This window comes from Nicotiana tabacum, chromosome 19, assembly GCF_000715075.1.
Source record: "Nicotiana tabacum cultivar K326 chromosome 19, ASM71507v2, whole genome shotgun sequence".
NCBI classification, from domain to species: domain Eukaryota; kingdom Viridiplantae; phylum Streptophyta; class Magnoliopsida; order Solanales; family Solanaceae; genus Nicotiana; species Nicotiana tabacum.
In genome coordinates this window covers 12,854,181-12,998,359 of record NC_134098.1, presented here as the reverse complement: position 1 = coordinate 12,998,359, position 144,179 = coordinate 12,854,181, and the positions used below count along the sequence as shown (strand labels likewise).

General features: G+C 37.1%; 3 protein-coding genes, 1 long non-coding RNA gene, 1 other non-coding gene and 1 pseudogene across 11 annotated transcripts; 3 read left to right on the top strand and 3 right to left on the bottom strand.

Moving 5' to 3' along the window:
• Positions 1–57,489: 57,489 nt before the first annotated feature.
• On the top strand, positions 57,490–68,165 carry LOC107763714 (DNA topoisomerase 6 subunit B-like). 2 transcript variants are annotated; one of them, XR_012703200.1, is made up of 19 exons: positions 57,490–57,980; positions 58,171–58,223; positions 60,134–60,231; positions 60,344–60,449; positions 60,568–60,702; positions 60,859–60,910; positions 61,171–61,235; positions 61,630–61,736; positions 61,814–61,916; positions 62,051–62,136; positions 62,273–62,469; positions 64,975–65,090; positions 65,233–65,318; positions 65,419–65,491; positions 66,326–66,417; positions 66,732–66,870; positions 66,946–67,036; positions 67,114–67,288; positions 67,727–68,165. XR_012703200.1 is itself a non-coding variant. In XM_075239672.1 (19 exons), exons 1-19 carry the CDS (start codon positions 57,899–57,901, stop codon positions 67,871–67,873), a joined length of 2,007 nt encoding a protein of 668 aa, XP_075095773.1. In that variant the 5' UTR covers positions 57,490–57,898; the 3' UTR covers positions 67,874–68,165. The 2 variants fall into 2 exon arrangements, 1 of the variants encoding a protein (XP_075095773.1); XM_075239672.1 differs by having other exon boundaries at positions 66,942–67,036.
• A 622-nt stretch (positions 68,166–68,787) lies between these two features.
• LOC107794262 (replication protein A 70 kDa DNA-binding subunit B-like) lies at positions 68,788–81,105 on the bottom strand. 3 transcript variants are annotated; one of them, XM_075239671.1, is made up of 12 exons: positions 80,674–81,102; positions 80,315–80,588; positions 80,136–80,223; positions 79,834–79,955; positions 79,518–79,735; positions 79,276–79,433; positions 78,912–79,206; positions 78,775–78,828; positions 75,910–76,272; positions 75,459–75,569; positions 73,500–74,866; positions 71,570–72,454 (listed from the first exon to the last, which is right to left on the bottom strand). In XM_075239671.1, exons 1-9 carry the CDS (start codon positions 80,815–80,817, stop codon positions 76,267–76,269), a joined length of 1,359 nt encoding a protein of 452 aa, XP_075095772.1. In that variant the 5' UTR covers positions 80,818–81,102; the 3' UTR covers positions 71,570–72,454; positions 73,500–74,866; positions 75,459–75,569; positions 75,910–76,266. The 3 variants fall into 3 exon arrangements, with proteins under 3 accessions (XP_075095770.1, XP_075095772.1, XP_075095771.1); XM_075239670.1 differs by lacking the exons at positions 71,570–72,454; positions 73,500–74,866; positions 75,459–75,569; positions 75,910–76,272 and adding an exon at positions 77,671–77,957 and having other exon boundaries at positions 80,674–81,105; XM_075239669.1 differs by lacking the exons at positions 78,912–79,206; positions 79,276–79,433; positions 79,518–79,735; ... (2 more) ...; positions 80,315–80,588; positions 80,674–81,102 and adding an exon at positions 68,788–69,468 and having other exon boundaries at positions 69,564–72,454; positions 78,775–78,905.
• A 1,023-nt stretch (positions 81,106–82,128) lies between these two features.
• Positions 82,129–83,466, bottom strand: LOC142173807 (uncharacterized). Its single transcript, XR_012703163.1, has 3 exons — positions 82,660–83,466; positions 82,472–82,518; positions 82,129–82,392 (listed from the first exon to the last, which is right to left on the bottom strand). It is a non-coding gene; the product is annotated as an uncharacterized LOC142173807 (long non-coding RNA).
• A 22,983-nt stretch (positions 83,467–106,449) lies between these two features.
• Positions 106,450–109,449, top strand: LOC107799778 (ETHYLENE INSENSITIVE 3-like 3 protein). 2 transcript variants are annotated; one of them, XM_016622927.2, is made up of 3 exons: positions 106,450–106,691; positions 107,139–109,126; positions 109,216–109,449. In XM_016622927.2, the coding sequence occupies exons 1-2, from the start codon at positions 106,657–106,659 to the stop codon at positions 109,093–109,095; spliced, it is 1,992 nt and encodes a 663-aa protein (XP_016478413.1). In that variant the 5' UTR covers positions 106,450–106,656; the 3' UTR covers positions 109,096–109,126; positions 109,216–109,449. The 2 variants fall into 2 exon arrangements, with proteins under 2 accessions (XP_016478413.1, XP_016478412.1); XM_016622926.2 differs by lacking the exon at positions 106,450–106,691 and having other exon boundaries at positions 106,962–109,126.
• Positions 109,450–117,976: 8,527 nt separating this feature from the next.
• On the bottom strand, positions 117,977–120,583 carry LOC107799780 (uncharacterized). 3 transcript variants are annotated; one of them, XR_012703198.1, is made up of 2 exons: positions 120,343–120,583; positions 117,977–119,049 (listed from the first exon to the last, which is right to left on the bottom strand). It is a non-coding gene; the product is annotated as an uncharacterized LOC107799780 (transcript). The 3 variants fall into 3 exon arrangements; XR_012703197.1 differs by having other exon boundaries at positions 117,977–118,708; XR_012703199.1 differs by having other exon boundaries at positions 117,977–118,702.
• An 11,230-nt stretch (positions 120,584–131,813) lies between these two features.
• Positions 131,814–133,759, top strand: LOC142173387 (uncharacterized; annotated as a pseudogene).
• The last annotated feature ends 10,420 nt before the right edge of the window (positions 133,760–144,179 follow it).

Sequence of the window (144,179 nt, the reverse complement as noted above, 5' to 3'; positions counted from 1 at the left end):
TTTTACTGTATTGGCCGCACTTTATTGGTACACTATTTGTTTTTACTTTAATAATAGTAGTACCGTACTATATCTTGAAAATACTTTATAGCTGCATACCTTTTTGATTTTTCTCTTTATGCATGTGTGTTATGTAATAGTAGTATAGTCATTTATAGTTGTCGGGAATTAGCCAGTAGAACTGTATATCCTGTTGGTATAGTTATATGTCATGTTGGTATCGTATGGTAGTTGTAAAATTTTTGGTTGTTTTAGTTGCATTTTTAAGTGAATTCTATTTCTGAAATTATTTATATGAACATGTTTTGGAGTGTTGGTATTTCCTTGTGCCTATGGACATAGATTATAAACCAAAGGTAGATTGGGATACCAACTGCCATGTTATTCGTCTGTTGAAAGAGAATTTAACAAAGACGCAACTTTGGATGTTTAAGAAAATAGGCTTTGGATATTTTTTGGACCTGCCACTAGTTATTGTGCAGATTCGGGTTATGCACCATTTACTTAAAGTACATCATGAGGTGAAAAATGAGAAGCGGTTTGTAGTGAGTGATTCTAGGTTGCACTTTGGTTTAGGTGAATTTGCAGTCGATACTGGGCTGAAACGTAAGGGTGATGCAAATATAGAGAGCGTATAAGTCGACATCCGGTCACTATTTTAACTTAAGCTTTAAACCTTGAAACTAAGTGTTCCAATTTCTTCCAAAACCTCACTAGACCCGAACCAATTACCCTGGTAATTCACACAACAATTGTAAAGTACGGTTTGAGAAGTAAATGGGGAAACAGGATTGTAATACTCAAAACGACCAGTCGGGTCGTTACAAGCAATATCCAAGAGCAATGATATACTTTGTTGGTATACATGTATACCATATTGGTAATCATATGTAATAGGGATCTTTTAGCTTTCCATGTTTTATTATCATTTCTATATCTAACTAGTGTCATTAATAATTGCAGCTAAAGAATATCACCCCAACTGATGCTGAGAAGCAACTATTTGATGTACGTGGTCTAAACTTTGAAATTGAAGTTGATTGCACAGACAGTCAGCCTGATAGCTTTCAGGTTTTTGGCACTCAATTGCCAAAGACATAAAGTATGCATCAAAGTACTGGAGATGATTCTGAACCAACAAATGCTGAGGTAATAAAGGAATTACAAGGTTTGAAATGTTTTGTAGAGACCAAGTTTGAGGAGGTGCTTGCAGTTATTGGTAGGCATTTAATGAAACCAGAGGGAAATTCAACACTATTATTCTTTTATATAATATAATGCTATAGTAAATTGTTCAAAGATGCAATATACGATTATAGCATACTATTCCATTCTTTACTTTTAGTGCACATAATATTCTTGTAATATACATAATAATAAAATTGTTATTTTTTCATTTTCAGCATAAGCAACAGGATAATGATCCTTACTTTGGTGAGATGTATAAAGATTATGACCAGTTTGAAAGGAGCGATAGTGGGAATGATCCTATAGTTATTGGAGATTGTCACGGCCCAAATTTTCCTCCATAGGATGTTGTGACGGCACCTAGTCTCTAAGACTAGGTAAGCCTGACAAGTATGTGGAATAACTGAAATATTAAGCTAAAACCCAAAACATCCACAGCTGTAATAAATAAAATCTGCAACGCAAAGTATAAACAACTCCCAAAACCCAGTAGATATAAGTCACAAGCTCTAAAGAGAAATAATATATATCCCTATATATCAGAGTCTAATGAGGATAAGGAAACAACATAATAAAGATAGAGGGGGACTCCGAGGTCTGCGGGTGCTGGCAGATGTACCTTGAAGTCTCAACATACGGACTAGCTCATTGATACTTGGTCTGGGTAGACAGTACCTGGATCTGCATAAAACTATATACAGAAGCATAGTATGAGTACACCACAGCGGTACCCAGTAAGTATCTAGCCTAACCTCGGTAGAGTAGTGACGAGGCCAGGTCAGGGCCCTACTTGAGATAATAAGAAACAAGGCAGGAGATATAATAATATAATAAAATAACAGAGAAGTGAAACAATGAGAATTTACGGAAGGTAATAACACGTAATCAAGGAAAAACAAATACAACATGAAAGGAAAGCAAAATCTTACAAGTTAAGGAAAGACAACAACAACCAGTACAACAAATAGAGGAAATGAACAAGGGCACTCTCAAGGTACCGCCTCGTAGTCCCAAAAATAAATATCTCACAATCTTTCATTATATCACTGAGGGAGCCTTTATATTTTGTTTTGAAAATCATTTTCCTGAAATAGCATCTCGCGTTTAAGCCAACCTTATCACACCGCCTAACTTCTAGTAGTTCCCCTACTAGCCATGCGTATCAAGCCCACCTTATCTCACCACATGCATTTCAATACCCAGACCTTATACCATCATGCATATTAATAATCACAACGGCACGGTAGAAACCTCGTGAAACAACCAAACAATCACTTCAACAAAAATCACGAAATCCAAGACATGAGAAATGAACAATGATATTTCAAGGATAGCAAGTTCAAGTAAGGAGTCCCACAGTAAACTAATGAATACGGAATCAAGAAAAATAGGAAATTCAACTAGGCATGTAGTACAAGTTGCAAAGAAGAGATAAAATAAGTAGACATGTGAAAATAAGCTAAACATGATGGCTATACATGCTAAATTAACTCAATTAAGGCACGAAAAGGAAACTACTTAGATAGAATCGGATTTTCAACATTTAGCCTGTGTACGCACTCGTCACCTTGCGTACACGGCCTTCACATATTCCAAATTACCAAAAAAGTACCAAATCCTAAGGGGATTCCCCCCTTCCCCTTCTCCCTCCCCCACACAAAGTTAGACAAGTCACTTGCCTCAAACCAAGCTCAATCAATCAATAAGAAGGTCTTTCCCTCGATTTTCCGACTCCCAACGGCTCAAATCTAGCCAAAAGCAATTACATACGATAAATATAACTATAGGAAACTAATCTAAATAATGAAATTATGACTTTAACAAAGAATTGAAAAATCGCTTTCCAAAAGTCGACCTGTGCCCATATTTCGGAACCTGGCCAAAATTATAAAATCCGAACATCCATTCGATATCGAATCCAACCATACAAGAATTATTCAAATCTGATCGCATTTCGCCTTTCAAAACTCAAGAATCTAGTCTAAGAACTTTACACCTTTTTCCCCAAATATTTCAACCCAAGTTCTTAATTAAATGAAGAAATCGAAGATAAATTAGTGAAATTTAATCATAAATGAGTTCAAAACTCTTACCACCACAATCCCTCTGAAAATCTCCAAAATTATCGCCTAAATCTGAGCTCTCAAGTACAAATATTGAAAAATGACATAAACCCTCGATTTTGGAATTTTAATCTGCTACCCAGGTATTCTTTCTTCGCGAACGCGGAAATTGCCTCGCGTTCGCGAAGCACAAAAATGCTACTTGCCAATTTTCCTCTTACGCGAACACGGTGCACTGGTCCCTCATACCTACGCGATCGTGAATGACCACACGCGATCGCGATGAACAATCGCGTGTGAATCCCCAACCTTCACTTCCTCTACGCGAACTCGGTCTTATCCATGCGTTCGCGTTTCACTGTTGCAACAATTTACGCGGTCGCCAACCCAGTCTCGTGAACACATAGCACTAAATCCCAGCTACCACCAAAAACACTTCGCGAATGTGGCCCCACTCTCACGATCATGTATAACAACACTAGCACCAGCAAAATTTGCAATCTCCCAAGTTCTGAAATGCGCCGAATATGATCCGAATTACACCCGAGGCCCCGGGACCTCAACCAATTATACCAACAAGTCCTAAAACATCATACAAACTTAGTAGAGCCTTCAAGTCACATCAAACAATGCTAAAACCATGAATTGCACATCGATTCAAGCCTAATGAACTTTTAAACATGTAACTTCCACATCTGATGCCGAAACCTATCAAATCAAGTCCGATTGACCTCACATTTTGTACACAAGTCACATTTGACACTACTGACCTACTCCGACTTCCGGAATAGGAATCTGATCCCGATATCAAAAAGTCCACTCCCGATCAAACTTTTCAAAAATCTTCCAACTTTCTAACTTTCGCCAATTAACGCTGAAATGACCTACAAACCTCCAGATCAACATCCGGGCACGCTCATAAGACAAAAATTTCCATACGGTCAACTCCTATGACTTAAACTTCCTTTTCATGGACTATGTGTCCTATTTTACTCTGAAACTCACCCGAACCCAACACCGAGCGCCTCGGTAATTCACATAACCACAAAATAAAGTAGAGGGATCAATAAATAGGGTATCGGGGCTCATACTCTCAAAATGACCGGCCGGGTCTTTACATCCTACCCCTTTTAAAACAAACATCCGTCCTCGAACGAGTATAAAGACATACCTGAAGTGGTAAAAATGAGGATAACGGCTACGCATATCATGCTCGGTCTCCCAAGTCGCCTCCTTGACTGGATGACTCCTCCACTGAACCTTCACTAAAGCGATGTTCTTCGATATCAACTTTCGAACTTGCATGTCCAAAATGGCCATCGGCTCCTGAATATAAGATAGATCCTTATCCAACTAGATTGAGCTGAAGTCTAACACATGAGACGGATCGTCGTGATACTTCCAGAGCATGGAAACATGGAACACTGGATGAACTATAGAGAGACTAGGTGGTAGTGCAAGTTTGTAAGCCACCTCTACAACCCTCACAAGAATCTCAAAAGTCCTGATATACCAAGGGCTAAACTTGCCCTTCCTCCCGAACCTCATAACTCCCTTCATGGTCGAAACCCGGAGCAAGACCCGCTCTCCAACCATGAACATAACGTCGCGAACCTTTCGGTTCGCATAACTCTTCTTTCTGGACTGGGCTGTATGAAGTCGATCCTGAATCAATTTAACCTTTTCCAAAGCATCCTGAACCAAGTCTGTACCCAATAGCCTAGCCTCGCCTGGCTCGAACCAACCGACTGGAGACCGACACCTTCTACCATACAAAGCCTCATACGGGGCCATCTGAATGCTCAACTGATAGTTGTTGTTGTAGGCAAACTTCGCAAGAGGCAGGAACTGATCCCAAGAACCCCCAAAATCCATAACACACGCACGAATCATATCATCCAATATCTTAATAGTGCGCTTGGACTGTCCATCTGTCTGAGGGTGAAATGTTGTACCCAACTCATGTTGTAAGGCTCTCCAGAACCTCGATGTAAACTGTGTACCCCGGTCAGAGATAATTGATACCGGTACACCATGAAGCCTGACAATCTCGCGAATGTAAACCTGAGCCAGTTGCCCCGAAGAGTAGGTAGTAACCACAGGAACGAAATGAGCTGACTTGGTCAATTTATCCACAATCACCCAAACTGCATCAAACTTATTCTGAGCCTGTGGGAGCCCAACAACAAAATCCATAGTGATCCGCTCCCATTTCCACTCCGGAATCTCTATCTTCTGAAATAATCTATCAGGCCGTTGATGATCGTACTTCACCTGCTGACAGTTTAGGCACCGAGCTACATATTCCACTATGTCATTCTTCATCCGTCTCCACCAATAGTGTTGCCTCAAGTTCTGATACATTTTTGCGGTACCTGGATGAATGGAGTACCACGAACTGTGAGCCTCATGGAGAATCAGCTCGCGCAAGCCATCTACATTGGGCACACATAGACTGCCCTGCATCTGTAATACACCATCCTCTCCAATAGTGACCTTTTTGGCATCACCGTGGTGAACTGTGTCCTTAAGGACAAGTAGATAGGGGTCATCATACTGACGCTCTCTGATACGATCATAAATAGAAGACTGAGAAACCACACAAGCCAAAACAAAGGCTCGGCTCAGAGACATCCAATTTAAGAAACTGGCTGGCCAAGGCCTGAACATCCAAGGCTAAAGGCCTCTCTATTGCCGGTAGATATGCTAAGCTTCCCAAACTCTCCGCCTTGCGACTCAAAGCATCGGCCACCACATTGGCCTTCTTGGGATGATATAGAATGGTTATATCATAGTCCTTAAGCAACTCCAACCACCTCCATTGCTGCAAGTTAATATCATCATGTTTGAACAGATGTTGTAGACTCCGGTGATCGGTGTAGACCTCACATGGGACACCATACAAATAGTGTCTCCAGATCTCCAAGGCATGAACAATAGATGTTAACTCAAGGTCGTGGACAGGATAATTCTTCTCATGCACCGTCAGTTGTCTAGACACATAGGCAATCACCCTACCATCCTGCATTAACATCGTGCCGAGACCAATGCGCGACGCATCACAATACACAGCAATACCAACACTGGGTTGTAGTCAAAGCAGTCTTGAGCTTTTTAAAGCTCTCCTTACACTCTTCGGTCTACCTGAACGGAGCACCCTTCTGGGTCAGCCTGGTCATAGGTGTTGCAATAGACGATAAACCCTCTACAAATCGACGGTAATACCCCGCCAAGCCAAGAAAGCCCCGGATCTCCGTAGGTGAGGATAGTCTGGGCCAACTCTATACTGCTTTAATCTTCTTTGGATCTACCTTGATCCCCTCACTCAATACTACATGAACCAAAAATGCCACTGAATCTAGCAGAATTCACACTTCAAAAATTTTGCATATAACTTCTTTTCTCTCAAGGTCTGAAGCACAGTCCTCAGGTGCTGCTAATGATCCTCCTAGCTACGGGAGTACACCAGAATGTCGTCAATAAACACAATGATGAACGAGTCAAGATATGACTGAAATACATTATTCATCAAGTGCATAAATGCTTCTGGGGCGTTGGTCAGCCCAAAATACATCACAAGGAACTCGTAATGACCATACCGAGTCCTGAAGGCTGTCTTCGGAATATCTGGCTCCCGAATCTTGAACTGATGATAGCTTGAACGCAAGTCTATCTTAGAGAACACTCTGGCACCCTAAAGCTGATAGAATAGGTCATCAATACGTGGCAATGGATACATGTTCTTCAACGTAACCTTGTTCAACTGGCGATAATCAATACATATTCGCATAGAATCATCCTTCTTCTTTACAAATAAGAGTGGAGCACCCCAAGGAGACACACTAGGCCGAATGAATCCCTTATCAAACAAATCTTGCAGTTGTTCCTTTAACTCTTTTAACTCCGATGAGGCCATATGATATGGTGGAATAGAAATGGGCTGAGTGCCCAGTAACAAATCAATACCAAAGTCGATATCTCTATCGGGCGGCATGCCCGGAAGATCCGCCGGGAATACATCTAGATAATCCCTCACTACCAGAACAGACTCAACGGTAGAAGTGTCAGCACTAACATCCCTAACATATGCTAGATATGCATCACACCCCTTCTCAACCATCCGCTAAGCCTTTAGAAATGAGACCACCCTGCTAGGAACATAATCTAAGGTACCTCTCCACTCTAGCCGCGGTAGATCTGGCATAGCCAACGTCACTGTCTTGGCGTGACAATCAAGGATAGCGTGCTAGGGCGACAACCAGTCCATGCCCAAAATAACATCGAAATCCACCATACTGAGCATCAATAAATCAGCTCTAGTCTCAAAACCACTAAGATCAACCAAACACGATCGATATACACGGTCAATAACAATAGAATCTCCCATGGGCGTAGACACATAAACAGAAGAGTTCAAAGAATCGGGGAATACACCCAAATGCAGAGTAAAATAAGATGACACATAGGAATAAGTGCAGCCTGGATCAAATAAGACTGATGCATCTCTATGACAGACCGGAACAATACATGTGATGATAGAGTCGGATGCAATTGCCTCCTTCCTAGCAGGAAGGGCATAATATCTGGCTTGGCCTCCCCTTCTAGGTCGACCCCTACCTGCTCGACCTCCACGTCGAGTTGGTTATGTAGGTGGAGTGGTAGTTGGTGCTATAACCATAGCCTGAGGACCCGATGAAGCATGCGGTGCCTGAGTGGTCTGTGGAGGTGCATCCCTCCTGAGTCTAGGGCAATCCCTAACCACATGACGAGTGTCACCATACTCAAAATAAGCTCTTGGAGGATGTGGCTTCTATGGCGGGCCCGAGCCTGATCGGCTGGACTAACCACTGAAAGCACCCCATGTAGGAGGTGCACTAGATAATGGCAGTGCATAATAGGGAGTTTGGGACCTAGGAGTAGCCAAAATACCGCTGGAAGCTGGAAATGTTGAATGAACAGGGTGACTCACATAGCCCCTACCATGACGAGCTGCAACTGGGGCATGGGTACCACTATATGTGCCAAACTTTCGAGACCTCTTGGCCTCCCTCTCCTCTCTATCCCATGTTAGCATACCCTCCAATCTCGTAGAAATCCCCACTACCTGCTAGTATGCAATGTCCATCTCTAACCCTCGGGCCATGTTAAATCTGAGAATTGAGTCCAAGTGAGTGAATCCGCCTCAGCCGAATTACCCAACTCATATGCTTGCCACCACTGATATGCCGCTCCTCTAAGGTAGAACATAGTGAAAGTAACCTAACTAGACTCCGCAAAACCCATAGTATGAAGGATACGGTGGCAATCCTCAAGAAATTCTCGGGCATCCTCTGACGCCTAGCCGCTGAAGGTAGGAGGGTGGTACTTCTTGTACCTCTCGAGCCTGAGCTGCTCCTCCTCAGAAATTGCTGCCCTAACCTCGGGTTGAACTGGGCTACCGGCTACACTGGTATGACCTCTAGAACCTGATCGATCTGGTCCTGCTCCTCTGAAGTACGGGCAGAGGGAGTTTGTGCTCCTTTCCCGGCCTGAGATGTAGTAGGAGCAAGTGGTCTCAACCCTGCCTAAGCTAAAGTGTTGAACATACTCAGAAACTGGGCGGGAGTCTCCTCGAGTGTTGGTGTAGTAACAGGCATCTCAAGTGCCTTTCCTCCAATTGGAGCTATTGGTGGCTCCTCTATAGAAGTCATGCGGGTGCTCTCGCTGCACCACGTGGACGTCTTCAGCCTCTACCCTGGCCCCGGCCTCTCGCGGCTCTAGCAGGGGGCGCGGGTGCCTGGTCATTCGATCTAGTTGTGTGTGTCCTCTCCATCTGTGAGAGAATAGAAAGACGGAAATTTAGAATCTAAAGTCGAAGATTTCGCACGATAAGGAATCAAAGAAGTGAATATTTTCCTAACATTTCCATATCCTCCCGAATATAAGTATAGACGTCTCCGTACTGATCTGCGAGACTCTACTAAACCTGCTTGTGCCTCATAACACCTATGAACCTAGAGCTCTGATACCAACTTGTCACGACCCCAATTTCCCTCTATAGGATGTCGTGATGACATCTAGTCTCTAAGACTAGATAGCCTAATAAGTATGTGAAATAACTGAAATATTAAGCTAAAACTCAAAACATCCACAACTGTAATAAATAAAATTCGCAACTCAAAGTATAAACAACTCCCAAAACCTGGTAGATATAAGTCACAAGCTCTAAAGAGAAACACCACATATCCCTATATATCAGAGTCTAATGAGGATAAGGAAAAAACATAATAAAGATAGAGGGGGACTCTGAGGTTTGCGGCCGCTGATAGATGTACCTTGAAGTCTCCACGTACGGACTAGCTCATTGATACCTGGTCTGGTAGGCAGTACCTAGATCTGCACAAAATGATGTGCAGAAGCATAGTATGAGTACACCACAACGGTACCCGGTAAGTGCCAAGCCTAACCCCGGTAGAGTAGTGACGAGGTCAGGTCAGGGCCCTACTGGAGATAATAAGAAATAAGGCAGAAGATATAATAATATAATGAAATGACAGAGAAGTAAAACAATGAGAATTTACGGAAGGTAATAACACGGAATCAAGGAAAAACAAATACAACATGAAAGGAAAACAAAATCTTACCAGTTAAGGAAAGACAACAACAACCAGTACAACGAATAGAGAAAAGCAACAGGGGCACTCCCGAGGTACCGCCTCGTACTCCCAAAAGTAAATATCTCACAAACTTTCCTTATATCACCGCGGGAGCCTTTATATTTTGTTTTGAAAATCATTTTTCTGAAATAGCATCCCACGTTTTAGCCAACCTTATCACACTGCATGACTTCTAGTAGTTCCCCTACTAGCCATGCGTATCAAGCCCACATTATCTCACCGCATGCATTTCAAGACCCAGACCTTATACCACCGCACGCATATCAATAATCACAACGGCACGGCAGAAACCTCGTGCAAACAATAACAACCACAGAACAGAAACCTCGTGCAACAACCATACAATCACTTCAACAAAAATCATGAAAGCCAAGACATGACAACTGAACAATGATATTTCAAGGATAGCAAGTTCAAGTAAGGAGTCCCATAGTTAAATAATGAATACGGAATCAAGAAAAATAGAAAATTTAACTAGGCATGTAGTACAAGTTGCAAACAAAAGATAAAACAAGTAGACATGTGAAATTAGGCTAAACATGATGACTATACATGCTAAATTAACTCAATCAAGGCACGAAAAGGAAACTACTTAGCTAGAACCGGATTTTCAACATTTAGCTCGTGTACGCACTCGTCACCTTGCGTACACGGCCTTCACATATTCTAAATTACCAAAATAGTACCAAATCCTAAGAAAGTTTTCCACACACAAGTTTAGACAAAACACTTACCTCAAACCACGCTCAATCAATCAATAAGAAAGCCTTTCCCTCGATTTTCCGACTCCCAACGGCTCAAATCTTGCCAAAAACAATTAAATACCATAAATATAACTATAGAAAACTAATCTAAATAATGAAATTATGATTTTATCAAATAATTGAAAAATCGCTCCAAAAAGTCGACTCGGGCCCACATCTGGGAACCTGACCAAAATTATAAAATCCGAGCACTCATTCGATATCGAGTGCAACCATACAAGAATTATTCAAATCCAAACCCATTTTGCCTTTCAAAATTCAAGAATTTGATCTAAGAACTTTATACCTTTTCCCCCAAATATTCCAACCCAAATCCTTAATTAAATGAAGAAATCGAAGATAAACAACATCAACCCAGTAGTAATCCCACTAGTAGGGTCTGGGGAGGGTAGAGTGTACGCAGACCTTACCCCTACCCGGGAGAGGCTATTTTCTGGAGACCCTCGGCTCAAAGAAAAAAGATCTGTAACAACACAGAAACCAGACAAATAGAATCAGCATCATAAGAGACAACAAATAAGTGGAAGGGCAATAAGTATGTCAATAATAAAATTAAAAAATAAATTATGGAAATAAAAATCGTGTGATAAACAACAACCTCTAGCATACCCAGACCAAACTCTATCAGACTAGGTGGAAAAATGCTCAACTACCCCCTAACTTACAACCCTAATGCTCGACCTCCACACCTCCATATCCAGGGCCATGTCCTCGGAAATCTGAAATTGCTCCATGTCTTGCCTGATCAGCCCGCCCCAATACTTCTTAGGTATCCCTCTACCTCTTCTCGTACCTGTCAAATTCAACTGTTCACACCTCTTAACCGAGGCCTCTAGGATCCTCCTCCACACGTGCCTGAACTATCTAAGCCTCGCTTCCCGCATCTTGACGTCCATGGGAGCCACGCCCACCCTCTCCCGAATATCTTCATTCCTAATCTTATCCAGCCTAGTGTGCCCACACATCCATCTCAACATCCTCATTTCGGCTACTTTCATCTTCTGGGGTGCCACCAAGAACACTTCGCGAACGCGGTCCCACTCTCGCGATCGCATATAACAACACCAGCACCAGTCACATTTGACATTATGGACTTTTGACACTACGGACTTCGAGACCTCAACCAATTATACCAATAAAACATCATACAAACTTAGTCGAGCCTTCAAATCACATCAAACAACTCTAAAACCACGAATTGCGCATCGATTCAAGCCTAATGAACTTTTGAACTTCTAACTTCCACATCTGATGCCGAAACCTATCAAATCAAGTCCAATTGACCTCAAATATTTCACACAAGTCACATTTGACATTACGGACCTACCACAACTTCCGAAATCAGAATCCGACCCCGATATCTAAAAGTCCACTCCTGGTCAAACTTTTCAAAAATCTTCAAACTTTCCAACTTTCGTCAATTAACGCCGAAATGACCTAAAACCTCCAAATCAACATCCGGACACGCTTAAGACTAAAATAGCCATACGGAGCTATTGGAACCGACGAAACTTTATTCCGGGGTTATCTTCACATAAGTCAAACTATGGTCAACTCCTACGACTTAAACTTCCTTTTCAGGGACTGTGTGTCCCATTTCACTCCGAAACTCACCCGAACCCGACACCGAGCACCCTGGTAAGTCACATAACCATAAAATAAAGCAAAGAGAGTAATAAATAGGGGATCGGGGCTCATACTCTCAAAACGATCGGTCGGGTCGTTATAGAGATAGCACGCACAAAACGCTTTCTAGTATATAAATCACACATTTGGTTGTTTTATTTTTGCTACTATTTTTTTGAAAACAGTACTCTTGATTGTACTTTTATATGTTTAGTGTCTGGTTTTGGTGGGGTTGGTCGAGAGGGTGGTAACAGTGGTGTCAATGTGAAGAACGTCACAGCAAGGCATGGCGTAGTTAATAATGATTTGCGTTCTAGTAAAATGTTGTATATGCAATATTTATGTTCTTTTTTTATTTACTTAACTTCATGTATTTGTGTGTTCACTAACCTTTTTTAAAAAAAAATCAGCCCCTTTTGTAAATGAGAATGTTCTTGGCATAGTTTCTAACTTTGAACTATATGCATCTGCAATTGATCAAATCACCGCCATTACACAACAGACAAAATATAAGCAGCCATCTCATAATGTTAAAAAGTCTGGACCTGCTCCGTTGCCATCAGTAATCCATGCAAATACACGACCAGATGATGTCATTGAGTCTACAGCTCCTCATTTACGACAAAATACTGCTCCACAGGGTACGATTATTGATGTTACTAATTCTAAAGTTGGTATGTAAATGAGAGATTTTGATAGTTTTTTTTTTAAATAGTGATGTTGATAATGCTTTTATATGTTCAGCATCTCAGGTTGATGGTGTTGGTCAAGTGGATGTTGGTGGCAGTAATGTGAATTTGCCTTCTGGTAACATCTTATATATATAACTTTTCATTCTTTTTTTAAAAAAAACATTTAACTTTTTATATTTGTTTGTTCACTAACATTTTGTAATTTAAGGTCCCTATCAACACGGGGGTGATCTTGGCTTGGATTCTGATTTTGAATATACTGAGTCTCAACTTGATCTAATTGCTGCCATTACACAGGAAGGGAGACATAATGTAAATCAATCTGGAAATGAATTGACAATTCGTGATGTAAATAAGTCTAAACCTGATCAGTCGATATCAAGAACTATTGTCCAGACACGAACAAATGTTGAAAATACTCTTCCAGTTTTCACACAAGGAAGGCGTCATGTAGCTGTAAAACAGTTGTCGTATTGGAATGACTGGCAATCTGGTGTTAGTGTAGTTGGGGATCATCGAAGGTTATTAAATGAATATTTCCATTTGTAAATGACATTTCAGTGGTTGTTGATTAAAAGTTTATGACTACATTCTCAAACTTTGTTGAAGCAAACATGCAATTGGGAGAGTGTGTATTCGTTTCCATATACTTTTGTTTTCATGTTTTCTTAATTTTTGTTGATGTATTTCTTATCCATATCTTATTTTATATGAAATAGGGAAGTGTATTTACCCGTTGATTGGAAGTTGGACCCTTGTTTTGACTTTGAAGTTGAACGGATTGATGATAGGATATTTTTCCACACATTAAACTACTCTGGCAGGCCGCTGTCTAGTTCGGTATGTGTACTGCTTTTTGTTTTTATTTTTTATTAGTTCATGCATATTGTTAGTGTTAGTCATATTTTCTTCCTCTTTTTTTGCAGCACTTGAATATTATATGCTACTATCTTAGGAAGAAGCCGAAATATGGAATTAGTATGCCAATAAAAATCACAACTATAAATACTCTTTTTAATAATATCATTCAAAGGGTTTACATAAAATTTATAAAATGTGGGAAATGGGATCATTTGATTGATAGATCATACGATATCATGGAGTACATGAAAGGATTTAGGATGCATTGCAACACTTCATGGCACCAGGTTGATCGTGTCTTAGAAGAGATGTCAACCGGAGTGTGATCAGACAACCAAAAATCAAACAATAACAGAGCTACTACGATTGCGACAACCATCGCATAGCTATTCTGAGTTGCACTCAGAGACTTACGATTCCTCGAACTCGCTGAACACTTTCTATATCTATCTGTCTTCATATAATTTCCGCTATTTGTCTTGAGTTATAATGTTCACAAACATAGGTTAGTTTCACTCTCTTCATCTTGAGGCATATTAACATTTTCCAATTCAAGGGAAAGATCCTCGTTGTTAACAAGAGGAACATAAGGGACAACTAGTCCTCTCTTACCTCATCAGGTTAGTATGTCTTCCACTAATTGGTCTTGAACACATCTTCCCCTGGAGAATACCAGTTACAGTACCTATTATCCAAAGAGGAATCCTTCCAGTAGTATCGGCCATTTACCCCCACTTCCCTCCAGATTTCATCAAGTGGTCATGCTAGCTTGTCTATTTTTTTTCTTGGGACATGCTCTATGGTCACATCACCAAGCCACCCAATAAGCCTTTTTGTTTGAGTAATTATAGTATGGAATCAATTCAGGTCCAAGGTACCTTCCAATGGCAATGAGGGTTCTCATATAGGGGAGTTCGCAGTGGTGAGCTCAGTTATAGAAGGAGAGGTCGACCAGGCGTTAGCGGGGAGGATTGCAGATGGCATTGGATATTGGGGTGTGTATCATTCCATAAGAGATGTTTTTATGCATATGACTCGCTGTATAGTCGAAAGCACAAAAAAGCTATTCAAAGGGTGGCAGAGGCATATGATGTGTTGATCTCCCTGTTTCTAGTTAGCATTGAATTTTATAACCAAGGAAGTGACATTGTAGTAGAAAGTGGTTTGCACATGGGAAAGGACTAGACTGATCCATTTGAGATTGAATTGATTACATTTTACTTTGTTTTCCTCATTCATATTAACATTTCTCACTACTAATTGATTTTTATATTGTATTCATTTGTTTTATTTCAGAGATTGTGGAGTATATATTGCATGCTTTGCTGACTACATTATTGAAGGTCTTCCAATCCTTGTTGCCAATTTTGATATGGATGGTCTTCCAACCAGGTTTGGTATACTGTTGTGGCACTATGGGAGGAACAAGTTGTTGCATGGTGAATCAAGTGAATCTGAGGCTCCAATAGTAACAAAAATGACTCGTGGAAAGAAGCGCAAGAAGTAGTATAGGTCTCGTTTTGCTTTTAGATTATCGTAGCATGAAAACTTTGCAGGATTTTAATAGTTTTTGGTGAAGTATGGTATTTTGCATTATTAGATTGTAAAAATGCTAGCTTGTAAAAGTGTGTTCTAGGAATACAATTGTAATAGTACAATATGTTGCTATAACAGTTTTTATGTTGGAATCTATCTTCAGTTTGTTTCATTTTGGAAAACTGCAAGAGTTTTAATTTTGGCAACATATTTATTTGAATGAGAAGAAATATTTTTAGAAATCGAATTGGTTTTGGATTTGTATAGAGAGTAGTTTTTAGTTGTAATTGAATCTAAGAAATTCTGTGCAGATTTTGCATTGATGCACCAGTTGTATTCTGCAAAGATTTTGGTTCAGGTATATTAGTGCAGTAGAACTATATACCAATGAGGTATACAGATATACCATTTGGGTATCACATTGTATTTGAGTACCCTTTTTTTCCTGTAGCAACTAGATGTAAATACTGACATGAGTTGCAAAGTGTTCCAATTTTGTTGAGGAAGTATATACAGATATTGCATTCTTTTTTAATGGACCACTTGTATTTCTGCACATATTTTGGTTTAACCATATTAGTGCAATACAACTAAATACCAATAAGGTATACAAATATAGCATTCGGGTATTACATTGTATTTGAGTACTTTTTTTCCTGCAGAAATTAGATGTAAATGGCTTCCAATTTGTTATATGTCAATACTGACATGAGTTACAAAGTGTGCCCATTTTGTTGAGGAAGTGTGTACATATGTTGTATTTGTTTGGTGCACCACTTGTATTTCTGCGCATATTTTGGTTTAACCATATTAGTGCAATACAACTATATACTAATAAGTTATAATTTTTGGTGCACCACTTGTATATCTGCGCATATTTTGGTTTAATCATATTAGTGCAATACAACTATATACCAATAAGGTATACAAATATACCATTTGGATATCACATTGTATTTGAGTACCTTTTTGTTATACTTCAATATTGACATGAGTTGCAAAGTGTGTCCATTTTATTAAGGAAGTATGTACAGATGTTGCATTTTTTTGGTGCACCACTTGTATTTCTACACATATTTTGGTTTAATCATATGTCAAGACCCAAAATCTAACCAGTCGTGATAGCGCCTATCGAGATACTAGGCAAGCTGACATCTCCAAAACACTTTCAACATTTAACAGAAATGAATTAATATATTTAAAATAACCGGAGTCTTTCATAAAAATGGGGTAAAACCCAAAGCATAAGTGCGGAAAAAAAATAGCCCGACATCGGGGTGTCTCTAAGTCATGAGAATGTAGATATCCAGTCTAATACAAATAGTGTCTAAGTATCAATATAGAAAAGAAAGAAACATAGAGAAGGGGAGACAAGGTCTGTGGACGCCGGCAGCTACCTCGTAGTCTCCGGTACTTAATCGTGCACGAACTTAACGACCTCCGTGATCAAACACACCTGGATATGCACATGAAGTGCAGGGTGTAGCATGAGTACGACCAACTCAGCAAGTAACATAAATAAATAAATAAATAAGGAACTGAGAAGGTAGTGACGAGCTATACAAATACAGTTCATTTTCAATAATTCCAGCAAAGAATAGACATGCTTTCAAATCCGACAGTTCAATTCAAATCAGTTTACACAATTACAGTGCAAGTAATCCCTATATAGAATCTTTCAGAAATTTCACAACAATGACAGATAGCAACTAAATGCATCAACAAATTAAAAAAACAAGTACAGCCTCTCAGGGCAACAGACACTCAACTTGTCACAACAACTCAATCACTCGGCTCTCAGCCCTCAGTACTCACACTCAATAGGTACCTCCGCTCATTGGGGGTGTCTAGACTCCGGAGGGTATCCTTCATCCCAAGCGCTATATCGTTGCGGTGTGCAGCCCGATCACATATAAATAGCCATAAGGTTCGTTGCGCCATGCAACCCGATCCATATATATATAACCCTGAGGCTCGTTGCTGCGTGCAATCCGATCCATATATATAGCCCTAAGACTCGTTGCGGTGTGCAACCCGATCCATATACATACATATAGCTCACAGCTCGGCACTCAGGCCCTAACTCATTCACCAACCTCTCTAGTCTCTCGGGATCTCAGAAATCATAAAGATCAGCCCAAACAAATATAACATAGTGTATCAACAAGAATCAAGAAGAGACTGAGATATGCTACGCAAGTAAAACCATGACTGAGTACAAGACAATAATTAGCAAATACTTCAACAAGTACGCGACCTTTGTGGGTCCCAACAGTACCATCACATAGCCTAAGCATGATTTCTAACATGATTTGCAGTCAAATTTCTATAACATAAAGAGAACAGGTAATTAACAATAGGCTATTCGACTTTATAATCTCATGGGACGGAACAAGTCACAATCCCACACGGTGCACGCCCACGCGCTCGTCACCTAGCATGTGTGTCACCTCCAAAATAGTCACATCATACCAAAATTAGGGGTTTCATACTCTCAGGACCAGATTTAAAACTGTTACTTACCTCAAACCGCATAAAATCCTACTCTGTTATGCCTTTGCCCCTCGAATCAATCTCCAAATGCCCCGAATCTAGCCACAAGCAATACGATATAATTAATATAGGCTAAAAGAATCAATTCCACAAGAAAAACATGAAACTATAAGCCAAAATTCGAAATAGGCACAAACCGGCCCTCGGGCCCACGTCTCAAAATCTGACAAAAGTCACAAAATATGAACGCCCATCCACTCACGAGTCCAACCATACAATAATTACTCAAATCCAACCTCAAATCACTTCCAAAACTCAAAATTTTAGCCTATGAAGTTTCTACCATTTCACCCCAAATTTACAACTCAAATCCCTAATTAGATGATGAAAATAGCAATAGATTCATGAAATATAGTCCAATCCGAGTTAGAATCACTTACACCAACAATCTTATTGAAGAAACATCAAAACATCGCCTCACACCGAGCTCTGAAAGTCCCAAAATCAAAATGGAAATCAAACCCTCGAAATCCCATTTTCGGCCCAGTTCTTCCGCATCTGCGGACACACTATCGCACCTGCGATGCCGCACCTGCGCAATTTCCCTCGCACGTGCAGAAATGACTTAAAGGGCTGGGACCGCATCTGCGATGAAGGGGCCGCACCTACGTGTGCGCGCCTGCGGACAATGGTCTGCTTCTGCGTTCACCCCTCTAGCTCACTCTCTGCATCTGCGGAACTTCAAGCGCATATGCGGGTTCGCAGATGCGGAAATCCACTCGCACCTGCGACCCCTGACCATCTCCTCAACCCCCGGTTCTGTGCTTGGCCTAACGCACGTGCGTGTCCGCACATGCGATTCCCCACCCGCAGGTGCGAAATACCAAAACACTAGAAACTCAGCAATTGCACAAGTCCAAATTTCGATCTGTTAAGCATCAGAAATACACCCGATGCCCACAGGACCTCAAACAAATATACCAACAAGTCCTAAAACTCCATACATACTTAGTCGATCCCTCAAAACACGCCGAACAATAACAAAACAAGAATTACACCCGGGTTCAAGCCTAATGAACTTCTAAACTTTCAAATTCCACAAACGACGCTGAAACCTACCAAACCACATCCGACTGACCTCAAATTTTGCACACAAGTCATATTCACCATTACGGGCCTACTCCAACTTCAGTAATCGGAATCTGATCCCGATATCAAAAAGTCAACCGCCCGGTCAAACTTCCCAAAAATTCGACTTTCGCCATTTCAATCCTAAATTAGCTACATACCTCAAATTCACACCCCGAACACGCTTCTAAGTCCAAAATCACCCAACGGAACCGACGGAACTCCATTTCGAAGTCGTCTTCACACAATTCCGACTACGGTCAAAATCCTAAAAGGCTTCCGTTTTAGGGACTAAATGTCCCAAATCACTCTGAAACCAAAAACAAGACCTCCCGGCAAGTCACATAAGTAGAAACAGATACGAGGAAGACAGTAAATAAGTAATCGGGGCTAATACACTCAAAACGACCGACCGGGTCGTTACATCCTCCCCCTCTTAAAATAATCGTTCGTCCTCAAACGAGCATAGACACATACTTGAAGTGGTAAAAAGATGACGATAACGGCTACGCATATCATGATCGATCTCCCAAGTCTCCTCCTCGACCGGCTTACCCCTCCACTGAACCTTCACAGAAGCAATATTCTTTGACCTCAGCTTTCGAACCTGCCTATCTAAGATCGCCACCGGCTCCTCAATATAAGATAAATCCTTGTCCAACTGAACTGAGCTGAAATCCAATACGTGAGACGGATCGTTGTGATACTTCTGGAGCATAGAAACATGGAATACTGGATGAACTCCTGCTAGACTGGGAGGCAAGATAAGCTCGTAAGCAACCTCCCCAACATGTCGCAATACCTCAAATAGACCGATAAACCTCGGGCTCAGATTGCCCTTCTTTCCGAACCTTATAACACCCTTAATGGGTGACACCCGGAGCAAGATCCGCTCTCCAACCATGAATGCAACATCGCGAACCTTCCGATCTGCATAAATCTTCTGTTTGAACTGGGTTGTGCGTAGTCTATCCTGAATCACCCTAACCTTCTTCAGAGCATCCTGAACCAAATCTGTACCCAATAATCTAGCCTCGCCCGTCTCGAACCAACCCACTGGAAACCTACATCGCCTACCATACATAGCCTCATACGGTGCCATCTGGATGCTCGACTAATAACTGTTGTTGTAGGCAAACTCCGCTAGTGGCAATAACTGTTCCCACGAACCCCAAAACTCTATCACACACGCATAGAGCATATCCTCTAATATCTGAATAGTGCGCTCGGACTGTCCGTCCATCTGAGGGTAAAATGATGTGCTCAACTCCACTCGAGTACCAATCTCATATTGTATGGCCCACCAGAACCGTGATGTAAATTGCATACCCAGGCCAGAAATGATAGATACGGGTACGCCATGAAGCCTAACGATCTCGCAGATATACACTCGAGCCAGCTGCTCAGAAGAATAGGTAGTCATCATAGGAATAAAATGAGCTGACTTGGTCAACCGGTCCACAATCACCCAAACTGCATCAAACTTCCGCTGAGTTCGTGGAAGCCCAACAACAAAATCCATAGTGATTTGCTCCCATTTCCACTCCGGAATCTCTAACTTCTGAAGCAACCCTCCTGGTCGCTGATACTCATACTTAAACTGCTGGCAATTTAGGCACTGAGCTACATACTCCACTATGTCCTTCTTCATCCTCCTCCACCAGTAATGCTGCCTCAAGTCCTGATACATCTTCGCGGAACCCGGATGTATAGAATATAGCGAACTGTGAGCCTCTTGGAGAATCAACTCACGCAAACCATCTACATTGGGCACACATAGCATGCCCTGCATCCTTAATGCAACATCATCCCCAATAGATACCTCCTTAGCATCACCGTTCTGGATCGTGTCCTTAAGGACAAGTAGATAGGGGTCATCATACTGACGCTCCCTGATACGATCATAAAGAGAAGACCGAGAGACCACACAAGCCAATACTTTACTCGGCTCAGAAACATCTAACCTCACAAACTGGCTAGATAAGGCCTGAATATCCAATGCCAATAGCCTCTCTACTGATGGAAGATATGCTAAGCTCTCCAAACTCTCCGCCCGACGACTCAAGTAGCTGATGGTAGAACTAGAACTGGAGTCGTGGTCAAAGCAGTCTTGAGCTTCTAAAAGATCTCCTCTCACTCCTCTGACCACCTGAAAGGAGCACCATTTTGGGTCAATTTAGTCAAGGGCGATGCAATGGATGAGAAGCCCTCCAAAAAATGACAGTAATAACCAGCCAACCCGAGAAAACTCTAAATCTCTGTGGTTGAGGACGGTCTGGGCCAACTCTGAACTGCCTTTATCTTCTTTGGGTCTACCTTAATACTCTCACTGGACACCACGTGCCCCAAGAACGCCATTGAACTGAGCCAAAACTCACACTTGAAGAACTTTTCATAAAGCTTTTCCTCCCTCAATCGCTGTAACACAATCCTCAAATGTTGGGCATGCTCCTCCTGGCTACGAGAGTACACCAGGATGACATCAATGAATACAATAACAAACGAGTCAAGATAAGGCTGAAACACATTGTTCATCATATGCATGAACGTTGTTGGGGCGTTGGTCAACCCAAAAGACATCACAAGGAACTCATAATGGCCATATCGGGTCCTGAAAGCTGCCTTAAGAATATCTGAGTCCCGAATCTTCAGCTGGGGATACCTTGACCTCAAATCAATCTTGGAGAACACCATCGCTCCCTGAAGCTGGTCAAACAAATCATCAATATGCGACAAAGGATACTTGTTCTTGATTGTGACCTTGTTCAACTGTCTGTAATCAATGCATATTCTCATAGTACCATCCTTTTTCTTCACAAATAGAACTGGTGCACCCCAAGGTGACACGATAGGCCGAATAAACCCCTTATCAAGGAGTTCCTGAAGCTGCTCCTTCAACTTAGGCGGTGTCATACGGTACGGTGGAATAGAAATGGGCTGAGTGCCAGGCACCAAATCAATATCGAAATCAATATCCCTGTCGCGCGACATGCCCGACAAGTCTGCAGGAAACACATCCGGGAAATCTCGCACCACCGGAACAGAATCAATAGCAGGGGCCTCTGCACTAACATCCCTCAGAAAGGCCAGATAAGAAAGACAACCCTTCTCAACCATCCCCTGAGCTTTCAAGTATGAAATCACTCTACTGGGAACATAGTCTATGGAGCCGCTCCACTCAACCATCGGCAACACCGGCATCGCCAACGTCACGGTCTTAGAGTGATAATCTAGAATAGCATGACCTTGAAACAACTAATCCATACCCAAAATTACGTCAAAATCAACCCTACTAAGTAACAATAGATCTACTCTAGTCTCCAGACTCCCAATAGTCACCACACATGACCGATATACACGGTCCACAATGATAGTATCGCCCTCTGAAGTGGATACATAAACAAATGAAACTAGAGACTTGCGGAGCATAACCAGATAATGAGTGAAATACGAGAACACATATGAATAAGTGGAACTAGGGTCAAATAATACAGAGGCATCTCTATGGCAAACTGAGACAATACCTGTAATCACAGCATCCGAAGAAATGGCATCTGGTCTGGCAGGAAGAGCATAGAAACAGGCATGGCCGCCCCCTGATGGGCCTCTCCCTCTATGGTGACCCCTAGCTGACTGGGCTCCACCCCGAGATGGCTGAGCGGGTGGTGAGAAAACTGGTGTTAATGTCACAGCTTGGCTCCTCTATTGAGCCGGACCTCCCATAAGACGGGGACATTGTCTCCTGATGTGGCCAAACTCTCCACACTCATAGAAACTCCCTGGTGCTGGTGCTGCTGCTGTTGTTGCTGGGGACTGAAGGGAGCCCCGAGCATCGGGATAACTGGAAGAAGGACCTGGCATTGGCGAGCCCTGACCCGATGGAGCACGGGACGAACTCTGAGCTGGGAGGGCACTGAAAGATGAATGGGCATGCTGATAACTGTCTTGAACCATGGCCATAAGATGCACTACGGTGAACTGGGCAAGCCGTCTGAGCATGTCTGAAAGGACGACCCTTACCGTGGTGGAACTGCCCCCAGAAGGAACATCGCTAAATCCACCTTGTCTACGAGGCTTCTTGGACTCTCTCTCAACCCGCTCCTGGCTGCGAACCATCTCAACCTGACGAGCAATGTCGACAACCTCATCAAAAGTAGCACCAGACACTCTTTTTCTAGTCATAAGCAATCGCAGCTGAAAAGTGAGGCCATCTATGAACCTCCTGGTCCTCTATCTGTCTATGGGAACCAACCAGATAGCATGACGGGCCAACTCAGAAAATATCATCTCGTACTACGTCACATACATATCACCCTGACGAAGCTGCTCGAACTGCATGCGTAGCTCCTCTCTGCAGGACTGAGGCACGAACTTCTCCAGGAAAAGAACGGAGAACTGCTTCCATATAAGGGGTGATGCGTCGACTGGCCTACGCCTCTAGTAAGCCTCCCACCAACTGAAGGCATTCCTAAAGAGCTGAAAAATAGTGAACGAGACCTCACTGGTCTCCAGAATACCTGCCATACGGAGTATCCTGTGACACTTGTCCAAGAAACCTTGTGCATCCTCTCCCTCTACACCACTGAAAGATGGAGGCTGGAGCCTCCCAATCCTCTCCCATGTACGTTGCTAATCCTCAGTCATAACAGGAACCACATAATCCTGATCAGTGGCAATCGGTTGGGCTGGTGGTGCCCATGATGTCTGGAATCCCTGTACGGCCTGCTCTGGTGTGCGGGAAGTGGGAGTCTGAGCGCCTCCCCCGGCCTGAGAAGTGGTTTCTACGGCCAGAATAGAGACTTCTTGAGCAAGACTGGTACACGTGGTCAGAATCTGAGCTAAGGCCTCATGAAGGCCTGGAATCATAATAGGCACATGTGGTGCCCGAGCTGGTCCCACAAGCTCATCCATAACTGATGCCTACTCCTGAACTGGGAAAACTAGTGGGTCTGGAGGTACTGCTTCAGCTATTATGCGAGTTTCACCTCTGCCCCTACCGCGACCTCGGCCTCTCGCAGCCCTGGCTGGAGGTACTAGCGGTTGTTCGTCCTGCCCCGTAGTACGAGTCCTCACCATCTGTGAGAGAATGAAACCACTTAGTCACCATAATTAATAGATTCGCACGACAATAATTCAAGAATGTGATATTTTTTCTAAGGGTTTGGCAGCCTCTCGAAGATAAGTACAGACGTATCCGTACCGATCCGCAAGACTCTACTAAACCTGGTCATGACTCGTGAGACCTATGTAACCTAGGCTCTGATACCATTTTGTCACGACCTAACCCGTCATGATGGCACCTATTGTGATACTAGGCAAACCGATATCTCCAAAATACCATACGAACTTAGTCGAGCCCTCAAAACACGTCGAACAACAACAAAACACGAATTACACCTGGATTCCAGCCTAATGAACTTCTAAAGTTTCAAATTCCACAAACGACGTTGAAACCTATCAAACCACGTCCGATTGACCTCAAATTTTGCACACAAGTCATATTCAACATTACGGACCTATTTCAACTCTCGGAATCGGAATCCGACCTCGATATCAAAAAGTCAACCCCCGGACAAACTTCCCAAAAATTCGACTTTTGCCATTTCAAGCCTAAATTAGCTACAATCCTCAAATTCACAGTCCGGACACACTCCTAAGTCCAAAATCACCCAACGAAGCTAACGGAACCGACGGAACTCCATTCCGGAGTCGTCTTCACACAATTACAACTACGGTCTTAATCCTAAAACTTAAGCTTCCGTTTTAGGGATTAAGTGTTCCAAATCACTCCGAAACTAAAACCAAGACCTCCTGGTAAGTCACATAAGCAAAAAAGGATACGGGAAAGACAGTAAATAGGGGATCGGGGCTAATACACTCAAAACGATCAGCCGGGTCGTTACACTATATTAGTGCAATACAACTATATACCAATAAGGTATACAAATATACATTCAGGCATCTTTGAGTACCTTGTTTCCTGCAGCAACTGCATGTAAATGACTTCCAATTTGTTATACTTCAATACTAACATGAGTTGCAAAGTTTGCCCATTTTATTAAGGAAGTATGTACAGATGTTGCATTTATTTTGTGCATCGCTTGTATTTCTACACATATTTTGGCTTAACCATATTTGTGCAATACAACTATATACCAATAAGGTATACAAATATAACATTTGGGTATCACATTGTATTTGAGTACCTTTTTTCCAATAGCAATTGCATGTAAATGACTTCCAATTCGTTATACTTCAATACTGACATGAGCTGCAAAGCGTGCCCATTTTGGTAATGATGTATGTACAGATGTTGCGTTTGGGGCACCACTTCTATTTCTGCACATATTTTGATACCAATAAGGTATACAGATATACCACTTGGGTATCAGATTATATTTGAGCGCCTTTTTTTCTACAACAACTAGATATAAATGCATCCCAATTTTATATACTAAAATAGCATATAAACAGATAATTATTGAAAATACAAGTAGCCATAGTAAATTTTTGCCAAAAATAATTTGACAAAGAATAACCATACCAAATATATGTCTAGTGCAAGACATGCATTTAATTTCAATGCAATTCAAATGATATGATTCTACGATACATCAGTTCTATAAAAACATTCAAGCATTATATCAATCTCTCTTTGAAATATTTCGGCACGTTCTTTGGTTGTATCCTTTTTTTCCTGAATAGTGCACATGTAATTGTATTCCCTTCCCAACCTCCTATGCCTCTCTTCTTTTTAGGTCTTCCTGGTTTAATTTTTCCTTTTGGCTGCAGTACCACCTGTGAAGAGACATGTTCTGGAATTTGTCATGTTTTTTCATCCGGCAAAGGGTTTACTCGTATCTCATATATTTTCAACAAGTAGTCTATGTTGTAGTAATCCAATCAATACTTGTATGAATCCATATAGAATTTTTGTATAACTGCCATTGCATGTGGAGATAGAATATCGTCTAGCTGAAACCTTCCACAAGTGCAGTATTTTTCATGTAGGCGCACCACATTTCTTGTTTGGACATCAATTACTAAATGTAAGAATTGAGTTGACGGCAACACCAAATATAATTTTAACTAAGAAAAGTCATTAGTTGTATGAAGTAATAGTATTTTTTTAATAACAATATGCATTTGTTTAGTGACATCTCTAAGGTGCAGAAGTAAAACTACAATACATGCAATGTTTTTATGATTCTGAAAATGCAAATATAGTATTATCTGCCAATATTTTTTCATACTTTTCACCGATCTTCATAAATAATTCCACGGCATTCTTCCGATTAGTGTAATTCTATTTCTGATTCAATGTCATCATAAAGTCAAGCAAACTCACAACTGGGAGGTCTCTTGCGTGCTTGTTTGCTGCATTTATCGATTTTGCAATATTCGATGTCATGATCATGGTTCTATTTAACTTAGAATGTGCCCGGGACTATTTATCATATCCAATATCCATAAGGTATGTTTTTACTCTACTATCAATATCTTCTAACTCTGCCATATGCATGTTGAATTCTTCAACAGTGGATGCTCTTACTAATGCAAAATATACTTTTTTTATTTGTTTTTGGCTCTTCCTGAAGTTTGTCTTTATGTTGTTCCACAGATGGAACATACATGCACAATGAGGGACTTCTAGATAAACAATGAAGTTGCTCTCCATATACCATCATGCATGTTTGATACAATGCACATTCCCTCTCTTTGTCCATAGGTTTCTCTGAACTGCATGAAGAACCACTCTCACGATGCATCGTTTTCCGAATCAATAATTGCGTCTGCGAGGGGTAGAATTTATCCTGTAAAACCAAAGGAAAAAAATATTAGTTACAACAAACAATATTAATATATCATATATTAGTATAGTCATAGGTAGGTGCATGTATGTAGCAAAATAATTATATACTATGTTGGTATACTTGTATACCATATTGGTATCATATGATATTTGAGGATCTTTTTTTGTTGCTTTAACTGAATGTAATTGGATTGCATTTTTAAAATAGTAAAGTACATTAATTATTCAATACTGTTTTGAAATAACTTTTTTTCCTACCCTTTGCATCTTGCGTGGAAGTCGTGAGTATGGTCCATCTGTATGTTGATTTTAAAAAACTTTCATCAACTACAATTGTTGGCCTACAATAGATCCAACCTCTAATCAATGCATATATAGCTATGAATGCATACAAGAAGCTCCCATCTACTTTCGTGTGTAGTCGTGTCATTGATCATGGGTTAGTGTACTCTAACATGTAAAGATATGTTAGTATTTTCTTGTATGACTCACTTGGTGTTCCTCTCAACAATTGCATTGCTTTTTGTTTTGATCTCCATGCTTGCATGTAGCTTAAGTCCATACCATATGATTTTTGAATGTCTCTCTAGATATATGTTGGTGTATATACAGTTTTCGGGTCAACAAATTTATCTTGTACCACAGCTGCAACAAAAGCTGAGACAGCTTGCTTTTGTAAACAAAATCTCTTATCATTTAAATAATTGTGGACAGAATTGAAATTCGTCACTTTGAAAAGATTTGATGCTCGTAGGCTTGATGCTTTAAGTCTCCAAGTGCATCTTTCATCCACGCAATAAAGGGTATACTTGTTTATAATACAAATACAGTTATGTGCGAGAAGAAGAATGATCAAAATAATTGTGTACTCAAATAGTATACTGATATGCTAAATATATAATGTTTACATATTTATGTCATTGCTTGCTGTCAACATAGTATACTGATATAGCCTACTTATATACTATATAAGTATCATGTTTTACTGATAAAAAACACAAACAAATCAGTACAATTCTATACTCATATAGTATATTGATTTAGCATACATATATACTATATCAGTATTATATTTTACCGATTAAAAAATACACACACAAATCAGTACAATTCTATACTCACATAGTATACTCATATAGCATACTTATATACTATATCAGTATCATCTTTTAATGATAAAAAATATAGACAAACCAGTATAATTCCATACTCACATAGTATATTGATTTAGCATACATATATACTATATCGGTATCATGTTTTCCTTATTAAAAAATACGCACACAAACCAGTACAATTCTATACTCACATAGTATACTCATATAACATATTTATATATTATATCAATATCATATTTTACTAATAAAAACACACTCACAAAAACCAGTATAATTCTGTACTCACATAGTATACTGATGTAGCATACTTATATACTATATCGGTATCATGTTTTACTGATTAAACACACACACACACAAACCAGTATAATTCTATACTCACATAGTATACTGATGTAGCATACTTATATACTATATCGGTATCATCTTTTACTAATAAAAAATACACACGCAAACCAACAAAATTTATACTCACATAGTATACTGATATAGCATAGTGATATACTATATCGATATCATGTTTTGTTGATAAAACACATACAAAAATCAATACAATTCTATACTCACATAGTATACTGATATAGCATCATGATATAATATATAGGTATCACATAGTCATTTACTTCAAAAAATGCAGAACCTTCTTGAGCATGATTTATTAACCTGATATTGACATTTTTCTCTAATGGCATATTGTTTCATAACGAGAGCCAGTAGGTTCTTGTCTTTGTAAATTTATCCTTTTTCAACTTTTTGATAAATTTGATTAGTTATGATATTTGCATCATCAAGTTCTATACTGGTGTCATCTCACTCTTGCACATCAAAAGTGTTGATCATATGAGTGCTTTTAAATTGTGCAATTTCTTATGTAATTGTAGCAACATCAAAACTGGAGGTGCTTGCAACTATAGTATTTTTAGCAAACGACACAAATAGTGAGAGTGTTGTCATCCCCACACTTGATTTTCAATTCCATATAAACACTAACATTCGTATCACTGCAAATTATAATTGGCGGATATCCTTGAGCGATAGCATACTGAATAATTATTGTGTTACTGCCCTTTTGCAGTTGCTTTGCAATCTCTATTAGAAGTTGTTCAAATTTCCAACATGTCTTTATTAGAATTGCATCAACATGAAAGTTTATGAAACTATATTTATCATCCCATTCTCCACTATGTTGCAACAAAATTGGTATATTTTCCATGATTATATAGATTTTGAAGTTACAATTACTTTTATGTCCAAAATTGAATCTCGACAGTGCAAATTTCAATAGTGTTAATATCAAATACTGAATTTCAACAGAAGATTTTTCAAACTCAAATCAGCTATTATGATTCAAACCTCCAGATCTCTAGATCTCCAAACTGAGAACAAAATTTTCAATTAAAAATTCAGAAATTTGAGCATTGCAAAATCAAAATCTGAACAACACGATGCGAATTTGAGCATCAAAAGTTTCAGCATCTTCGAAAGTCAAATCAGTTGCTATGATTCGAACATATTGGTACTTCTACAAAATTTAAGGAGAAACAGTCGAATTTGAAACTCACATCAGCATCTTCGCTATGTTTTTTCAGTCTTGCGATCTTCAAGTCTTCAACAACGATTTTTTGATGCTGGTGGAATCTCAATTTTGTGCGCTAATTTTTGTGAAATTCTGCCAAATTTGAGCAGCTTTTCCATTTTTATAGATAGGGCATTAGTGTGGATAGTTATTTTGAGATACTCGTCTGTTTATTAAATGGGAAGGAGATTGTAATTATTTAATGGGTAGAATTCTTTTATGGTAGAGCATGGTAAATATTTTAACTTTTATAAGTACTCATGTCTTTTGTGATGACCCGATAAGTCATTTTCAGTTTATCCTTCATTTATGTGCTTCGAGACCTCAAATAGCTCTGTTTAGCCTTCCTTGATTTGTGTGCACAGTCCATGTATTTTTCAGAAGATCTTTATGTGAAAAACTGATAAAAATATGAAATCGTGCATTAAAACTCATTTGAGTCGACTACAATCAACGTTTTGTGTAAAGGACCCGGATCAGTATTTTTATGGCCCCGATATGTCCGTATCATAATTTGGGACTTGGGCGTATATCCGGAATCGAATTCGGAAGTCTCTATCTTGAATTAACGAAATTTGTTGAAAACTAGCAATTTAAAGGTTTAAAGAATTCTTAAGCTTGACCGTAGGTTGACTTTGTTGATACCGGATTTGGATTTCAGTTCTGGAACTTGGTATAGGTTCATTTCAGTATTTATGACTTGTCTACAAAATTTGGTGCAAAACAGAGTTGATTTGACGTAATTCGGATGCATGATTGAAAAGTTGAAAGTTCTATAGTTCCTTTGAAATTTTCCTTCGTTTTGGTGTCTAATTCATGGTTCTAGGTGATATTTTGATGTTTTGATCGCGCGAGCAAGTTCATATGATGTTATTACACTTATTTTCATGCTTGGCTTGGAGCCTGAAAGGCTCGGGTAAGTTTCGGATAGGCTACAAACCATTTGAACTTAAAGCATTTGCTGGTTTTGGGCTACTATTGTCATCTAGTGTGCTCTTCTTTGCGATCGCAAAGATACTCCCATGATCGGGAAGAGCAATCTGAGCTGGGGAGGAATTTTCTCATCGTGAACGGGAGGAGTTGGTCGCGAACGCGGAGCAGTGGGGGGTCTGCCCTTCGCGAACGCGGCCACTCCTTTGAGAACGCGTAGTGATAGGAAGCAGGGGTTGGGGATGGAACTCTTACTTTACGCAAACGCAAGCCCAGGCTCGCGAATGCGAAGGCGAGGTAGGCTAAGCCTACGCGAACGCATAGAGTTTGTCGCGGTCGTGATGGCCAACTGGGCAGTGTCATTCGCGAACGTGTCAGGTGTCTCGCGAACGCGATGAACACCTGACGCCCAGTGTACTAAATATCCCAAATACGAGATTTCACCCATTTTTTACTATCTTCACATTAGAGCTCGGCCTAGAGGCAATTTTGAAGAGAAATTTCAACACCCATTGATTTCTAACCTTAATCTATGTTCTTTCATGGTAGAAAATTAGGAATTTGGAAAGAATTTTAGGGTTTTATAAAATTGAGATTTAGACCAATGGGTTTTGGTCTGAATCTCGGGTTTTGATCGGGATCCGGGGTCTGAAAAGTCGAAACTAATCACATAATCCGGCTTCGGGGGTTGATTTTTGTTGACTTTTTGGGAAAAGTATAAAGATCATAATTTTATATATTGTAATTTATTTCCCTAGCATTGTTTGTTCATATTAAGTCGGTTTTGGTTAGATTCGGTTGGTTCAGAGATGAATTTTAGAGTAAATGCACCGGTTGAGCTATGATTTGCTTATAGAGCAAGGTACGTGTTGGGTCTAACCTTGATTTGAGGGAATAGGAACCCTTGAGCTATATTCTATGTGAATTACATGTGTAGCGGCGTATATGTGAGGTGAAGAGTGTATGTATGCCGTCAAAATACTTGTTTCCATGCTTTCACGTGCTTCATTAATTATTTCATGTCTTAACTGTTACATGCTTTAATTTCTTCCTATGCCTTAACTTGCTACTTGTCACTTATTTCCCTCATATTAATATGTTCGTTTCTCCCATGCTTTCATGATTAATTGCCACTTGCCTTAATTGCCTTACTTGTACACTTTAATTGTCATATACTTGACTTCACTTGTTGCCTTGTAGTAATTGTAGCATTCATTGATTTGGTACGAGGCCCATTTATGGCTTGTTTTCATATTCTATAATCATAGAGATTTTTGAGAATTGAGTTGTTGAATTGCTTTCATTTATTGATTTTATTTACGGATCGGGTTGCACGCCGCAACGGGTGGAATACGGGAGGATTGATAATGATATGGTGGGATCAAGTTGCACGTCGCAACGTATTTTACATGTGATTTTCATATGGTGAAATAAGGGAGGATTATAATATTGATTCTGATTATATGATGGTATTAGGTTGCGCGCCGCAACGAATTTTACATGTTATCCTTGATATTGATATGGTTAAATAAGGGAGGATTGTGTTTGTACGATGGGATTGGGTTGCGTGCCGCAACATATTGCCTATTTTATATTCATTGTGCATTGTGTTAGTGTAACGACCCGACTTTCGTTTATGCCCCGTTCAGTGACTTAAGGTCTCGAGCAGCTTCGCAATATTTATTTTGACCCGCGGAGAGTTGACTTTTGAGAAAACAACCCCAGAATAGAATTTCGAGGATGGAAATAGCTTCATATGATGATTTCGGACTTAGGCGTATGTTCGGATTTGGATTTGGAAGTCCGTAGGATAATTCGACATATTTTGGCAAAAGTTGGAAAATATAAGATTTTGAAAAAGTCTGACCGAAGGGTAAATTTTTGATAACGAGGTCGGATATCGATTCCGGAAATGGGAATAGCTCCATTAAGTAAATTATGACTTGTGTGCAAATTTTGAAGTCATTCCGGATTGATTTGATACGTTTCGGCGGAAAATATAGAAGTTGGAAGATTTGAAAACTTATAATACGATTCGATGCACGATTCGTAATTGCGATATTGTTTGACGTGGTTTGAAGCCTCGACTAAGTTTGTATTGTATTATGGGAGATTTTGGTATATTTGGTTGAGGTTCCGAGGGCCTCAGGTGGATTTCGGAAGGTTAACGGATCAATTCGGACTTGAAGAAAAGCTGCTGGAATTTCTGGGCAGCTGCTATTTTTTTCGCATGTCCGTGAACAGTAACCGCATGTGCGTGAACAGTAACCGCAGATGCGAATCTAGGCAGAATGTTAAGGACCAAAAATTAGTCATTTTGCCATTTTCGTTTTTGGATTTTTGAAGCTCGGATTTGGGCGATTCTGGAGGGAGTTTTCACAAGTTTGGTTGGGTAAGTGTTCTATATCCTAAGGTGTTTATATTTCATTAATACATGATTATATTCATCATTTAATTCGAATTTAAATGGAAGAAATCAAGATTTTTACAAAATCTTCCTAAAACGAAAATTTAAGATTTGGAGGTCGAGTTGTTATTGCAATTCGATATAATTGGTATGGTTGAACTCGTATCGGAATGGGTGTTCGAATTTCATAAAAATTATGTCGGGTTCCGAGGAGCAATCCCAGCATTGACTTTTATTGACTTTTTGGAATAAACTTTTAAGTCGACGTATTATTATCCGGAATTATTTCCGATGAATTTTAATGAAGTTATACAATTAATTTGGTTAGATTTGAGCGGTCCGGAGGTCAATTCAAGCAAGAAGACGATTTTGGAATATCGGCATAACTTCAAAAAAGTAAGTGTCTTGCTTAATCTCGAGTGGGGAAATTACCCCTTAGGCATTGAGTCTTATGTGCCATTTATGAAATGTAAAAAGCCATCTACGCGAGGTGACGAGTACGTACTCGGGATTATACGTGCAAAAATTCATTGAACTAAAGTCTTAGGCATTATTGTGTAGTAAATTAGAAAATTATTAAATCATCTATTTGCCATGCCTAAATCCTTATTGTTGAATTTGTTTTTATATGATAATTTGATGTGATTGTTAGTTTAAATATCTATGAAATTTCGTGAGTATTGTTGGTTTAATATTTTTTGGAAATTAATTCCAATATGAATTTTCTCTGCAAATAATTAATTAAATGATCTTAAGAAGAGGTGTTTATATAATTATCGAAATTTTGAATTTAATGAAGACTTTGCTTTATGTTGAGTAATTTCTATCTCTATTGATTGTTTTTGGGTGTTATATACATTGTGTGGAGCCTTGGGCTATTTGTTGTGAAATTAATTGATTTTGTTATATCTTTGGAATTTGGTTGTGGTTATTGGATAAATTGTGATATGAATTAATTTTATTATGTTGTTGTGATAATTTCCCGTGTAAATTATTGTGTTGCGTGAGTTGTTATTTTGGGGAGATAAGGGTGGTATTTCACCGTTGATATTATGTGGTTATAAGGGTGCCATTTCACTGTTGTGTGTGTTGGAATATTGTATGGGCGGAGCGATAAGGGTGGCTATAGGAGCGATAAGGGTGGCAATAGAAGCGAAAAGGGTGGCTATAGGAGCAATAATGGTGGCAATATGAGTGATAAGTGTGGCTATTGGTATTGTCTGGGCGGAGCGATAATGGTGGCTATATGAGTGATAAGGGTGGCAATAGGAGCGATAAGGGTGGCTATTGTCAGGGACGATATGTGATGATGTGGGGTTGAGGTGTTGATAATTTTCATGTGATGTTGTGATTTTCTTGTGTTTACTTTTATACCTTGTGCAATTTGTCTTGTTGTTGGTAAATTGATAACAATCTGATTTATGTTGAAATTGAGAGCCCGTGGCTATTGCCAAGCGGATTATAAAATAAAATGTGGGCACGAGGTGTCGTGAGTAAATAATGAGGATATTTGGCACGTGAATTGTCCGTGCAGTTGTGATATAAAATGTGGGCACGAGGTGCTGTGATGAAATGATAATGATGATTGACACATGAATTGTCCGTGCAGTTGTGATATGAAATGAGGGCACGAGGTGCCGGAAAAATATGATGATTTAATTATGGGCACGAGGTGTCGTGGGAATATGAAAATATACTGAGACCCGTGTTTACGAAAAATATGAAAATAGGCTGAGACCCGTATTTTTATGATTATGAAATGAGGTGTCACATGGTAACTTTTTAATTGAAAGAATTATATTCAAAATATTTATTTGGAAGGAGTTTTATTCAAAAAGAATTATATGAAAGAATTGTATTTGAAAGATATTTATTTGAGGAAATTATATTTGAAAAGATTTATTGAAAGAATTATATTTAAAAAATAATTATTTGGAAGAATTATACGTGAATGATATTTATTTGAAAAAACTTAAATTAATTGGGCGTACATGTATTTATTAATTGTTGTGTGATATTTGTGGTATTCTTGTTGTCTTGCTGCGCATACCACTGGTTGTTTTATCCTACCCTTATTGCTATATATTTCCTAATATTTTGTATATTATATTGCACAGGTTATTAGACTAGTGAGTGTCTTGAATGTACCTCGTCTCTACTCCATTGAAGTTAGTCTTGATACTTACTGGGTACCGACTGTGGTGTACTCATACTATACTTCTGCACATTTTTGTGCAGAGCCAGGTATTAGAGATATCGGATTTGAGTAGAGTTAAAGCGGGATCGAAAGGATTCAAGGTAGAGTTGTTTGGCTATCGCAGTCCCTTGGAATCTTTTCATTTCATTGTACTGTTAATTTGTAATCAAACAATATTGTATATTTGGTCCTCGTGATCATTCCATGTATTCAGTTAGAGTTCGTGACTCGGTACTACCAGTCTTGGGAGGTTGTATATCGTAATTATTTTCGATGTTAGTTTTAAAAAAATGGCTTCAAAAGGTAATTGAAATCGGCTTACCTAGTCTTAGAGACTAGGTGCCATCACGATGCATGTGCTGGGATTTTGGGTCGTGACAAGTTGGTATCAGAGCTCTAGGTTCATAGGTTCTACGAGTCACGAACGAGTCTAGTAGAGTCTTGTGGATAGGTACAGATATTTCTGTACTTATCTTCGAGAGGCTACATAACTGTTAGGAAATTTCCATTTCTTTCATTCTTGTCATGCGGAATTCGTTGAATTTGGAATTTGAACCTTTGTATCTCCATTCTCTCACAGATAATGAGGACACGTGCGACTGGGTTAGCTGAGCATGCATCCGCACATACTGCTAGGGCTGCATGAGGCTGGGATGGAGATAGAGGCCGAGATAGAGGTCGAGGAAGAGCACGTATTGTGACTAGAGCACCTGTCAGAACGACAGTTGAGGAGCCACTAGTAGCTCCAGTTGGGGGACAGGTACCAGAAGCACCTATTGTTACCCCAGACTTCAGGAGATCTTAGCACAGTTCATGAGTATGTTTGGTACATTAACTCATGTGGGATTGAGCTTTGTTGCACCAAATATTTCGCAGATTGGGGGAGTAGCTCAGACACTTACCACAACTCCAGAGCAGCAGGTTCACGTTGGTCAAGGTCCGAGTGTAGTACCGGTACAACCTATTATTCCATTTCGGCCTGAGGTCAGGCCTGAGGCATCAGAAGAAGAACAAAAGAGACTTGAAAGGTTTAAAAAATATGATCCACCAACTTTCAGTGGCACGGCTACAGAGGATGCCCAAGGATTTCTGGAAAATTGTCACTGTATTCTCCGTACCATGGGTATTGTGTAAGTGAGCGGAGTTGCCTTTACTACATTTCAACTGTCACGCGCAGCGTAGCGGTGGTGGCAAATCTATGAAGAAGGTAGATCAGCCGATGCAACACCACTAACTTGGACTCAATTTTCGGAAATGTTTTTGAAAGAGTTTGTTCCTCATACACTCCGATATGCGTGGCGCATGAAGTTTGAACGGTTGCGTTAGGGCACTATGACAATGTCAGAATATGCTATCAGGTTCAGTGAGTTAGCCCGTCATGCACCTATATTAGTTCCTACAATCAGAGAACGGGACCGCAGATTCATTGATGGGCTCGATTATTATATTAAAATATGTATGGCTCGAGAGTTGCAAATTGATGCTCCATTTCAACAAAGTAGTGAAGATTGCAAGGAAGTTTGAGGATGTTTTAGGCGAGGAAAGGGAGTCTAAGGAGGTCAAAAGGTCTCGAAGATCTGGAGGGTTCAGTGGATTTTACTCTTCAACTAGAACCCATTATAGCGGAGGCTCGAGCAGCCGGTCAGCTCAGTCCGCACATCAGATTACTCGGGGTTATCCAGTTTATAGTGCACCACCAACATGAGATTCTTACAGTGGTTATTCCAATGATCCGGCACAGACTCAGTATGAGCAACCGTGACCTCAGAGGGGTTGTTATGAGTGTGGTGATACTAGGCACATCATGAGAGATTGTCCCAAACTTGGGAGGGGTGGATTTCATCAGAACACTCAAGCTACAAGCTTTTATTCCAGCTGATACTCCACGTGCACAGTTAGCTAGAGGTGGAGTACATGCGGGTAGTGGGCGCCTAAGAGGTGGAGGCCCGACCCGTTGATAAATCGCTATGTTTTGGCTGAGGCCAATACACGAAATGGTGTTGTTACAGGTACGATCTTAATTTTATTATAAAAGGATATTTTCCTTAATTTGATTCGGTTCTGAATATTGAGGTGAGTCCTCCTATTATGCTCCACTTATGGGTGAGCTTCGTAAATTTGTGACCCATTTATATGTTTATCCCTATGAGGAGATTTAAAGATGTGAGCCCGTGTATGTCATTTTATTTTTGGTACACCATTGAGGGCTATAAGCCCAAAAGTAATTTTTATTATTCATTACAACAGATTTAATGTGTTTCGAAATAATTGATTCCAATTTTTATGAATTATATACCCTACCGGTATGAGAGTTCATTATATGTTGTGAAAATTATTTATGAAATATATCGAAAAGAAAGAAAGAAAGGAAACTGAAAATTTCAGTTGGCACAATGTGCAACATACTTGTGATTCGGAGTTAAGGAAGAGATCCTCGCATTTTTACATGATGTGAAATATTTAAACTGGGATGCAAGCCGCGGTGGAAGTTATGTAAGGACGAGGTCCTTGTGGTAAAATATTTATGAGTTTAAAAATTTTTCCTTTGTGAAATTTAATTGTACAATAGTATTAATAGGGAGTCATGCTTGTTAGGCTTATTTGATAATTCTTATATATTTTTCTGTTCATATTCAGCCATTTTCGTGTTGTAAACATTGAGTTTTAACCTATAAGATGAGTGCCCAGGTGGCGTTAAATGTGACTCATTAATCCGAGTAAGTAATCATGAGGTCTTCATGCCTCACATTCTATTGTCAGCGTTGTAAAAATTCGAAATGAGGTGGTGGTTAATATGAGATTAATTGATGATGTTGGAATTAATAATGAACAGCTTGTAAGACCAGAGATGTGGTGATGAGCATACATATGATGTGCTTCATGTCCTGATATCATTATGATAATGCAGTGCTTGTAATACTGGGATTGGTGTTATTGATATATACCTTGTGGTATTGTGTTGGGTTGTGGATGTGTTGTTAGGAGTTGTTTTGGTGTTACTCTAGCAGGTGAATATGCCCAATTACTAGGGAGACTCTGCCGAAATTTCTGAAAATTTTGGGAGTTAGTAAAATTTGGAGGATTGAGATTTGCAAAGGAAGAGATAAGTTATTTTATGTGTTTGAGGGCGAATGATCCTAAGCGGAGGAGAATGTAACACCCTAGAAAATATTTGAAGTACTTCAACACTATCAAGAAAATTGATGTGTGCGTAGACACGAGTTGCTATAGCCAGTTAAGACTAATACTATGTGTTGTTATAAAAATCAGACCTTTTAAAATGTTTGGAGTGTAAGGAATTGATCTTAAAGCTTAGAAATATGGATAAAAGAAATAAACTCAAATGAGATGATGTTATCACGCCTATCTCAAATGTGGTAGCGTGGAATCAACCGTGAGTATATGTGTAAAAGTAAAATCACCAATTTGGTAGCCTCAGAATAATTCTTAGAACGTTCGAGGACGAACGTTTGTTTAAGGGGTGGAGAATGTAACGACCCGACTTGTCATTTTAAGAATTTACGCCTCGTTCAGTGACTTAAGGTCTCGAGCAGCTTCGCAATATGTATTATTGTCACGACCCAAAATCCAACTAGTCGTGATGGCACCTAACCCAACCCGCTAGGTAAGCCAACTTTCAACTATCCAATTCCAATAACAATTATTAAAGGAATTTAAGTAAATAATTATCTTAACCTTATACATTCCCCAAGAACTGGTAGTACAAATCATGAGCTTCTAAGAATAGAGTATACAAAGCGGAAATGAAATAAATACATAGTCTGTTTGAATAATACATAAACAGAGCTTTTATAAATCTAAGGCTACCCTGAACAAAAGGCAGCTACAACAGGAACGCAGGTACATCTTCAAGTCCCGCAACCATCGAGCACAGCAACAACAGCAACCAACATCTGCACGCAATGTGCAGAAGTGTAGTATCAGTACAACCGACCCCATGTACTTAGTAAGTAACAAACCTAGCCGTAGGTTGAAAGTAGTGATGAGCTTCCACCAAGTCGGGTCCAAAACCAATAGTCCACAACAATCCATAACAACATAAAGCAAACAGTACCAGAAGTAACTCAGGGATAAAATACTCAGCCAAATAATGATTTCAAAAATTATACTTCTTCCTTTCAAATACCTCAGTGAAAACCCAAATCGTTTGCCGAAGTTTTCAATAATATAAATAGTTCGAAAACATAAATTTCTCCAAAAATATTCTCAATAATAAATAATATATTTCATTTTCCTTCCGGATAACCCGTGTAAAACAATCGCATCACTATGCCCATCTGTTAAAACAATATGTGAGAAATCATGAATGATGTGATGTTGTACAACATGAGGAAAAATACATCTCTTACCTGTATGTCATGTGTGCATGCCAATGCGATGCAATTCAGTGATAAAATCATAAACATCCCCTCGGGCAGAACATCACTCATATACATCCCCTCGGGCAACCACACAGTCACTCGTGCCACTCTGGCATACCTCACAATCACTCTTGCCACTCGGGCATACCTCACAATCACTCTTGCCACTCGGGCATACCTCACAATCACTCATGCCTCCCAGTCACTCAGCACTCGCACTCATTAGGTACCTGCGCTCACTGGGGGAGGTGTACAGACTCCGGAGGGGGTCCTTCAGCCCAAGCGCTATAATCTGCATGGACAACTCACGTGCCATAATAATAAAGTATGTTGCAGGTGGGCAGCCCCGATCCACACTCATCCTCACACGTGCAGCCCGATCCCATAAATATCCTCACAAATCAGGCCCTCAGCCTCACTCAGTCATAAACCTCTCAAGCCACTCGGGCATTTCAGTAAAACAGGGCATTCGGCCCAAAACATTTATATGCATCAAAATAGAGTCATAAAACTGAGTTATGATATGCAATGAAATGAATATGACTGAGTATGAATTTTCAATTTAACACAATAATTCACAGCAATATGACCTCTGTGGGTCCCAAAAATACTGGCACATAGACTCAACATGATTTTTTTAATATGTTTTTCAGCTCAATTTCTTTAACACATAAAACCGCATGAAAAATGCCAAGGTTATTTAACTATAAAATTCCATATAACAGTTATGTCATAATTTCTATAGTGCACGCCCACACGCCCGTCACCAAGCATGTGCGTCACCTCCCAACAATTCACAAAATACATATATTCAAGGTTCATACCCTCAACTCCAAGATTAGAAGAGTTACTTACCTCGAACAAGCCGAATCCAATGTCGAGCAAGCTAAACAATGCTCCAGAAATCCCATTATGCGCGTATCAACTCCCGAACGACTCGAATCTACCACAATTAATTTGATTCAGTCCACACAATTCATAGGAATTAATTCCATATCAAAATGCTAATATTTCCACAAAATCTGAAATTACTCCCGAAAAATCACCCATGAGGCCCACATCTCGAAATCCTACGAAACTCACAAAATATGACAACCCATCCAATTACAAGTTCAACCATACTAATTTCACTCAAATCCGACTCCAAATCGGTATTTAAACTTGAAAAATTCGTTTTGTGACATTATAGAAATTTCCTTCTATTTCTCTTGAAGATTCAATAATCTTACACCAAAAACGAAGATGAATTCATGGAATATAATCGCAAGGGATTTAAGAACACTTACCCCAAGTTGTGTGGAAAATTTCCTCTCCAAAATCGCCCAAACCGAGCTCCAAAATGTCCAAAATGAGAAAAATCTCGGAACCCTCGTTTTTAAACACTGCCCAGGCATTTCCGCACCTGCGGTGCCTGGGCTCGCACCTGCGCATCCGCATTTGCGGACAAAAATGCGCGCCTGCGAAAAACAACCAGCCTCCCAAAACCTCGCATTTGCGTCCCTTTTCTCGCATCTGCGGGCTCGGATATGCGCATTCCCCTTCGCACTTGGGGCCTCGCAGATGCGGCAAATTTCTCGCACCTACGAGCACTGCCCAGTCTCACTCTTGGCCGCTTCTGTGGCTTATTTCACGCACATGCGGCTTCGCACATGCGATCAAAATCTTCGCAGGTGCGATCACACAAATAGGCAGCATTTCCTTAAGTCCAAATTTGATCCGTTAACCGACCGAAACACACTCGAGGCCCCCGGGACCTCAACCAATTGTATCAACAAGTCCCATAACATAACACAGACCTACTCGAGGCCTCAAATCACACCTACCAATATCGAAACGACGAATTACACCTCAATCCGAAATCATTAAACCTTGAAACTTCAAATTCTATAACTTACGTTGAAATACATCAAATCACGTCCGATTGACCTCAAATTTTGCACAGAAGTCACATTTCACATTACGGACCTATTTCAATTTCCAGAATCAGATTCCGACCCCGATATCAAAAGGTCAACCCCCGGTCAAACTTCCAAAAAATTTAACTTTCGGCAATTCAAGCCAAATTCCACTACGGACCTCCAAATAATTTTCCGGACATGTACCTAAGTCCAAAATCATCATACGGAGCTATTTGAATCATCAGAATTAAATTTAGAGATCGTTTACACATAAGTTGACATCCGATCACTATTTTAACTTAAGCTTTAAACCTTGGAACTAAGTGTTCCAATTCATTCCAAAATATTACCGGACCTGAACCATTTACTCCGGCAATTCACACAATAATTGTAAAGTATAATTTGAGCAGTAAAGGGGGAAGCAAGGTTGTAATACTCAAAATGACCAGTCGGGTCATTACAATTATAACTGCGGGTGTGGTCGAGTTTGATTTACTAAAGATTCGGATTTAAAATAAAAGAACAATCCTTAATTTGAAGCTTAAATGGAAAAAGTTGAGCGGAGAGTTGACTTTTGAGCAAACGACTCCGGAATGGAATTTTGATGATGTCAATAGCTCCGTATGATTATTTTGGACTTAGGAGCGTGTCCGGAAAATTATTTGGAGGCCCGTAGTGAAATTAAGCTTGAAATGCTGAAAGTTAAATTTTTGAAAAGTTTGACCATAGAGTTGACTTTTAAGCAAATGACCCTGAAATAGAATTTCAAGGATGGCAATATCTTTATATGATGATTTCGGACTTAGGCGTATGTTCGGATTTGGATTTGGAAGTCTGTAGGACAATTCGACACATTTTGGCGAAAGTTAAAAAATATAAAATTTTGGAAAAGTCTAACCGAAGGGTAAATTTTTGATAACGAGGTCGGATTTCGATTCCGGAAATGGGAATAGCTCCATTAAGTCAATTATGACTTGTGTGCAAAATTTGAAGTCATTCCGGATTGATTTGATACGTTTCGGCGCAAAATATAGAAGTTGGAAGATTTGAAAACTTATAATTCGATTTGATGCACGATTCGTAATTTTGACATTGTTTGATGTGGTTTGAAGTCTCGACTATGTTCGTATTGTATTTTGGGACATGTTGGTATATTTGGTTAAGGTTCCGAGGGCCTCGGGTGGATTTCAGAAGGTTAGCAGATCAATTCGGACTTGAAGAAAAGCTGCTGGAATTTCTGGGCAGCTGCTATTTTTTTCGCAGGTGCATGAACAGTACCACATGTGTGTGAACAGTACCACAAGTGCATGAACAGTGACCGCATATGCATGAACAGTAACCGCAGGTGCGTGAACATTAACCGCAGGTACGAATCTGGGGAGAATGTTAAGGATCAAAAATTGGTCATTTTGCCATTTTCGTTTTTGGATTTTTGGAGCTCGGATTTGGGCGATTATGGAGGGATGTTTCACAAGTTTGGTTGGGGTAAGTGTTCTATATCCTAAAGTGATTATATTTCATGAATCCATGATTATATTCATAAGATTTGGAGGTCGAGTTGTTATTGGAATTCGATATAATTGGTATGGTTGAACTCATATCGGAATGGGTGTTCGGATTTCATGAAAATTATGTCAAGTTCTGAGGGGCGAACCCCGCGTTGACTTTTGTTGACTTTTTGGAATAAAGTTTTAAGTCGACGTATTATTATCCAGAATTATTTTCGATGAATTTTAATGAAGTTATACAATTAATTTGGTTAGATTTGAACGGTCCGGAGGTCAATTCAAGCAAGAAGACGATTTTGGAATATCAACATAATTTCAAAAAGCTAAGTGTCTTGATTAACCTCGAGTGGGAGAATTACCGCTTAGGCATTTAATCTTATGTGCCATTTGTGAATTGTAAAAAGCCGTGTACGCGAGGTGACGAGTACGTACTTGGGATTATACGTCCAAAAGTTCATTGAATTAAAGTCTTAGGGATTATTGTGTAGTAAATTGGAAAATTGTGGGAAATTTTTAAATCATGTGTTTGCCATGCCTAAATCTTTATTGTTGAATTTGTTTTTATATGATAATATGATGAGATGTTACTTTAAATATTTATGAAATTTCATGAGTATTGTTGGTTTAATATTTTTTGGAAATTAATTCCAATATGATTTTTTTCTCTGCAAATAATTAATTAAATGAGCTTAAGAAGAGGTGTTTATATAATTATCGAAAATTTGAATTTAATGAAGATTTTGCTTTATGTTGAGTAACTTCTATCTCTATTGATTATTTTTGGGTGTTATATACATTATGTGGAGCCTTGGGCTATTTGTTGTGAAATTAATTAATTTTGTTATATCTTTGGAATTTGGTTGTGGTCATTGGGCAAATTGTGATATGAATTAATTTTATTATGTTGCTGTGATAATTTTCCGTATAAATTGTTGTGTTGTATGAGTTGTTATTTTGGGGAGATAAGGGTGGCATTTCACCGTTGATAGTATGTGGTTATAAGGGTGACATTTCACTATTGTATTTGTTGGAATATTATCTGGGCGGAGCGATAAGGGTGGCTATAAGAGAGATAAGGGTGGCAATATGAGCAATAATGGTGGCTATTGGTATTGTCTGGGCGCAGCGATAAGGGTGGCAATAGGAGCGATAAGGGTGGCAATAGGAGCTATAAGGGTGGCTATTGTCAGGGACGATATGTGATGATGTGGGGTTGTGGTGTTGATAAGTTTCATGTGATGTTGTGATTTTCTTGTGTTTACTTTTATACCTTGTGCAATTTGTCTTGTTATTGGTAAATTGATAACAATTTGATTTATGTTGAAATTGAGAGCATGTGGTTATTGCCAGGCGAATTATAAAATAAAATGTGGGCACAAGGTGCCGTGAGTAAATAATGAGGATATTTGACACGTGAATTGTCCGTGCAGTTGTGATATGAAATGTGGGCACAATGTGCTGTGATGAAATGATAATGATAATTGGCACGTGAATTGTCCGTGCAGTTGTGATTTGAAATGAGGGCATGAGGTGCCGGAGAAATATGATGATTTAATTATGGGCATGAGGTGCCGTGGAAAAATGAAAATGGGATGAGACCCGTGTTTACGAAAAATATAAAAATGGGTTGAGACCCGTATTTTTATGATTATAAAATTAGGTGTCACATGGTGACTTTTTAATTGAAAGAATTATATTCAAAATATTTATTTGAAAGTAGTTTTATTCAAAAAGAATTATATGAAATAATTGTATTTGAAAGATATTTATTTGAGTAAATTATATTTGAAAAGATTTATTGAAAGAATTATATTTAAAAAATAATTATTTGAGTAAACTACATTTAAAAGAGAGTTATTTGGAAGAATTATATGTGAATGATATTTATTTGAAAAAACTTGAATTAATTGGGCGTACATGTATTTATTAATTGTTGAGTGATATTTGTGATATTCTTGTTGACTTGCTGCGCATACCACTGGTTGTTTTATCCTACCCTTATTGCTATATGTTTAATAGTATTTTGTATATTATATTGCACAAGTTATTAGACTAGTGAGTGTCTTGACTGTACCTCGTCTCTACTCCATTGAAGTTAGTCTTGATACTTACTGGGTACCGATCGTGGTGTACTCATACTACACTTCTGCACATTTTTTGTGCAGAGCTAGGTATTAGAGATATCGGACTTGAGTAGAGGTAAAGCGGGATCGTAAGGATTCAAGGTAGAGCTGTTTGGCTATCGTAGTCCCTTGAAATCTTTTCAGTTCATTAAACTGTTAATTTGTAATCAAACAATATTGTATATTTGATGCTCGTGATCATTCTATGTATTCAGTTAGAGTTCGTGACTCGGTACTACCAGTCTTGGGAGGTTGTATATCGTAATTATTTCCGATGCTAGTTTTAAAAAAAATGGCTTCAAAAGGTAATTGAAATCGGCTTACCTAGTCTTAGAGACTAGGTGCCATCACGACGCTTGTGGTGAAGTTTTGGGTCGTGACAGTTTTCTTTCAGTTTTTTCGTACGAGATTCTAAGGACTGATATTTCTTATTTTACTGATTTCGAGGATTGAGTTTATTTTCATAAGTTAATTGCCTTACTTTTCTTGTGTTTCTTTCATATTATTATTATTATTATTATTATTATTATTATTATTATTATTATTATTATTATTATTATTATTATTATTATTATTATGCGTACATGTTAATATAAGTGGCCCGCCTTTGCCTCGTCACTACTTCTCGAGGTTAGGCTCGACACTTACAGAGTACATACGGTTGGTTGTACTCATACTACACTCTGCACTTCTTGTGTAGATTTTGGAGTCGGTCCTAGCAGCGGTCAATAGATTACTCAGATTGATTGCCTGACGGAGACTTGAGGGACAACTTCTCGGCGTTAGTAGCCCTGAAGTCCCCTTCTACCTTATCCTAGTTGTTTATTTCATTTCAGAAAGTTTTACTTTTATTCAGACCATTATCTGTATTACTCTAGTCGCTCGTGCACTTGTGACACCAGTTCTGAGATTGTATCTAGATATTGCGGTTGTTATGGTCTTTCTCACTCTATTTCAATTTATTCAGTTTACTGAGTATCAATTAATTTGAATTGTTAAAAATGGCTAAAAACTATTCTAACGTTGGCTTGCCTAGCAAGTGAAATGTTAGGCGCCATTACGATCCAGAGGGTGGGAATTATGGATCGTGATAAGTTGCTATCAGAGCACTAGGTTGTCTAGGTCTCACGAGTCACAAAAAAGCTTAGTAGAGTCTGGAGGATCAGTACGGAGACGTATGTACTTATCTTCCAGAGGATATGGAGTTTAGGAAAAATTCCACTTCTTTCTTTCTCTATCGTGCGATTTTATTCTATCATTGATGATTCAACTATTCTATTCTTGTTCTCTCACAGATGGCGAGAACACATATTGCATTTACAGTTGGACAGTAGTCGGAGCCCTCTGTGGCAGCTGCTATCAGGGGCAGAGGTCGAGGCAGAGCCAAAGCTCAGCGTAGAGCTCGAGCAGCAGCACCCACAGTAGAGCCTCAGATTGATCACGAGAAGGAGGTTCTAGCTCAAACTATACCCATCGGACCAACTCAGGTCCCCGGAGGTGTTCATAGCCACTATAGTGCTTTAGGATGCTCTAGTCTGTTTGGTAGGCCTTATGGAGAGTGTGGCCTAGACCGGTACATTCCCGGTGGCACCATCCATCTCTGGGGCTGGAGGAGGAGCACAAACTCCCGCTACTCACACTCTGGAGCAGCCGGCTCCCCAGTATCAGACCCCAGCTGCCCCGTCAGTTGGGGTGGTACAACAAGTTATTACGACACATGCCAATGATAGGCCCGCTATATCTTCTGAGGCTTTGTTAAGGTTGGATAAGTTTACCAAGCTCTTTCATGTTCATTTTAGTGGTTCACCTTTTGAGGACCCACAGGATTATCTAGACCGTTGTCATGAGGTGCTGCGTAACATGGGCATAGTTGAGACCAATGGGGTCGATTTTGCATTGTTTCATATGACTGGGTCCGCTAAGAGGTGGTAGAAATATTATATGTTGACTAGACCAGCTGGTTCGCTTGTACTTACTTGGGATCATTTCTCACAGCTATTTCTAGAGAAGTTCATCCATGTCACTCTGAGAGAGGATTACCGCAAGCAATTTGAACGTCTTCAACAGGGCAGTATGACTGTTACCCAATACGAGACCAGATTTGTGGACCTAGCTCGCCATGTCATTATCTTGCTTCCTACTGAGAGGGAGAGAGTGAGGAGATTCATTAATGGGCCTACTTTCACTATCAGGCTACATATGTCCAAGGAGACTAGAGATGATATTATTTTTCAGAGGGCGGTAGATATTGCCAAACGGATCAAGATGGTTCGTGCTCAGGAGAGGGGGCAGTGTCTGATAAGAGGCCTCGTTATTCCGGTAGTTTTAGTGGTGCGTCATCTAGAGGTAGGGGTACTTTTGGTAGAGGCCACCTTCCCAGGCCATTTCAGTCAGCGCTTCAGGCATCTCACAGTGCTTCAAGGAGTCGTGGTCCTTATGCGCCTCATTATGGGCAGCCAGCCTACAATGCACCATCAACTCCTATCAGTGCGCCTCCGATTCAGAGTTATCACCGTGGTTATCCGGCCCGTTCGGGTCAGCTTTAGCTTCAGCATCAGGATGTTATGCTTTCCTAGCTAGGCCTGAGGCCGAGTCATCTGACGTCGTTATCACATGTATTGTTCCTGTTTTCCATAAAGATGCTTCAGTTCTATTTGATCCGGGCTCTACTTATTCCTACGTGTCATCCTACTTTGCTTCATATCTAGTTATGCCTCGTGATTCTTTGAGTGCTCATGTGTATGTGTCCACGCTTGTGGGAGATTCTATTGTTGTATATCGTGTCTATCACTCGTGTGTGATTACTATTGGGAGTCTTGAGACTAGCATAGATCTTCAACTTCTTGATATGGTACATTTTGATGTTATCTTGGGTATGGATTGTTGTCACCTTATCATGTTATATTGGATTGTCACGCCAAGACGGTGACCTTAGCCATCCCAGGGTTGCCTCGATTAGAGTGGAGAAGGACTCCTTGTAAGGCCTCGTTAAAATTTCCTAATGGTATAAGATTTTTAAAGTGTGCCAACGGTATTTGGGAATAACGTATTCGAGTATTAAAGGAGACATATGGTATAGAACCATATTATTTTGACTTGGAAATACATATGAAGAGTGTTTTGGAACATATTAAAGAGGTTTGTAAGTGGGAAGAAGTTGTTTGGAACGAGTTGGAAATGTTAAGTGGAATAGATGTCCAAATTTGCACAACACTTGATTTTGAATGGGTATATATCTCATAATATAAATATATTTCCAATGAATTTTGCCCGTGGAGTGTATCCCTTCGAGTCTAGTTTCTAACGCATCAAGCCATTTGCCATTTGGACATTCCTACTAAAAGTTATGATCAAATTACCAAAGTCAGATCACCCAGTTAATTTGGCGGACAGTGAAGCGAAGTCGCTTCGCCAGACCAGACGTGGATCCTATATTTCCTTGCATGCGGTGGACAGCGAAGTGAGGCACACTTCGCTAGAGTAGACGCTCCCCCAGCTCCAGCTCTTTTTAAAGCCAATTCAGGGTTCATTTTCTACATTTTATTTGGACGAATTTTGGAGCTCTTCTCCACTCTCTCAAGACCACCTACTCACCTCTTATTCAAGGTAAGCAATCACCATTATCTTGGTGTGAGATTCCATTATTTATACACTAGTATTGATGAAATCTACACATAAAGTACTTAGATCTTCAAGAAATTTCTTCAAGAACTCAAAGGAGGGTTTTGCAAGATTTCTTTCAAAAGGTAATTCTACACCCTTAGACTTACATGTATAGATATATTGTGGGAATATGAGTATGAATTAAGTATTGGAACTTATGGGATGGTGATTGAAAGCAACTAGTGCTTAACCTAGATTATTGGGTATTGTAGAAATTTTGTAATGAGTTAATTAGTAAAATTTGGTGGATGTGAGTTCATTGATGATTATAATGGTTCTAAGAAGGTAGTTAGTGTACAAAGGACGTTATAGTATCTCATGTTGGTGGGAATGAGGGATTGTTGGATGAAGAAACACCATTACTAGAGGTAGTTGAATGCTATACACTCTAGGTGTTTGATAAAATGCCAAAATGACCAAACACCTATAAATGTTTACTAATATTGGTCCAATTGAATTATTTTGATGTAGATTGAAGGTGTAAGAGTAGTGGGAGGTTTTAGTATCACTAAAGAGATCCATCAAGGTATGTTGGCTAAACTTCTTCCCTAGAATTGAATCACGTGATGTTCTTGTAAGTCCTGAGTTATTCATTATAAATTGACTATTCCGAATAATCTTTGTGTCGAAAGGTATATGTTCAAAATGTGTTCTAAACGCTCTTGTTATATTATGATATCATACGAGAATGTGTTCAAGTATGGGATGTGTGTTAAGATGTTATGACTTCAAGTCGTGTTTTGAATGAAGGCTATTATGATAAATTGTGTAAGAAATATCGATGTGCTTAAGACTCTTAATTACTCGTGTGTTTAATAAAAGCCATGATTTCAAATGCCTTGTTGTTGATAATCTATAAAGATGCTTGTAAGTGAAGTGGGTTGAATAGGTAAAGTGTGGCCACCATGCCGATAATGAAAGTTATACTTGTGGCTAACAGTGCCAATGGAATAAAATAATGTGAGAAAGGTTAAGAAATTAGTCTTGGTTCAACTATTCCAAATTGACTTCAAAAATAGATTTGCCTAAAAGGTTATGTACTCAAGTCATGCTCATATGTGGATGTTTTAACTAATGTTATGCTTTGTGAGTATTTTCAATGTGTTTTGCTTTCTTATATATTCGTGAGTGGAAATTGTGTATTGCCCTTTTTGGGGAAAAGTATTTCAAGAATAAACGGTGTTACTCATTTATGATCTTAACTTGTGCTTTGATTGCCAATCATTTTACTCTATTTCTTGGAAAGAAACCTATTGTGTTTAAAGACTTCATTACTAATGAACCTAAAGTTGCGATTTTCAGAATATTCTATATGTTGATATTTATGATGATGATCTATGAAAGAAAATATATGAAAGTGTGGAATATGAAATACGACCATTGTGCTATGAAAGAAGAATCATATGTATGGCTAAGAGTGCCAATGAAATAATGATGTTGTACGTGGTTGAACGTACAAGTGAAGCGATATATGGTGTGAAAGGTTATGAGATGAACGTATTTGTACTTTGTTTCCAATGTGTTATAAGCTCCTATGTTCCTATGAGTAAAGGCTATGGTGTTCCTAAATGTTTTAAATGCTCTTAATGTTCTATGATCACCCATGGCAAATACAAGTAAGTGATAGTATGAACATGAAGTGTGGCCGCTTGCCAAGACGAGAATTATGAGGCGTTGTATGTCCCAATGGTTTCAATCATAGTATGTATGCTTCTAAAATAATCAATGCAAATGACTTCGATGTTAAGTCCCCTAGAGTCATGAACTTATCTAATGACCTCAAGATGTCAAGTGATTGAATAACGAGATGAAATGGAGATGTCTTATGCTAAATGATGATGAACCTTAAGAAAAGAAATTGGGCTCATGTGCCATTGAAATAGACTTATTGGTTTACTATGCATGTGCTAATGTAATGAGTTGTGTTTCTCTATGATGAGCATGAACATGAAGTATTCCAATGATATGGGAAATTTCGACCTTAAATGTAATGTTAATCATGCTGCTTTGAGTTTACATATGGTATTGTGAGTCACCTCCACCCGCATATATTGGGGTGAGGTGGCAGAGATGCTATGTGTAGAGATTGTGGTATGGTGATACACATCCACCCGCATATACTGGGGTGAGGCGACAAGGCCGCTTTGTGTAGAGATTGTGGTATTGTGATACACCTCCACCACATATATTGGGGTAAGGCGGCATGAATGTTTTGTGTAGAGATTGTGGTATTGTGATACACCTCCACCCGCATATATTGGGACGAGGCAGTATGGCCTCTTTGTGTAGAGAATATGGTATTGTGATACACCTCTACCCGCATATATTGGGGTGAGATGGTATGGCCTATTTATGTAGAGATTGTGGTATTGTGATACACCTCCACCTGCATATATTGGAGTGAGGAGGCAGGATCGCTTTGTGTAGAGATTGTGGTATTGTGATACACCTCCACCTGCATATATTGGGGTGAGGCGGCATGGCCGCTTTATGTAGAGATTATGGTATCGTGATACACCTCCACCCGTATATATTGGGGTGAGGCGGCATGGCCGCTTTATGTAGAGATTATGGTATCGTGATAACATTCACCTACATATGTTGGGGTGAGGCAGAATGGCCGTTTTATGTGAAGGTGGTTATAGAGGATCCCCGACTTGAAATCTAATAATGTTATTGGAAGCTCTTAATAAATTTGCTTGACGTTAACGGCTATCTAAGCCCATTTTATTGTTACCATGACTCATCATATTCATGTTGTATTTCCAAGTCCTTGAATAGGTGTATTGTGTATGTGAACACTATGGACAGTCTATGAGACACATATGTGTATAATATGATATGTGAACACTAAGGTCGGTCTACGAAATGTATAAGTGTAAAATAAGAGAGGGATATGGACGGTCTTGTGAGACGCATTGTTAACGCAGACAATAAGTGCCACTCTCATTGGCCTTGTACATGTTGTTACAATTACATTATATTATGTATTCCACATATAGTTCATATGGCTCAGTTGATCCTAAACGAAGTTTAAAATGATGTAAGCATAACGAGAATTGAAATGTGATTCTATGGGATGTTTCGTAGTTTCTTGATGTACTTTATTTGTCTCTTATTTGAGTTACCGTATTTTCATATGTTATTTTGAATGCCTTACATACTATTCCACATGTACTGTACTCACGTCCCTTTTGCCGGGGGCGCTGCATCTTTTAATGGATGCATGTATGCTTCTACATGATAATATGGATCTTTGATAGGGATCTTCTTCACTACTCAGCTATGGTGATCCCGCTATAGTTCTATTGGGTGTTTGGGTCTAGTTCATTTTATGTATTTAGGTATCTATTGTCATAGAAGCTCCATGTACACTGTGGGTCATGTAATTAAAGCTTTGATTTTTGTCATGTATTTATGTTCAGAGTATTTATGAGGCTACGCACCCATCATGTGAAAGATTGTAGGCCGTTGAGCCAAATGTAGTCAATTTAAAAGTCATGACACTGATGATGTTTTGATAAATCATGAATGAGTTATGATCAAATGTTGATATAAAGTAGGCTTTCTCGACCGGGTTTACTCGGTTGAGCGCCGGTCGTGCTCCTTGAGTTCGGGGCGTGACACTCTTGTCCATTCTACCAGCAGGGTTATCTCTTATGTGAAGGATCGACGTATGGTGGAGAAGGGATGTCTAGCATATTTGGCATATGTTCGTGATTCGAGTGCGGAGGTTCTTCAATTGATTCAGTACCAGTTGTGCGTAAGTTTCCAGAGGTATTTCCTGCATATCTGCCGGAGATGCCACCCGATAGAGATATTAACTTCTATATTGATTTGGCTCCAAGCACTCAACCTATTTTTATTCCACCATACCGTATGGCCCCGCCGGAGTTGAAGGAATTGAAGGTGCATTTACAAGATTTGCTTGATAAGGAATTCATCAGACCCAATGTCTCTCCCTGGGGTGCACCCGTGTTGTTCGTGAAGAAGAAAGATGGGTCGATGAGGATGTGTATAGACTACCGACAGTTGCTCGTGAAAAAGAAAGAAGGGCAAGTTGAGCCCTAGGTATATTAAACCTTTTAAGATTCTTGAGAGAGTGGGTGAGGTGGCCTACATGCTGGCATTGCCACATAGTTTATCAGCAGTCCATCCGGTATTGTCCATGCTTCGGAAGTATCACAGTGATCCGTCCCATGTGTTAGATTTCAGCTCAATCCAATTGGATAAGGATTTGACTTATGAGGAGGAGCTGGTGGTTATTCTATCCCAGCAGGTCCGACAGTTGAGGTCTAAGAGTTATCCTTCAGTTTGAGTATAGTGGAGAGGTCAGCCGATCGAGGCAGCCACGTGGGAGTCCGAGTCGGACATGCAGAGTAGATATCCACACCTTTTCACCAGTCCAGGTACCTTTTTATGTCCGTTCGAAGACGAACGTTTATTTTAGAGGTAGAGAATGTGATGATCTGATAGGTCATTTATAGTTTACCCTTCATTTCTATGCTCTGAGGCTCGAATAACTCCATTTAGCCTTCCTCGATTTGTGTGCATAGTTCGTGTATTTTTTTCGAAAGATTTTTATGTGAAAAACCGATAAAATGTGAAATTGTGCCATTAAACTTATTTGAGTTGACTACGGTCAACTTTTTATGTAAACAGACCCGCATCAGTATTTTGACGGTCCCGGTGGGTCCGTATCGTAATTTAAAACTTGGGCGTATACCCGAAATCGAATTCGGAAGTCCATAACTTGAATTAACGTAATTTGTTCAAAACTAGCAATTTAAAGGTTTAAAGAATTTTTAAGTTTGACCATAGGTTGACTTTGTTGGTACCGGGTTTAGATTTCAGTTTCAGAACTTGGTATATGTTCATTTCAGTATTTATGACTTGTTTGCAAATTTTGGTGCAAAACGGAGTTGATTTGACGTGATTCGTACGTCCAGTTGAAAAGTTGAAAGTTCTTAAGTTTTTTTGAAATTTTCCTTCGTTTTGGTATCCGATTCGTGGTTCTAGGTGTTATTTTGATATTTTGATCATGCAAGCAAGTTTGTATGATGTTATTACACTTGTGTGCATATTTAGTTTGGAGCCTGATGGGCTCGGGTGAGTTTCAGATAGGCTACAAACCATTTGAACTTAGAAAACATTTGTTGGTTTTGGGCTACTGCTGTCATCTGGTGTGATCTTCTTCACGATCGTGAAAATACTCTCGCGATCGCGAAGAGTAATATGAGCCGGAGAGGAATTTTCTCATCGCAAACACAAAGCGGTGGGGGGTCTTCCCTTCGCGAACGCGGCCACTACTTCGTGAACGCGTAGTGATAGGAGATGGGGGAGTGGGAATGGAACTCTTACTCTACGCGAACGCGAGCCCAGGATCGCGAACGCGAAGGCGAGGTGGGCTAAGCCTACGCGAATGCGTAGAGTTTGTCGCGATTGCGATGGCCAACTAGGAAGTGCTCTTCGCGAACGCTTCAGGTGTCTCACGAACACGATGAACACATAATTCCCATTCTATTAAATATCCCAAATACATGATTTCACCCATTTTTCACTATCTTCACATTAGAGCTCGGTCTAGAGGCGATTTTGAAGAGAAATTCTATCACCACCTCATAGGTTAGTGTAGTTTAACTCCTTTTTTTCCATTTTCATTAACACCCATTGGTTTCAAACCTTAATCTATATTCTTTCATGGTAGAAAATTAGGGATTTTGAAAGAATTGAGTTTTGTTTTGTAAAACTGAGATTTAGACCTCAAATTGAGGTCGAATTTCAAAACTAATCACATAATCGGGCTGAGAGTTGAATGGGTAATTGGGTTTTGGTCCAAATCTTGGGTTTTGACCAAGCATGCATGGGTTTGACTTTGATTGACTTTTTGGAAAAAGTGTAAAGATCTTAACTTTATGTATTGTAATTGATTTACCTAGCATTGTTTGTTGATATTAAGTCGATTTTGGTTAGATTCGGTTAGTTCGGAGGCGATTGTTAGAGGAAAGACCCCGATTGAGCTTTAATTTGCTTGTGGAGCAAGGTAAGTGTTGGGTCTAACCTTGATTTTAGGGAATATGAACCCTTGAGCTATGTGCTATGTGAAGTACATGTGTAGTGGCGTATATGCGAGGTGACGAGTGTATATACGCCGTCAAAATACTTGTTTCCATGCTTTACCGTACTTCGTTAATTATTTTATTTTATGTCTTAACTGTCACATGCTTTAATTTCTTCCTATGCCTTAACTTGCTACTTGTCACTTATTTCCATCATATTAAAATGTTCGTTTCTCCCATGTTTTCATGATTAATTGCTACTTGCCTTAATTGCCTTACTTGTATACTTTAATTGTCATATACTTGACTTGTCTTGTCGCCTTGTATTAATTGTAGCATTCCTTGATTTGGTACGAGGCCCTTTTATGGATTGTTTTCATATTCTTTACTCATAAAGATTCTTGTGAATTGAGTTGTTGATTTGCTTACATTTATTAATTTTATTTATGGATCAGGTTGCACGCCGCAACGGGTGGAATAAGGGAGAATTGCTATTGATATAGTGGAATCGGGTTGCATGCCGCAATATATTTTACATGTGATTTTGATATGGTAAAATAAGGGAGGATTGTGATATTGATTCTGATTATATGGTGGGATCGGGTTGCGCGTCGCAACAGATTTTACATGTTATCCTTGATATTGACATGGTGAAATAAGGGAAGATTGTGTTTGTATGATGGGATTGGGTTGCGCGCCGCAACAGATGGTGTGTTTTATATTCATTGTGCATTAGGGGTGGGCATAATACCGGCCGAACCGAAAAAACTGGCCAAACCGTTCATTTCGATTTTTCGGTTTCGGTTTAATCGGTTTTTCGGTCGGTGCACGGTTTTTAAATTATTAATTTTTGGTTTTTCGGTGCGGTTTACAATTTTGGTGCTTCGGTTTTCGGTTAAACCGAAAAACCAAAATTTTGGGTATTAGTTAAGAAAAATAGGTTTGAACATGTGGTTCTTTTATGAGTCCAAAACTTATTATCCATTTTAGGCTGAAGCCCAATAGTCCAATACACATTTGAACTTTAAAGCCCAATTTACCCAAACTTACTGATAGTCTCATACGTTACACTTAGTCACTTACTTCCCAATTTCCATTTCCCAAACCTAAATAAAAAATTAGATTTAGGGTTCTTTCTCAGCTCTGTCTCTGTGGGACTGTTGTCTTCTTCCTCAGCTTTGTGCGACTGCTGCCTTCTTCCTTAACTCGACTGTGATGCCTTCTTCCTCAGCTCGTCGCTCATCCTTCTTCCTCGGGTTAGTGCGACTTCTTCTGAGTTCTGAGTTGAGTTGGGTCCAGTGTCATTTTACAGGTTTGCTCACTGTTAATGCTGTATTGGCAGAACTTTCTGATAGAGTTTTGCCGGAAAAGGTGTTCAAGATTTCTTTGGTTGATTTTTTATTAAGATAAGGCTTCTTTTTTTGGTGTTTTAGTTCTTTTCTATTCATTCATTATGACAATACCTTCTTTTCTATTCAATGGATGTTAATGTCGTATCTGTTATGTGCAATGGTTGTTGGACCAATATCTTATTTTCTATTCATTCATTATGACAATCTATTTCCTTTTGCCAGAGAAACATAAAATTTCTTTCAACCGTTTAAAACCAAAAAAATAAATCGAAAATAACCGAACCGAACTTTGAAAAAACCGCACCGAACCGTAAATACTTTGGTTTGATTTGGTTATTAATATTACAAAATCGAAAACTGATAAACCGAACCGTACTTTCATAATAACCGACCGGACCGACCGACGCCCACCCCTATTGTGCATTGTGTTAGCTTTTAGTGCTTTCGTACGAGATTCTGAGGACTGATATTTCTGGTTTTACTGATTTCGAGGATTGAGTTTATTTTCATAAGTTAACTGCCTTACTTTTCATGCGTTTCTTTCCTATAATACTACGTACAAGTTATTGTAAGTGATCCGTCTTAGCCTCGTCACTACTTCGTCGAGGTTAGGCTCGGCAGTTACGGAGTACATGAGGTCGGTTGTACTCATACTACACTCTGCACTTTTTGTGCAGATTTGAGAGTTGGTCCTAGCGGCGGTCAGTAGATTGCTCGGATTGATTGCCTGACGGAGACTTGAGGTACAACTGCTCGGCGTTCGCAGCCCTGAAGTCCCCTTCTACCTTATCCTAGCAGTTTATTTCATTTCAGACAGTTTTACTTTCATTCAGACCATTATCTGTATTACTCTAGTTGCTCGTGCACTTATGATACCAGTTCTGAGATTGTATCTAGATATTGTCGTTGTTATGATTTTTCTCACTCTATTTTAGTTTTATTTTAGTTTATTCAGTTTACTCGGTATCGGTTAATTTGAATTTTAAAAAATAGCTAAAAACTATTCTAACGTTGGCTTGCCTAGCAAGTAAAATATTAGGCGCCATCATAATCCCGATGGTGAGAATTCCGGGTTGTGACATCTTTTTCCCTAAATAGAAACATGGATCAATGGATGGCTAATCCGGATTATCAAAGCCCTATCATATTAGCTAATCAAAAAATGGATAACTTGAATTTAATAAAGCAAATACTTATGTATTTTATTATTCCAATATTATATATGCTTGAAAAATATTTTTTACTTTTTACTTTATAGATTAGTTTTATTTATGTTATGGATAAGTCCATAATATAGATTAAAAAGAGAGAAAGTATTAAAATACTAAAAAATAAAAAATGACAACGCTTGATAACTATAGGGTAAAATTAGATATTTGGCTCCGAGAAAGTTGAAAGATTTGGTTGAATTACCTTTTGAGTGCTATTAGATATATTTAAATAATTTTTCTGTTATAAATAAAAGAAACATAAATTTGTTAGGTAATTTAAGTTGAGCGATCATTGATTCTTACATTACAAATATCAAAATTTCTTTTAACAACAACGGGGGAAGAATAAAAAGATGAATAGAAAAAGAAATTATCTATCCTTTTGCATCCACCCTAGTTAACGCGGGAAAATTCGTGTGCCCATGTCATTCGGGCCAAGCCCCATTCTATTACGGGCATCCGAAATTGACCCGATTGGTCCTCACATTTTAACAAACTACAGTCCTGCTAATGGAGCTTCAATGGTGGATGCATTTAACAGTATATACTTCCTAAATGAACACTGAATGGAGGCTTAGTTAGAAAAAGGGGAACAAAAACCCTAGCTGATTTGAAGTAAAAACCCTAGTTCAAATTATTTTTTAATCAGTTGAAATGGAGAGTGATAGTCCAGAAATACCGAAGAAGGGCAAATCAAAAACCCCTCGAAAACCCAAAGATAGCGTTCTCAAACAGAGTTTGTTCTCTCTCTCTCTCTCTCTCTCTCTCTCTCTCTCTCTCTCTCTCTCTCTCTCTCTCTCTCTCTCTCTCTCTCTCTCTCTCTCTCTTTCTATGCGTGTGTGTATATGTGTGGAGACTGCTGAGCTTAATCGTTTGTAGTTTTTTTTCTTGTTTAACTTTCGGTTTATGTTTTGAATTTTATGCAGAGTCTCCAGCTGAGTTCTTTGCAGATAACAAGAACATTGCGGGTTTTGATAATGTGAGTTTCTTACATGCTTATTATCTCTCTGTATTTCTAATGATACAGATTACAATCTCAAATAGTTTTGTGCAATCATGATTAGATTTGATGATTTAAGGTTATCAATGAAATATTATTGTCTTGTTGGTTCAAATCCCAGTGAAAGCAAATAACACTAGGTTATTTTTTCACAAAAGCCTTGGTGGACAAAGTTACCTCGTATGTGAGTTAGCAAGTACCTAGTGGAATAGTTGCACGCAAGCTGGCCCAAACACCTCCATGGTTTAAAAAAAGAGTGATTTATTACTTGTAACTAAAGTTGTCATTAACTAAGGTGCATTGCTAGGCTGCTAGCTGGAAAGTTAGGTATGTACCGAATGAATCTAGGTGCGTTATTTATGCAAATGAAAACATTCCCAAGTCTAAATATGTAGAGTTTCTAGTTATTAATTATTACAAACATTAACTCAAGATCTGCTTATAACAACACCAACAACAAACATTAAGTCAAGATCTTAAAGTATCAGGTTTTATTTTGAGAAAATTTTGCGCACCCAAGGGTATGACTTAGTGGTCAATTAAGTGTGTGAAAACCTTGGAGACCAGGTTCAAATCCCACGGGGACAAAAATCACTAGGATGGTCAATTAAGTGTGTGAAAAGTGAAAACCTTGGAGACCAGGTTCAAATCCCACAGAGACAAAAAATATTAGGTGATTTCTTCCAATCTACCTAAGCCTTAGTGGATGGAGTTGCCCAGTAGTTGTGCTGGTGAGAGACAACATGTATCCGATGGAATAGTTTAGATGCACACAAGTTGGTTTGGGCACCACCATTATAAAAAAAGTTGGAAAATCTTGCATGCCTCAATGTGAGAACTTAGATCAAATATGAACTACATATTTTCCAAGAGAAATAATTTTCTTATAGATTTTCCAAGTGAAATAGTTTGATAGAGAAGCAGAATAAAAGAAATGCAGAAGTCATAAAAGGATTACTGAAAAGGGAAAATGAATGCAAACTAAGGTAAAAGAGAAAAAAGAGAAACAAAGTGGTGCAAGGTCTAGGTGGGTGCAAATTGTCCTAGATACCATCGTAATTTAAAAAAATTTGCATGCCTCAATGTGACTACTTAGATCAAGTACGAACTAAATATTTTCCAAGAGAAATTTTTTATATAAAGATTTTCCTAGAGAAATAGTTTGATAGAGAAGCAAAATTTCAAAAAAGAAGCAGAAATCATAAATGGATTACTGAAAAGGAAAAACAAATGCAAACGAAGGGTAAAAGCAAAAGTGAGAAACAAAGGGGTGCATGGTCTCCATAGAACTATACATTGAATCTTTAGCTTTACGAAGATTTTGCACTTGGTTAACAACGGTTATATAGGAGAGGAGAAGCTGGTACCTCAAAATTGTAGGTACCTTTACAATAGAAAAGGTTGAAAATTTAACCTCCATATGCCCCCTGCTTAGCATGTAATCAGACTGTTGATAACTCACTGTCATCAGTTAATTAATATACCCCTTTTCAAGAGGTGTCCCCAAAATTCATAATTATAGTAGAGTAGGTGGAGGCTTTAAGGTCAGACATTGTTGCCATCAATCGCAAAAAATTGTCCATATTGAAGGGCATGTTGAAGGCATTAAATGGAATAGGCTCTTCCTTTTTTATAGCTTAAGATTTTTATGAGGTGGAGCTTACTTCAGCAATGATACACTAATGTGCTTTAAATCACGCCGCTCTTCACCCTAACCAATGTGCTTGAGGTGTGGCAGTACCTTCGAACCATGCACCTTTGCCAACGGTGAAGAATACTTCTCGTTTAAAGTATATTAGCCAAATTGGCCATTTCATATGTATGAAACTCGCCTAAAACTTTCCTATATTTATAGGCTGTCTCTAGTTACCTTTTGTTCAATTTTTCAGCCTGGAAAATGTCTTTACACTACTGTGAGAGAACTTGTTGAGAATGCACTTGATTCTGCTGAATCCATATCTGAGCTTCCTGTCGTAGAGATAACCATGTAAGTGATTATTGTTGTCTATTTTAGTAACTGCTTTAATGAGCTAACAAAAATTCATTAATGGAGAACCTTTCGTCATAGCTTTGTTTTGGTTTTTGTTATGCTCCTGTAGTGAAGAGATCGGCAAAAGTAAGTTTAATTCCATGATTGGTCTGGCTGACCATGAACGAAGAGATGAAGCTCTATATGATGATTTTGAGACAGCAAAGGCTCGTGAGGTGTGTAAGCAGTGATTTTGGTCTCACTTGGATGGCGTTCTGATTTACATCTTATGCTGACTGTTTGACATTTAGCGGATTTCAGTAGTGAACTAGTTTTCTACCTGTTGTGCTACAGAAAAGACTTGCCAAGGAAGCTCGTCTTCTAGAGGTTCAAGCAAAGAATGCTGCTCTTGGGAAGAAAGGAAAAGACCCTGTAGCTACAAAGGCAGCTAAGGGTAGGGAGGCATCGTATTATAGGGTGACATGCAAGGTATGACCTGTTTCTCTTTGTTCTTCTATATGCTGACGCTGTTCTCAGTATGGAAGACAACAAATGTACATTGTTGAATTAAAGCAATCTCACTAGCAAGTTAGAGGGAGTTTATTTCCAGAATGACTTTACTCACTGTACTTGTTTCTAATATAGGATAATGGAAGAGGAATGCCACATGACGATATCCCGAATATGTTTGGACGAGGTTTTATGTGATCTCCATATCCAGTTATTTTACCAGTTGAAATTTTTGCATATTCCTGCCTTTTGTTTTTTCCCAACTTCTTTTGTTTTCTCTTGACCTTCTATTGGGAGGAGCGGAGGTGTTTTCGAGTGGCTTTTCTAGTTTAGTTATTAGGATTAAGTTTTCCTGATATTATTGTAGATCCAAGTGGAAATCGTTGATTCTTTTTAACTCTGATATTGCTGCACATGATCCTGTTCCTAAGAAAGTGTCTTCTGCAGTTTTGTCTGGAACAAAGTATGGATTGAAACAGACACGTGGGAAATTTGGTCTTGGTGCAAAGATGGTATGTTCAGAAATTGGTCTTGACCTAATCATTTGACTTTCTTTAACAATCACCTTCTCTAAATTGTTTGCACTCATAGTACATAATTTCTGTAACATTAGGTTAGTGTTGATCTTCTATCTCTTCTGGTCTTACATTTTAGTGTCTTAGTTGTTTGTGGTATCTTCTCTGCCTTGTTGCTATTATCTGTTTTAAGAGGTGGTTGTGAGGGTGAGTGGGTGGATAATTTCTCTGAACTAAGAGAATATTCTCATACTGTTAGAGTGATCCTCCCAGTGATTTTAGCCTGTAATTCTTTTTTCCAGTTTAGTTGTGTTCATCCAGAAACGGATTTCAATGGATGTCAACATATACCTTCATTTCCTTTTTTGATCCTTTTCTCTCATTTCTACAGGCATTGATTTGGTCCAAGATGAGTACAGGACTTCCCATTGAGATTACATCTTCCATGAAGAGCCAAAGTTATACCTCATTCTGTAGGCTGGATATTGATATTCACAAGTAAGCTATATTTCAGAATGCATAGTAACATAGAATTTTGTTTCGTGGTACCTCACTGCATTACGCCTTTGCTTCAGGAATGTTCCTCACATTCATGTACATGAAAAACGGGAAAACAAAGAATGGTGGCATGGTGCTGAAATCCAGATTGTTATTGAAGGGAACTGGACAACCTACCGAGTATGTAGTTTTTACATTGTCATTGTGACAGATGTCCTCCCAAGTTTCACCTCATTCAGGCAGTGAAAGCAACTTAACCAACTGATGCACCTTCTATATTTCTGAAAACTGATATTTTCTTTCTGTGTTTCCAGTCCAAAATATTGCATTATATGCGACAAATGGCCGTCATCACGCCTTATGCACAATTCCTTTTCCAATTCATATCAGATTCTCCAGAGTACTCTCTCTCTCTCTCTCCCCTCCTTGATTGAATTAATTTGTTTGTGCAAGGCTACAAGCACATCCACTATCTTTGAGTTCATAAACCATGTCCTGAATTTCTCCGGTTTCACTTTATTTTGAATTTATTGTAGGAAAAATGTGATAATTAGGTTCGCTAGAAGAACGGACATAATGCCTCCAGTTCCTCTTGAGACCAAGTATCATCCATCAGCTGTGGATATACTTCTTATCAAACGGCTTATAACGGAGACATCAAAACAGACCCTTCTGCAGTTCCTTCAGCATGAATTTGTAAACATTGGGAAGTCCCATGCAGAGCGTTTAATCGGTGAGAACTTGAAACTGATTGCATTCATCTATTTGAGATCCCTTGTTAAAACTAAATTAGTTGGCAGTCAAGGGTGTCTGGCTAAAGATTATGTACATGCTCTATGTATTTTCGACAATGGAAAATAGTTCATCTGTTGATTGCATTCCGTTCAGCCACTAGTAGACAACAGTTTGTTGTTACTGCTCACCAACTTAATAGAGTTGGAAAAAATATAAATTTTTCCTTACTATCAGACTAGCAGAAGATAAGTTTGCATTTCAATTGGCTTTTTATGCACAGAGATTGTATTTTTAAAAAATTGGCTTTTTATGGAACTCCAATGTTTATGATAAGCCTATTTTCCGTGGTTGCCACTTCTAGTGCTAATCTCATTATGTTTTTGGTTATTTCATTTACATTTTTTTGGGGTTAAGATTCATTCTCTTTGGTTGTAGCAAAAAGTTTGAGAATGAAATCTTTGATTTGTCAATCGAAATTCAAATTCTAGGACACAAAAATGCATTGCTTCATTAAATCACAATGCAAAGTTTCTTTTAAATTTTTTTAGATATTTATAAACTCCTTCCTTCAGGCTTGACAGGATATAGATTTAAAATATTAAGTTGATCCGTAAAAAGTAATTAGAGTTTTGGATTATAATATGGTTGCAAAGATAGATTGAAAAGAAAGATATCACATCAAAGAGTAAATTAAATGGTTAAATGTAGCTAAATTCAAGAAATCCGAACATCGTATAATATAACATTGTATAATATTCTTCTCAAAAAGTGTCTCAAATATTTTGGGATATTTAAAATTGTATTAAACAAATTGTGATGGATGTAGGTTTTATAGTGTTTCTAGTACCTTCTTGTAGTGAACACCATAGTATGCTGTTTCCTCTTTGAGGTAAGAGATGTAGTCTATTCATCCAGGTCTTATTAAGTTATTCAAAATTTTAAATTTAAGTCTTATAGTGAACTAAGCTTCTTAAACACAGCCAACAAAAATTATTTTTTTGCCTTAATGGGTGTCACTACTCGTCGACAACAAAAAAGTTATAGATCCTTTCCTCTATAGCTAAAGAATGATAACCCAAGTGTAATACTCTTCCATTTTAATTTATATGATACTCTTTCTGTTTTAAGACATTCTAAAATGTTTGACATGGTTTTTTTATTAAGGTAAGCCTTGGGCTAAGCAGGAATGCCCAATTTAATAGCCTACTTCTGATCTCTTTGCGCTTTGGACATCACTCTTTATTATGTCAAGACGGAATTCCGACATTACTGTCTACAACTCTTGGAATTTTCAAAAATTCAAATTCTTTTAACTATTCGAATTTTAAATTTTGATGCAATGTTATCTTTATTTACCCAACTTCCTAATCATTACTTAGTTACCTAATAGAAAAATTCACTCAATTAGTTTTTACTATCACTAATATAATTAAAAAGTCAAATTAATATTTCAATTCTATGTCCAGTTAACCACTGTCATATAAAGTGACCCTGAGTGGCTTTTCGGTTATATAAAAAAAATATGAAACTGAGGGAGTAGCAATTTTTTCCATATTTCTCATTATGAAAGACTCCTTTTGAATTAATTGAGTAGGAAGATTTCATAGTTGAATAATGTTGAAGTGTGTGACCGCCTCATCTAAAAGATTAAGTTGATTGAAAGAAGATACTTTTATTTACTTAATATTATGCTTTCAACATGCTCCTTCATGTGCGGGCATGATTATTTTTCATGGTGAAGCATGTGGAGTTCTTTTTCATAATGAGTGGCAGTGAGAGACTTTTGTCCCTTCTGATACCATGTTGAAGTGTGTGACAAACTCATCCAAAAGTTTAAGCTAATAGAGGGAGCACACTTTCAGTAAACTCAAAAGTTTAATATTATGTCTCCTACAAATAATAACATAGAGAGGAAAGACTTAAATGGAAGACTGGTGGCAGGTAAGAATACAGATTACACAACAGTAAAAGAAATTGACGAGGTCAAATGTAGTCTTATTTTGAGCATTAAGGTCCTTAGAAGCCACTACAGTAAAATCAGACAAGCAAATTTGAAACATAAGTTGGAATTTTCACGAGAGAATGTGAATTACATGAATGTTACGTTCAGGCTAATTCTGGGTCCGGAAATTCCTCTGGCAAGTGTGGCTAGGCATGTGAAATATGAAATATGCTGAGAACTATGCTCCTACTATTAGGTTGTGTGGCATTGTAAAAATTCAAGTCTGATTTTGGTACTGTAGTAAAAAATTAATGTGATATGCTGAACACTGCCTTGCTAGAGTTGCATTTCGTAAATGTTTTTGTGCTTTGTGCTCTCTTGAAAACCTTATTACCATTAAAACTACTTGTTGATACATCAATCTTTCCATAATGAACATTTCTATCCCTCGTTACTTATGTACTTATATCTGTAGCATACTACTCATTCACTTACATAACAATAAAATGCCTTCGGTCATTGTACATTATAACTAAAGAAGGATGTTCTTTCACATTCTAGGGGAGATGGGTCCTGATTTTAACCCAAAAATGCCAGTTAAATCTCTAACACCACAGCAAATAGTTCGCATCCATCAGTTGTTTCGTCAAGCCAAATTTGATGATCCCAGTGGTGATGTAAGTTCCTCTTTTGAAGTTCTTGCTTCTTTTCCATTTGCTTTTAGCGACACCAAATTATAAAATGTTATGTTGATTCCCAGTTTTATTGTGTATATGTTTTGTACTAATTTTTGCATGTCAATAACAAGCCATATTGCAGATTCTAAGTCCTGCTGGAGAATATAATCTACGTCTTGGTATTATAAAAGAACTGCATCCAGATATGGTTGCTACCTTTTCTGGAAGGTTGGTATATAAAGCTCTTCATCTACTTTTATCTTTTGAATCCTTTGATTTTATCATACAAATCATAGAAGTATTAAAAGTTACTACAACTTCTGTCCAGTGCTCAAGTATTCGAAGGCCATCCATTTATCGTGGAAGCTGGAGTTAGTGTTGGTGGGAAAGATGTTAAACAAGTGAGAAATCTCCTTTATGGTAAAGTATATAAAAGATAGAGAATGAAGCACGTCTAGTCCCGAAACTGATTGTGGCTATACAATATGTTGTATCACCAATGTTAGAAGCAAAGGACCCATCAGAATGTGTCTTAATCTGCATTCGTTAAGTAGTGAATTATGATTTGATTTCATTGGACAACCCTAATCAAATGATTGTGGAAGCACTATATGATGGTCAAATTCTTTTTCTTCGCTTTTGAGCTTGAAGTTACCGCTTGATGAGGTTCTTGAGGGAGTCACCTGGTGATAAGGATATACTTTCTAGGAGCTGTAAGAAGTAAATAATTGCCTGCAGAGGACATCCTCTGGTCTTCCCATATTCTCGAACAAGGGGTCGTTTGGTACAATGGTTGGATAAATAAGGATATCCCATGGGATCAGCTATCCACCTTCTATATGGGATAGCTAATCCCACCATTTTACTGTAAAATTTATCCCGGGATTAGCTAATACCTATAACCAAACATGGGATAAATACAATCCCAAATTCTATCCAAGGATTATTATCCTTATCCCTGGTACCAAACGACCCCTAAATAGATGTTGAAGTTTTATTCATTGGATGATAGTGTTTCCTTTCTTTTGATAATAACGGACGTGGAAAAGAAATAGAAGAAAAGAGAAGCAAATGTCAGTGTTAGAAAATTCTGATCCATAGAACTTTTGTTGCTTCTCCTAGCTTGTTGCCTCATGATTCATCAGTTGGTGTTAGCCCTATTATTACAACTTTTATATCTTCTGAATTTCTTTATCTCATATTGTTGCACTAACTATGCCTGACCAAAATTTTAGGGGCTGAATATATTCCGATTTGCTAATCGGATTCCGCTTCTTTTTGAGCAAGGTGCTGATGTTGTTACCAGGACTGCTTTGAAGAGAATCAAGTAAGCATTTAAAGCCTACAAAGTTTGCTCGTAATTCTCATTCACTAAAAAATAAAGAAACTCTGCTTATTCTCTCATAGAAAATGTTTTCTCCTTTCCCTAAATTTCTTGTGAACAAGTACTATAGAAGATGTTATCTTTTGTGGGCTCCCCTTTTTGCCACCCCAGAACAGGGGAGAAATAATTTCCTTCAAGCTTCCTTTTCTCTGCCTCATATTCTTTTGTCACTTTTAGTTGGTTTTTCCCTTTTTGTGTGAGGGTGGGGAAAATTCCTGCGAATTGAACTGCAGACTGTAATAAGATGTCATTTATAGTTGGAACAGTTACAAGATCAACCAGACACAAGACAAGATTGGTGTCTTTGTCAGCATCGTTAGCACCAAAATTCCCTTCAAGGGGACTGGCAAGGAGTATATCGGAGATGACATAAGTGAGATAGCTTCTGCTGTCAAGGTAACTCCTATTGTCCTTGGTTCATAAATCGCTGAACAGTTTTTTCATAGGCTAATAAATCAGTATTGCAGACAGCCATTCAGCAGTGTTGCAATCAGCTCAAAGCAAAGATTGTAAAAAGGATTCAGGCTCGTGAGCAGCAGGAAAGGAAGCGGAATTTGAGCAAGTAAGCTTGATCATTTAGGCTGATAATAGTTTGAGTTTCATCAGTCAAATTCAATGCTAATTTTCTACTGGACGCAGGTATATCCCTGATTCTACTAATGCTATATATATCGTCCTAAAAGAGATGGCAAATCTGCATGCGTCAAAAAGGAAGCGCTACGGGAATGACGAAACAGACATACTAAAACAAGTTTCAGTTAATTCAATAACGAAAGATACATTGAGAGAAAAGCTTGCTCAGCATGTTGAAAAGGTAAGCATCCCTGTGTATATGTTATTCTAGTGCAGAGAAGTTTGTATATCACATTATGGTCAAATACTGCTACCATCAACTTGATTGGATGCTTCTAACCTCTTATGAATTTGAGAAAGAAAATGGTTGTAAACCTGCTTGCGACTGTAAGGAAAAATTTACCCGCACCAATTGTTTGCACCAAACGAATGAATGCAACACATATATCTAACACCGGGTGCAAGTAAGTTAATTGATATGTATTCTCACTTAATATGTGAATGTTAATTAGTTTGGTGTAAACACCGGGTATGAGTAAGTATTTTCCCAGCTGTAAAGTTGGAAAACTGAGATGATTCCACAGAGCCAGCTAATATTGCTAATCTTTGTTCTGGAAAATCCACAAGAAAGGGTCTGTAACAACGAACCACTATGTCGTTTCACTATTTTGTTTTGCAGGTGGACTATGAAATGGCCTTGGAATATGCCACACAGAGCGGAGTGAATGAAGAACCCCGAGAAGACATATACATAGAGTCGCTGGATGAAGATAAGAACTTCATCGACTTCAAAAGCCCTGTATTTGTTTTCAGACTCTATCACTAGTTATTCGCTAGCTGGCTTGTCATAGGAGTGTGTTATCTGTAATATCATTTTTCATTGGTTTGTATCAATCGAATTATAGAAATTTAGAGATGAACAAGACCACAGCAATTATGTAGTGTCATAGGAAGATTCATGCAACTATGTTTACTGAATCGTCGTCGCACATTGTAAATTTGAGGTCAAAGATTCATTCTCCCATTCCCTGAAGATGTTAGTGTCGATCTTGTAACTTAAATAATCTTTAAGTACCATTTATATGTTGGAATATTGACTGACGAGTTATCTATGATCATTTGGTTTTTTCTCCGTGAATCAGTTAAGGGAACAAAAAAGATGAGGGTAGAGAAAGTTGCTACTCAGATAAAGAGTCAATAAGTTCTTTGATCTCGCAACAACAATGACGACTCAGTAGGATCTCACAAGTGGGGTCTGGGATAGAGTGTGCGCAAACCTTATCCCTAACCCGGAGGGATAAGTTCTTTGATCTTCCAAAGTTTAATTAAGCTTGATGCTAGTGTACATTGTAACCCATGAGTTGAGATGCTTTGAACAACTAGAAAGAAAAATTCTTGGAAATTATAAACTCTAGAACATGAAATTCTATTTCCTACTTAAGTTTGTCGCATGCAAGCTGACCTGACACCACATTTATTTAAAAATCCCGAAGAAAGAAATCCAAGCGAGGAGGGTGTTTTGGTTTATTTCTGTACTAGGTAAATTGCCCGCGCTTCGCGCATTCATAGTGGCGTCATTCAATCGCACTCCTTTAACTATATTGGCATACAATCTCTCCTGGCAGGCATTGGATATGTACAAAATAATTTCAAAATGAATACTTTAGAAGCATGATCGCGCATGAGAAACAAAATAATAAATTTGAATCAGTGTTACTACATAGTGAACATATTAGATAATTATACACCAATAGTATTTTTTGTAAAATCTTCCGATTCATTACCCGTGCTCCTGTTCCTTGAATTGTACAAATGAGTTTAACCTTCAAACACCAATTATTCAAATTAAATAAGTACGAAATAACAGAATAATTAGAATCACCTATATATAATTGATTTTTTTTAGTATTATAAGAATATTTTCCCCCTAAATTATGCATTTATCATGAGAAAACAAAGTGCAACGAAGAATCGGTTTTAAAATCGATGAAGAAAGGTTGCATAGACTTGAGGAAGGACTACTTGCCCATTATACAGTCACATTCACTCTATTCAATTCTTCATCAACCTGCACATTAAAAAGATTTTAAAGAGGTCAAAAAGTCCAAAAATACACTCACGAAAAGTACTAAAATAAATAACCAGCATATGAGATATATTAAGTGTTAGAGCGTTTAGATTTCAAAACTTATCTGGACAAAGTTGTAACTGAAAAACTGTCCGGTCACGCCTTTTCTGAAAAGGTGAGAAAAGACACTTAACAAATAAATAAGGAAAATGGCATAAAAAGGAGAAAAGAGAAAAATAAGAATACTGCCCAATGAGAGGTGCCATAAGCACAACTGAAGCAGGACGTTTAAAATTGTCATCGGCATTGAGAGCTCATTCCAGCATGAATCATCAATGGTATAGTTAGTTATCCTGAAGCACAAACATTTTGAAATAATTGTAATGAAGTAACTATTTGTAAGATTGTATAAAGCTCATGTCACAGTTTGGAAAAGAGTAAGAAATACCTCGCGTGTCTCAGCAGCCATAGGGCGTATATTTTGGAATACCTCTTTGTAAACAATATTTTTAATGAATGTAGGATCTTCTGTGTCCTCGTCAGCATTTAGTATGGTTAATCCTTCTCTTGTTGTTACTCGGGAGACAGCCACATATAATTGACCATGGGTGAATACTTGCTTCGGAAGATACAAGCCGACATGGTTAAGAGATTGTCCTTGACTTTTATTGATTGTCATGGCGAAACATGGCGCCAAAGGGAGCTGCCTCCTGTTAAGCTTGAATGGCCACTTTGAATCGTTAGGAGACATAATGATTCTTGGAATTGTGACTCTCGTACCGATGTTCTTTTCGGACATGATGTTTGCGCTGACAGACCAATTTCCAAGATGCCTGACAATTAATCTTGTTCCATTGCATAGGCCTTCTGTTTGGTTTAGATTTCTGAGAAGCATAACTGGGGTACCTACTTTTAAGTGTAAGTCATGATTAGGGATGCCAGGGAATGTTAAGCTATTTAGAAATTCGATTGGGTACAACAGTTCTTCATCGTTAGTGTTCACGCTCGCTTTGCATACATTGTCGGAGCTGAAATATGTTCTTCCTTCACCTGGTATCATTTTCATAATTCTATCGTTCAACTCATGTACCATATCATTTTTTGGCGTTAGTATTGCTCTTTCTTTAAGATATGTTGGGTCACTGTAATTTTGTAGGAGAGATGGATAAACTGCCTCAACAATCGATCCGATTGGGTCGTTAGATGATTTCATGCATACATCATAAGGCAATTTGATGAGCTCCTTGTTAATATCATCGTAAAATGATCCATTTCCAACCTGTAGCAACCATTTGTCAAAAGTAGCAATTTGATCAGCCTCGTAATCACTTACTTTTCCATTGCATAGTCTCATATTTTGCTTCAATTCGTATATTGTAAAAAATGGCCACAAATAAGAGGAGTTTAGTGATGCATCAACAATATCAGCTCGTGTACCCTTTGGAATAACATGTAATATTTGGCGAAAATCACCACCACATACAACTGTAAGGCCTCCAAAAGGTTTGTCAGAGCTCTTTTCATACCTGACTCGCAGGATATCTCTCAACGTTTTATCTAATGCTTCAAAACATAACTTATTTGCCATGGGGGCTTCATCCCAAATGATTAAAGAAGTTCTGTTGAGAAGTTCAGCTAACTGTGTGCCTTGTTTTATTTCACAAGTGGATTCTACAGTAACGTCCAAAGGAATATGGAAGCGCGAATGAGCGGTTCTACCATTTGGCAATAACAAAGCTGCTATTCCAGAAGTAGCAATGGGAAGAACTATTTTTGATTGTGATCTGAGCTTGGAAATTATTGTATTCCACAGAAATGTCTTGCCAGTACTACCATGTCCATTTATAAAAAATAATCGTCCTTGTTCATTCTCAACTGATGTTATTATTGCATCATAAGCTGACTTTTGGCAATCATTTAAGAGAGCGAATGATTTGTCGTGCAGTATTTTTAGCTCCTCTTTGTCATAGTCTAGCTCCTCATTGACCATACGGTTTCCCACATTTCGCAGTAACGCAGAATCTGGTAGCGGCATTCCATCTATGTCTTTCAAACTTTTTCCCATCTTTAATAGGATGGTTTCAATCTCAAATAACGTATATGCTTCTACTTGTTTTTCTGTTAACTGTAAATTTTTCAATTGAAATCTCTTCCTCTGTAATGATGTTATATCTTCTGATAAAATTTCACAGTTGTTCTTCCAAAATTTGCTTGAATCAGATACCTGACAGTGAATAAGTATCGTTACAAATAGATGTCTCAACTCATTTCCTGTCGCCCAAAGTGTAGCCTCGGCTAAGCAGTCATTCCACTCTTTATCATCATCTAATAATCCTAAAGCGTAGCATGCATCTCTATAATTTTTATACTCCACTCCATTTATTGTTCTGATGCTTTCATAGGAAGTGCTTCCTTTCACAAAGTTAAGCAGCATTCTCATATAAAAACGTTCTCCACTTGCAGGATGTGCGAAGTAAATTCTACCAACTGCCTTCCCACTTTGCCTTCTATTCCATGTTTTGTCCTTTGCATTCCAGACCCAACGCGTAGGAAAGTCTGAATATGTCAGCTCTCGTGCATCATCATATCTTTTGTTCGCCTCAAACCATTATGTGAATTTTGTTTTTTCTATGTCCGGTCTGCTAATCACGCTTTCTGCTCGCTTTTCTTCTTCGAATATTATTATGTTTTGTCCCTCTAAATGAAAAGGCAGACGCTCAACTGCCGACTTTCTATAATGTATGTCAAATTTAAAGATCCTCCAGCAAGCTTCTGTAGCTGATATGTATCTGCAGTCTAAATATTTTTTTATCTCATCATTTTCTGCATCAGTATTGGTAGATTCTATAGTTGCAGTTGCTCTATCAGACCCTTTATGGACATACTTGAACAGGTACTTCACAGACCTTGAGTAATTGCATAATTCGACATTTATATGTGCATCATATTTGACAAGCAAATCCCTATTGTAAGGGACAACATATCTATTGTCTAAGTTAGCGCCATTTTTCTTGACTTGAGTACCTGTGTTCCTTCTCCTATAAATAGGAAATCCATCTGAATCAAAAGTTGTTCGATCATTGAATTTCTTTGGAAAATGCTTCGTGCACTTTCCTTGCCTCATACATGGGCAATGTGGATTCAGTTCTCCGCAAGGTCCATGCATCATAAAGTTCTTAACAGCATTATAACCGCAAGGATCAACTTCCAAATTAGGTATTTCTGCTGCTATTATTCTGTCAATATGATCTGTGGAGGGGCTTTTTAATGTGGGATGCAGGAAGAGCAATATATGCCCATGAGGTAAACCTCTTTTCTGAAACTCAATTGTATATAAACCTGTAAATGAATAGTATAAGGTTATGGTTAGGATGCAGGTACAAAAGACATGCAGTACATATTCTTTTACCAACATATGCAGAAGCTATACTATGTAATTATTCTCTGTTTTTCGGTGGTAAAAGTTTTCCTGGATTAAGATTGAGATTTAATCTGACATGACAAAAAAGATTTGGTGATATCAATAACAACTGGTGTCTATGTGTATTTGTGCTAAAAAAATAAGTAATCTCAACAAACTTATGATACGTCAATGATTCTTATCTGGACATTGGCAGGACTTTTAGTGGCTCATGATAATTACTCCATAGCCAATCCTAGTGAATGGTGGGCTTATGGGTAAAGATTGTATATGAATCTACAATTTCATATCTGTTCTCTTTTGGTATTAAGTCTTATAGTTATGTATTATGGGTGAAATTATTTTTGAAGCTTGGATCTGTAGCTAGGGTTGCTATTCAGACTGGGATAATTGGTATAGTTGTGTGCACGCCAATTCGATTATGTACCTGCGAAAATCATCGCTCCTTAAGAGCTATGTAACTTCCTTCTAACTAAGTAGTTATTCTTTTGTTTTTTTGGCTTGGACTTACCATCTATGTCTTTCTTTTGAAGTTTTCAAATATAAGTCTAAGAGAACTTCTATACATGCATATAAATACATTTCATAATAGAATTATGTAAAATCGTCTAATTAAATTTAGTGAAAATAGCATCAAATAGCATCGTTAACAGTTCAATATATTTTTGTTGCTTAGTTTTTCAAGATCCTTTACTATCCCACATATATGCATGATGCATTATATTGTTACCAAAAGTCAGATAAGCACATTGATGTGAATGGCATGTATATTGAAATTATGTACGACTAAGTTGGATTATGACGAACTTCTTAAAGCATAAAGCCTTTAGGATAAACTAAGAAATTATAGTTTTCATAACAATGAGAATTACTAACATTCAAAAGACCTGTTACTAACACTTCTTTCATGCATATTTATGTTATTAGTAATGTGTGCATTATGTACAGAATGAGTTAACTTACATGCAATTATTTTTCCAAAAGGCTGATTCTTTTTCAGATCTTGCATTAGCTGGAACAATTTTATTTGGAAAACTCTGCATATGATATCAACCCGGTTGTCATCACTCTCTTGTCCAATTAAACGGAGCATTTCATTTATTTCTGGCCACTTTGGGTTGCAAGTGAAAGTAAGGAACAAATCCGGATATCCCGCCCACCTACAAATTGCCATTGCATCTTGATAATTTTGTACCCTATATCGAGGTCCCCCAGTGTGTGAAGAAGGCAAGATAATGGTTTTCCCTATCATTGAACAATCAGAATCACCTCGGACAATAGCATCCATCAATCCAGAAAATAGATCAGCCCTGAGTTTTTTTGATTGTTCCGAATATAACGAAATCTTTCTTCTTCAATTGCCATGTAACCATCCACAATGTATTGCTGCAATAGCCTACCAGCTTGTAGAAGAGCGTGTGCTTCGTTAAGTCTTTGTTGTATCCTGAAGCAGTAGAACTGTCTCATTGTCAATTTTTCTCTCGCGGAAGTTTTTTTGATTACATCTGTCAAAAGAATTCCAAGCCTATATCCATCTTCACCATATGGGTGTATTAATGGGTAAGTCATAGACATGAAACTTGGGTGTAAATCTGTGATTCTTTGAAGTCCGTTTTTCCGATGTTCTACTATAACATCTCGTTGGAAATTTTCATCAGTAAGATCACCAATTATTAGTCCTGCAACTTCAGAAGCTGTGGGTATATTGTATTGTCGGCCATCTCTTGTCCTATCGGATAGTAGTCGTAGACGAAAAACAGATTCAGGATGTTGTTTATATCTATCCCTTGCCATTCGAAATGTTTTTGCCAAAATATTATGCTCGTCCAGCATTTCAGATAAGCCCTGAACAATTTTAGGATCAACTTCTTCATGGAGCAGACTATTCATTCTGTTATGTATCTCATTTTCAGTATCATATATATAGAGCTGGGCAAACTGTGGTTTTTTCCCACTTTCCGGCAACAGAGAGCCAATGTGATGATAATTTTGACCACTCATCCTGAAAACATATGGGCCCTTTGAACGATTGATGCTTCTGTCAACTCGGCCTCCCATAGATGTAAATGCGAACATAGAGTTATAAACTCTGATATTTTTTCGAAAACTGATACCAAGTTGTCCAGAATCTGTGCTTAAAAGATATTTGAGATAGGGCGGGGGTTGGCTCATTAACGGTAGTCTTACACGGCCTTCCATACAACAAAATGAGAATTTTGGCCGTGTTGTCTGTTTAGTTTTTTTTGTCCGTTCTTCATACCATAAAATGGCACCACAATATTGGCAGGTGTTTGTAGGAGGTCCAAAATTCCAACTTCTTGTATTATGACCTGCCAAATAGAAATTTCAATATCAATATGAACTGTCTTTCAAGTCTAATGTTATTGACATGTCTTGCAGATATATTAGGAGTTTGCGAGCTGTCTTTGAAGTCATTTAAGATTTGTATGTCAGTAGAAAGTGCAGAGAACCTCTAATGTTAAAGACCTCCATGTTATTGAGTATTGGATTGAAACAGGTCCGAAATGAGTGAAATGGATAATGAGGATTTATATAGCCACACCAGCAAGTCTTTTCATGTTCCAAGGACAATTTATATTGCAAAGAACACTGGACATTCAAACTGAAGCCCGTTGATTGCATTTTCTGCTAAGTTGAGCAACATGCAACATTTGTTCCAATTTGGTACTTTTGAAGTAGGATTTAGTTTATTCAAGCAGAAATTGTATAGAATTGTTTTCCCCTTTGTGTTTCCATATCAGGAGACTTACTGTTTTCTATAGTATTTTAGTATGATATCTTTGAACATGTTATGCACAGATAATAATGTGCCTTTTACCCTTTAACTCCTGCTTTTGTTATGTTTGAAAATTTCGTAACAAACAAAAAATATGTACCTGTATTGTACCCAATAATGTGTACCTGTATGTTGAAGATTGTTTTGTATAGTTCTACTGCTTTGAGAACACATATAAACCGATACTTCATTTGCTTCGTCTTTTGGTGTATGATGTCGCAGGATACATAGGTCTCCTGCAATGTATTTACAAATATTCTTTAGTATATAAAGTAAGATGCGAACTGCAAGAGATGTCGCTTCGCGAAAGCAAATATGCGTAGAATATTTAGATGTACAACAATACCACAATTTGGGATTCATGGTGAAAGGATCCAGATGGGATTAGATTATGTACAAACCAAAGAAGAGACATAATTTGTTCAATGGTGCTACTGGAATTGAAGCATCATAAGGTCCTGCTAATCTTATGAACACCACTATTCTAGTTTTCTATATTCACACATCAATTTAAGAGTATAAATAACCACTTAGGCATTATCGTTAAGAGAGATATCTTGATGAGTAACAACATACCATTTTGTTGAGTGAACATGTGTCTCCTTATGCAGTGTCGTAACTTCATCAATTTTGTGAATCGTTTCACAAATCGTAGTAGCAGGAGTATTTTCTTTTGTGGCTGATTGGCATATTTCTTTTGAATTAATACGACCTTCCGCTTCAATCTGGCATAATGATATCTGCGTTTTTTAATATCAACCAATTCATCATTCTTCTGGTTACATCGAACTGTTGTTGCATATCTCTTCAGTTTTATTTTAAGCATCCTCTCTTGCCGAACTAAAACTGGTAGAAGCTGCCGCAGTAGTGTAATTTCCGGCTGAACATTCGTTGAAACATTAATTTTTTTAACAATAGCAGATACCAATTCCATTAAACCTGTTATAAAGTATTGAAAAAATTGAATATATTAAAATTTGAAATATTTGGTGAAGTCAGATATTAAAAACAAATAGGTCACAAAGATGGTTATGGGATGTGCAAATCAAATTATTCAGTGCAAAAAAAACACAATGGAATATTGACAATAAGGACTATGTAGCATGTAATCTTGAACAATTTGTAATTGCTATTATTAACAGGTAAAATATGATATTTCCGGAAAATTAATTGCATTTGTGGCGTTGATATATTCAATGCAAACAGATTCTCAAGAGTATGCCAAGGCAAAATGATAAATAAGGATTATACCCAGTTTATACTTGAGCAAATCCAAACAATTCTTTCTTTGTAAATAGTCAAAGTAATAAAATCTAAGAAGAGACGAAGAAATGACTGGCTGCTTAACAAAAGAAAGAAAGAAACACCTTGCATAAAATTAAAAATTGTAATCACATAAATGTATTTCAAATAGAACAAAAATGAAAATTTCGATGAAGAAATGACTGACTGCCTAACAAAAGAAAGGAAGAAACACCTTGCGTAAAGATAAAAATTTTGATCACATAAATGTATTTCAAATAGAACAAAAATGAAAATTTCGGAAGCCAACATAAAGTAAAACACACTAAGCGTATGATGTTAACAAAAGTGAAGTGTTAGTAATGCTGCAATTTGCTTCTTCTTTATGTTTTCTGAAATACTAATTCAACTTTTCCTTCTTTGCTGCTGTCCCTTTTCAATTTTTAGCAGGAAAAAATGAATTGATGTTTGAATGGTTAGCGAATTAGGAAGAGATGGCTATCATGAGTTTGAACCAAAGTAGAAGGAGGATATCGAGTTTGTCTCGGAAAATAATTGAGGAAAAAGGAAATGTGAAGAATATAATAGGAGACAACCATTGGGGAATCGGTGGAAAGATAAAAGTAAGTGTGAAGTGTATAAAATAGGAGATAGCCGTTATTGATTTTCTGCAAGAAAGTAACTGCCAGGGAGAAGTTGTGTGATGTTTCTCTGAATCACCATCTACTGTTGTATATAATATTTGGGTGTTTCATAAATATTTAATTAATATTAAATTTAATACTGTATTTATTTGGAACATAAAGGTTAGGTATTATCCAGCGAATACAAGTAAGAAGCAACCTTCGTGGGTTAGCGAAAAGGAGATGGTGTTAGAACTTCTGTTTGATAAGAGTGTGTTAAAACTTACGAAAATATGTGAATGAATGGCAGAGAACAATGGCAAATGGAAATGTAAACCAAAATATTTGAAATAAAACTCTTACTCACATGGTTTAGTTTCCAGCTTTTAAGCAAGTTAACATGATGTAATAAACCCAAGTTCATCAAAGTGATGCCCAAGTTTTTTAAAAAGAGATCACCAGACGGAAATCTTAACAGGGTAGACAGTAACTTAAGTTTCATATTGATCAAAAGATGTCTGCATCCTGCTAAAGAAAGAGATTTCAACATGTGTTGTTCTGTTTTTTCCATTTCTTTCTCTTTTGTCCTTTCTCAATTGGTGAAACAGTGGAAAGACGGTAAAGATAGGAATGGCAAAAGATATTTAGAAAATTTAAATCTTGAAAGTAAGGATTGTATATAACAACAGAAACTTGCCTGAAAAGAAATACGCTCTTGTTTCTTATGTCACTATTTATCTTTCTGCAATTAACAAAACGCTAAAAAAAATAAAATCTGCAATCAGTTTATTGTAAAAGTATGGAGCCGACATTTCGATAAACATTTCAATCAAATGAGTAGTGAAGTAAGAGTATACGGAAATGCTAGCATTGGCCAAATATGACCAAATTTATTTAGAAACCACTTTGCGCTTGGAAATACAAGAATTCATGAAAACAAAAAATAACAGCAAAAGTAGTGACATGATAGATGCAAGAAAATAAATTAGCATTGTTGGTGAAACTACTACCTATATGAGTAAATGAAACTCAAAATGTTTGACGTAATTTTGTATTTATGTAACTTTCACTTAAAATGTTCCAACCAAAGCGGGAACATTTTTCTTCAAAGTATGCCAAACTGTGATACTATCTACACATCATACTCTTCAGATTTTCTGCAGAGAATCATATGCTTAGGAGAAAAAATGCCTTTCTCACCACGTTTAGACAAATAATCAGCAGTCACGAACAACATCTTGTGCAGATCAACTGTACCTTTTGGTGCAATCCCAAGAAAGGCAAGAATTGCTCAATAAAGTAAAAAATCCTATATTAGAAAATACATTGTTGTAGATTTTTGCTACTGAATGCGTTCAATTTGCTTCCTTCCAGAGAATAAGGAAAATAAGTCATTTGAATTGATAAGTGTTTTTTGTATCTAAAGGTATCTATTTCAGTTGATAACATACATAAAATTGCTAAATCAATGACTGTTGTACTTAAAACTCACATATATACTCTCCTTTTTTTGCGTCGAAGACATAATTTCTTTTGTAGTTGAAAGTTTGCTAAATAAAACAGTAAAGAAATTTACCTTTCCTTCGACAAAACGTTTTGTTTCAATGTTATCCTCAACCTTCTTTTTCCCCTGCATAACAAACGAAAATAAAGCATATTTTCAATGTACATATACATCTGGATTACCATTTAAAACAATCTATATCACAATACCTTTTGTTCTTTCCTTGTTGTGTATTGCAATTCCAGATTCTCATCTGGAATGAATAACTTGGATACCGTATAATTTTCAAGCCCCTCTTTAAGATTGTAATTGTTTAATCGTAGCTTGAAAATAAATTCCTTGCCGCAAAGGCTTTGGATTTGTGGAGGTACATTATTGCTTTCCAATGACAGCCTATTGAACAACTTGTGGGCGGATGTATCAAGGAGCTTCTCCGCTACAGCATTAAATAGAACCAGAGTAGTCTTTCCAGTTTTGTCATTTACTTTGACGTGTATTTTGTACCTATGATTATACAATCAGTTAAAATAAACGACAGTATAATCAAATTTACATTATTAGTTGCTTCCTTACTTCACCAAAGGAAACTTGCATTCTTTCGCGCAAAAGTGACATGTATAGACACCATTTGAAGGTACAATCTTCTTCGAACACGAGTTGCATGAAATGTAGTACCAATCAAAATAATTATCTATTTCTGTAATGTTGCCCCTCATAGTAACAATGTATTCCTAGCATATAAAAAACTCTAATTAGTAGAAGCATCTTGAAGAATTGGAATTTTAATTACAAAGAAGTAGAAATAGGGAAATAACATGTATATCGGCACTCCAGTCGGACTCCAACAACTCAGTAATGTTCATCCTGTTCATAAACATCTCTTCCTCAATGGGAATGTTATTGACATTAGAGCTCCCGATAGTTTGTACACCAAGAAATGTGGCACCAAACTTTTGAATCAAAGTTGTTATATAATCTATTTCTAGATTTACATATATTTTGCTTGCATATGTCGTGGCGAAAGTAACCTCACCTGTTAATAGCGAATGCAATTTTAAAACAAACTTTAATATATATTCAGAATATCAATAATAAATTACATAGCAATGAACAGTAAACGGAAAAAATTACCACGGAATTGTTTAACTGTTGTAGAAGTAACTATGACAACGTATGGGCCAGAGTCATTGTATAGAAATGGTTCGAACTTCTCTCCAAATTCTTCCCACAAAGTTATTTTTGATTTTGCAGAACTATACAGGGAAAAAGATGAAACAAAATTTAATTGAGTAACAATCCATATGATCCATCTAATATGTAATCTAAAGATATATGGATAAACAACTTGGATAACAAAATAAAAGTACACACAATAAATCTGGTTTTAGGAAGTTAACGAACTAAAGGAACTTAAAATAAGATAAGTGGCTTACTAATCAGTTATAACTTGGATGTCCCTTTTTTTCCACTTGCTTCCAACACTCTCCATGTCACCGATGGCAGTTAAACAACCAACCACATCTACAATATCAAATTGAAAGAAGTAGTCATTTCATAATTACATTGCTATTGCGGAAAATATAGCAGCAAACATTAATCGTAATCAGTATACCTGATAGCACGGTGTTATTGTTCAGCCTTGAGTCGATCATGTCGGGTTTTATAAACTGGAATCCATTTATAGGAATACTAACAATACCTTCTCGTAGTTCCTGGAGTGCAGTTGTCAGGAAGAAAGAAATTTTAAAAGTACTTGTCACTGGTCTATATACACCAGAAGCCTCACTAACTTTGAAGTTCTTAATAACATAGACTGATCCTTCACTGAGCAAATTCTTGTACTTATTTACTAAATTCTTGTTGATTGTAGCATGTATCAAAGTTTCCTGGTAGAGGAAAAACAGTTAGTGTTTTCAAAATTAATAATTACAAATGCATATTAATTAAAAAAGAGTAAGACACATGTACTACCTCTTCATCTATAAGGATCATGTCTGTACTCATTAGTTCTCTGTTTCTCTTGAAATTAATAGAATTCCATTTCCGGCAAACTCTAACCCTCACGGTCCAATCGTCTCTAGTACTATTCAATTCTGTAAGAAGAGAATACGCCATATTGTATATAACAGTTTTAGGATGAGTTTAAGAAGGATAGCAGAAATTGTTTAAGGACAATGGTGTGCGTGGCTTTTATATAAAGGATTCGGTTAACAAATTTAAACGATGGCAACGGTTAATTGGAAAGTTACAACCCTTTAGAAAAGCCACTATAACGGAGGCAGGTTTTGCACATGAGGATGAAGAGGGCATCGTTATGTCGTTTAACTTTCCGTATATGAATATATGAAGGAACCGATTAAGTTTTTGGGTTATGCAAAAATTGGTGCAACGTGGGCTTTCATAGCGACAACCAAACGGATATAGTTGGGCTTTTTAAGACAAACGGATATTTGGGGCTCATTAGGCAATCTGGTTGGGCTTTTATTTATTAATTATTACAGATAGAGATAAGAGATTAGAGATGTTGTGGGGTGTTAAATATAGTGAATTATAAGAATGAATGGTAAGATTTAAAAAAAATTGGAGATAAAAGATATATTCAATTGATGGTCATAGAGAGCTGTCATATCACATTGGCAATCCACTTTCCCATGTAATCTTTGAAGCTTCCGATGTAATTTTTTTTTATTGTAAATGAATCATCGTTCCTTCACGCCATTGTAAAAGTAAATATAAAAGTTTACAAAATCGTCATCTCACTGCAAAGAATTAAGTATATCATCCAACTATTCCCAATGAAAATATGGTATCAGTATTCCAACTCTTTTATAGTTGATTATAATTTGTATTTTTTATAGAAATAAATAGCAATAAACCACCGAAGGTAAGAAAGATAGGTTGTCCGTTGACAACTACATAATACCGAAAAGTTAGCCATCTACAGTTTTCTGGGAATCATGATAGAGATGGCACACGGGGCAGGTCGGTAGAAGTGGAAATCTTCATACGCTGGGGGTGGAGAGTTAAAATTGTACCTTTAATTGTCAACTTCTTTTGCACTTCAATTTTTTCCCTTTATGTCAATCTTTCAGCATATGCGGAAAATGAGATCAAACAATCAATGGGTGTTGCATCAGAAATTTGTTGGTTAACGTTAATTTCTAGCGCTTAAAAATGATATAATAAATATATTCTAGTCATTCTTTGCATGAATTATCTAGTAAACTCCTATAAATATGTCAGGTATCAGTTCTAACTTGTTTAACTTTAAAATATTTAATCCGCAACCTCAAATATATGGAAAAAGATTCAGGTGTACCTGTAACTGTGATAAACGTAATGTTAATTGTGGAAACCTATTGAAACAAATAAAATCCTACCTCAACAATATAATTATCTGCAACAATCTAATTCAAAATACATAAATGTAATAACATATGTAATATCTTTGTATATATAAATATATCCGGAGTCATTGTTGGATTCAAAAGTCACAAAGACAATAACATATAGAAAATTTTTACATACAGAAATATATTTGAACTCATTCTTTGCATGAATGATCTGGTAAAACTCCTTTATATATGTCAGCTCTCAGTTGTACTTGTTTATTTATAAAATATTCAATCCGCATTTGTGAGATTTCCCTATAACTCAAATATGTGGAAACTTCATATTCTTTAGCAGAACCTGTAAAATCATAAACATAATGTTAATTGAAGAAACCAAAAAAAGAAATAACATTGTTAAATGTAGAACGAAAATTTACCTGGCCAAATATTTGTACAATCTCGCTGTGCATCCATTGTAGGAATCCTGTATGATAAAATATAGAGTGAAGATATAAGCACGGAAAAAACCATAAGTTTAATGCATATGCCGATCTTCAAGCACAACACATTTGAATAGAGCAGGAAAAAGTCTTTAAAATATTGCCAAGGAAAAGCATATATTCACCTGATCATTTCAATTTACAACAATACCACAATTTGGGATTCATGGTTAAAGGATCCGGATGGGATTACAGTTGGTACAAACAAAAGATGAGAAAAAATTAGTTCGCAAGTGCTACTGGAATTGAAGAAGTATAAGGTTTTGCTAATCTTATGAACACCAGTATTATAGTTTTCTATATTCACACATCAATTTAAGAATATAAATAACCACTTCGGCATTATCCGTAAGAGAGATAGCTAACGAACACATCATAGAGCAGGGTAAAAAATAATTAAAGGAAGAAAGATGGAATTTATTATGGGGTTCACACATCAATTTAAGAGTATAAATAAACACTTCGGCATTATCCGTAAGAGAGATAGCTAACGAACACATCATAGAGCAGGGTAAAAAATAATTAAAGGAAGAAAGATGGAATTTATTATGGGGTTCACACATCAATTTAAGAGTATAAATAAACACTTCGGCATTATCCGTAAGAGAGATAGCTAACGAACACATCATAGAGCAGGGTAAAAAATAATTAAAGGAAGAAAGATGGAATTTATTATGGGGTTCACACATCAATTTAAGAGTATAAATAAACACTTCGGCATTATCCGTAAGAGAGATAGCTAACGAACACATCATAGAGCAGAGTAAAAAATAATCAAGGAAGAAAGATGGGATTTATTGTGGGGTGTAGGAAATAAAAGGAACAATAGTCAACGTTTGGTTTAAATTAAGATGAAGAAGAAGAGGCGTGGCCTTTGAAGGAGTAAAGAGAGCGCGTGCCTTTTGATGGAAGACAAAGAACGCTTACATACGACAAAATGGCAAGAGATGAGAAAATCGGTAAAATAGATTTCCTGATAGGTCTAATATTGCTGGAACTAAAAGTATTTTTCGGATCATTACGCTTCAACTATTGTGTTAAATGCATATGTTGATCTTAAAGCTGTACACAAAAGAGTAGAGCATGAAAAAATCAAGTTTTTAACAGCATAATTGAGGAAAAATCACATATTGTGAACCAGGTTTTGCATATGTCAAAAGAAAAGGAAACCAATAGAAAGGAAAAGATTTAATTCTACAGAAAGAAGGTAGAAAATCAATAATTGCTGGTTTAATGGAAGAATATCAGTTTCTATGTTTAATGCATATATTGCTTAAAGTAGAACATAAAAGTGTAAAGTAGAAATTACTAACAGAGAAGGAAGTTGAATGACTATCCAATAGTAATTTATACGGTTACGGTGAATATCTAATATAGTCTAAACATCATATTATCAATTTTTTTATAAACAAATTTTATAGATTGTGTTTTCGAATGCGTGAGTTTTGAAGGAAGAAAAGTAACAGGAAGTTGAACTACTATGCAATACCAAAATCCAAGCCTATAATAAGAATCGAATAGTCTAAACTCCATAACACTAACAAATTGTATAGATAGCATTTTCGAATGCGTGAGTTTTGAAGGAAGAGAAGTAACAGGAAGTTAAACTACTATGCAATACCAAAATCCAAGCCTATAATAAGAATCTAATAGAGTCTAAACTCCATAATACTAAAGTATATATAAACAACATTTGTAGATATAGATTTTGTCTATGGATATCAGAATTCTTCCGTTTGATGAGCGAAAAATAATTGCAGGTTCCATACTATTTTATGTATGAATTTCAGCAGACTCTAAAAATATATGTTAGCTGAAGGCATAAATGAAATGACATGAATATGGAGGATTCACATAACCGACTCCAGCTATAACCATGGATTTGCGGGAGAGGGGGATGGCTATTTTTTCCCGACTGCGTTCGTTTCCAATGTTCATTGGGTTTTTTTCTTGAAAAGAGTCGGGTTGAAGATGGAAGCAGTGTGGCTGTAAAGGTTCTATCAATTGAATTAGAAACAATGTGAGGTGAAAGGGAATTTATAGCTGCATTGTCTGATATTAGACATGAAAATCTTGTCACCCTCATAGGATATTGACCAACAGACTCTTAGTCTATGATTACAGGGAAAACAATAGTCTAACACAATCTTTGATAGGTTATATTTTTTAAAGCAGTTTAAGTTTTATATGCTGTCAGCGTAAAAGATTCGGTAGTGTGAAATTTGTTACGCTAATAGTATACATAACTTAAAACACATTCTTTAATATATCTCTCATATTTAATTTTTGGAAGATTCCTATCACAATGAGATGGCCTAAATTGATTGTTTTGACAAGCACGGGAAGAGCAATACAGAAGTAAATTTACATGGGCAGTTAGGAGAGAAATTCAAAAGGAATAGCAAAGGGACTTTCATATCTACATGAAGAAGTGAATCCCCACATTGTATGCAGAGATACTAATGCCAACGATATACTTGTTGATCAGAATTTTACACCCAAAATTGCGGATTTTGGTTTGTCTAGGCTATTTCTAGCAATAAAACTCTGAACCTATAAATATCTGATTTTCGAGTTAAATGTCCACCATTGGCGTATTATGGAGAAAGATAGCCTATTTAGTCATAAGGTAATTAAGTCAAGTAATTAACAACATGATGAGCAATAAACACTCAAATGTAGATCCAAAATGAGCAAAATGTGGTTTGAACTTACAATGTTCCAGCAACTCGGGTAGTTACGTGGGAAGCTTTAAAAGTGTAAAGTAGAAATTACTAACAGAGGAGGAAGTTGAACAACTATCCAATAGTAATTTATACGGTGACGGTGAATATCTAATATAATCTAAACATCATATCACCAAACTTTTTTATAAACAAATTTTATAGATATTGTTTTCGAATGAGTGAGTTTTGAAGGAAGAGAAGTAACTGGAAGTTGAACTAATATGCAATACCAAAATCCAAGGCTATAATAAGAATCTAATAGAGTCTAAAATCCATAACACTAAATTATATATAACCAACATTTGTAGATATAGATTTTGTCCATAGATATAAGAATTCTTCTGGTTGATGAGCAAAAAATAATTGCAGGTTGCATACTATTTTATGCATAAATTTAAGCAGGCCCTAAATATATATGTGTCCTAAAGGCACATGAATGCATTAAAAATAAAAGTTAGGGATTTTGAAAAGGAAAAATCTGGATTGATGAGTCAATACAGTCCCGATGAAGCTGACATATATTACCAAGTGGAAAAGCAACATTATCATATGCCTCTGAATCATGTGATGAGATTTAGTAGTAAGAACAAAAATGATATATTATAATTTTTCGTCCAGTTCAGAATGATGAGAAGGATTCCAATATGACATTCAGTGGTATCATACGACGAACAAAAGGTATTAAAACAGAACAATTGAATAAAGATCTTCTGAGCAACCACTAAGATAGCAAAAGTTGTGTTAAGTGTTGGGTGTTCATTATTGCTTGCATCCAAAAATGAAGGTAGAAATACATCAGAACATTTAGGAGTAAAAGATGGGATTTGATGTGGCGTGAATGAAATAGGAGGAAGAGTAAACAACGATTGGTTATATTCTTTACATCCTTAATTGTTGATTAGGGGGAAAATTATAGTATCAAAGAATAGTGACGTTATAATTTCTTAGGAAAAACATAAATGCGAAGAAGGTTCGGACTGTTCCTCAATCTTATTTGTGTGTGTTTTCACATCCTTGTTTGCCCAGACCTATACAATTAGATTAGGTTCCATAGAAGTTAGTAAGAGGCAAATATGTAAGAATAATGCATAAATGATAAATAACTGTAAAAGGATTACAGACCGGGAATTAAGGAGCGAATATCACTTTTCTCTGAAACAGTTTGGGGGGCGGTGTTCTTCAGATGTCTTCATTGGCGTCGAAGGAAATAAACTTTTTTGTCGGAATAGATAGAACACTTGCAAATCAGAAATAAGGCAAAGAAGGGAGATGTAGTTGAGTTGATAGAAATTAATTCACTAATTAAGAGGGCTGGGGGAATTTGAATAGGGGAAAGGGAATTGTAAATTTAAAGAAGGGTTTGTTAGGTCTGGGTAAATTGGAGCAGGGGAAACGGAATTGAAAATTTAAAGAAAGTTTGTTTGGTAGGAAGAAGCGGCGCGGGAAGAAGGGAAAGTGGAAGCGCAGTTGAAAGTTTAGATGAGGTTTGTTTGATGCGAAGAAGCGGTGCCCGAAGAATATGCGAAGCGTTTTTTTTTTTTTTTTTTTTTTTTGTAATTTCAGTTTGAAATTGCCGGAAAAAACATGGAGCATAGAAAATTCAATTGCTGTTTATTGAGAGTGCCACGTCACCGAGCTTAGGGCCCTCTAATATATATATATATAGATTGGTGTTCCGAGACTTTGAATAGGTCTATCTAGCTGAATTGAACTTGGAGGGTAAAGGACTTCTATCCTAAACCGGTATGTGAATCAGAATGATACTGAAAGGGTTTGTCCAATAGTAATCTGATCAAACCATGTTCTAACAGCCAAAAGTAGATTTAGCACTTCTCATCATACTCCATATATGTGAAGCAACATGTAGCATATATGTATTGCCTAGGGAAAAACAATCACGAAGCTTCGTTTCTTAGCAAAGTTTTCACTTCATTTTAGCCAAGTTTCATTCGATAGGCATTGAGGATTGTGCCTATACATGGGCGTATCTAAGTCTTAAGGGTTCACGTGAACCCATACTCCTCTCCCTAAAACATGTATAATAATGTTATATTTTTTGAAAATTACTTAATTATATGTATGTGAACCCATGCTCAAAGACTCCTATGGTACAATAATCATTCGGTGCATCTTTACGAGTGAAATTGGTGGTTTAAATTCCACTCCGGACGGTCTTGTTTTCGGCACGGAGTATAGATATATACGTAAAAATCACTAAAATTTTAAAAAGAATATAATTTTAAACCTATAATTTCAAAAGTGTAGTGGGTGCATGATAGATACTAAAGTTAAACTCGTCAAATATAAATTTTAAATCCGCATCTTCACAATAGTGCACTCATACTCTTGAAATCTTGGATCCGCCTCTGACATATACTAAAGCTATTCTGGTTTATAGTTAGCTGCACAATAGGCATTTATAATTGTTCGTTGGCCATTGTTGGACTTCTTAGCTGATCACAATTCTGCAGTACTGATGATCCCAAATTCAAACATCAGTCCAGTACCATGGCAATTCTATGAAATCGTCTATTTAACCGTTTAAATGATTGGCGAATGTACATATATATTTATAATTATATGTATGATCATATATATATATATATATATATATATAATTACCGTATATAATTCATGTATACCGGCTAAAGAAAATAAAAAATAATCATTTCATCGCTTTCCGAGCTATATCCCATCCTTTAGTTTCAATGCAAAAGGTAATTATTTTCCTCCATCTCGTCACCTTAATCTATATTTATATTAGTATTAGTACTAAACTTCAACCCAAGATACTCCATGATATTTAATTAATTAAAAAACTCATTATTTTTCTTGTTTAATGAAGGAAACGCAATAACTATTGAATGAATAAAAACTTCATTATTTTCTTGTATTACGACGTACATAATAAAACCAATAAATCTTTTTTTCAAGTTTCCAAGTTTTTATTCTATTTTCCCACTTCCAGCGCAGACCGCACTGTTTTGGTACATGGCCGCGCTTGGAGGGGACATGCTATCGGGGAGTAACAGATAAAAATGAAATATCGGAAATAAACAGAAGAAACTCCGGTTCCCATGATATATATATATATATATATATATATATATATATATATATATATATATATATATATATATATACAGTATTACACTAAATAGAGACTAATTAAAATAAAAATTATGATTCACTATAGATTGTGGTGAGAATAATAAATACTTTTTTATCCTTAATTATAAGTCTCGAATCCAAAACAAGTGGTAGGCATGCATGCATGTTCTCGTAGCAGATAGCCTATATACATTGAATGTAGACATATCTGAAGTTCCCCATGGCACAAACATGGTCTCCTTTCATATATTAATATAAAAGACAAATTAAACAACGAGGGAAAAGACCCAAATAAATCTCTGATCTTAAGGTTGTAAACGTGTCTTATTTGCCACGTCATATTTCCTCTTTTTGTTTGGGTGTGAATTATATTCCAGAATCCTTCTTTTTTTCTTTTGGAACTACTGAGAAGCCCAATTTGTATCTTTATCAGATTCTGAATCATATAAAGCACTTCGCTATAAAATTGTAACTTAATATACAAGACGCTGCATACCGGACATTGTTATGCATTTCGAATTGGATTTTCTATCCCTTCAGAAGATCTAACTGAACATAATATATACTCCCTGGTCACATTTTATTGATCGTTTAATTAATGCAGTGTATTAGATGTTTATCTGGAAGCAGTAATAAAAAATGAAAGAAATGATTGAAGATTTAATTTTAAAAAAAAATCATTTTATAAGTTTAAACTTTGGAAAGGTAAATGAACTTGAATTATTGAAAGTTGTGAGTATATTGGTGGAAAAATAGACTCGACACATGGATTAATGATATGCTGACAGGTGACACAAGAGTTAGAACAATAAAGAAGAATGAAGGTTATAAGAAGAAAAGCATGAAAAAATACCCACGAGGTTGAGGTTGTTACAAAGAAACCATATCTTGCAACTGAGAAAAAAGAGATAGGCGCGGGATGCACAATTGAATACTACAAGGAAGGAAGATTCATCAATAGCCACAAATATGAAAAAATCGACATAATCCCTGATATATGCGACTGTTTATTATTGCCATAACCGTTACAAATTACCTTAGTAACGAGCAATTAATGTAATAAATATTAGTAACGGACACGAATTAAATAGGACAAAGCAGTTACGTATTGTACCCTCATATAAACACACCTTACCATATTTTATAGGATCATCACAGAATTCCTCAAATTATATTGCCAATCGCTTACATTTTACTTCCTGCTATTTGAAGATCTTGTTCTGGGAAGAACCTACGATCATCAATAAGATTTCTTTTTTCTTATTCTCTCAATATTTTATTTCCTTTATTTCTACTTTTGACTAAACTAGGAAAAGTGAAGTAAAATTGATTATTAGAAATCCTAATTATTCCATTATTTGATTTGAGCATAAAAACTATTTTTTGGTTAAACAAATTGATTTCGTTACCGAAAAATCTAGTAATCTTTTCCCTTTTCATATTTTGCCTTTAGCAACGAATTATATCTACTACTAATAAAATTATTTAGGTGGGTGATGGAATAATAACCACAACTACTCCACCGCGTTCATGAGAAAATTCATCTAACATATCTGCTAATCGTAACGCTGGACAACAAATTGATGAACAGTCAAATGTTCAAGATAATTTGAAGCAGTTTATTGCTCAACAGATTGGTGAAGCCTTGCGTGCTTTTTCAAGTGGGTTGCCAAGTATTGTACAAGCTCTACCACCAGTGAACACAACTATGGAAAACCCTCATTCAGGGCTTGAAAACTCTGGAAGTGGGAAAATACCAAATAATTTTGGAGCTGGAGGGTCAGGTAAGCCATATGATTCTAAGTTATAAAATTTAGTACTAACCTTGTAGAAACAACCCAAGGAACAAAACGAATGGATAGAGCAAATACCGAGAGTACCGCCCGTGATTAAATGAGTAGACATTGACAAGTATTCACAACAACCTTAGAAGCCAAGTGCATCACTGTTACCACTACCCAAAAAGTTTAAGATGACCGATATTCCTAAGTATGATGGGACTACTGACCCGCGAGATCATGTTACTGTATTTACTACAGGATTCAAGGGCAACGATTTAACCAATAGGAAATCGAATCAGTATTGGTGAAGAAATTTGACGAAATCCTTACAAAATGAGCATTAACATAGTATTCACTCTTACATGAAAATTCGATTGAATCTTTTGCTGGGCCTGCAGATTCATTTATAAAAGCGCATTCGGGAGATCAAAAGGTAAAAAATAGAATGGAAGATATCTTTAAAGTAAAAAAAAAAAAGAGTAAAAAATTGCTCACGGAATTCGTGGATATATTCCAGTGGGAGAGAATGATGTTACTGTGTATATCTGATAATTGGGTAGCTAAGTCATTTGCAAGCAATTTGAATGAGAAAAGTTCAGAAGCCACAAGAAGATTAAAAGAAACCATGTGGGAATTTTCTGCTACTACTTGGAATGATGTTTATAACAAGTACAACACAAAGTTGCGAATAGAAGAAGATACGGTGTCGTAGCCGAAGGTGGAGGAAAGGTTCAGACTTAGACGTTCAGAATCAGAAAAGAGATCTGGAAAAAATAGGTAAGAATCATACATGTGACCAGCAGGATGAAATCCTAGATCAAAACAAGAACACGCATGGTTTGATCAAAGATCAAGACAGAAGGAAGCAAGTTCTTCTTCCCGATTCGAAAAAGAATGAGATAGAACAAAGAGCAACGATCAAAATTCTTGATCAAAAATAGGAGATTATAATTTCAACGTTAGTACGTCCAAGTTGGTAGTTGTGCTAAGAGGTATAGGTAATAAGGTACGATGGCCGAAAGAGATGAGAACGGATCCTAGCAAAAGAAGCCAGAAATTCTGAATTTCCATAATGATCATGGTCACAGAACAACAGATTGCAGGCTCTTACAAGAAAACGTTAACTATTTACTGAAAAAGGTTATCTCACTGGCCTATTTAGTGAGAATGAAAAGCAGTCTTATATGAAAAATAGGCAAGAACTATCAAAACCCCCATCGACAAAAAGGACGGTGAATATTATAACCGGGGATGAGGAGGTCAACGGAGAGACAGTCACTGCAGCGAAAAGTACAACCAAGATCTCAATTATCCATGGGAAGCGAGTTCATCAAGTCACTGAAAGAGAAAGCATAACATTTGAAGATAAGGATACAAATGGCTTGATCATCCCTCATAATGATGCTTTGGTAATATCTTTACTTATTCATGATACTAATGTCAAGTAAGTTTTGATTCATCCAGGTAGCTCTGTAAATATCACATTGTTAAGAGTGGTGACTGAGATGCAAGCAATTGATCCTATCATATCCTAGGCTTGGTCTTTGTCTGGGTTTGAAAATTCAAGTGTTGTAACAAAAGGAGAAATTATGTTAGCTACGTTCCCGGAGGGTGTCGTAAAAGATACCAAGTTTCAAGTAGTGGATGCAGACATAGTTTATAATATAATTTTAGAAAGGCCGTAGATTCATGACATGGATGTGGTGCCGCCAACATTATATTAGGTAATCAAATTTTTATCTTAATGGGGAATTCGTCAGATCAAGAGAGATCAGCATGCGGCACGAGAAATCAACATAGTTGTGACGGAAAGTGGAGCACCCATAGACGGAGATGAAAATAGCAATTACAGAATTCAGCTAAGGAGAATTTACTTTCTATAGCAGCTAAAAATTCAAGGAGTGAAGTGAATATAAATGTGAGGCATGATGTGATCTAAGAGTCGGAGGAGAATGAAACTATTAAAACAATTACAGAAGAGCTTGAAGCTGTTGAACTATTTGAACATTAGCCTAACAGAAAAGTCTATGTTAGAACGAACTTAATCCCATAATTGAAAGGTAAGTTATTTGAGTTTTTTACGCACGAGCGTTGATTGTTTTGCCTGGTCGCACTCAGATATGACATGTATCCCACAGGAGGTAATGACTCACAAATTAAATGAAGATCCATTACATACCTCGGTGAAACAAAAGAAGCAAAAGCAAGGAGCATTCAAAAATCAGGTAATTCAAGAGGAAACTTCTGAAAATCGATTCAATTCGAGAGGTAAAGTACCCTTACTGGCTAGCTAATACTGTTGTACTATCAAAGTAAAATAAAAAATGGCGAGTGTATGTAGATTATACTGACCTAAATAAAGCTTGCCCTAAAGATTCATTCCCCTTACCGTATATAGATAAACTAATTGATTCCACCACTTGTCATGAACTTCTAAGTTTTTTGGATGCATACTCTGGATATAATCAAATAAAAAAGGATCCCCTAGACGAGGAAAAAAATTTCTTTCAGTACAGACAGGGGGACTTATTGCTACAAAGTTATGCCTTTTGATTTGAAGAATATTGGAGCTACGTATCAGAGATTGGTAACCAAAATATTTCAAGAACATTTAGGAAAAATCATGAAAGTCTACATCGATGATATATTCGTGAAGTCAGCACAAACAGGGGATCATCTCACGCATTTGAACGAAACTTTTGAAACACTTCGCAAGTACAACATGAAGCTGAATCCAGAGAAATATGCCTTTGGTGTAGCCTCAAGTAAATTTTAGGTTTTCTTGTTTCTAAAAGGGGATTGAAGTTAATATGAATCAAATAAAAGCGATTGAAGAAATACCAGATGAACTCATGAGTAAGAAGGAAGTACAAAGGTTGACATGGAGAGTAACAGCTCTAGAGAGATTCATATTTAAATCCTCGGAGAAATGTTTCAAATTCTTTTCGTTATTGAAAAAGCAAAATTAATTCGAATGGATTGATTACTGTCAACAAGATTTGAAGGATTTGAAAGTATATCTATCAAAACCGACTCTATTATCGAAGCCCAGTGATGGAGAGAGATTGCTCATTTATCTAGCAGTATAAGAAGTAGCGGTAAGCGCGGTATTAATGCAAGAAGAAAAAGGCACACAGTCTCCAATTTACTATGTTAGTAAATCTCCGTTATATACTGAGACACAGTATCTTCATCTAGAAAAACTAGCATTATCATTAATAATGGCTTCAAGAAAGTTACGACCCGATATTTAGTGTCATCCTATTTCTGTCGTAACTGCTTTCACGTTAAGGAATATTATACATAAACATGGGTTATCTAGAAGATTAGTTAAATGGGCGACAGAACTTAGTGAATATGATATTATTTATTAGCCAGAACTGCTATAAAGTCATAGGTATTAGCAGATTTCAGTTCAAGCTTACTCCCTGAAGCTGAAAATGAGGTACGAATATTTACCGATTCTAATCCAGGGACTTGGACATTGTATACAGACGGATCCTTGAGCGTAAAAGGAGCAGGTTTGGGTATTGTTTTAATTTCATCTTTAGGAAAAATTATTAGGCAAGCAATAAAGTGTTATTCGATAACTAATAATGAAACCGAATATGAGATAGTAATTACAGGTCTGGAACTTGCAGAGGAGGTGGGGATTGAACAAGTTGAAATCAAAGGCGACTCGCAACTTGTGGTAAATCAAATGTAAGGAAATCATGTGGCTAGAGAGACACGAATGCAACAGTATTTGAAAAAAGGTGCAAGAACTATTGCGACAGTTTCGAGTATGAAAAGTTGTTCAAATACCAAGAGAAGAGAGCACGAAAGCTGATGCATTAGCAAACCTGGGAGCAGTAGTTGATGTGTCAAATATAGAAAATGCAATCGTGGTGCAATTATTTCACTCAGCGCTTGATCAAACTAAGAATGAGGTAAATTTTAATAATTTAACTTGGGATTAGAGAATGAATTTGTGAATTATTTGTAGTATGGAATTTTACCCGAGGATAAGAAGCAGTTCCAATTGTTGCACATAAAAGTAGCTCGATATTGTTTAGTAGAATGCTATCTGTACCTAAAGATGTTTAGAGGACCTTTAGCTCGGTGCCTCGGACCCTCACAAACTGAATACGTGGTGCGAGAGGTACATGAAGGATATTGTGGAAATCATGCTGGTGGAAGGTCACTAATAAGAGAAGAGAACACGGAAGGTAATGCATTAGCAAACCTGGGAGCAGTAGCTGATGTGTTAAACATGAAAAATGCAATCGTGGTGGAATTATTTCACTCATCGCTTGATCATACTAAGAATAAGGTAAATTTTAATAATTTAACTTGGGATTGAAGAATGAATTTATGAATTATCTGCAGTATGAAATTTTACCTGAGGATAAGAAGTAATCCCAATTGTTGCAAATAAAACCAGCTCGATATTGTTTAGTGAAATGCAATCTATACCTAAAGATGTTTGGATGACCATTAGCTCGGTGCCTCAGACCCTCATAAACTGAATACGTGGTGCGAGAGCTGCATAAAGGATATTGTAAAAATTATACTGGTGGAAGGTCACTAATAAAAGTAGGGTATTATTGGCCAAAAATGGAAGATGAGGCAAAAAACTTCGTGAAAAGGTGCGATAAATGCCAATAGTATGAAAACAATATGCATCAACGGGAAAATTTGCTACATTCAATTATCACAATGTGTCCATTTATGAAATGGGAAATGGATATGGTAGGTCTTCTGCCTCAAGCACCTGTAAAGATACGATTTTTACTAATCTTAACTGATTATTTTTCTAAGTAGGTGAAAGCAAGTGCCTTTAAATAGGTATGAGAGAATGAAGTTATCGACTTCATTTAGAGTAATGTAGTATGTTGATTTGGGGTTCTAAGGAAAATCGTCTGTGATAATAGGCCACAATTCGTGGGAGCAAAGTTTACTAATTTTTTTTAAAAGTAGGAAAACGAAACGAATTACTTCGGCACCGTATCATGCCGTAGCTAATGGACAAGCAGAGTTGACAAATGAAGTTATTGTCAATAATATAAAAAAACAATTAGAAGAACAAAAAGGCAGGTGGCTTGAAATGCTACCTGGTATTATGGACCTATAAGACAACGACAAAAATAAGCACGGGGAAAACTCTATTTTCGCTTGTTTATGGTATTGAGGCATTAATTCCAGTGGATATATGAGAGCCAAGCACGAGGTTCGAGCATGCAAATGAAGCATCAGATGAGGAAGAATTTTGTACAAATTTAGATTTGATAGAGGAATGAAGGAAAATAGCCTTGATACGGATGACAGCGCAAAAACAAAGGATTGAGCGCTATTATAATAGAAGGACGAATATTCGATACTTTAAGATTTGGGACTTTGTCCTTAAGAAGGTGTTTCGATCAAAATAGGTGAAAAATGCAGGAAAATTGAGTCCTAATTGAGAAGGTCCATATCGAGTTAAAGACATTGCTGGAAAAGGAGCGTATGAGTTGGACACCATGGACGGGAAAGTGTTACCTTCCAATTGGAATGCAATATACTTGAAGAACTACTACTTTTGAGCAAGAATCCACGGCCATGTATCTCAAAGTTCATTTCGTATTTGTTCACTTAAATTTTACTAACAGGTATCTCAAAGTTCATTTCTTATTTGTTCATTTAAATTTTACTAACCATTTTAGATGATAGACAAATAGCTAGTCCGTACAAAATGATGACATTAGACCTAAAAGACACGTGGAATACTTAATTATTCTCGGTCTAGGTTACAAATATTCTGATGGAAAGGGTTAAGCAGTCATCATCTAAAAGGTTACCTCCGAGTCCCGAATGTATTTCCTTTTTAAGGGAAAGAACCGTAGAGAAGAGTGGGTCCAGTGTTCAAATTTTTATACTTTAAAGCTCAAACACTGGGGGACTATGCATATGGAAGAAGTATACCATAAAATCATAGTTCAATGGCCAAAGGAAAAACCTTAAAGAAAATTTCGAATTTTCAAGCTCAATGATGGAATGGGAAGTGAGGAATCGAAGATTCAACAAAAAACTCTCAAGAGCTGTTAGGTTAAGGATACAAATATAGTCACGAGATAATTATACCCGTACTTATAAACATGCTAAGCAGTTATGAAAATGATGTACATGAATATTTATTTTGAAAGTTCAAATAAAACTTCTTCAAATTACTTCATATTTCATATTTTTACACCAATATGAAGATGAGACGTCATCTTCATCAGTGTTGTTTATGTAAAAGGGCCCTCATATATAAATAAGACCATGTGTATTTAATCATGATATATTAAATCATTCATTCTACTTGGATAATGCAGGAAAAAGCTCAGAAATTAAAGAGCAAAAACACACATAAGATATGTTGAAAGTTAACATTGATGTTGATATTCAAAAAAGAAGTTTCTCAGGAACAACTTCAAAAATATCCAAAAAAAAAATTCAAGTGATATCCAAAACCATTGAAATAAATAAAACTAGGGAGAATCTGGAGAATGAGCATCTTTAGAAGGAGCAGAAGGATCAACTCGAGGAGAAGACGAAGGCTGAGGATTAGCATGATCAACCTCTGAACCGTCTTTGCTCAATTCACCCTTGGAACTCTCAGAATCGGGTGTTGAGAAACTTTCCCGTTGCTACATACTTTCGAATGCATCCTTAGCTTAGGCAATCTCAACCTTGGGGTCAAAGCCTTCTTGGCTAGCCTCATTCAAAGTTTCAAGACGCGTGTTCAAGAAGGCCCAACTAACATCAAGAGTTAGCTTATCTCCGAGAGCCTCATAATCTTTTTCCAATTATTTCACTTCAGCCCTCAAGTCTTCTTTTTCAGCATCAGAAGCCTCATAAGACACCTTTAAAGGTTTAAAGATAGCCTCAGGGAACTTAGCTTTGTGAGAAGAAGTACGAAGATCTTCTTAAGGTTGAGTTAATATTTGAATCAGATTACCCGCGTACACTTCCTTTTGATTTAGAAGTTCTTTCAAACTTCTAATTTCCTCAGTGGCCCTTGAGTATTGTTCAACAATGGAGGCTTCCATCCTCTCCTTCTCATTTTCAGCTTGGTTGGCATAAGCTTTTAATACTGCTAACTTAGCAATGGTGATTTTAAGCTGTTGCTCCAAGATTTCCTTCTCACCAGCCAAAACATCCTTCTCTAGTTGAAGGCTTTCAAATTCCTCCTTTCAGTTGTCAACCTCGATGTTCGAACTCCATGACATGTTTCTAAGTCTAAGAAATTCTCCTCAACAACTCCGTGCCTGTTAAATTGATCTACTGAAAAGCAATGGGAAAGTTTTAAGAAAATTAAAGAAAAGAGAAGTGAATGAGGTAAGAGAAGAAGAATATAAATTAAGAGTAGAATGAATAACATCATTCATCAGAGTAATGAAGGAGTGAGACTCAAGTGTCTTCCTTCCAAGAGAACCAATTAATTGCTTTAACCAAACTATGGCACGGGTTTCTTCGACAAATTCAAGCTAGATCCTAAGCTGAAGTAGCCAAAGATCCTAGATTAATTGAAGCTATGAAAGTAGAGATACATGCCCTTGAGGAAAACAAGACTTGGATAGTTTCTTTTTCTCCAGGAAACAAGTAATAGGATGCAAATGCATTTATAAAATAAAGTATAAAGCTGATGGATATGTGGAGAGATTCAAAAAAAGGCTAGTGCCTAAGGGTTATAGCCAGCAGAAAGATATAAATTACTAGTAGACATTCTCTCATGTGGTGAAGATGGTCATTGCATGTCTCTTTTAGCCAATACTGCTGCTAAGAACTAGGACATTCATCAAATGGATGTTTATAACGCCTTCCTGCAAAGGGACTTGAATGGAGAGGTCTATATGTCTTTTGACACAAGGTTTCCGTGGTCTAGTAGGAAAATCCAAAGCTTGCAAGCTACTTAGATCCCTTTATGAATTGAACCAGACCTTCAGATAATGAAACAGTAAGCTTATAACTTTTCTATTAAACTCAGGGTTCTCTCATAATCACCTGGATTATTCTTTTTTTACCAAGAGAATTTCTAGATATTTGGTGGTGATTTTTATCTATGTTGATGACCTTCTAATTACTGAAAGTGATATTAATCTCATATAGAATACTAAGAACACCTTGTAGAATGCTTTCAAAATCAAGGACCTTGGTCCTCTTAGGCACTTTTTGAGCATAGAATTTGCTAGAAGCAAGGACGGTGTTCTCATGCACTAGAGGAATTATACTTTTGAGCTCTTGTCTAATGTAGGCCTAGCTAGTGCAAGACTAGTTCAACTCCTATTGAACTCAACTAGAAACTTATTACTATAGAGTTTAATGTTTATGTTGGCTTGCAGGGTCATTCAACTCTCTCTGACCTAGAGAGGTATCAGAGGCTTGTTGGGAGATCACTCTATATCACAATTACGAGATCTGACATCTCTTTTGTTGACTAATGCTTAAGTCAATTCATGCACTCTCCTAAGGGCAAGGTGGGGAGTTCTTGGAGGGAGGGAGCCAAGAGTCTATCGGAAACAACCTCTCTATCCCAAGGTAGGGGTAAGGTTTGCGTACACACTACCCTCCCTAGACCCCACTTGTAAGATTATACTGGGTTGTTGTTGTTATGTCCTAAGCCATCCCACATGGAGGCTGCACTTAGGGGTGGTGAAGTATTTGAAGCAAGCTCTTGGACTTGGTGTTTTACTGTCTTCCACAGATTTCACTCAACTACAGGCTTATTATGATGTTGACGGGGGTACTTGTCCCAATACCAGAAGATCTATCACAAGTTACTTTAAGCTTGGAGTTTATGTGGTTTCTTGGAAGTTTAAACAATGCACTATATATATATATCAAGGAACTTCATTGAAGCTTCCACTGTTGCTAAGGTAGTTTGTTTAAAGACTTGATATGGATGTTACATTGCCTGTTCCTATTTATTGTGATAGCAAGTCTCTATTCAAATAGCAGATAATCTTATTTTTTAAGAAAAAAATAAGCACATTGATATTGATTGTCATTTTATTAGCGAGAAATTGCAACTTGATTTGATTGAGGGGGTGTGATGATTGGTGGTGGTTGGGGGGGGGGGAGGGGGGTGAAGGAGTCAGTTTAGTGCACTACTGTGTCTTAGCAGTGCCAATTGTCACCAACTATGTAACTATAAATTAACCCTATATATAGTTAGTTATGTGGTCAGTAGTGCTGACCATAGTTAGTTAGAGTCGGTTATTACTATATATATATATATAAAAGCTATACTTAAGCACTTATGGTTAATGGCGTAAAATGTTGTAGTGGGAGGAGTTGATAGCTGGTTAGACTGATCCTCTTTCAATTCACGACATGACCTACATGTCATTAAAAGCGCGATGTGGCAATTAACACTCTACTTGGTACGTAGAAAAATCTTTTTTATGAGAAATTCATTTCTTGATGTGTGGTTATCAAATATATCTTTCAATGTTTAATTTCAATAGAACTGCCTTGACTTTATAACTTTATATTACTATAACTCCAACTAATACTTTAGATATTTCAATTTTTAGTACTCTAACATTACTTCAAAAGATCTATTCGATTTGTTAATATATTTATTAATAATGTTTTTTACACAAATTTACTCACCATCCAAGCACTAAAAAATATTTTACAAAGACATTTTTTCCATTGAAAAGATTTTCCGAAAAAATAAATTTCAAGGAAAATAACTTTCCTCATACCAAACAAGCTCCAATGTGTAAAGATAATACCTTTTTGTATATATACGGGATTTTAAAATTATTACCCGATTTTGTCTAAATTTTAATATTTACATAAAGTAACTAAAGTTTTTTACAAAACATATACAAATCTAGTCAAATTCTACAATTTATCTACAATTGAATACAAATTTTTTGTATAGAAATTCCGGTAAAAAAATACAATTATATACAACTTATATACAATTATATTAGTTGTATATATTTTGTATGTCGTTTCTACACCCGACATACAAAATATATACCATTTATTTATGTCTTCTTTTTCTTCGAGTTTCAATATGAAATTCTAACCAAAACCACCCCGAGTCTTCACCAAATTCTATCAAAATTGAGATATAAACTTCAAAAAATATTTTCAATCATTTGAAATAACACCCAATCTAATTAAATAATAATTCTCTAAAGTTGATGTTTCTTTTCTTATGCTTCACATTTTGATGGTTTCATCTCTATTGCTATGTCAAGCGCACTGAATTGATTAAGTTTCCTTGCCGGATGCTCTAATATATATCAAGCATTAGAAATTGTATTGAAAGAAATGTTGTTTTGAAATTCTGGACCAAGCAAAGGACTCCATTTATCAAGTTTGAGATTCTTTATGCATGAAGTCTCAGAAATTATAAAACCAGTAATCTTATGGATCTGAAATTGAATTATAAAGCCGAAACTTAAAGAGATTGAAATGGGATTAAATCGGAGTAGAAAATTAAAGAAAATATGAATTCTAACTTATTTTGTATATAAATGGTAGTTGTATATGCTAATGTAATTTAGTGATAACCTCTTTAGGAAGGATAAATAAGTTTATAATGTAGTATAGATAAGTAAAAATTCGTCAAAGCTTACACAAATTGTTAACAAGTAGGTGATAGGTTTCTTAACCACAATGTAGTCGAAACAATTTTTTTTAAGTCGAAACAATATTTAAATTCGGTCATCCAACTTTAGACGTAAAATAATGAATTACGTAAAGTAAGCAATTGAGGGTTCATTACAACAACAACAACACACTTAGTGTAATCCCACAAGTAAAGTTTGAGAAGAGTAATATGTATGCAAACCTTACCCCTATCTTGTGAATGTAGAAAAACTGTTTCTGGTAATTACGAATTCATTAGTTTGGTCAAACCAATTAATCTTGATATTGAAAAGTCAAATATGGTAGGATGAATATTTTCATTTATGAGTTTTATGGTTGGACGATCATGACGACTAGATGTTGATTGAGAATTTAAGTTTATGGGTTTAATCTTTAATATATTTAGCCTTTAGTTCATTATATAATTTTTAGAAATTTTTACATGGTAGGACTTTTTTAAGGAACTATTAGCATAAACAACATGTCTTTTAGATTATTTTAAAACTAGCAGTCTGAAATTTCCACCTAAAGTAAAGAACTTTTTAACATGCCAACAATGGTGATGTCAATATTTATTCAATTCTTTTGAATACTTTTTTAGCTGGGATCCAATTGAGATTCTCTTTTATACTTTACAATTGTAAATTGTGAAGATTGATTTACTATTAATTGATCGGATTTTCCGCCTTTTCACTTAAACAATACGCTTAATATGTCATATACATTGTATACCCATGATATACCGTGTATATGTATTTACACATAATATCATTGTTAATTTATGCATTATTCAATACCATCATTATACTGTGTATATGTATATCCACACATAATTATAAACTACTATAATACTTTGTATATATGTATTCCATGTATATATTTAATTATCCACTATTACTAGCATTAATACACAATCTGAAAATTTAGGATAAAATATAATATTAATATACTAGAATACCATTATTATTTATACACTATTAAATATCATCATTATACTATTTATACACAATTACATATTTTTTGTAATATTGTGTATAATGGAATAACTATAGTTTTGTGGTACTGAAACATAAGGAATGATATTTTTAATAGTACTTTATGGTAATAATAAATCTTTGGGATTGATATATTAATGGAGAGAATCTCGGTTGAGATATAATTGGATCCAATTGGGATTCTATTATCGAATGTAAAATTTTTACTGCTACGTTTGTAAATTGACTAGTGCTGCTAAGATTTTATAAAATTTTCTAAAATCTTGCACAATTATGTTTTTTTTTTAATTTTTAAAGTTATGTGTTCATATTTATTATTTATTATAATTTTATTAAATTTTTATATATAAATTTATATCCTCAATCAAAAGTACTTGATTAAGATAAACCCGATATCTCTAAGCGCCGCCCATCCTGCTAACAGTAAAGATAAATAACAAAGGAAGGAATTAATGGCGGTAACAAGTGCAACAATAGTACACAGGAAGTGGAAGAAAAAGCTTCGGTAGGTGGAAAAAGATAGTAATAAAAAAACTTGGTGGAAAGAGTATTCGGTATCTGCACTGTAATGGTAGTAAATAGATAATAGAATAGTAGCTAGCGTTTGACCATATATTTCTAAATTTATTCTGAAAAATTTGATTTGGGTGAAGTTTGGTTTGAAGATGAAAATGTGTTTGGACATCTGTTTTGAGTGAAGTTTGGTTTGGAAAAACATGAAACATGACTTATACCCACAAGTTCTAAATACCATCACAAATACCCAACAGTACCATTATCAATAACATTCATTATATTATCGCAAACCATAGTCCTGAACATAAATAAATTTGATACAAAATTATCATTTTTATAATGAACTACATGATACACTATCAGATGACCGAGAAGACGAAGCAACATCGTTACAAAATAATAAATGGTGGGCTCTTTTATAAAATACAAAAATTTGGGGCAATTTTTAGAAAATATAATAGTGATATTTGGGCCCAAAACCGGCTATTTGAGCCGGTTTTGGGATTTGGGACTTGGGATTTGGCCAAAATATAGACAAAATCTATGACCAAACATGTGTTTGCCAAATAAAATTTAAATTTATTTTGATAAAATCTATGGTCAAACGGGTCCGTAATGTTGCGAGCAAGCTGATCCGGCTACCATTATTATTATAAAAAACATAAAATGTGGAAAGTGAATTTAAAAGAACAACGCAGTTGACTAATTAAGTTTTGCATTATTTTTATTTGAACACGAGTAAAAGTGATTAAGAAAATATAGCTAGATAACTGTGCAGTTACAGTTGTAGTAGAAGGACCATTAAGTTGTTTCATTTTTATCAACTTTTTTACAGAAAGCGTTTACATAATTTTCTTTTATTAGAGAAAAAAGGGTTATACGAATTACTATATATGTATGAATGGCAAGAGATAAATTTTAACCAAAACTAATGATTGCTTAGTGTTGAGGAAAAGTAGGAAGCCTTTCTTTGTAATTCTCCCTTCTTTTAATAATAACATTACTCCACTTTCTATGTGATTTGTGGGTGGAACCTCGTCATACTTCTACAATTTTTTTGTACGGATAAGGCCAATAATATCCTTAACGTATTGAAAATGGCTCAAAAATATTTTCCGTTAATTTTTTGGTCCGCAAATGCTCCTAACGTTTGTTTTTGGGCTCAAACTTACCCTATGTAGGGGTGCTTATCGGGCAGATCGAGAGGATAATACGCTTAACGGTTCGGCTTAACGGTTATCAGATTATAAATATATTAATCTGCCAGCCATCCAATAAGACAACGTGCAGATTGGTATCAGATTAACAATTATCGGGCGGCTTATCGGCTAAACCAAATAGAATTTTTTTGAACAATCATTCACTCAAGACCAAACAGTTTCAAATCAATACCAAATTTTTAATACCATCTAAGATCTAACCAAACATTATTTTTTAATTGAAGAGTCTTCAAGACTACTCGTACTGTTATACACGTATTAACCAAATTTTTAATACCATCAAGACAACTCATACAGACATACATGTATTAATCATTGAGATTTCGATTTTTCGACTTCTCAGTTTTCATTTCAAGAGAGAGAAACGAAACTAACGACTTCTCTGCCTCTGGTTGCTATAGACAATTGAGAATTAGAAAATAGAAATTAGGAATTTAGCCATTTAAAGTTTTAATAGTACTTTATATACATAGGGGTAAAAGTGTAAATATAAAAATTTTTAACGGGTTAACGGTTTACCCGATAAGAAAATTGAGTAATCCGCCCCCAAACCGTTAAGCCGTTAATTATAAAATCTCAATCCGTTCGCCATCCATTACCCCGATAATCCGATACCAATAAGCCAATAAGCTATCAGTTCTGTTCGGTTAACGGTTTCAGTTCGATTTTGAACAGCCCTACCCCTATATCTAACAGAACTAACCTGGTCAATTTTTTGACTTTAATTTTGCCATGTGATATTTTCTTAACCCGTCACGTCTATTATTTGTATTAAATAAAACCCACATGTATCTTTTAAAATACCCAACGACCCTGACCCGCTTCAAATTTTGCAGATCTTAACAAGTTTAACAAATATAAATTTTAATTTGCAAACATAAAAAAATAATAATGTTCTATTTATATGACCTTCTAAAAGAGAAACAAAGAAACAGATGAAAAAGAAATTCTTTAAAACCTTTAATTATATACATATCCAACTGCTTAGCACATTAATGGACTTCACTTGATCTTTTCAATGGGAACTAATAGTGTTTTAATATATAACGATAGAGCTAAAGTATTAGCAAAAACTGTCGTTCCATTGTCAGATTTTTTTAATAAATTCGAGTTATAGATCATAACTAATAGGGAAAACTACACCGTATAATTTCTCCTAAAAATGATATCATGTAAAATATATATTAAAATATACATATTTTTATATATAATCAATGTATATTTTTTTTTATATTTAACTAGCGAATATAATTATTTTTAACCGACCGTCCAAATATATAGGAGTGGGTCAGGGTCGTTGGGTATTTTAAAAGATATGGGTAGGTTTTATTTAATACAAATAATATACGTGGCTGATTAAAAAAATACCACATGGCGAAATTAAAGTCAAAAAATTGACCAGGTTAGTTCTGTTAGATATAGGGGTAAGTTTGAGCCCAAAAATAAATATTGGGGGCATTTGCGGACCAAAAGGTTAACGGGGGATTATTTTTGAACTATTTTCAATACATTAGGGGTATTGTTAGCCCTTTTTCGTTTTTTGTATGACAATGACCTCCCCTAGTAATTTATAATATTATACTTACTTTCATTATTTTAGATTTTTTTGTAACAATTGCTTTAATTTATTTATTCTTAATGTAAACAATTATGATTTAACCAATTTGTTTTTTTTTCTTGGCAATTAAACATTTTTCATTAATTACCAATGTAGCTTTACAAGTCCACGGTTGACTTTATCACAATCCCCTGTCTCATTTAAAAGTTTCTACCTATAGCTGTACAACTATCAATTGATCCACAAGTCATATGTGCTATCCTACTTGTCTATCTCCTCAAAATTTAAGATGTTGCAGTAGTTTTCTTGTTTGAGCAGATTCTCTCACGCAGGGGCGGATTTAGGGGCGGCAGGGGTTTACTCGAACCCTCTTCGCCAAAAAATTATACTGTATATATAAGGCTCAATATTTTTTTTCATATATATATATATATATATATATATATATATTAAGTTTTAAACCCTTTTGACACATCCCAAAAGTGTAGCTTAATAGTCAAGGGGTTCAAAACAACTTCCATTCTACTCTAGGTAATTGCCCAAGCAATTTGTGCTTTCTACTACGCTCTTTTGTTTAATTAATTTCGTACACATTTCTTAAAAGTTCCTTTACGAAAAAATAACTATATAACACATTTATAAAAACATCATTACATAGCTAGCTCTTTGTTTTGAAGTAGTTCTTTCTGTTTATTCGTGAAAGAAGACGCTTGATTTCGTAATGAGACACAATTGTTAATTTAATTCTTACGTAAATCAAAGAAAAATATATATTTAATTTAACAATCACAAATATATATCATGTTTAGAAGCTGAATAGATTGATTCTTTAGAGGTTATCACTTTGGCAATTCAATAGAATAAAAGTTGATAATAAACTTCACTTATATTAGCTAATAATAGATTGTAGTTTGTTTGCTTTTTCATCGTTCTTCAATTAGCGATTGGCTGCAAATTCTAAACCTAGATGCTAAGGGCAAAGTGCAAACTAATCAGATTGTAAAATATTCATATTAAGATAAATAGATTAAACGAATAATTACAAAAAAATTATACTCCATAAGAGAAGTAAGCATATATGGTAAACAAAGGAAGATCAGTGTTAGAAATGAGATCTCTAAAATTATTATTCATTAAATAAATATTACTATAATTTTATTATTATAATTTCTATATAACTTATTTACCAACCAAAGGATCCCTTCTAATTTTTGTTAGACCAAAAAATTGTGATAAATGGTAAAAACTCTCGGAGATAAAACAACAAAATATATAGCTCAGGAATGACGTGAAACTTTTAACCTTCCCTATGAGTCGCAAAAGGCAATTTTGCCTCTTGTTCTTTTTGCCCCTTCAATTTTATTTTATTTTTTTTGGCATTTTCAACATTTTTTTTTCTCTCTCCACTGGTGTTTTTCTGACCCTTCTCTCTCTCTTCCTTTATACACTTCAGAAATACATCGTATCTGCATATATATATTTTCTTGATTTTTAAAACCCTTTTTTGCCCCTTTTTATTTTCTTTCCTTTTGGTGGGATCCTCTTTCCTTTATGTTCCAAAGGCAACCTTTTTTTAGGTTGAAGAGAAACTCTTGAAAATAGACATGGCTGTGATGGATGAGATTGGAGTTGATATCAGGTTAGACAGTTGAATTTCCCACCTCCCAATAAAATTATTAATTCCTCTTTTTCTTCTCTGTTTGGATATTTTCTTGTTGAATTTGTTTAACTAATGTAAAATTTTGATAGATTTGAACAATTCTTCTTTCATTTGAGAAGAATTGTAATTTTTAGGAATTTTTGGGTGTATGAGTAATTTAAAGTTAAAATCTTTTTGGTTGTATTCATGAATTATTGGAAATTCTGACGTGGGTCCATCATTTTAGAATTCAAGAAATGAACTTGGATATTGAGAAATGAGTATTTGAGTAATTGCAGTGTGACTGTTGGATTTTTGTGAATTCTTGATTTTGTGAGCACTTTGAGGATTATTGTTTGTTTATTGGGTGTATATATAGTTTTTTTTTCCCTTTCATTTGGTTTGAATGGAGTACTGTATGATTGATGCTGATGGATTGGGCAACAGCTCGGATATTGAAGTTGATGACATAAGGTGCGACAATATAGAGGAAAAGGATGTGAGTGATGAAGAGATTGATCCCGAGGAATTGGAGAGGCGAATGTGGAAGGATCGCGTCAAGCTCAAGAGGCTTAAGGAAAGACAAAAACTTGCTGCACAGCAAGCTGCAGACAAGCAGAAAAATAAGCAAACCACTGATCAAGCTCGGCGGAAAAAGATGTCAAGAGCTCAAGATGGGATTTTGAAGTACATGTTGAAGCTCATGGAGGTTTGCAAGGCTCGAGGATTTGTTTATGGCATCATACCGGAGAAGGGAAAACCAGTGAGCGGTGCATCTGATAACATAAGAGCTTGGTGGAAGGAGAAGGTGAAGTTTGATAAGAACGGTCCTGCTGCAATAGCAAAGTATGAAGCAGAATGTCGTGCGAAAGGAGAGGGAGTCGGTAATCAAAATGGGAACCCGCAAAGTGTTCTGCAGGATTTGCAAGACGCAACGTTGGGTTCCCTTTTGTCTTCTTTAATGCAACATTGTGATCCACCTCAGCGGAAGTTCCCGCTGGAGAAAGGTGTCTCACCACCCTGGTGGCCAACGGGGAATGAGGAATGGTGGGCGAAAATGGGGTTGCCTAAGGGTCAGAAACCGCCGTACAAGAAGCCACATGATTTGAAGAAAATGTTTAAAGTTGGTGTTCTAACTGCTGTTATAAAGCATATGTCACCTGATATTGCAAAGATCAGGAGACTAGTCCGGCAGTCAAAGTGTTTACAGGATAAGATGACTGCAAAGGAGAGCTCAATATGGTTAGCTGTCTTAAGTAGAGAGGAGTCCACTATCCAGCAACCGAGCAGTGACAACGGGTCATCTAGCATAAGCGAGGCACCCAATAGAACTCGCGGTGAAAAGAAGAAACTTTCTGTTGATAGCGACAGTGATTATGATGTTGATGGTGTCAATGATGGTAATGGCTCTGTTTCATCTAGAGATGAGAGGGGAAATGAACCATCGGATGCTCGTCCTCTGAATGCTGTTCCTAAGTCTCACCAAGGTAAGGAGAAAGGAGATGGACAACGTCGAAAAAGAAAACGTGCTAGGTCAAACCCTCAACAGACTCAGCTATCTCTCAACAACCAGCAACCTGATGATGAGGCTAGAAATACCTTACCTGATATAAACAATTCAAATATGCAGTTTGCCGGGCACATTACAAATGAAAGCCAACCAGAGAAGGATCAGCCTGAATTACAATTAAGAGACTCTAACCTTTCCGTGGTTCCATCAACTAATGCGGTCTCTACAGAGGATGCATTCATCGGCAATGGGCCATCAATTTATCCAGTGTTGGAAAATTCTGAGGTTGTCCCATATGAATCGAGGTTTCATCTTGGAACTCAAGATTCTGTTGTGCAGCACCAGCTTCATGATACTCAGTTGCAGAGCAGACCCCAATTTTCTGGGGTGAATAATGAACCTAGAAGTTCCATATTTCATTATGTACCTCCAAACAATGGGTTACATAATGGACCTGAAAATTCTGTCCTACATGAATTACAGGATCCCGGTTTTGCTCATGGATCTCAATATCCTAACTTGCATCAACCTCATATATATCAATATTTTACACCGTCAGCTGAATTTGTGTCAGCTCATGATGAACAGCAGTCTCACTTGGCGTTCAATGAACCTCAGATTAAGACAAAGGATTCTGGAGTTAGGTCATCAGTGCTTCATGGAAATAGAAACGATGTTGCCAGAGAAGACCACCATTATGGAAAAGACACATTTGAGACTGATCATGATCGGCCTGTTGAGATGCATTTTGCATCTCCTATCACTAGTGGCTCACAGGATTATGCTAGACTCAGCAGTCCATTTAACTTTGATCTTGATGTCCCGGGTACATTAGATACTGGTGATTTTGAACTATTCCTTGATGAAGACGTGATGACATTCTTTGCCTCGTAAACAACTATGTGGAAAATACAACATTTAGAATGTGAGTTATAGTAAACTGAGCTAATTCTCTCCCTCTTTGGTTGTTATTTAATAGTAATTTAATTGTTGTATTCTCACTTTTTTATGCAGGTATCTGAAAAATGCGGCAACATATTGTGAGCTGGAGTGAGTCCTCTCATAAAATGAGAACCTGGACTGTAAGTTATGGTATCAGCTGTCAAAATGTAAATTCAGTAGCAGAAATTCTTTTTTTTCTCCTTTTCTTGGCATTTCTTTTACATGTTGCAGACTTGTGCTTCGCGTAATTGGGATAGTTTTCTGATTGACAAAAGGAAGGAAAGCTAGAAATGTGTTTTATTCATAGCAAACTTTCTCGTCATGCTAAGAAATGTTTTTTCAAGTGCTACAAATGAGACTGGTTACACGTATTTATTCCATTCTTGAGGAAAAGCATTCGTACATGTTCCAGTAGCTCATTTCGAGGTTCTCTTTCTTTATAATATGGAGACCACATCAACAGGCCTAATTAACATGCCAAGTAGGCTTCACAAATTGGTTGAGCAATTTGTGCCGTTTGTTTTGGAAATGGTAAGGTAAGAACAGGAGTAAAGGAGAGGGGAAAAAGCAATGGAAATCCTTCAAGTGGTCCGAGTCTCGGCACCAACTTTCCAATCCCCCTCCCAACTTTCAACCCTTGAACAAACCATTATCTAGAGTTTGAGTGTGTGAAGATTCTCCTATAATGCCAAAGAGATTGACTTTCTACGGTCAACTTTAAGCTAAAGTCTCTGCTTTCATTCCTGTCACAAAATCACAACTTGGCACCATCTTAGTTACAATAGCTTGACATCACCCTAGCATTGTCTTATTGAGTATCAAAAGTTGAACATATGACTTCATTTTTATGTTCCATCTTAAAAATGCATTATTGTTGGTTTTACATTGAGTTGTGCTTTTGTTCTCACTTCAGATAGTACAACGAACCCAGTGTAATCCCACATAGTAGGGTCTGGACTCTAGATAGTGAAGAGTCAAAATGAAAATACGATACACGAAATCAGCAAAGAATGGGAAATCACATAATCCTGGATGATATGATCTTTTCCTTTTATCCTTTATTGTCAAATACAGATGGGAGTATGGGACTGTTGAGTATGACTAATTATGACATCCAGAAAAGAGCTTGTGCTTCACTGAGCCGAGGGTCTATTGGAAACAGCCTCTCTATCTCCACGAGATAAGGGTAAGGTCTGCGATATACACTACCCTCCCCAGACCTCACTATGTGGGATTACACTGGGTTTTTTGTTGTTGTTGTAGTAGAAAAGAGCTTGTGCATCTCAAATTATGTTTATGATGAACCCTAATCTTGACTGTGGATGATGCTTTTATAATGATTTTTTAATGGGTGTATGTTGGAATTTAAAAAAAGCTTGAGCAATGCACTAGTTTGCTGTTTTTTTAAATCATTTAATTTTTGACACTTTACTCTCAGGAGTGAGAACAAAAGCACAACTCAATGCAGAACCAACATAAATGTGTTTCTAAGCGAAAAGAGTTCAACTAAAGGCAAAAAAACAAAAAAGAGTGCTGAGGTTCGTTGGGGCTTTAAGTCCAAAACCGCAAAAAAAGTGCGAGCTTTAATGAAGAAACTCACAAATGAATTAAAAAAAATAACTATAAGTCCAAACGAAAACTATATGGGCAAATGAATTGAAAATATCTGAAATTAAGAGATACAGCTTTTGTTTAGTCTGCCCTCTTCACATAGCCCATAGTTGATGATTGATGCATGTGTTAATGCTTTGATACCTGAATTGAAAGTGAGCGAGGCACTCAATCTGGCTAAAGCTTTCATTCATTGAGAAAGATAACAGGATGTTCCAATCTTTTGAGTTTTGAGCTTCTATCTTCTTCTTCTTCTTCTTTTTTTTTTTTTTTTTTTTTTTGCAATTTATTTATTCTTTGTGCTCTTTCTGCACCTTAAGTTCTGGTTTAAGCCTTGTGGGCCTGGATTTTGAAAGAATGATCAAGAATATCGAGACAAGAGGAAGCTGTTATTTTGTGCACAAGATTCAGCTATTAGTAATAATTTTGGTCAGCACTAAGCTTTATTGACCAAATATGTCCTGACCTTGACTTTGTGGCTTAATCTCTTAGACCTTTGTTTCTTGAAGGTAAGCTATCAGCTAGATTATTTGTTTTCTGCTCTTTGACTACGAGATGCCAGAAATTCTAGGTCGGTTCTTGTTTGATGGGCCAGAAAAGTATTGTGCAGGAGTATTGTTAATTGTTAATTAACAATGAAGAAGGGAAATGAGAAATTGGGAAGGTAATGTGTTGTGTGCATGTTGGAATGATGGCACTTATTTGTTGGAAGAGAAACAATGTGTTATAACATTGAGCATACTGTACTTGAATGTCTAGTTAATTAGCTTGTTCTATATTTTTGTCTTCACCCCATTTGGAGGATGCACCAAAGAAAAGGGTAAATAAATAAATGCATAAGAAAGAAAGGGATCTTTTGAAGAAAAAAAAGAAGAAGAGGAAGTTCATCAAACACCAAATAGGTGGCTATGAAGTCTTTTTATTTATTGTTCTGTGCTCTAGTCTAATTGTTTTTGGGTCATATATGGGTTATAAGTCTGAGATTGGCTAATCAGGTAAAGTCTGAGATTGGCTAATCAGGTATGATGTAATTATCCTTTTTTTAAAGTACAAAAGATGGTCAAGACTCCTACTAATATGTGCTCTGTGACGATGAGAAAAAAGACATGTACTCTGTGATACAGTGGCTTAGAAGTCGCTGCAGCTTGCAGGAAACCGTTTTTGAGGGTAACGGTGATCGGACTCTTCACTTTCGGTGCCGCACTTGTGTCGACTCGACGTGAGTGTGGGAGCCGTACCGGATCTAGTCAACCGATTTTGGGTATTTTGACAAAAATCAATAGAGAAATGCGGGACAGATTTCTGAAACCAAAACAAATGCTAGAGTGAAATTGAAGAAAATGGAATACCTTGTATATAGAAATTTCTATATCAGTCCTTTTCCTTTTATCTCCTTCTCGGATCTCCTCTCGATCAATATTTTCTCCTTCTCGGAACGCATTGTACGTTTTCCACATGTCTCATAATTTATTCATATTTTTATAACTCTATTTTTAGATATTTGAATTAATTTTTAGCTGAATTTCTGCACCCGCATCCATACCTGGATCCATACTCCTGAATCTTAAAATTTAGATCATGATGGATCCAACCTGTAGATCCGCACCCGTATCGGACATCCGCACCCGAATTCAAGTAACTTAGACGTAAAGCAAAGAGATGGGAGGTAGGAGAACATTTTTTGGTTATTAGTTGGGGCTTTATGAATAATGAGAGAAGTCCTTAAGATTGGAGGTGTTTTAAGCTTAGTCTCCTCACACAGCACAAGGAAACAGGTAGAAAAGTGAGAGAGCAGCGGACTCGAGAGAAAGAGTGAATAGTTAGATGGAAAAGGCTTTTAGAGATGGCTGCTTTCGTTTACTCCTTTGTTAAGCGTATATCCCAAGTCAAAACATCTGATCTTCCAACATCAGGGACAAGGAAGGGGTGAAATTGAGTCACTTAATTTGAATCCTTTTACTGGAGTGCTGAAACTGTACTTATACGTTGGCTGTCTACTTTGAATTTATCGCGATTTTTGCAGTATGGAATTTCATTTTTCCTCTTATCTAAGAAGCATTGTCATTTTAGATGTCGAATAACACATGGCCGGTTTATTGATATGTCAGTTTCTGGCAAGTTAATAGGTTTAACTTAAGTTAGACCTGTTATGCATCTGGAAAAAAGAAAAGGTTAAATTTAACTTCAGTGAGACATGAAACCTGTTATGCATCTGAAAGAATTAACAAGCAGATGCAATGGATATGTATGAACCTGTTTCAAGTAATGTGGCCTTTTGCATGCTCTGATCAAAGATTCTCCAGATTAATCATTCAGGTTACCATATTACACATTCATATTTTTCTTTTCTGTTTTTTAACATGGTCTGTGTGGATGTAGATGATAGCCAACTTGCTGTTTGGGATATTTTTATTAGTTTCCTTTTCCTGGCATCATTCGGAATGTGAAATTAACTTGTTTCGTGATATATCACAAGCAGAATGCATGTTTTAACGGTTTCATCCTAGCGCACATAGCATGAAATGAGTTTGATGAAAAAAATTAAAAGGATTTTAGTAATTTGCATGTATACGATATTTGTTTTTGTGTTGTCTTTCTTTTCCTTAGTTTCTGATCATGAGTAAGCTTAACGATACTAATATGTACTCTCGAGTGAAGTCATGTTAGGACTCGATCTATGAACCTGTTTCATTTTGAAGTTGTTATATTTCTACTAGTCATTTATGTTTGTTGATATTGTGAAACTAGAATAATTCTTTGAGCCCGTTTGGATATAAGAAATTTTTTCCTTTTTATCGAAATCAGCGTTTGTTCATAAAATTTTCAATTTTTACTTGAAGATGCATTTTGAAAATTTTCGAAAATTTGAAAAACTCCAAAAAGCTGATTTTCAAAATTTTCACTCAAATCACCCACAAAACTTCAAAAACAACCCAAAATTATATTCATGTCCAAACATAATTCTAAATTTCAAATACCATTTTCACTTGAAAATTTTTTTCCCCCTATTTTGGAATTACAATTCTTATGTCCAAAAGCCCACTTAGACTTTTTTGGAGTCTCACTAGGCAGTAATAAGCGAGAACTGAGGAGGTTCTTTGTTTTCAAGCTGTTGTTATTTATTTGCACAACCAAGGTATGTACATGCGTTTTTCTGAGTTCAGATTTGCTATATTAAGTGCATGTCATGAGTTTGAACACTCCAATAAGTAAGAATAGACAAAGCAAAGACAAGGAGTACATCATAAAGCACTAAGCTTTCAAAAACTTGTAAATTTCTTCCATATTTAGCTTAGAACATCTGCCACCTTGTTCCCTTTCCCATTCAGGGCATCCCCCTTCATGTATAAGGCACCTGCAATCATCAATAAATGTTTTGCGAACGGGCTAACACTGTAGTGTTTATTGGTTAGCATGTTGATCATTCCTTCACAATTTGTTTCAATTTGCATCGGAGCATGTTAACAAGCTTTTATGACCTTTTTTTTTCTTGAAATAAAAAAGGTTGTATCCTCATTTTCATTTCTAGAGCAGACCATAGGAGCTTCAATATGTTCTCTCTTGCTCTCCATCTTCAAGGTAAGTCAATTCCAAAGTTAAACCTCGATATCCCTCGGTTGATTATTGTTTAACCAAAAGATATATATCTTGATTCAATTAACTAAATTTATATAAATAAGGATTAATATTAGCTAACAATAATATCCCTACGTAGATCTGGTCGGACAATGACAGTGGCATACAATAAATGGTTTAGAAATCAGAAGCAATAATGTAACAATCAATAATAATGAATAGTAATAAAATGACATTTAAGTAAATAGAAGGAATGAGTCACCCAAGAAAGGATGGAATAAGGGATGTTCTTTCTGACAATGATGAATGATAGACAATCCCTTGAATATTTGAGTTATTTTCGAATCTAGTGGAAAAGTATAGACAAGAATCTCAGTGAAAGGGTGATGTTTGTATCTTAACAAATGAGATCTGATTCTCTTTCTCAAGTCAAAGGGTGTTTTTTTACAAATGAATATCACATGTCCTATATCATTATGTCCTTTTCTATTTATAGAAAATATGTTCCTAAGAAACCCTAATAGTACAAGTTTAGAGAATATCCACTAGAATATTCTCTTTAATATCCTATCTTGAAACTAGTCGTTGCAACTCTATCAAAGATACTCGACCTCAGCCTCGACCCTTGTTGTCACATCGACTTCGGCCCTTGTTGACTCTTCGACCACAGACTTCGCCGCTTATTGGACCATTTCGACAAAGATACTTGGGAACTCTTCCATTAATACTATCTTGGTTTAGATATTCTAAAGATAGATTTTGATCCATACAATTACATGATTCTAACACTGATCTTTCGTTAAGCACGCCCAGACAAATGAGTAGGCACGACTCGACTCAACATACCTGCCAGCATGGCACGACGGTATGGACCAAGTCAACCATAAAGACCTGTGCGGACCACCGTTGTTTAAGTGATGCGGGAAAATTACACTATGTTGATAGATACTTTTACTTTTATGTATATATACACTATATGTTGAATCTCTCAAGTTTCTTCATCCATTTGCTTCTTTATATTTTGACTCTCATTAGTAAAAATCTTGGCTCTGTTATTGTTAACGACTTTGAAGCGCCAGGGCAACAACAGACTCACTAAATCTAGGAATATAGAGTTAAGTGCATGTCACGAGTTCGAACACTCCAATAAGTGAAGTCTGACATTTAAGTGAAAACAAATTGAATTATTTCATAATTCGAAAATTGTAAGTCCTTAGTAATAAAAAAATATTTAAAAAGGAATTGGAAAAAGGGGCAAAACTAAAGATAAAAAGTTTTCAGTATTCCACGTTGAAAATAAATTTAAAATAACAAAAACAAAAAAGAGGAATAGATTTTTTCTTCTCTTCTTTGACCCTCCTCAATCTAAAAGAAAAAGATTAGAATAAATTTTTAAAAAGTGCGTCTCTGTCCCAAATATCCTGTCAATAAGGTGAAATCAAGGATCACACCTAATGAGTAGTCACTCCTCTTCATAAAAAATTAATGTTGTCAGTCAGCATCAAATGATTGGGAGTATCACATTCCGTACTATTATTTCTTATGAACCAATCATTTACCTCCACATCTGTACGAATAAGGTTGTTGAAACAATTGTGGAATGTTTTCTGTTTTCCCTCACGTCGTCTGTATAAACAGACAAAAACATCGTACTATCATAATATGCCTCTGTTGAATCGACAAATTATCCAGTCCAGCGGGAGTTTCTAGTATTTAAATATTCCATTAGAATTCAAAAACAACAATATTTTGTTCTCATTTCCCTTTGTCTGCTTCAAAACATTTCCTTAGAATCTCTACTACTAATACTAAGTCTCTATTGAGAAAAAAGGGGATATTTCTTTTGTATAAAAGAGATAAAAATCTCTCTCTCTCTCTCTCTCTCTCTCTCTCTCTCTCTCTCTCTCTCTCTCTCTCTCTCTCTCTCTCTCTCTCTCTCTCTCTCTCTCTCTCTCTCTCTCTCTCTCTCTCTCTCTCTCTCTCTCTCTCTCTCTCTCTCTCTCTCTCTCTCTCTCTCTCTCTCTCTCTCTCTCTCTCTCTCTCTCTCTCTCTCTCTCTCTCTCTCTCTCTCTCTCTCTCTCTCTCTCTCTCTCTCTCTCTCTCTCTCTCTCTCTCTCTCTCTCTCTCTCTCTCTCTCTCTCTCTCTCTCTCTCTCTCTCTCTCTCTCTCTCTCTCTCTTCAGTTGGTCAAGAAGTAAAAGGGGTTTTTCCAGATGGAAAGATTCAGGTATTTATTAACTTAAAAGTGGATTTTCGTTTAAAAATAACAGAAAAAGATTTGAGCTCTCTCTAATTTGTTGGTATTTTTCTTATTTTGGGGGTTTAACAGAAAGAAGGGAAGAGTATTAATGAAGAGTCAGAAGAATCAGCAAGACAAATTCCAACAGGACCTGACCCTCTTCATCACAACCACCTTCCAAAAATGCCATGAATATTATTAAACAATAATATTGGTGCTCACTCTCAGTTTTCTGTCAAAGCCCTTTTACTAAGAAATTTTATCTTTTATGTTCTTCACAAAATGTTGTCTATATTCAAGAATGGAATAGACAACTTCTCTTACTTAGCATTATTATTTTCTTGAATTTCTCTTTTGTAGGGTAGCTTTTAGGTGGATATCTAATTAGCGTTTGCTCGTTTGAATAAGTATTAATCTAGCTTCTTTCTTTTCAAGTTTTAAGTGGTGGAATTTGGAGAAAAGTTCAAGAATGGGATGTACTAGTGGAGTTCCTTTCAGTGTTTTTCTTCCTTTTAGTTGTTATCTACACACGTTTTTTGCTTCTTTTTTTTTGGGGGTTAATTTGAAACTATCTAAAAGTGTTCAAAGAAGAGCTCCTCATGGTAAGGAAAAGCTGAAAAAGATATATCTTGGTATGGGCTATCAATATGCTCCTTTTTACAGATTAAATTTAATCGAGTGATTTGGAATGCAAATCTTCTATATTCTCAAATAGAAAAGATCAATAAAGAAGCATAGAGAAATAGGAAGTATCCATTTTTTGTTGAATAGAGCATTACTTTAGGAAAGACCCCCCTGTGTAACCCTCTCTATTCCTTTACAAGACTCATCCAAAATATGAAAAGCTGACAGAAGGAATGCTTTAACAGGAAGAGACTTGTGACTTTTTGCAGGATTCTTTTTCCTTCTTATTTCGCAGTTTTCTTATGAAAATCTTGTGTTGATTGGTCACTTCTTCCTCTGTGCTTTCACTATTAACCAAGAGGGAAATGTGAATTTTGGAATCAAATCAACAATACCCATTTTGTTTTACCAAAAAAAGTTGATTAAAATAGAGCCAAAACTGTGGAAAGCTGACAGGAAATGTGCTTTGGGCTAAGACATCATTCTCTGGCCCTGCTATTTCAGATACAGATATACTTAAGGGGTAGGAAATGATTATTTTCAAAGTGTAGAGGTAATAATTACCTACAGCGGATGTTTACACATAACCAAGTAATTTAACCTTAGAAGTTAAAAACTAAATAGAGAATACATATCAACAATGGTTTGATAAATGTGTATGATAGATATGAAGCGAGCATTAATTTGATGTAAACACTCGATGCAAACTTTTAAAAAGAGGAGGAGAGGGAGAGAATATAGATACATATAGCTATGTAGAAATTGGGCTTGACATAAATCCAACTTGATTTAGAAAATGTTTCTCTTCATTATACTCAATATAATATTTTACAAAACCTTACTGAACCACATATGGCTAATATTGATATTAAGAGATTAGGGATCGGTTGAAAACTCAAAGATGCACATGAATATAAAAATTTTACATACCTTCTACTTCGATCAAACCAATCACGAAAAAGACAGAAAAAGTATCTGTATTTTCCTTCATTTAATATTTGAACCAATCAGAATCCTGAATTCTTGACATCGGAAGCTCTGGGGTACCCATTATACTCCAATTTGACATTCAATGTTGCACATATAGCTCTGAATTTCAACTTCAATGAATCCATAATATCAGTGACAGACTCGTTCTCCGGTTCAGAAACGGGATACTTTTGGAGCAATTCATCCATCTGTTTGATGCTTTTCTGCACACGCGGCGAAAAACAGTTTGGTTGCATCAGTATTGCAGCATTCCAGACATCAACGCAACCTCTGTAAAAACCCAACTCCTCACCTACTTCGAACCCTGTTTTCAGCCCCACCTCACAGCCTTCATCTTTACCCGAAGCTAGGCCGCTAGAATAGCCTTCAGAATAACCTTCCTTGTAATGAGTGTCCTCTAAATTCAGTGATGTGTCGAAGATGTCGTCAACTGAATTAGGCTGGTGCGAACTCATGGATGCGTTACCAAATCATCAATTGGCAGAATAATTCAGACCGGTGTGTAAGAACAAACAAAAACCTGAAACTGTCAAATTTAAGGTAACTGAATGATCAAAACTAGTTGGTGTGTTTATACACCAACTCCAAAATCTTTTTTATTTGTAGGGATTGGGAATCTCAAGACTACTAACAAATAAGCCTGGTCATTTGGTTATTGCCAAGTCGAGAGCATAGTTTTTTTTATTTTTAAAAAAATCGAAAACTTCCCTGTGGGCTTCTGTCTCAACTCCAGTTGGCTCACTGGTCCCTCCACCCAACTTAAATACCAAGCTTTGTCCGCTCTTATACCCTCCTCCTAACTAAACACCAAGTCGAGAGCATAGTGCCACCTCATAATTGAATATACTTTGGTTTTGGTAGGAAGCTCTATTTTATCACAAGAATTAACAAAAAAAGAGAAATGAATCTTCACAATGACTTTCAAATCCTCATTTAGCAAATACCATTTAACAATTAGATACTTTAATATAATAAAGCATATCGAAACCAAGGGCATCAATGATTGACGAAAAACATAACAGCACTTCAATTGTTCCAAAAAGAAAAGGCTTCCAGAAAATTCAAGAGGAATTTTCAGCAGCTGTTCGAACAAGCGACCGTTAGTAATTTCTTTTCAACAACCCATATACTAATTCACTTCAAATGATTAATTCAAAGTAGCTTGGCGCTTCATAGCCTATAAAAGGACAAGAATAGAGCATTGGTTTATTCCAAGATCCCTGAAGCATACTACTCCGAAGTCCTAACCAAATAGAAGCACAAAATGAAATATTTCAGTCATAACCACCAAATGTACACTACAAAGATTAGCAGCTACTTTTGTCCGTGCATATCTTAAATCATGCTTTTCACAAGTTCAGTACACTAGAGGGTGACGAAGGAACACTAGTTCTATTGGCTCTAAGCCCGCATTCTTCCTAGCAACCGAGTCGATGTCAAAGAACCAAGTGAGGGCCTTCTCTGTGCATCCATGTGCAGCTAGGGGAGTTGCGGCCTCGGGTAGTGGAAGATAAATAACCGCTAAGGAATAGCTTGAACTAAGAGGAAGTGAAGTAATACTTGGCCAATAATTGAAGACTCCGCACGTACCCCTACTAATTCTTTTTCTAATACTAAGACCGCCTATCTGTACTCATTAGTAGGGAAAATCCCTTCACTTCAAAACAATCAATCAGGACCGGTGCCATCCGCGCTTCTTCTGACTATTGAAAGTGGAAGTTCAAGCTTTGAAGCTCCCAGAAGGCAATCTATTTTATTAGTATATAAATTCGATCGTATCATGGATACATAGGCATAAGCAAATTTTTAATGTACCACATGATTCCTATTTAACTATATGTTCTTCAGAAATTATACAGGTATACTGCTTCAATCAGAAGAAGTTGTTACCTGTCTCCATTTTCAAGTAAATAAAATAACAAATTGAGAAGCCATGAAAATGTCAAACTTCAGATGAACCTAAACTCTCAATTGCCAATTTCTTTTTCTCAATCAAACAAAATGACAAGGTAAAGTCATCAATTTTTGCCAACATTTTCTCAATATTTGGACTCCAATACCAAGATATGATTTTGTTCTTCTCCAATATAATTAAAGCATTAAGAGGATTGGGGATGGGGAATCATTAAACAAGTGATACTAAAAAGGGAAACAGCTTACTATTTCAAGCCTTGATCGAAATGTTGATGCAACTATGGAAGGTGAATCGAAGCTTAAAAGAAAGGAAATGGTAGTTCGCAATTCATTGAACATTTGAGGGAATTTGGGCAGTCCGAACGAAATTTGGGAATTTGGGAAAGTGGGAAAGGGGAGATTTTCTTAATTAATGGGTGCTACTACAAAATTATTTGTTTTTCAGACACAAAGCATTCAGAAATTTTGTAACTCGGTCCATCTCAAACTATTTGTATTTTTAAGAAGAATTAATATAAATACCCTCACTCAACCATTTAAATTATGAATAGTCGGCAAATATATTATATACTTATAATTTTTATATATAACATATAAATTATTTTCAAATAAGGAAATATATTATTTTTTTTGGCGCGGACTAAAAAGAAAATAAGTTTACATAAATTGAAACGGAGGGAGTATATAATTATACATATAATATATAATATATGTATATCGACTAAAAAAATAAAACCGACATAACATTAATTCACAAAAAATAAATATCTATAGTCAAAATTTCGAACACGGTTTCTAATAATTACCCTACTTGTGAAATGTCCAATCTAAAATAGAGACAATGCAATCCTTGATATTCTCTCATCATGAAGAATTGTTTGCATAATAATCACTGTCTAACTCTGAAATATTGTGACTCGTGAGGTTAATTGATTCCCGTAAACTCAAAAATAAAAATAAATTTATTGTTCATCTCGCTTCCCCATGGTAAGTAAGATAAAAGGGGGTGTCAATGGTTCGATTCGACCATTATTTTTATAAAATTTGTATCCTACTAATTTTTCAGTTATTCTATTATGTATAATCGAAATTAGACTTTTAAAAACCGTACTAATCATATCGTTTTCTCTTCGGTATCGGTACGGTTCAATTAATTTTCGGTATTTTTTAAATGTCATTTAGAAGTCACTAGTAGAAGCAGAACGCAATAACATACGTACTTTTATAAGACTTAGCAAAACTCTCTAGATATTTTTACTATTTAACAGGTGATAAATTAAGAAAACATGAAAGATGGCTAGAGTATAGATCCATCAACTATTCTACAATAACGCAAAAGAAACTAAGCAAAGACAAAGGAAATATAAATCACACAAGTGAAAAGTTATTAAGCAAGTTGAGACTCAAGAATAAAGTTTATGGAAGATTAAATATTTAAAAATTTAAATTTAAATCATACGAAAGGAAACATATTCAATACATTGTAGTTTGCTACTCATAATCGCTAGAATACCTTGTGTCTTGCTAGTGAATATGCTGAAAATAATTTAGTTTCAATAGAAGCAGTATAATAGGTTTGGGAATTAGGATTTTGAGTTCAATTACCTATTGGCTTGTAACCGTTTTCATAATTCCAAGGTCCAAGGAAAAATTTAATACTTTTTATTTTTAAATTTAATATTTAAATATATTTTTTCATGTAAATTTATTCGGTACGGTTTGGTATTTTTTAGATTTTTTTCTATAAAGTAAAAAGCCTAGCCTAATTATCGGTACGACTGTAGATTTATATAAAAACCTACGGTTTTATTAAAATAAACCTAAAATTCGGTTCGGTGCAGTACGTTTCGGTCAGTTTAGTCGGTTTTTAAATAGGGCATCTTACAGAAATATCCCAAATAAGTCCCAACTTACCAACCTCTAGTCATTAATCATAGACTTACCAAAACTAGCTAAGCACGTATAAAAATTAAAAATTCAAATAATTAAGGTTCTTTCTCTCCACACGCAAAGATTTTCTTCCATAGCGTGATTAGCAACATTAGATGCAAGACGAAAAGAAAAATTCATAGATGAAGTAGCAAATAAGGTGATGAAATATAATATATATATATATATATATATATATATATATATATATATATATATATATACACAAGATTTCCAAAAATCTAAGCAAAAAAAGACCTTTTTCAATGGGTATTATTGAAATTCATTGAAAACATATAGATGAGTTAATATACAAATTTTGAGGAAGATTGGACGTGATTTGAGCCAATTTGGTATTAAAATTCGTAATTAAAATCGAGTTCAAAATATTCTTCTTCAACACATGTATCAAACATATATCACACATGTATCTCACATACAGGTATACATTGATATACATGTGATACATATTTGATACAACTATGATACATATGTGATACACATATTATTTTTCTCATGTTCATCTTCTATTTCGAATTTTCAGTTCAAATCACCTCAAAACTCTACCAAACCATCCCAAAACTGAGATTCAAGCTCCTTAATCGGTACACAATCTATTCTAATAATACCCACTGATGTTAGGCTAAAAATTTATATTTTTGCATGTAAATTACCTTGCATTATACCTTGATCTTGAAACTTTAGTGTAAATATTCGTGAATCGAACTTAATTTTGGTATTTATTTGTGTAGGAATCTATCGGAGGTGATATGGAATGATTGTGCATAATTTGAAGCTAAAATAAAAGAATTTAGAGGAGTATGATTTTTTGGTGTCCAGGTTTGAGCCGGGCACAGTTCAACACGCGAAAGATAGCACTACACAGAGTTGGGCGCACAGCTTTGCGTCAGGAGTGATTCAAAATGCCAAATCGGAAAACTTTTCCTATTTCGCCCAGGAGTTGGTAGTTTCAACCCTACACGCCCTCAACAAATATAAAAGGGGTTCCAAACCTATATTGTTTTATAGGTAGAGACATTATTGGAGAGGCAAGAAGGCTACGGGAACACTTGAATACGAATCACAAGGGTTTTCTCTTTCGCTCTTCCTTAATTTGTATTTTAATTCTTTCAATTATTATCATGATTGTTAGTATGGTTATGAGTAGCTAAACTTTCTCATCTATGGTTTGATGGAACCTCTTGGAGGATGACTTTTAACTACATTTAATATAAATTTGCCTTTGATATTTCTCTACTTGTTCAACTACGTTTCCATTGTTGTTGATTGAAGAGCTCTCAATTGACTGTGCCTATTTGGTGTGTATTACTTGGAAAAGGGTACACATTTAGGTAGTTGTAGAACAACATTACTCTTAACGTATGTGAGGAATCAATACGGTGGGTTTAAAGGTGAGATTAAGAATAACGAAACCTTGATGCGATCTTGGTGAGCGGTGAACTAGTGACAGCTAGCGTAGTTCAGAAGAATACATCTAGTAAATTGTGGTAGTTTCTCGGAAGAGAATTACGACTCCCGAAGTACTCACGATCGATAAAGAATACTTAAGGCGAAATTATAGGAGACGTAGCGGGAAGGATTCCAAAAATTGGGAAAATCTTAACTCTAGGCCTCATTAATCTTGTCTCCAACCCTTAGTATCTTTAGTTGTGAATTTACTATTTTATTTATGTTAATTAATTTGTTTGACATAAGAATATTGATATTTACAGTTTAAAAATTGTTCGAGCTTGTCTTATTAGTGATACTTAACAGTTATAGCAAAACCTTAGTTCTCTGTGGGATTCGATTCCGAACTCTTAGATCGGATTATATTTGCAGTGACCACTTATCCTTTTTAAGACTAGAGTTGGGCGTGATCAAATTTTAGCGTCGTTGCCGAGGAACCAACGGTGTAGTTATAACTGTAAATATTACTTGGTGTCAAGTTTGAACTTTTATTTTGTTTTATTTATATTTTATTTTTATTTATAATTTGAGAGGCATGGCATCTTGGAATTATGAGAGCTTTGATGTTGGTAATTCTACTTTTGATCTTCCTTATGCATATTGTGGAGAAAACTACTCGTGCCAAAATTATCAATATATTTCCGAGAGTGAGTTATGTGCACCAACTCAATATCATATGTGATATGTGTGGTGGTCAAGATGATCACTTTTATGTTTGTGCTTATATTTCTTATCCGTCCCCCACCACTTATTATGATGGTTCTACTTTGATGTGTGAAGTTACTAGGAACAAAGAACTCGGGGATGCTGACCTAAAGGAGATCAAAGATATGTTAATGTGCCTTGTAGAATAAAATAATAAGACGCAATTACAGATACAAAGGCAAGAGGCAACTATTCACAACTTGAAGGGTCAAGTGGTGGAAGCTCTAAATGTTCGACGAGTTAATATGATGGATAGTAGCCCAAAACAATGTGAATTAGAGGCAGGAATTGACACTCTGATGTAGAAGGTCATAGTAGAACACCAACAACCTAGCCAACTAGAATTTGAGGATGTCGATGTTGAATGCGTGATACTAGAGTCAACCGAGGACATTGAGGATAAATATTTAGTTGACTCTAGTGTCATTGGTGTAGAGGATGTAGAACATCTTGAAGTTCATGTATTTGAGCGTGTTGGGCCTCCAAACACTTCTCTGCATTGTGTTCGAATGGTGAAATGAGAATGGATCTTTACGAGAGTAGAATGGAGACAAGGGAAGAGGTTGATGAGACATATATTTTGAAATTGTCGAGGTCGTCTTGGCACGGTGATATTCCCTAGCTTAAAAGCCAAAAAGTGCATAAGGAATTATTTAATTTTTAGCTTGCAAGAATTTACACCACCCCAAGAGCATGATCATAGAGCAGAATCAAAACTTGGGATCAAGTTCATAAGTTCAAAGTAGAGGCAGAAAGTGATTCATGTCGTGCCGCGACGTTAAATCAGGCGCTTATTGGGAGGCAACCCAACTTTACTACTTTCTATTTTTTTTAAACCTTTTTTAATGTATTGTTTTTGTCGTGTCATTTTATTTTATTTTTTATTTTGTAGGTGTATGAGCATGTGAAGCAAAGTCATTGGGAAGAAGCAAAAGCAAACAAGATGGTTGGAACTAAGTGTGAGGTACCCGCATAAAGGACCGGGTCTGAGAGAAGTCTCAGTATCCTATTAGTTGCTAATGCTTCGGCCCTTGGTATATCCGGGAGTTTCTTTCACCCTCTTATTATTTATGATATGCATTTGGGATAATGCAAGATTTTAAGTGTGGAGTGATGAGACTGTCTATGTGATTTTCTAAGAAATTTTAGTTGTGTTATTTTAACTGGAAATTTTCTTTTAAAAACTTAAAAATAAATTGGAATTTTCTCGACAATGGATCTCGTGGACAACTTTATTGAGGGATTAAGGTCCAATAAAAAATCTAAAAATATTTTTTTTATTTTTATTTTGTCGTGGGTAGATAATAATCCTTCTTGAATTTTTTTAGCTCAGTTCTTTTTCAGAGGATGTACGTTGAACAATTTTTTTTTTTTTTTGAAAATCGAGGAAAGAAAACTTGAGTGCTGCTATGTTCCTTTTGACCTGTTTGATGTTAGCATAATTAAGTCTTAGCATGCAAATTACCTTCCTAATATGTTTTGATGAAAATTGATGCCATGAAAGATTGAATAGTCTGTCTGTAATGCCTTCTCTCAATTTCTTGATTCAATATTCATGAAGTGTTTTATTGCTTAATACTTCTTGCTTTTGTGATTATTTTCCTAAAATTGAGAGTTTGAATGGAACTGTCATGACTGGAGTCATGTGCATTGTGTAATGTGAGGTTTCGATGACATTCTATGATATCTTGTGTTAGTCTAAAACTTTCCCCATGTGTTAGTCGAAGCGAAAAAAGTAAGTTTTGTGAGTTTAGGAGATGATGTAGTCATTTCTTTTATTGTTCATTGAGCTAGAATGGCACCATAAATAAACTAATTCTTGGATAGTCTATTTGAGGCTAGCCTTTTCTTTGGCATCCACGTTACAAGCCGATTTCGATTTTATTCTTAATTAAACGTCTTCGAACCTTTACCTACGAAGGAACGTTAGTCGCTAGAAGAGTAAGGTGAGAGTTGGGGTAGATTTTGAGTGGAACCATAGAAAGTCCAAAAGGTGCATGTATGTTTTGGAAGATCATTAGCGGGGGAACCTAAATTTATGGAGAGTTTTGAAGAAAAAGAAAAAAAAAATCAAAAGACCAAAAAGAGAAAATAAACCTCCTATTCATCTCGATCCGGACTAGTGAATGTATAGTTGTGCTTAAAGAAGAAGGACCAAATTATATATGGTCTAGTGGCATTGCTTGAATTGGTCATGAAGAGTATGTATTTGAAAGTTAAGTATAGTGTATTAAAGTACTTATGAGGGTTAGTCATTATACCCAACATATATCTTACCCCGTTTCTTAGCCTACATTACAACCCATAAAGACCTAATTGATCTTAGACTTTGCAAGCTTCAATTAGTAGAGACATACACTACAGGCAAGCCTATGGTACGACCTCGGGATGCACGTGAATTTCCTTGTGAAAGTAAACGATTGATTTTTGTTCGTAATGTCCTTGACTTATATTTAAAACTCTTGATTTGAATGTGCGTACTACATACGCTCTTGTTCTTCGGTGAGGGCACATGGTTCTATGATGGATAGATAACTTTATTAACCTTTTTCTTGTCGGGGTTAGTGTGCAAGTCGAGAGTGCTTATTGACAACAAGTCGGTCTTTGAGGTTGGGTGGTTATAGGAAGGTTGTTTGATTGTTTTGAATTGTTCACTTATGTTTTGGCATATGAAAGTTGGGAAGTTCATGAATACGTATGCAAGGGCTTAATTAATTATTAGTATCAACCATGGTCATATGTGTAGTAGGTTGAATTGCTAAATATTCCTCCGTTGTAAGATGCCTTATGTGGTATTGTTGGGTTAGCAAAGTCTTAGGTTGCTCGAGTACAAGCAAGAGTTTAAGTGTGGGGTGGTGATGTTAGGCTAAAAATCCATATTTTTGCATGTAAATTGCCTTGCATTATGCAATCTTGTTAACTTTAGTATAAATATTTGTGGCCCGAGCTTAATTTTGGTATTTATTTGTGTAGGAATTTATCGGAGTTGATATGGAATGATTGTGCATAATTTGAAGCTAAAATAGAAGAATTTAGAGGAGTATGATTTTTTGGCATCCAAGTTTGAGCCGGGCACAGTTCAAAATGCGAAAGACATCACTACATAGAGTTGGGCGCCTGATGGTAGGCTAGAATCACGTGTTTTAGTCATAGTTTGCACTCTAATGATTGTATTTTACTTGTGTTTGAGTTTAAATGTTAGTGCATTGCACTTATTATGTGTTTTATGCCTTGCATGAAGTGATTTCTAGTTAAAAATATATTCGAGAGCTAAATTAAACAAGTTGGAGCTTTGAAATCTGAGTAAAAGCCCGAAGGATTAAATCGGGATTGCGTTCGGAGGTCGGGAACCAAGTCTGGATGTCAAAACGCGAAGAAAATAGAACATTCTGTAAAAACTTCACTGTCGCGCCACATGGGACGGCGCAATAGTGTATTTCTGTTGCTGCCCGTCAGAACCTGCTCTCTGAACTTCCCCACTAATTCCCTGCATGGGGAGGCGCAAGGCGTGGCGTGCCTGTGTAATTTTCTCAGATTACTTTCCTGTTTCGGCTTGGAAAAGGTAATTTCGCCTGGGCCCACTCCTGCAGGGTATAAATACACCAAAAAGATATTTTAGAAGGGACTTTTGACCTAGGAATATTTGGGAGAGTATTAGAGGCTACAAGACACATGATTTAATCATCTTTCCATTAATTCAATACGGAATTTGGATTGTAACGTTAGATTGATATTTTCTTACTCTTTAATTATATTTATGATGACTCCCTCCATAATTATGGAGTAGTTTACCTTAGGGTTTGACATGATTTGGTGACTTGGTTGTTGTTTATGGACTACTGTTTAATTGCTTGAATTTATTGGAGGAGCTTTAATATAGTTATGATTTTATTCTTTATCGTGTTTAATCGAAAGACGAACTTCTTATTGAATATTATTACAGCGTATGCCTTAGTTTATTTTGGAGATTCTTCGAAATAATCGAGAGATCTTTTTGAGTTACCATTTAATTTAAGATTGAGAAATATTCGCTAGAAGTTTCTCTTAGATCATTCCTACCAATAGATTCATGCAAGTTTCACCGCACTTCACATTAGTTTATTTGAAAGATTTAGATTTAATCGAGAGATGAGTCTGAATTGAAAGTATAAGCTAATCACCTATTGAATTCGTGAGAATTGATAGAACTTCAAGAGTAAACATAACAGTATCATATCTAGAATAATAACCTTGCACCTATCATGACAAAAACCTTATTTCCCACATTGATAAAAACCCTACTCTGCTAATCTCTAGTTATTTGCAGTCAATTGTCAATTGCTTTACTTTAGTAGTTAATCGTAGTTCATAATCATTTCAAATCAAGTTTTGATCATCCTAAATAGCGCTAAACCAGAAGTTACTAGAGCATTGTTTAAATCCAATCCATGTGTAATGATCCGGCCAGTCGTTTTTAAGAGTTGTAGCCCTGTTCCCTCCATTTACTGCTTATTTTATACTTTATAGTTGTTATGTGACTTGTCGGGGTAGTCGGTTCGGGTCCGGAGTGAATTCAGAATGAAATGAGACACTTAATCTAAAGATTGAAAGCTTAAGTTGAAATGATTGATCGGATGTCGATCTATGAGTAAACAACTTCGGAATAGAGTTTTGATGGTTCTATTAGCTCCGTTTGGTGATTTTGGAATTAGGAGCGTGTCTGTATTGTTATTTGGAAGTCCGTAGTGGAATTTGGCTTGGAATGGCGAAAGTTGAATTTTTGAGAAGTTTGACCGGAGTGAACTTTTTGATATCGGGGTCGGATTTCGATTCAGGAAGTTGGAGTAGGTCTGTAATGTCAAATGTGACTTGTGTGCAAAATTTGGGGTCAATCAGACGTGTTTTGGTAGGTTTCGGCATCATTTGTAGAAGTTGCATTTCTTTAGTTTCAATAGGCTTGAATCGGGGTGCGATTCGTATTTTTGAAATTGTTTGATGTGATATGAGGGCTCGACTAAGTTCGTATGAGGTTTTAGGACTTGTTGGTATGTTTGGTTGAGTTCCCGGGGGCCTCGGGTTGATTCCGGATGGTTAATGGATCAAATGTCGAAGTTGAGTTATTGCTGAAGATGGACCTCTGCTGGTGTAACCGCCCCTGTGGAGCTTTGATCGCAGGTACGGGCTGGCTTGCGCAGGTGCAAGATTTAGAGGGGAGCGTGCAGGTGGTTGCAGGTACGAGGACTTTTCCGCACCTGCATGGCCACAGATGCGGCGAGAGGTGCGCAGGAGTGGAAGGCGCGCAGGTGCGATAGGGAATTCCGCATCTGCGTGACAGCAGATATGGCGGGAGGACCGCAGAAGCGACTTGGATGCTCGTAGAAGCGGAGTGAGGGACCGCAGGAGCGTCGTGGACTGTATATGCTTGGGTGATGTCGCTTCTGCGATGCCGCAGAAGCGGAAAGCTTGGGCAGATTATTAAAACAAGGGTTCGCGATTTTAGCTTCATTTCAAGCATTTCAGGCACGGTTTAGGCGATTCTTGAGAGGGTTTTCGAGGGGATTCTTGAGGTAAGTCCCTAGTGCTCATTTTGATCAATAATCTTTCTTTCCCATTGATTTTTCCACCTAGTTAGTGTGTATTTGAGGTGTAAATTGAGAATTTGAGGCTAGGGATTTAGAGAGTTTGATTTGGGGATTTGGGTGACGATTTGGTGTCGGATTTTGATAAATTTGGTATGGTTAGACTCGTGGTTGAGTGGGCTTTCGGGTTTCGTGACTTTTATCAAATTTCGAGACATAGGCCCGAGGGCCGACATTGACCCGATTTTTGATTTTGATTAATAGCTTAGCATTTTCTTATGGAGTTGATTTCTTTAGCCCATATTGATTATATCGCATTGTTTATGGCTAGATTCGAGGCATTAAGAGGCCGTTTAGCGAGGCAAGGGTGTGTTGGAGTAGAGATTTGCTCGGATTGAGGTAAGTTACAGTTCTAAATTTGGTTCCGATGGTACGAAACCCCGTATTACGTGTCATGTATTTGGTTTTGAGGTGACGCACATGCTGGGTGACGGGCTTGTGGGAGTGCACCGTAGAAATGGTGACTTGGTCAAATTCTATGGAACCGTGTAGTTGAATAATCTGTTGTTATTTGTACATTCTCCATATAGTAGAGAAGTTGAACTACAAATTATGTTTAGACTATGTGTTAGCAGTGTAGGGACCCACAAAGGTCGTATATATGTTGAATTATCTGCTAAATTATTATTTTGTACTCAGTCACATTTTTACTTGTTTATTATATCTCAGTCTCTATTGTTCCTTGCTGATACATGATATCATTTCTGTTGGGGCTGACTTTCATGATTACTGAGAGCCCGAGAGACAGGGGCGACCCGTCCATAAAGTGGGTAAAGCAATTGCTTTAGGCCCCACATTTATGGGGGCCCCATTTTTTGGTTATATCTATATTATATATATAAATAAATAAAAATTATAAAATGAAACGGGAAATTTGAACACAAATTTGAGATAGTGGACCACAAGTCCACAACTTTCTCAAACAAAACTTTGTTGAGCAAAGTGAAAACAAGTAGACAACGTGTGCACTGTGCACTAATAGCTATGACACTATATTATATTTTATACTTTGTTCTTACTCACAAAACTTTGTTGAGTAAAGTGAAGACAAGTAGACAACGTGTGCACTGTGCACTAATAGCTATGCTACTATATTATATTTTATACTTTGTTCTTACTCACAAAATTTTGTTGAGCAAAGTGAAGACAAGTAGACAACGTGTGCACTGTGCACTAATAGCTATGCCACTATATTATATTTTATACTTTGTTCTTACTCCATTCTTTAACATTTCAACTTCAATAGCCAACATTATCGTGGAGCTGCTGAAGTGAGGACAACGTGACTAACTGACTTTGTCGAGCAAAGTGAAGAACACTATACCACTATATTATATTTTTATACTTTGTTCTTCAATTAATCACACTCCATTCTTCAATAGCCAAAGATCAAAGCTTTATTGTGGATCTTCAGAGTTCAGTGTATTGATTCAAGAAATAGTGGAGTGTTTTTGTTTGTTCTATTTTCATGATTCAAGTCTTACAACAAGCATACTCGAACAGAAAATTTAATTTCATATCAAGCTATCCGTTTTTGAACCAGGTTCTATTATTCTATCTTTTTATTATTTTCTCATTTAAAATTTAATATTTTGCTATTTATTGTATTTTTTGATTATTTATTACTTATTAGAAGATAAGTATGTCAAATAGAAAGTGTGAATCTGGTTATGAAAAACTCAAGAAAAGAAGAAGAATTCAAAATCTTATACAATCTCAAAAAGATGCTCTTAATAAATTTTTATTGAATAATAAAAATCTTGAATCAGAAAATTTGGGAGAGTGTTCTCTAGATGAGCAAGTTAGTAATTCAGTTGAGTTAGATAATTCGAAAATTAATAATATTCAAGTAGAAAAAGAACAAGTAAGTGACAAGTCGGAAATAGATCCTCAAAATAATACATTGATACTTATGAATGAAATAAATAATTCAACTCCTATAAATATATATGATCCTAGTCAATGAACTAATGTAGATACAAAGTTGAGAGATCTATTAATAGAAAAGGGGCCGATTAGAATAATTGACACAAATTTTTCGAATGATACATTTTCAAGACATTTTTCTACTACACATTATATTCAAAAATTGATGAATGGTGAAAGACATGATAGAAGATGGTTAGTTTATTCTAAAGACTTAGATAAAGTATTTTATTTTTGTTGTAAGTTGTTTAGTTTGAGTTCCGGAACTTATAGTAGTAAACTAGCTAGTGAAGGTAGTAATGATTGGAGAAATATTAGTACTAAGCTTAAAACTCATGAAACAACAAATGAACATATTATTAACATGGCTGCATGGATTGATTTAGAAATAAGACTGCAAAAAGATAAAACGATCGATAAAGATGTTCAAGAATAAATCAATAGAGATAGAGAGCATTGGAAAAATGTATTGTTAAGAATTATTGCCGTGATCAAAACTCTTGGAAAAAATAATTTAGCATTTAGAGGAAAAAATGAAAAGATATATCAAGAGAATAATGAAAATTGTTTAAGTTTAATTGAAATGATTGCAGAATTTGACCCTGTCATGCAAGAACATATTCGACGAATTAAGCATGATGAAATTCATAGTCATTACCTTGGGCATAGAATACAAAATGAATTGATAAACTTATTGACAAGTGAAATTAAGAATAAAATTATAGAAAAAATTATAGAAGCAAAATATTTCTCTATCATACTTGATTGCACTCCAGATACAAGTCATCAAGAACAAATGTCTTTTATACTGCGGAGTGTGGATATTTCGGCAACTCCAATAAAAATTAATGAATATTTTTTAGAATTTTTAAAAGTAGATGATACGAGCGGAAAAGGTCTTTTTGAAGTTATTATAGATAAAATAAAAAATATTGGACTTGATATTTATAATTTAAGAGGGCAAGGATATGATAATGGGTCAAATAAGAAGGGAAAACATCAAGGAGTGCAAAAAAAACTTCTTGATGTAAATCCTAGATCATTTTATACACCATGTGGTTGTCATAATCTAAATTTGTTACTTTGTGATATGGCTAATTCTTGTACAAAAGCTATATCATTTTTTGGAGTGGTACAACGTATATATTCACTATTTTCATCTTCTACTAAGCTATGGAAAGTATTAAAGGATAGTGTACCTAGTCTAACTCTTAAATCATTGCCACAAACTCGTTGGAAAAGTCGTATTGAAAGTATTAAAGCAATAAGATTTCAAACTCCACAAATAAGAGATGCTTTATTGAAATTAGTAGAAATTAGTGATGATCCAAAAACTAAAAGTGAAGTTAATTCCTTAGTAACATATGAACTCGAAAATTTTGAATTTTTATTGGGTATGACTATTTGGTATGATATATTATTTGTTGTTAATTCAGTTAGCAAAAGTATGCAGTCAAAAGACATGCATATTGATGTTGCCATAGATCAATTAAAAGGTTTGATTTCTTTTTTTAACAAATATAGAGAAGAAGGATTTGTAACTGCTATGATTTCTGCCAAAGAAATTACATTTGAAATAAATATCGAATCCGAATTTCGTAAGAAACGTGTGATATCTAGGAAGAAAAAATTTGATGAGAATGTTGATAATGAAATCTCAAAGTCTCTTGAAGAGTCCTTTAGAGTTGATTACTTTTTATACATTGTTGACAAGGCTATTGTTTCACTTCAAAATAGATTTGAACAATTTGAAGCATATGAAAATATTTTTGGTTTTCTATTTAGTGGTAAAAAACTAAGATCACTAAATGATGGAAATATAAAAACACATTCCCTTAATCTTGAATTTTTCTTAAAGCATAATAATCAATCCGATATTGATGGTTTAGATTTATTTTCTGAGTTGAAAGTATTAAGAAAAATAGTACAAGTAGAAGATAATAGTTTAATTGATATACTCAATCAAATAAAGAGACTTGATTCTTTTCCAAATGCCTATATTGCTTATAGAATAATGCTAACGATTTCAGTTACCGTTGCTTCAGCGGAAAGAAGTTTTTCAAAATTAAAATTGATAAATACCTAAGATCAACAATGTCTCAAGAGAGATTAAATGGGTTAGCTATATTGTCAATTGAGAAAGACTTATTAGGAAAAATTGATTATAAAAAAATTATTAGTAACTTTGCATCTAAAAAAGCTAGAAAAATTGACTTCAAATAATAATAAAAAAATTAAAACATTAAGGCTCCTCATTAAAATTTGGCTTTAGCCCCCAAAATACGTCGGGCCGCCCCTGCCGAGAGACTGGAGAGATTGATGACTAAGTGAGGCCGAGGGCCTGATTGGGAGATATTGGTACTATAGCACGTGAGTTGCCCGTGCGGATCCAGATATTATACTATAGCACGTAAGTTATCCGTGCAGCACGTGAGTTGTCCGGTTGCTGCAGAACGGGCTCAGAAGGCAACTCACTGTGAAGCCTCGAAGTGGTAATCAAGTGCACGCGCCATACTGATATCCAGATGCATCTGCCTCAGATCCTGCACGTTTAAGTGCAGAAGTGCAGCGTAAGTACATAAACAATATGTACCCAGTAAGTATCTAGTCTAACCTCGAAGAAGTAGTGACGAGGGGACGACTTTGACACTTACTATGGGCTAACAATAATATGTCAAAATTTACAAATAAGCATGGATTTCGTGAATAATACTGAAAACTCAATAACAGGAAATAATAAATAAATTTTTTTTTACAAGTACTAAGTCCCGAATTTATTTTCATCATTTATCAATTTATCTCTCAAGCCAATGAAGCAATATCAATTATAAATGATTCCAAAGATGTATCATGCGCAAATTATATTGAGGTCATACGACCCGATCCAACATAAATATTTAAACTGTGCACCGCCGAGGGTCGAACGACACGAACCATAGATGCATATATCTGCTACCGAGGCGTTTAGCCCGCTCCACAAAGAAAAATACTTTAAAGAAACACAAATTCTAAATAACAGTCAAGTGTTCCATTCACAACTTCAAGTAAGTGGAATTTAACCTTTTTAAAAATTCCTTTATAAGTTTACAAACTAACTTAAGCAATTAAATTAACATTTAAGGGTGCAAACATCTCAAGTATAGTATGATATGAGTCCTAGACTACCCGGATAATAGCATCATTAGTAGCTACGTACAGGCTCTCGTCATCTCGTGCGTATATAGCCCCCCACAAATAGAAACACATGTTAATCAATTCACCTATGGGGATAATTCCCTCTTACAAGGTTAGAAAAGAGATTTACCTCGTCTCAAAGCCTACTTTCCGGTCCAAGATTATGCTCGATCCCTCAATTTGGTTCCAAACGACTCGAAACTAATCAAATATTATATAAAATGATCAATACATGTTCAAAAGTTCATATCTTAACTATCAAAGTGATTTCCCAAGCCTATTTGAAAAATCCCTAAAATTCACCCCAGGCCCACGTGCCCGGATTCCGAAAATGTTTAGAGAAAGTTGTTACCCATGACATTATGAACTCAAATATATGATTTTCACTAGGTTCCTTAACAAATTTCGTGGTTAAATCTCCTCTTTATCAAAACCTAGTTTTTCACCCAAACCCCAAGACTTTCACTAATTTACATGTTATAATCTACACATAAACTATGTATTTAACTCACATTTGATAGGAATTACTTACCTCAATTAGTTTATAAAAATCCCCTCTCTAACCATCTCCAAAATCACCCCCAAGAAGTGTAATAAGTGGGAAGAATGTCTAAGTCCCGTATTTAAAATAACCTCACTGCACAACGAATCTTGCACCTGCAAGGCCACTGCCGCACCTGCGGTGCCGCTTCTGTGGAGGAAATCTCGCAGGTGCGGTCCTCCCCCAGCTGGCCAACGTTCGTCTGCGAAGCTAGAGCCGCTCCTGCGACCTTCGACACGCTCCTGCGGACATAGCCGCTTCTGCGGTTTCCCCAATCGCACTTGCGCGTTCGCAGGTGCGCAAACTAGCACGCATCTGCGGTCCATGGCCAAATGCTCCCAGCCACTTCTGCGGCACGAACCACGCACCTACGGGCTCGCACCTGTGGCCCAAGGCTCGCATGTGCGGTTACACTAGAACTAGTGCAACCAGCAACCCTTTTTAGTTTCAAATTCAATCCGCGCATCGTCCGAAGGGCCTCCGGGCCCCCCAAGGCCCCGTCCAAACATACCAACAAGTTTGGAACAATAAAACGGACTTTCTCAAACTCTTGAAACGTACAAAACAACATCAAAACTAAGAATCACACCCCAAACCAATTGAATTAAAATATGAACTTCAAGTTCTTTAATTTATTCCCAACGCGCCGAAACGTACTTAAACTACAAGGAATGACACCAATTTTGCGTGCAAGTCTTAAATGATGTCACGGAACTATTCCTGGTCTCGGAATTCCATTTTGACCTCGATAACACTAAAATCTATTTCAAACCAAGTTTAAGGAACTTCAAAAACCTTCAAAGAACCAACTTCACTATTAGGCGCTGAAATGCTCCCAGGTCATCTAAAACCCGATCCGAACATATGCCCAAGTCCGAAATCATCATACAAACCTATTGAAACCATCAAATCCCGATTTTGAGGTTGTTTACTCAAAACGTTGACCGAAGTCAAACTTAGCCTTTTTAGCCCACCTTAAGGAACTAAGTATTCCGATTTCAATCCGAACCCTTCCAAATCCCGAACTAACCATCCCCGCAAGACATAAAATAGTAGAAGCACATACGAGGGTCTTACTTAGGGGAACGGGTTCTAAAAAGCAAAACGATCGGTCGGGTCGTTACATTCTCCACCTCTTAAACAAACGTTCGTCCTCGAACGGGTCTAGAATCATACCTGGAGTGCCGGATAAGTGTGGATATATACTCCGCATGCCCTCCTCGGACTCCCAAGTCACCTCCTCGACTGGTTGGCCCCTCCACTGGAGTTTTACCGTAGAAATCTTCTTGGACCTCAACTGGCAAACCGTCCTATCCACAATGGCAACTGTCTCTTCCTCATAACCCAGGCTTTTATCTAACTAAATCGTGCTGAAGTCCAACACATGTGACAAGTCGGCGTGATACCTCTAGAGCATAGACACGTGGAAAACCGGATGAACTCCCGATAGACTAGGAGGTAAGGCAATCTTATAAGCATCCTCCCCAACTCGTCTTAACACCTCAAATGGGCCTATAAACCTTGGGTTCAACTTGCCCTTCTTCCCGAATCTCATAATCCCCTTCATCGGCGAAACCTTCAAGAGAACTTTTTCACCCACCGTAAAAGATAAATCACGCGCCTTCTGATCCACGTAACTCTTATATCTCAACTGTGCCGTGCGAAGTCGCTCCTGAATCAACTTTATCTTTTCCAAGTCATCCTTCACCAAATCAGTACCATATAACTTAGCCTCGCCGGGCTCAAACAACCCGATGGGAGAACAACATTGCCGACCATATAAAGCCTCAAATGGAGCCATCTCGATGCTAGACTGGTAACCGTTGTTGTAAGCAAACTTGGCCAAGGGCAAGAATCGATTCCACTGCCCTCCAAAGTCAATCACACATGCTCTGAGCATGTCCTCCAAGATCTGAACTGGCCGCTCCGACTGTCCGTCGGTCTATGGATGAAATGTTGTGCTAAGCTCTACACGGGTCCCCAACTCACTCTGTACTGCTCTCCAGAAATATGAGGTGAACGAAAGGCCTCTGTTTGATATGATGGAAATAGGCACACCATGCAACCGAACTATCTCCTGAATATAAATCTGGGCCAACCTCTCTGAAGTATACGTAGTCACAACTGGGATGAAGTGCGCCGACTTGGTCAATCTGTTAACAATGACCCAAACTGCATCGAACTTCCGCAAGGTCCGCGGCAACCTAACTATGAAATCCATAGTAATGCGCTCCCACTTCCACTCAAGTATAGTCATCTATTAAAGTAGGCCACCTGGCCTCTGGTGCTCATACTTAACCTGCTGGCAATTTAGGCACCTATATACATACTCAACTATGTCTTTCTTCATCCGCCGCCACTAATAATGCTGCCTCAGGTCACGATACATCTTCGTAGCACCTGGGTAACTGGAATATCGAGAATTGTGTGCCTCCTCTAAAATCCTCTTCCTAAAGCTAACAACATTAGGAACACATAGACGACCCTGGAGTCGCAGAACACCATCCTCGCCAATAATAACCTCTTTGGCACCACCCTGTAGTACCGTCTCTCTGAAGACCAACAAGTGCGGATCATCAAGCAGCCGAGCCTTTATCTGCTCTAATAGTGAAGATTGGGCAACGACACATGCAAGAACTCGGCTGGGCTCTGAAATATCCAACCTCACAAGTCTGTTAGCCAAGGACCGAATGTCCAAATCTAGTGGTCGCTCCTCTGCTGAAATGAAGGCGAAGCTACCCCTACTCTCTGCCTTTCTGCTCAAGGCATCCGTGACTACATTCGTCTTGCCCGGATGATAAAGAATGGTGATGTCATAATACTTCAGTAACTCAAGCCATTTGCGTTGCCTCAAATTGATATCCCTTTGTTTGAACAAATGTTGCAAGCTGCGATGATCAGTGTAAACCTCATAGGACACCCCATAAAGATAATGCCTCCAAATCTTAAGAGCATGAACAATCGCTGCCAACTCCAAGTCGTGCACATGATAATTCTTCTCATGGTGCTTTAGCTGACGTGAAGCATATGCATTAACTCGCCTCTCCTGCATCAATACACAACCCAAACCAACGCGTGAAGCATCACAGTTCACAGTATACATCCCCGAGCTGGAAGGTAACACTAGAACTGGTGATATAGTCAAAGTTGTCTTGAGCTTTTGGAAGCTCGCCTCACAATCATCGGACCAACGAAACTGAGCACCTTTCTGGGGCAATCTAGTCAAAGGTGCTGCAATAGATGAGAAGCCCTCCACGAACCAGCGATAATAACCTGCTAACCCCAAGAAGCTCCTGATATCAGTCGCCGAAGTAGGACGAGGCCAACTCTGAACTGCCTCAATCTTATTGGATCCACCTTAATAGCCTCACCTGATACAACATGCCCCAAGAATGCTACAGAATCTAGCCAAAACTCACACTTGGAGAACTTAGCATATAGCTTCTGTTCTCGCAAGGTCTGAAGCACCACTCTCAAGTGCTGCTCGTGTTCCTCCATGCTACGTGAGTAAATCGAAATGTCATCAATGAAGACAATGACAAACGAATCAATATAAGGCATAAACACCCTGTTCATCAAGTCCATAAATACCGCTGGTGCGTTAGTCAAGCCGAAGGACATCACCAGAAACTCATAATGGCCATATCTAGTACGGAAAGCAGTCTTCGGAACATCCGAGTCCCGAATCTTCAACTGATGGTACCCCGACCTCAAGTCTATCTTAGAGAACACCCTAGCACCCTGCAACTGGTCAAACAAATCATCAATACGCGGCAGCGGGTACTTGTTCTTGATGGTAACTTTGTTCAACTGGCGTTAATCAATGCACATCCGTATAGTCCCATCTTTCTTCTTCACAAATAGCACTGGGGTACCCCAAGGTGATACACTTGGCCTTACGAACCCCTTTGCTAGCAACTCCTTAAGTTGCTCCTTTAACTCCTTCAACTCTTTCGGATCCATACAGTACGATGGGATAGATATAGGCTGGGTACCTGGAGCCAAGTCAATACAGAAGTCGATATCACAATCTGGTGGCATGCCTGGAAGATCAGAAGGAAACACATTGGAGAACTCCCGGACTACTGGTACTGAATCAATCGTCGGAGACTCTGCAGTAGTATCCCGAACATAGGCTAGATAAGCCAAACAACCCTTCTCGACCATGTGTCGAGCCTTCATAAAAGAGATAACCTGACTAGATGTACTGACAGACGAACCCTTCCACTCCAATATAGGCAACTCTGGCATCGCTAAGGTAACAGTCTTGGCATTGCAATCAAGGATGGCGTGATATGGGGATAGCCAGTCCATGCCTAGGATTATCTCAAAGTCGATCATATTAAGCAACAGAAGATCTGCTCTAGTCTCATCCACAGAATGTGACCACACAGGACCGATAGATCTGATCCACAACAACAGAATCGCCCATAGGAGTGGACACATAAATAGGAGTGCCCAAGGACTAACGAGGAATATCCAGGAAAAAAGAAAACAGAGATGAAACATATGAATAGGTAGACCCTGGATCAAATAATATCGAAGCATCCCTACCACAGACAGAAATAATACATGTGATCATGGAATCTGAGGCTACTGTATCTGGTCTGGCCGAAAAAGCATAGAACCTCGCTGGGGCACCGACTGTATGACCCCCGCCTGTCTAGACTATAGCTGGTTGTCCTCCACCTGCCTTGCATCCACCTCTAGGACGACCCCTACCCGCCTGTCCTCTGCCTCTGGGCGGTCGGACAGCTGGTGCTATAATCATGGGCTACTGGCCCTGCTGTACTGCCTTGCCCCGAAGCCTGGGGCAGAATCCCCGCACATGACTGAAATCCCTGCACTCGAAGTAACCTCCCGGTACGGTGATCTCTTGCCCTAAGTCTGACCTTGATGGCTTGAATACCCATTGGAAGAATCCTGAATGGCCGTTGGGCGGTATGAACTCTCCGGCATGGTGCTAAAGTAGGCGCTAGAAGAACCCTAGTGGCCTGAGTACCCACTGGAAGGACCCTGAATAGCCGGTGGGCTGTATGAACTCTCCGGCATGGAACTGAAATAGGGTCTCGTCGGAGCACCCCGAGGAGGTGGTAGTGCTGGATATGTGGGCCTGCTGGGCTGGCCCCTCCCAAACTGACCTCTGCCCCCAACCGAGGCACCTCTAAACTCTCCGGTATAACGGACCCTCTTGTCCCGCTGCATATGCTCTCTACCCCTCTGACGGTAACCCTCAATCCTCCAAGCAATCTCCACTACTAGCTGATAGGAAGTCCCCATCTCAACCTCCCGGGCCATAGTAGCCTGAATACCTGAGTGAAACCCCGCAACAAACCTCCGTACTCGCTCCGCCTCAGTAGGAAGTATCATAAGTTTATGGAGATACAACTCAAAGAATCTCGCCTCATAATCGGTCACTAACATCTGACCCTGCTGGAGATGCTCAAATTGTCTTCCCTCTGAGAGGGTGGAATATACATGTCCAAGAATAGGTGTGTAAACTGGTCCCAAGTCATGGGAGGAGAACTTACTGGTCTGCCAAGAAGATAAGACTGCCACCACCTACGGGCCCTGCCCTCAAGCTGGAAAGTAGTGAAATCCACCCCGTGGGACTCCAATATCCTCATGTTGTGCAATCTGTCCCTGCACCGATCAATGAAGTCCTGGGGATCCTCATGTTTCTCACCTGCGAAGACAGGAGGGTGTAGCCTAGTCCATCTATCCAATAGCTTCTGCGGCTCACCGGCCGCAGCTGGTCTAGGCTCAGGTGCTGCTGCTTCAACTGGATAGGAATCGCCCACGGGTAGTGCACCCAGGGTCTGATATACTGCAGCCGCATGCCCTGGAGCCTGAGCAGTAGGGGTCTGTACTCCCCCTCCCGCCTGAGATGTGGTTGGGTCTGCTGGAAATAAACCAGCCTGGGTCATAGAATCCATGAACCGTAGCATACAGCCGATGACCTCCTGAAAGCCTGGTGCTGACGTGAAATCGACCGAGGCTGGCTCTGCTGCGGGCACCTCGCCCTGCTCCTCAATGATGGGGTCTTCCATTAGATCTGCTGGTGGTGCGACTGGGGCAACTCTAGGACGTCCTCGTCCCTACCTCGAGGTAGTGCCCTCCCCCAGCCTCTGCCTCGACCTCTAGCAATGAGGGGAGTAGCTCCTCCCGAGTCTGGAATGTCTGTTGTGCGTGTTCTCACCATCCGTAAGAGAATAAAAGAGGATAGAAGATGAATAAAGAGTGGTTTTCTAACACCCTATAGCCTCCCGAAGATAAGAACGGACGTCTCCGCACCGATTCGCATGACTCTATTAGGCCTGCCCATAACCTGTGATATCTACGTGAACCTAGTACTCTGATACTATGTTGTCACGACCCAATTTCATAATAGGCCGTGATGGCGCCTAATGTCGCCGCTAGGCAAGCCAACTATGAACTAGTCACGTGATTTCCTCTTTTAACAAATTCTTTTCCAAGTAATTAAACTTTCCTTAATTTAAAAAGAATTTGTGAAATAACAGATCTAAAATAAATAACATGAAAGCAACTGAGTGCAACCATAGTCATAGAATAAAACCAAAACCGCAAGTCTACTAGTGTGTGCCAAGACCTGGTGTCATAAGTGTATGAGCATCTAGTAGAATATGCAAAAGAATACTATTCTACTGTCCGAAGTGAAATAGACAGAAAAATACAATCAAAGAAAGACTCTGGCTGCTGCAGAGCGGGCTCAGAAGGCAGCTCACCGTGAAGCTTCGAAGTGGTAATCAAGTGCGCGCGCCAGACTGATATCCAAATGCACCTGTCTCAGATCCTGCACATTTAAGTGTAAAAGTATAGCGTGAGTACATAAACAACATGTACCCACTAAGTATCCAGTCTAACCTCGAAGAAGTAGTAACGAGGGGTTGACTTTGATACTTACTATGGGCTAACAATAATATGTCAAAATTTACAAATAAGCATGAATTTCGTGAATAATACTGAAAACTCAATAACAAGAAATAATAAATAATTTTTTTTACAAGTACTAAGTCCCGAATTTATTTTCATAATTTAACAATTTATCTCTCAAGCCAATGAAGCTATATCAATTATAAATGATTCCAAAAATGTATCATGCGCAAATTATGCCGAGGTCGTATGGCCCAATCCAATATAAATATTTAAATTGTACACTGTCGAGGGTCGAACAACATGAACCATAGATGCATCTATCTGCTACCGAGAAGTTCGGCCCGCTCCACAAAGAAAAATACTTTAAAGAAACACAAATTCTCAATAACAGTCAAGTGTTCCATTTAAGGGTGCAAACATCTCAAGTATAGTATGATATGGGTCCTAGACTACCCGGACAATAGCATCATTAATAGCTACATATGGGCTCTCGTCACCTCGTGTGTACGTAGTCCCCCACAAATAGAAACACACATTAATCAATTCACCTATGGGGATAATTCCCTCTTACAAGGTTAGAAGAGAGACTTACCACGTCTCAAAGCCTACTTTTCGGTCAAAGATTGTGCTCAAACCCTCAATTTTGTGTCAAACGACTCGAAACTAGTCAAATATTATATAAAATGATCAATACATGTTCAAAAGTTCATATCTTAACTATCAAAGTGATTTCCCAAGCCTATTTAAAAAATTCCTAAAATTTACCCCCGGACCCACGTGCCCGGATTCCGAAAATATTCGGAGAAAGTTGTTACCCATGACATTATGAACTCAAATATATGATTTTTACTAGGTTCCTTAACAAATTTCGTGGTTAAATCTCCTCTTTATCAAAACCTAAGTTTTCACCTATACCCCAAGATTTTTACTAATTTACATGTTATAATCTACCCATAAACTATGTATTTAACTCACATTTGATAGGAATTACATACCTAAATTAGTTGATGAAAATTCCCTCTCTAACCAGCTCCAAAATCGCCCCCAAGAAATGTATGAAGTGGGCAAAATGCCTAAGTCCCGTATTTAAAACAACCTCACTGCCCAGTGAATCTCGCACCTGCGAGGCCACTTCTGCACCTGCGGTGACGCTTCTGCGGAGGAAATCTCGCAGGTGCGGTCCTCCCCCAGCTGGCCAACGTTCGCATCTGCGGAGCTAGAGCCGCTCCTGCATGACCGCTCCTGCGACCTTCGACGCGCTCCTGCGGACATAGCCGCTTCTGCGGTTTCCCCAATCGCACCTGCGCGTTCGCATGTGCTTAAACTCGCACGCATCTGCGGTCTATGGCCAAATGCTCCTAGCTGCTTCTGCGGCATAAACCACGCACCTGAGGCACAAGGCTCGCAGTTGCAGTTAACCAAAACTGGTGCAACCAGCAACCCGTTTTAGTTTCAAACTCAATCCGCGCATCGTCCGAACGGCCTCCGGGGCCCCCGAGGCCCCGTCCAAACATCCAACAAGTTTGGAATCATAAAACAGACTTACTCAAACTCTCAGAACGTACAAAACAATATCAAAATTAAGAATCACACCCCAAACCAATTGAATCAAAATATGAACTTCAAGTTCTTTAATTTATTCCCAATGCGCCGAAACGTAATTAAACTACTCGGAATGACACCAAATTTTGCATGCAAGTCTTAAATGACGTCACAGAACTATTCTCGATCTCGGAATTTTATTTGGACCTCGATAACACCAAAACCTATTTCAAACCAAATTTAAGGAACTTAAAAACCTTCAAAGAACCAACTTTCACTAT

Bases quoted from the DNA above. Each gene is read 5' to 3' on its own strand.
- LOC107794262 (XM_075239669.1), bottom strand. From the start codon at position 71,555: ATGAGAATGCTGCTTAACTTTGTGAAAGGAAGCACTTCCTATGAAAGC.
- LOC107799778 (XM_016622926.2), top strand. From the start codon at position 107,098: ATGGAGTACTGTATGATTGATGCTGATGGATTGGGCAACAGCTCGGAT.
- LOC107763714 (XM_075239672.1), top strand. From the start codon at position 57,899: ATGGAGAGTGATAGTCCAGAAATACCGAAGAAGGGCAAATCAAAAACC. The intron at 61,737-61,813 runs GTAAGCTATATT...CCTTTGCTTCAG, and splicing joins CTGGATATTGATATTCACAA to GAATGTTCCTCACATTCATG. The intron at 62,137-62,272 runs GTACTCTCTCTC...AATTTATTGTAG, and splicing joins TTCATATCAGATTCTCCAGA to GAAAAATGTGATAATTAGGT.